General features: G+C 29.7%; 5 protein-coding genes across 7 annotated transcripts; 3 read left to right on the top strand and 2 right to left on the bottom strand.

Moving 5' to 3' along the window:
- Window positions 1-56529: 56529 nt before the first annotated feature.
- Window positions 56530-101824, bottom strand: LOC122502923 (pyruvate dehydrogenase (acetyl-transferring) kinase, mitochondrial). Of its 2 annotated transcripts, none has more exons than XM_043613268.1 (7): window positions 101395-101824; window positions 95431-95638; window positions 94230-94414; window positions 69547-69711; window positions 63847-64040; window positions 60296-60520; window positions 56530-57939 (listed from the first exon to the last, which is right to left on the bottom strand). In XM_043613268.1, the coding sequence occupies exons 1-7, from the start codon at window positions 101504-101506 to the stop codon at window positions 57751-57753; spliced, it is 1278 nt and encodes a 425-aa protein (XP_043469203.1). In that variant the 5' UTR covers window positions 101507-101824; the 3' UTR covers window positions 56530-57750. The 2 variants fall into 2 exon arrangements, with proteins under 2 accessions (XP_043469203.1, XP_043469204.1); XM_043613269.1 differs by having other exon boundaries at window positions 63847-64025; window positions 101395-101823.
- A 1627-nt stretch (window positions 101825-103451) lies between these two features.
- Window positions 103452-109220, top strand: LOC122502931 (transmembrane protein 17B-like). The gene is made up of 5 exons (XM_043613281.1): window positions 103452-103766; window positions 108101-108252; window positions 108454-108557; window positions 108666-108779; window positions 108865-109220. The coding sequence occupies exons 2-5, from the start codon at window positions 108165-108167 to the stop codon at window positions 109105-109107; spliced, it is 549 nt and encodes a 182-aa protein (XP_043469216.1). The 5' UTR covers window positions 103452-103766; window positions 108101-108164; the 3' UTR covers window positions 109108-109220.
- Window positions 109221-109351: 131 nt separating this feature from the next.
- Window positions 109352-113248, bottom strand: LOC122503000 (glycolipid transfer protein A). Its single transcript, XM_043613380.1, has 5 exons — window positions 113116-113248; window positions 112871-112926; window positions 112641-112762; window positions 112346-112496; window positions 109352-109525 (listed from the first exon to the last, which is right to left on the bottom strand). Exons 1-5 carry the CDS (start codon window positions 113246-113248, stop codon window positions 109352-109354), a joined length of 636 nt encoding a protein of 211 aa, XP_043469315.1.
- Window positions 113249-119052: 5804 nt separating this feature from the next.
- LOC122502947 (putative zinc metalloproteinase YIL108W) lies at window positions 119053-134215 on the top strand. The gene is made up of 5 exons (XM_043613306.1): window positions 119053-119208; window positions 130441-130830; window positions 131091-131525; window positions 131629-132254; window positions 132355-134215. The coding sequence occupies exons 1-5, from the start codon at window positions 119206-119208 to the stop codon at window positions 132566-132568; spliced, it is 1668 nt and encodes a 555-aa protein (XP_043469241.1). The 5' UTR covers window positions 119053-119205; the 3' UTR covers window positions 132569-134215.
- Window positions 134216-134481: 266 nt separating this feature from the next.
- On the top strand, window positions 134482-137382 carry LOC122502948. Of its 2 annotated transcripts, XM_043613308.1 has the most exons (3): window positions 134482-135264; window positions 135392-135917; window positions 136052-137382. In XM_043613308.1, the coding sequence occupies exon 3, from the start codon at window positions 136054-136056 to the stop codon at window positions 136879-136881; it is 828 nt and encodes a 275-aa protein (XP_043469243.1). In that variant the 5' UTR covers window positions 134482-135264; window positions 135392-135917; window positions 136052-136053; the 3' UTR covers window positions 136882-137382. The 2 variants fall into 2 exon arrangements, with proteins under 2 accessions (XP_043469243.1, XP_043469242.1); XM_043613307.1 differs by having other exon boundaries at window positions 134482-135917.
- Window positions 137383-144179: the final 6797 nt, after the last annotated feature.

Below are 144179 nucleotides of genomic sequence, written 5' to 3'. Positions count from 1 at the left end.
GCAATTTGTATATCGAAAGCTATTATAGTTACAAAAAAATGTTCAATATGAAAATTGTAAGGAAACTATTGAATTCTAATAATTATTAATATTTATTAATTAATATTTTATAATTAATTAATTATTATTAATAAATACTATTTATTTGATAATTGTCATTTTAAACCTGGTGCGATTCCGTTCGGGGAAGGGAATTTTTCCATCTGCTGTAGTTTCACTGTCATTTGTTCTATATACTTTATGGAAAAAAATTACTAAAGTTAGGAATTGAATTCTGAATTTTTGTACTATTTCACTATGGATGAAATCTTTTTAAAATGCATCGGTTTTCTTTAAATTTTATTACGCGCGGGTTGTTAAAGTCGCTGCTAATGAATCCGAAGTCAGTTTTTCAAAATTAAAAATCGCGGATCCAATATGTCCGACAACTTTTTTAAAAATCGATTGAATTTTCATGAAACTAGTTAGGGGAGAGTGGGGCAAAATGGAGTACCTTTTTGAAATTGGCTGTTTACAGAGAACCAAACGAATAAATGGATTCAGCTAAACTTCAGAATTCTTCTTTGTACACTTAGCTTTGAGGAAATTATGATAATAGCGGAGAAAAAAATTTTTGAAAGAACTTATATCTTATTTTCTGAGAAAGTGTTAAAATCCCATTTTGCCCCACGGGTGGGGCAAAATGGGGTGGCATCAAATAACTATACAAAACATTGAGTATTTTTTCAAAATTCATTAAATTCTTGTTGTATGAGATTATAAATACAAACAAAAAGTAGGATTCTTTATTACTATGAAAAAACAAGTAATATTTATTAGAATTTAACAAAAAAACATGGATATTGTAAAATATCGATATACCGATAATGAAACATCGATAGTATAAATTCCTCGAAGCAAAAATATCCATTCTTCTGCAGGAAACCTTTAAATATGCATAATATAATGTTTTTAAATAGTTTTAATGAAACGGCGTAGCTTCCGGCATGTCCCACACTTAGGTACCCCATTCTGCCCCACACTGCATATTAAAACAAAATGCAATGTTTACAAGTTATTGTAAACAATTAAACAATCTATTGGAAATTACTCTAGAATAAGTACTGAAAAAGATCCCACACTTGCCAAATTAAATGCATTATCCCAAAAAGTTTGGTAAGCACTTTAATTTTGAAAAAAATTCATATTTTTTTTGCTTAAAACTTAAAAGTTGTATAACTTTCAAAAAAAATTTTCTTTGGAGTGTCTTCATAATTAATAACAGTTTCTTATCAACATGAATGATATATGTCGAGGATAAAAAAATTAAAAGTACCTATCATGGAAAAACAGAGGTACCCCATTTGACCCGCCTACCCCATTTTGCCCCACTCTCCCCTACTCCAAAGTTTTTGGGGTCGCTGATTACGAATCTGATGTCAGGATTTCGAAATTCAAAATGGCGGATCCAATATTTCGGACAAATTTTTTTAAAAAGCTTTAAGGTTACGATAATCTTACAGCAAGCTTGCAAAACTTGCACGGCAATCGTTGTGACAAAAGTTATTAATCAAAATTTCGAAAAAGTACAGAGTACGGAATAAAATAATTAAAATACCAAAAATGTATTAAATTAGTCTGATTTAGAAAATCTGCAAATAAATGAAAAGAAAAACATCTAAAAATTAAAAAATTTGAACTATGACGTTGTAGAGAATTATTTTTTAAAGAAAATAAGCCATATTACAAAAAAAATCGAATCATTTTTAAAAAATTCTACACAAGCGATATAACAATAAATTTAGATCATATGTAAATTGTGTAAATAAATTAATTTTTTGATTAATAATATACTTTTTCTTAAAAATTTATACTTTTGTTTATATAGAGAATACTAGGTATCAATAATAATATTTTAATTATTTTAATGTTATCATTAATTATCTTTCTAGAGGTCTGCATTCTATTGGATGAACTACCTTAAAGAAATAAATGATTTGAAATAAAAGGTAAAGTGGTAAGCTTTACAAGTAGAGACTTGTAGTAATAAAAAATTATAAAATTGATATTTAGAATCCTGTTTTTATTATTCAAATATACTCCGACTGTTATTTTATTAAAAAAAAATTATTAACTTTTGGCTTCGGAATATATAGACAACAAGATTTCTCAGTAAATACTTTGTATTCATGTAATTTTCTCTATTATATCCAATCCATAACTAGAAATGACTAAAAATGAACTGATTAAATTGATGAATTGTTTCATCCTTTAACGTAACAAGATACAAATTTATTGAAACTGATTTTGTGAAAGTTTTTTATTGTCATTTAAAATTTTTTATACAAAATAAGAAAAGCAAAATTTAATTCGAATTGTAACATTATTTAAAAGTTTTGCATATGATTAAGTTATTAAAATATTTTAATAGGAAAAAAGTAATGTTTATTAAATTATTTTTTTGAACTATACTTATACTATATGAAGAAAACTAAGAAGAGAAGTTTTCTCTAGAAAATTAGCAGAAAGTAATAGAGGAACGCGCCCAAGAAAAGTAGGCAACTAAAGAATAACCTTGGTATAGTACGTGAGTTGCGAGTTTTGCTATTTAAGTCAAATCGGAGAACGGTCAATGCTCGAGTGACCCGAGATCCCGAAGAACAGTAAAAGTGACACGCGTTGCTCTAGCACAACTTGAAGCTGGTTACACTTACTACACCTCTAAGATAAACTCATACATACTATCTGACAAATTTACATGCAAACATTTCTCCTGGTTCATATTCTGAGAACAGAAATCCACATAATGTAGAAAGAGCATTCTTATCTCTCGCATTTAATAAACAGAAAACTTATTAAAAAAACTTAAATCACATGTAAACTAGAGCATATAAGCATTAAAGAGTACTACATCATGATTAATAGTTGCTTTCTTATCATAGAGTATTAAAATATTTATAATTTATACTTATAGAATAATAATTACGAATATTAATAATAATAAATTGTGTATCACATGAAATGCATGTGACTTGGAAAACTTATGCTTCTGGAAGATTTTTTTACAAACAATATTTCAGCTTCGTATTAATTTTTAAACATTTATAGTTATGGGGCTGTTCATAAATTATATCACTGTATTTAGAACATATTTTAAACTTTTCTTCTTAACGACATATTAACTTTTTTACTGTTCATTGCAAATAGCTATTGAAACTCTCCCCTTAAAAGTGGACCAGTTTTTAAATAACCTTAAGCGGAGAAAAGCTGGAAAAATTTTCCAGTATTAAAAACTTTCTAAGGAATGAATATTAACAAAAATATCTCTTCAAGAGCAAAATAGTTTCAGACATGCGTGAATTATAAAAATATTCTTTAATACATTAATTATTTTTAAAAATATTCTATAAATATTAAAATTATAATTTCTTATTATCTTTCACCCAGCGGTATCGAATTTTTAAAAATTGATAGGGTTTAATTAAAACTTGTTACTCGGGGGTTTTTGGGGTCGCTGATTACAAATCCGATGTCAGTTTTTCAAAATTCGAAATTACGGATCCAATACGTTGGACGAATTTTTAAAAGATTGATCGGATTCGTTTAAAACTTGTTACTCAGGGGTTTTTGGGGTCGCTAATTACGAATATGAAATCAGTTTTTCAAAAATGCAAAATGTAGACGAATTTCTAAAAATTGATCGAATTCACTTGAAACTTGTTATTTAGGGGTTTATGGGATCGATGGTTATATATTAGGTGTCAGTTTTTATAAAATCAAAATGGCGGATCCAATATGGAGGACGAATTTTTAAAAATTAACCTCCTCGTGGTTGATCTCGGTAAATTAACATCCTCTTCAGGCTGAATATTAAAAAAATATAAATTACATTGCAACTAGTATAAATTCAAAAAATTTAAATAATCGTAAGTTCAAGTAAATAAAGAAATAATCGCAAAAAGACAAGCACACGACGAATTGATCATTTTCGATACAATGTTTAAGTTTTATTTGATTTTGTTAAAACTTTGAAATTTTTCAATTGAATACATGCCAGTAAAAAAACCGATACCAGTTTTGAGAAATATTAAAAAAATGTTGATATTTGAGATTTTTAAAATTTTGTTTTAAATTTTGAAAATGCTACATCTCTAAGAAAAGTGAACGATAGGTATTTAATTTATTTTCCAGTAATTTTTTAATTTTTACTAACAATTTAAAACAATATTTCGTCGAAAAAAATTTTTTTTTAACAAATAAATTAAAAAATTTTTAAATAAACATTTTCTTGAAAAGTGCTAGAAGTATTGAATCTATTACTATTCTTTCTTGAAGTATAAATGAATTTTTAAAAAATATTTGATTACTTTTTTTTGAAGTGTTTTACAGTTTTTTTTAAACTAGTTTATTAGTAATTTGTAGCAAAATTTTTCTCATATGCATCGCGCTTGAACAAATTCAGAAATGTTTTCTGAACTACTTTTTTAATAAATAATTCCAGAAAACATGAAAACTTACGGCCAGCTTTCCTTAAAAAGTTGTAAGCTACAAAATTATAAGGAATATTGCTGCAAACTTACTACGCTACAAGCTTAATTTACAGATTGTTCTACACTTAGAAAAAGGTTAGCTGCCGTATCCAACTAAATAGTTGCTGGAGCGCGATCCAAAAAATTGGTTAACACATCCAACTATTGGATACTGTTTCCATGCGAAAAGGTACCTCAGATATCGCAAAGATAATGCGGCTAAAAAGTTTGATGTATCACCCAAGAAATAGTTGCCCCATCCAATTAATCAGAGAAAAACATCTTGCCCTTCATGTTTTATAAAATTAGTTTCAGGATAATTGCAAGATTTTTTACTTATTTACTTATAGTCATAAACTTATTTGTACACGGAAAGAAAAGCTCTGGAAGAGATATCCATAAAAATATTGTTGAGCAGAATATTGTTGTTATCCAATTGAATAGAAGAGACAACTTTCAGTATGGCGGCCAAATTTTTAAAAATTTGTTGGATTTTCAATTTACTTGGTATATAGGGGTTTTCGGGGTCGCTGATTACAGATTTGCAGTCAGATTTTAAAAATTCAATATGGCGGTAATTTTTTTGAAAATTGATTTATTTTGCTTTAAAATGGGTACTCAGTGGTTTTTCGGATCACTGATAACAAATCTTCAATTAGATTTTGAAAAATCAATATGTCCGTTTGAAAATAATGTAATTTTTATTTATGTCTGTTTATGGTAACGGACTCGTTTGTCTTCGAAAGATCTGTGCAGTGGTTTTCTTTTTAAGATTACTCTTCCTGGAACAATATCCCTTTTTAGCATCCAACAATAGTCAGCCATCATATTTACGTCCCATCTGCCTTGATATCTGCTCTCCATTTCATTAATATCTTGATGAAACCGTTCTCCCTGTTCCTCGCTGTAGTCTCCTAAATTTTTGGGAAAGTAACTTAGATGTGAATGTAGGAAATAGAGCTTCAAACTCATCAAGCGTCCCAATTTTTGAAAGTTTTTAATCATACCATTCACTATTAGTTTCAAATTTTCGCTCTTATGGTTGCCAAGAAAGTTTTCAATAACGATATCAGATATCTCTGGAAATTTTTGTTCTAGGTACTTAAAACATTTCCCTTCTTTATCTAAAGACTCTACAAACTGTTCCATTACCCCTAGTTTAATATGTAAAGGTGGTGGAATTACCTTTGTAGGTTCAGCTATAGGTTTTTTTATAATATTTTTGGAACCTGGTGTAAAGGATGTTCTTTTGGGTCATTCTTTTTGTACGTAATGTTTTTCTCGATCTCTACTATCCCACAAACATAAAAAGCAAGGTGTTTTCGTAAAACCTGCTTGTTGGCCCAACATGATACTTATAATTTTAAAATAACCGATGGTATAGCTAGGTTGGCGGAACTCGTGGCTTGCGATTACAGAGGTTAAGCACCATTTGAGCGCGGTTAGTGCTTTGGATGGGTGATCCTCTGTGAATATCGCTACAGTGTCGATTTTTTTGCTGATCGAGATATATCAAACGGGAGGTTTGACGCCGAGGCTATGTTTGTGCATTTGTGATGGCTATCCAAATGTACATTCACGACTCGACGTCAATAAACCGGTTGTACTCGGGAAGTAGGTTTTCTGCAGTTTTCCTCTCCCCTGGCCAAATGTCCAGGCGAATGCGAGTACTCCTAACCTAAGTCGGCTGCAGCCGCAAAAGTAGGGACCCCAAAGAGTTTGTGAGTTAGGAAAGTTTAGTAGTGATGTTGAGGAGATTGTAAAGACACGAAAGGGTATACAATGAAATCATACTTTACTTATAATTTTAAAATCTCCACAAATTTGCCAATTGTGTTCTTTATATTTAATTTTCTTCAAAACTAATTTGACAGTTTCATAATCTTCTTTAAGTTCAGTGGAATGGGCTACGGGAATTGAAGCAAAAGCATTAGTGTTATGAATTAGCACTGCCTTTAGACTTCTTTTAGAAGAGTCAATGAATAACCTCCAATGTTGATCTTCATATACGCTTGGTTTCAATTCATTTATTAGTCCTTCAATGTCAGAACAATATACTAATAAAAGCTCATCGTCTTTTGTAAAATATTTCCGAAATTTCTTTTCTCTGTCACGATAAAAATAAGCTGTGGTGCCTTTAGATAACAAATTTTTCTTTTTTAAAACTGAAGCTAGATATTCTGCTCCATCTTTGGGTAATTTCAAATCTCTGATGAGGTTGCTAAGCTCTTCTTGCGTAAAGCCTTCTTTAACCTTTTCTTTCTAATAACCATCTGGAATATTTAAATATCATCATTGTCTTCTACAATATTACTAATCTCATCACTTATATCGGAAAGTACATACTCTAATGGTGAACTGTCGATTTCCATATTTACAGAAGAAAGAGTTAAATGACATGAAATTTCGGGTTTTGTCACAGATACTACACATGCGTAAATTATTTTCTTTTATTTTTTTTTAAGGCTATAGCCTTTTACATTGGTCATGCAAAAGTAGCAATCTTCTCGATTCAATGGTTTTTTTTCACAATGTTGGTTTTTAAAACTTCAGGTGTTTATCCTCTTTCGTATCATTCCAACGAGTTAACATTGTGTAGCAGGAACTGCAGATTGTATGTGGAACCCATTTTTCATTCTGATTGACTATCTCAAAATCAAAACAATCTTTGTAAATTTGTTTAATGTTTTCATTAATTAATTTGCGATTTTTCGGGATATAAAATTGTCCGCATACGTAACAAAATACATCTGCACAGCTGTCACATGTATGTTGTAAGGTTGACACTCCAAAAAGAACTTTTGAAGCGTTTGAAGTTTTTTTATTGTTTTGATTTTTGAAAGCCATGATATTTAGGAAAATGCCCGCACGCTAAGGATCCTGGTCCGACCGCAGGCGAGTCCACCGTCCTAGGGGTAATAACTCTCATATCTCCCTAGGCCTAAGTATGAGAGCTTTCCGACTTTGACGGAGACATTGTCAACTCGTCGTCGGACACACTACGGTATCATTCTCACACCCTAACGCCCCCCTGCAAGGCAGCGCGCCTTCGCTGGGTTCGTTACTTCGATAGACAGGAAGCAAATCATTCTACACATCCCCTTTCGGGGCAGTTGTCATCGCCTACTACATCTATCGAAGCAGCAGGATTAATATTGTGCCGAAGCACAACGGAAATACAATACTGTATTATGTCCTAGCAGGCCTGCGTCCAAGAGAAAAGTATTCTGCAATTGTTGAATTGAACTTCATCCAGAAATTATGCCTAATTCTCTAGAAATGTTCCTAGATGTCGTCTCGATAAATACATTTTAATTTAGGCATTCAGGTTACCAAAAATCTGCATTTCCTGCTGCATAAATGTTTACCAACAAACTTTTCGAAGCTTTTAAATTCACCGACTCCCAAAATGCTTGCATATCAAGTCACATTGGACCAGTTGTTAGAAATTTTTAAAGTCTGATTTGCAATTTGTGATCAACGATCTTAAAAACCCCCGAGAAACAAGTTTATGACAAATCTAATCAATTTTTAAAAAATTTTGTATTTTACATAAATTACATAAAATCTGATATGTTTTTTGAGGTTAGAAAAAAATCCTGACGTGATGGAGAAAATCTGACTTTGGATGTCGTGTACATATCATTAATTTATTTATAATTGTTCAATTTACATAAAATAATTCAAAAATTTAATCTACAAATGTTACTTTATTATTCCTAAGAATTTATTTTGTAATATTTCATTGAATAATAGCAATTTTTTGAGTCTACCCAAAACCTACTTTAAATCTACCATAACTTGGGTAGATTTACGGTAGCCCAACCCACCAGGATTCTTTCTCTCCGTGTATTAAATTAAAAGTACTTTTGATTGAGTTTATATTTTGTGACAGGAGGGTTATTCTGGAATTTTACTTTAATTTTAGTTCACTTTACTTATCTTTCGCTTAACATTAACTTTACTTTCACTTTACCTCACTTTCAGTTTACCTCATTTTCACTTCCACTACATTTTACTTTCATATCACCTCACTTCCAATTAACTTAACCCCACTCATTTTCACCTCCACTTCATTTTGACTTCATTTTCACTTCACTTTCACTTCACTTTTAAATCAACTCACTTCCAGTTAACTTAACCCCACTTTAAATTCATTTCACATCACTTTCACCTCCACTTTATTTTCACTTCAATTTCACTTCACCTCATTTTCACTTTTACTTCATTTTCAAATCACCTCACTTCCATTTAACTTTATCCTACTTTCACTTTTGAAAAAAGTGAAGTGAAAGTGAAAGAAAGAGATTGAAGTGAGGTGATATGAACGTAAAGTGAAGTGAAAGTGACAATTAGATGAAGTGATAGTGAAGGGAATGTGAAGCGAAAGTTAGGTGAAGTGAAATTACAGAATTGTCTCCCAGGAACAAAAAAAAGTTCGTGGCTTAGAGGACAGAACCTTATAATCCTATATGTTTTTTGATAAAGATGGGAATTAAAGGGGTTCTAGGAGGTAAAGAGAGAAATCGAAACAAAATTATATTTTTGTCGATGTAAGGTGAAACGTGGGTGTTTTGGTCATATTAACCCTTTGATACGAAAGTTTATTTTCAAAAAAGGGTGTGAAAAATGCACAAAAAATATTTTTAAATTGTACAGCAATTGACTTCAAACTTGTTACTCGGAGGTCTTTGGGATCGCTGATTTCGAATCTGAAGTTGGGTTTTAAAAATTCAAAATGTAATTTAGATCAAACTCGTTACTCGGATCCGACATTTTAAATTTTTGAAATACGACTTCAAGTACGTACACTGAAAAAAAAGTATTGAACCAAGAAAATTGTTCTTGATTGAAGCAAATCGTGGGATTGAATACGGCCAAGACTATTAAAGTATTGATTCAAGAAAACGATTTTCTTGACATAGGATATTTGGGAGAAGAACATATATTCTTGATCCAAGAAAATATGGAATTCGACCAAGAAGTTAATTGACTTGTACGAAATATAAAATGTATTAAATGAATAAAATATTTTCTTGTTCTAAGAATATATATAGATGATTGAATTATTTTATTCGATTCATTCAATTTTTTGTAACGTTCGTTCAAGTAATTCAAGATTTAAATGAAGAAAACATTTATTTTGTGAGAGAACGCAGATATTCTTGATCCTAGAAAATATGGAATTCGACCAAGAAGTTAATTGACTTGTACGAAATATAAAATGTATTAAATGAATAAAATATTTTCTTGTTCTAAGAATATATATAGATGATTGAATTATTTTATTCGATTCATTCAATTTTTTGTAACGTTCGTTCAAGTAATTCAAGATTTAAATGAAGAAAACATTTATTTTGTGAGAGAACGCAGATATTCTTGATCCAAGAAAATATGGAATTCGATCAAGAAATTAAGTAGCATGTAAGAAATGCAGAATATATTAATTCAAAATCATTTATGTATCAAATCAAGAAAGTATGTTCTCTGTCCGAGAAAATATTTTCTTTATTTGAGAAAATTTATAGATTTCAATCAAAAAAATACTTTCTCAATACAAGTAAATTATTTACTTAAATTACCCCCCCCCTTACCCCCATCCCATCTTTTCTAATACTTAGGTCAAACATTTTTATTATTGAATTAATTAACATTTATATTTTTTATTTAAATAATTAAATAATTGTTATTTTACATATATATTTACATTTAATTATTACTTAACACAAATACAACAAATATACCTTGAAAGAAAATTTTCCACGGTCGGAGGAATTGAACTCGGGTTGCACGCACCAGAAGCCGTCACGCTACCACTATGCCATCCTAGCCTCAATGGACAGTTTTCAAAAACTGATATTTAAGTTGCATATACATTTGAAGAAAAATATTTTCTTGGATCAAGAACACTGGCATTGTGTTAAGTAAAAAAAAGTTTCAAAGCAAAATAAATAAAATGATTCGATTCAAGAAACATGAATTCTCCACACAATACTTTATTATTTCGCTTAAGAACATGATATTCTAGATTCAATACTTTTTGGTACTTCGGAAAAGTAAAATATTTGGTTGAAATAATTACATATTGAGTTCTGCCAAATACTAAATTGTTAATTCAAGAATTCTGTTCAATGCTAATATTTACTTGACACAAGAACCCAGGCGGAAAAGTCGGACGAATGTCGGAATTTACAACCGGCTGGGATCCGCGCCCGTACAGACCGCAAGTACCGACGGTCTGTACCGATTCGGATCTGAAAAAGCAACCGGCGCGGTACAGATTATGCTCCGACTGTCGGAACCGTCTTCCCACTATTGTCAGTACCGGCTCGGTACTGGATTTCTTCCGCCGGCGGATCTTATTCTTCTGCGGCGTCGGAAGAATGACGGATATGTTAAGTCTGTACTGGCTCGGTGCTGGGCCGGATCCGACTGCGGATGTCGTCATTTATTGTCACATTATAAATCACATTATAAATTTATTTTCAATAAATGTGTCATAACTAAATAATTATTACAATAATTAATTGCATTATTTTAGAAAATAATGATTAATTAATAAATGAATTTAATCAAAATATTAAGTAATTATTTATTAAGAGTTTTTTCAAAATTAAACAATTAAAAAAATTTGTTGTGCACTTATAGTTTATAATTATTATAAATAAATTTATACTATTAATATAAATTTATTATTATTGAGATATTATTAATTAATATTATTGAGAATTAATAATAAATTATTAATATTAATAAATATTAATATTCATGTTAATAATTTATTATTAATTCTCAATAATATTAATGTTAATTAATAATATCTCAATAGTAATAAATTTATTATTATTGTGATATTAATTAAAATTATTAATATTATTATGTTCAATATTATTATATTGAGATACAATTATTTAATATATTTATATTATATAATAATAAAAATATAGCTGTAGCATTGACGCGTAGTTATTCGACAAGTTTTATTTCAGCTTGTGACACTTGAGAGTATTTAAGATTTGAGAGTCCCATGCGAGCGTAGCATAGTGGTTAGCGTGCGAGATTTCGGTGCGTAAATATTCGGTTAGGCGTAGGTTCGTACCTCCAAGCGTTAGGATTTTTCAAATGTGTATGTAATAAAAAATTGCGTTTAAGTGTATAAAGAAATAAAAAAATGTGTAAAGTAAACTGTCAATGAATTGTCATCAGTATTTATCTTTTGCAATTAATTATTATTTTTTTATTGATATTTGTTGAAATTATCATTTGGATCCGACCTGGTTGTCAGTCGGTAGAATGTCAGCGCTCGGCTGGCTATTAAATGAAAAATCCACGGTCGGTAGAGTGCCAGGTCCCAGCCGGTTGAATTATACACGGAACGGCTTCTCCCGGCCGGTCAGCGGACGGTAGAATGCCAGTTCCGAGCCGGTTGCCAGCGCGCTCCTGGCCTAGTCACTATTCGGTAGAATGCCCGTTCACATTCGGTTGGCAGGCGGTTCCGAGCCAGTACAGTTACACCGGCGTCAGTACGGGCTAGGATCCGCGCCGGTTAGAAATTTCCGCCTGGGAAAATGAATTTCTTTCTTCAAATAAATATGGGATTAATTGAATGTAATTTTTAATCAACTTGAAACAAATATTTACTTATATTAACCTTCGTATTTTCTTGAATCAGGATTATATGAGCGTTGAATTAAGTAAAAACTTTTTTAAAGGAAACAAAAGAATGATTTAATTCAAGATCTTACACTTAATTGAATTGAATAAATAAAATATTTCATTCCAGAAAATATAATATTCTCGCAAGAAATTAATGATTTTGAAACATGACGACGCCCCCCGACTGTAAAATGTTTATTCGAATCTCCGTGCAATAAAATGTTAACTCAGAAATTCGTGCTGTATAATTGTTTTTAAAAATTTCATGCAATATAATGTTAACTCAAGTTGCATTCAATAAAATGTCAATTGAACCACCAGTGCAATACAATGTTATTTAAAATACTAAAATTTTTATTTCCAGCCTTTAAATTGTATGAGGTTAAATTAGATTATTAATTTATTTATTAAATTATTTAAATAGATTGAAGTTGCAACTGTTGACAGCACAATAATATTCGTATAGTTCCTTATTTATGGGTTAAGTTTTTATAAAAAAAGTCAGTAATGCAGAATGTTGAATAAAAGATTATTTTTTTATGGTGAAATATCTGCATAGTTTTCCACTCTTTAGACAAACAGTTTGGTTTTTCTTCAGCAGACCAATTGGTTGAAAAAAAGAGTTATTATATATGTACAGCGTTAAAAACTGCTACAAAATGGAAAACTAAATTTAAAAAGGGACTGTTAAAGTAATTTTAATATTTTTAAATATTTATAATTTTAATAAAAATAGTTTTCAAAGTTAGAATTAAATAAATTTTATTCTTTCATTTTCCTAATTAATTTAGTATAAGTAAAAAATATTTATAACATAACTTTTTCACTTTCGCAAGAAAAATTCACTAATTATGGTTTTCTTTAACCTCATATAATTTAAAGGCTAGAAATAAAACTTTTAGTATTTTCAATAACATTATATTGCACTGGTGGTTGAATTGACATTTTATTGAATGCAACTTGAGTTAACATTATATTGCATGAAATTTTTAAAAACAATTATACAGCACGAATTTCTGACTTAACATTTTATTGCACGGAGATTTGAATAAACATTTTATAGTCGGGGGGCGTCGATGAGAATATAGAAATGCTTCAAGTAAAAGAAATGCTTAGATTAATTAATATTTCTTTGAAACAAAATAATTTTTAATTGAGTTGAAACAATTATTAACTTGTATTAATCTTCCCATTTTCTTGGCTCAAGACTATGGGTGTTGGATGAAATAAATAGTTGCTTTAAAGGAAATAAAAAAATTATTTGACTCAAGATACCAAATGACTCAAGGTAAATTACTTGACGTGAGAACATGATATTCTTGATTCAATACTTTTTCGAGACTTGGCGCATGTAAAACAGTTCGTTTGAAACAGTAAGATATTTACTTATGTCAAACCCATATTTTCTTATTTCAATAACTTTGATCAATGCTCAAAATTACTTGACACAAGAAAATAAATTTCTTCCAATAAGAAAATATGGGTTTGTTTCAAATAAATCAGGTCAAGAAAATGCATTTACTTGATTCAATGAACTTTTTCTTCAGTGTAAGGGAGCGTTCACAAATGATGTCACGTCTTTGGGGGTAGTGGGGGTCTTAATAAACGTGACACAATGTATTTTTCTCATGTGAAATTGCAAAAATTGCGTGACAGAGGGAGGGAGGGTTGAAAATCTCCAAAAATTACGTGACATCATTTGTGAACGCTCCCTAATTAGCGAACTATTTTTTGTATATTTCATCAATCTCTTAAAAACAATGTTCTATAAAGTTATAATAGATGTTAATGAGTTAAATATTATGCAATTATTAGATGGTTTTATAGTTTAACATATAACACTAAAATTGTAAATAAAATAGTTAACTTTACAAAATTTTTATTTTTGCACATTTTTTGTATGAAACAACATTGCTTTAGGGCAGAAAGATTCAATGTTGCCTCAATATTTTTGAACCATAATATGATCATATTACCATATTATGTTATTTGTCGTATAATATTATTTAGCGTAATTGAATTCCTGCGTAAATATACTAGTACCGCTTCCCATAATGTTTTTAATTTAATTAATAGATTTTATTAAATACTTTTCAACTGATCATATTCTACTTCTATTAATGTAATTCTAAAATGCATAATAAATTATATGTGTGAGAGAAAACAAAATTAGTATTCTGTTGACGTGACATTAAGAGGTAGCGCATGAAATTCAAAATTTCGGATCCCTGTACCTATACAACCCATTACTATTGGGTCTGATCATTTGATGGTGAAATGTAGGTCAAGGACCATAATTTAGCTAAGAATTAAAAGTATTCTAAATCTTTTCTTTTTGAGGCAGTAAATGTCGAAGAGTTTTATTCTATATATAATATATTTTTTTAATTTTATCTCTTCTTTTATGTATTCACCTTGAATAATTTTGATTATTTCTAATTTTTACACTTTAGTAATTTACGTTCATGAGATCGTTGTGTTTGCAACTGTTAATGTAACTCATAGTTTTCGCTGAAACTAATTGTAAATCTTATTTAAAAAATAAATAATTATAAGACAAAATAAAAATTAAGTGAAAATGAATATACATATTATATATTCCACGTGAAACGATTCTACGGAAACCGCTCTACGAAAATTCCATACGGAATTCCGTAAAGAATTTCCGTACGGAATTTCTGAAAATTTTCCACATTGTATATTTTTGTAGAGTTTTAGATAACTTTTAAAAGACTGTTACCAACTTCAATTTGAGTTGGTAACAGTTTTTTTTATACTTTTTAATAATATTTCCTTATTATTATATTTAAAAAAAATTTAATTACTTTTACACGGAAAAAAATCTTTATAGCTGATAAAAAACTGTTAAACTGTTTTAAACTCCGATTGGAGTTGGTAAAAGTTTGTTAAGTTATCAAAAACTCTTCAAAAATATACATATATACATATGTTTTTTAAAATTAACTTTAAATATGAAAAAATAAACAAAATCGTTACACTTATTTAATTCTAAGTCATTATTTAAATTATGGCTCATTTAAAAAAGTATACTTTAGGCTTTAATTCTTGATACGAGCGAAGTTTCTGGCACATGTAGGTTCAGCACAATTTTTTGAAAAACTGCGAGAAACGCACCTTTGGGTGGTTTCAACCCTATTTTTTTAAAAACATGACGTGATGGAACAATTTGAACTACGAATTCCAGTACAGTACAAAAATTCCTTTCGGAAACACTTGGTCACATTCATTCGACAAAACCGATGTAGGGCTGATGTGTAATTAATTGTTGATGATATTATATACAAATACATTAAAATTCATCTTACATTTTTATAAATTCTAATTGTTTACTATACTAATTTCTTAAACTAATTTCACATATCCTGCAATCTTTACCACCTGTGTATCAAAACTAACAAAATTTTGAAAAAAAAGCTTTTAAACATATTTTTTATAATGTCTAATTTTACAAATTTATACGATAATTTATGGATATTTATGGAATTTTTTACAATAATTTGGAATATATTATCAGAAAAATTAAAAAATCTAATTCATGGTAATATAGTTATAATTTTCGTTTGCGAGGCAGTTATTTAAAAATAGGTTTTTTCAATTTTAATGTCGCGTTAGAAAGCTTGTCTTTTTGGCTAAAAAATCGCCATTGAACATTTTGACGTAGGTTGCACTTAAAAATTTCTACAACCCTTTTCCCAAAGGACCACATTTTTGCATATTTGCAAAAACGTGGAGTGAGGCGGACAACTATTTTAATAGTTAAAAAAACATAACTTAAAGTTAAAATTAGTGAAACATAACAAGGTAGTTGTACTTAACTTACTTTTATTTTGTTAGTAAACTTCAAAAATTTACATTTGAATAATATTATAATAATAACATTAATTAAATTCAATTTAACATTTTTAGGAAATATAAATTTGTTATTTTAAAAAAATGGTTTATAAAATTCAATGTTAAGTTTAAAATGTATTGGAGTAGGAAAAAAAGAGAAAACATTTAGAAGAACCAATAAAATCAACACAAAAAGACGAAAAATTTAGCGTTGGCTGCCTAACCCCACGAGTACTTTTTTAAGAAAACATCCACAAAACCCGTAATATTAAAAATATCGCAATTCCATTAACACCATCGTCTTCAGCACTAAATTCTGCATTGAAAATCACTATACAAGAATTTTATTCGTGTAACTCTATTAACTAAAATCACCAAAATAACTCTTAGAAAAGTTACATCCAAAAAGTCTGTTTTCATAAATGCTGCTGTCATTGCTAAACTGCTGCAGTAATAATGCCCATCTGTTAGCAACTAAAGTAAACTACCATAAGCAGTCTACATTATCAATAGCGCACGATTTGAAAAAATTATGCGGAGAGAAGAAGCAATTGGCTGCGTCGCCCCGTTCTCCTCTACTCTTTAATTTAATTAATAGTTACTAAAACTGTGACACTTTAAATAACGTTTTTCTGACGCAATTACTTAAATTTCACTTACATTAACTTAAATAACATGCGCTATTCATTGAAAAAGAGTCACGCTGAGGCCATACAAATGACGCACAACTAATAATGATTGTTTGAAACAATTTATCACGTATTTTTAATCTTCTTTAAATTGTAAAATAGATATTATTATGCCACATGATGACGATTCTGTGACGTTGATTTTCACGTATGAAAACTAAAAAAAGCAATAATAAAATTGGATTATCTTAGTGATTTTAATTAAGAAAATCATTTCAAGAACAAAACTATATTAAGATAGAATCTAAATTTATATAGATAAAATTTTATGAAGCACTAAACTAGAGACAAGGAAGCCCAAAAATAAAATTATAAAAAAGAAGTTATTATTAGATGGAGTTTCATTTATCTCAATTCTAATAACTTTTACGATTCAAAAATATAATGAAATAATTCATGCATTTCTGCTGTATACTGAAAATATTAATTTCTACTCGATAACGTTTTGTCTCTTTAAAGTGATTTTAAAGCTTTTTCTAGAAAAAATGTAAAAATGTACGTCTAGCAGTCGCTGGGTGAGGCAAAGCACGTCTGGCAGCCTTTCGAAAATGCTCTCTAAGGAAAACAATTAAAGGAATTAGTTAATTAATTTCTCACATTTCTAATAATCGATGTCGTGAATTTAACTAATTATTTCAGAACGTTCCTATTTGTCTAATACTATTTTAATTCTGTGCATGTAAAAGATTATTTACATTTTATACTAAAAAAATTCATAAATGAAAAAAGTAGAAAAATTTCTTAGTACTTAGCAATTTTCTAATTTTTGTTCAAAATTTTCAACAAAAATTGAGGTATTTATTTAGGAGATACTTCGATTTAACCCTTTCAGTCCCAGTGGTCGATGTATCGACCATCTTTTAAGCCACCGATTTTTTTAACATAACCTAAAAGGAAAACTTTAAATAGAAGGAGTTTACACCGTAAGCTTTAAATATAAGCCTCCGCGCGCATAAACGGATATACCTCCAGGAGCATATATTTGCGCCTGCGCGAACACGTGGTCAAGGCAAACTCTTTCACGACACAGCTGCAGGCAAACACTTTGCGCAGACGCAAGTATATCCTCATGGAGGCATATCCGTTTATGCTCGCGGAGGCTTATATTTAAGGCTTACGGTGTAAACTTCTTCATAATTGCATATTTCTTATTTTTATGTTTCTACAAATAGGGTTTAGTAGTTTTTTAACAAATTAATCTATATTATTTATGTTTTTTGTTATTAACAAACTTACACACGGCAACGCATTATTTCAGGTTAAACTTGACTGTAATAAAATTAAATCAGTAACGTATACTTTAAATTATGGTTATTTTCTAAATTATTGGGGTTCGCTGAATATTAATCTAAAATCAGATATGCAAATTCAAAATGGTGGATTTAATATGGCGGACAAAAATTAAAAATTAAACAAATTTGCTTGAAAATAGTCTCTCGGGGGTTTTTGGGATCGCTGATTACAAATCTAAAGTCAGTTTTTAAAAATTCAAAATGGCGGATCCAATATGGCGGACAAAAATAATACAAAATTAATATGGGCTTGGGACCGGCAATGGCAGAGTTTCATTTCTTTTCTTTTAAATTTTTTTTGTTTTTTTTAAATGTTTTTAATGTTTTTTTTTAATTTTTTAACACTTTTTTTAATTTTTATTATTTTTTGAATATTTTTTTCTTTGTCGTAACAAACGACAAAAAACAAGTGACGAAACATAAGAGACGAACGACAAAAAAACAAAAGACAATCAAAGGAAAACAAAGGGACAATGACAAACGACAAGAAAATAATTAGTTGCCCTAATTATGGGACTGAAAGTGTTAAGAAAATTTAGTTGTCATTAATGGATTTTTCACAAAAGTATTTATTTTAAGATAGTAATGACGTGTTTTCCGAAAAAATAATTAAAGTAAAAAAATCTTTGTGTTATTGATTGAAAAAACAACCAAATAATTTTTTTTACAGAATATAAATATTAAAATATAAAATAAAAATATAAGTATCAAACAAATAGAAACGTTCTGAAATAACTACTTAAATTCACAAAACTGATTATTAGAAACGTTAAAAATTACTTAATGAGTTACACACCACTTTGAGCGCATGAAAAATTACGCGTTTTCATAAATTTTTATTAAGCAATGGAAATATATTTATTCTAAATAAAATACATATCTATATTATATACTACTAATAAAGTACAAATAAAATATATTTAAAAAATTGTTTTTGTTTAAAATGCTTATTTGGCAGGCGATTTAGCGCAGCGCTCCAAAAATATAACAGTTTGAAAACAAAACATATTTTTAATTATTATTGATATCATGTGTAGATATTAAAACAAGCCTGAAAGGTATTAAGAGTTGACGGCAGCGACGAATAAGTTGGCGTTCTGCCATGTCGGCCGCGGCTAATTACCCCGCGCGGGTAATTTATAGATTGTAACAAAAACGAAGCGTAATTGTAGCGACGCGTTCGTGATCAGGTAGCCAACCATTTAATTCATTTTCGCATTGAGAGGTCGGCATCGCATGAAAGGCGAGTGCCAGTGACTATCTTAGTGGTTTTCTTGACGAATTGCCAAAATTTAAATTAATTGTTAAATTCTGAAAAGTGATGTCTGTACACCGCATTTTAATGCTGTTATTTAATTTGGAGTTTGGCATTTTAACAAATAAATTATTGCTTAATTGAAATTAGATAAATCTATTAAAAGTAAATAAAATAATAAATTTATATTCAGTGACTGTGTAAATAATTAATGTGTTGTTCTCCCTGCCCACCCCTCCGCAGTTTGTTAGGAAGTTTCCTAACAATTTCTGAATTAGTCTGGCAATAGTTTAAGTATAATTAAATTGAACTTTATGATATTTTCGCGCAAAATATCCTGGTGCTAATAAAATAATTAATTCTTTCAAAAATAAATAAATTAAAAGTGTAGATAAGGTTTTATTCCTAACCTCTTGTCACTTTTCAATCGACCTTATTGTCAATAGTATAAATTAGTATAATTTTAGTAAATAAAATTCAAAATAGGACAAAATAAATTAAAATTCTGAAATAAATTTTTAAATGCTTTAAAAATCTTTAAATTAATTATTACAATTAATTTAAAAAATAATTAAAACGTTATAACACATGTATATTGTAAGAAGAGTGGATGATTTAAAATTACAAGTACTCTTTTAAAAACGGTACTATTGTCTGCCTTTAATTCAATATGTCCGTTGATAATGTTTTCACAGAACCAAATACGAAAGTGTCCTGTGATTTCCGTTTGGATAGTTTATTTAAGAGTTAAATATTGACGACAATTACCGTACCGCCTGCTACAATGTCTTGTATCTTTAAAGAAAAAATTTATAGCATTTTGGTTGACTGCTCATTTTAAAGGTGGAGAAATTTACTTTTTTTTAAGCCTATTTAGAAAAAAATTCCTGATTTTGTATTTCGATAAAAATTAATTTAAAGTATAAAATTTAAATATTTTAGTTTAAAAAGAATTTCTAGAAAATAATATTTTACTTAAAAAGTGCATAAAAAGATCATTCCAAAACAATAATTATTTTTTTAAATCTAAATATCTGCCATTGAGTTATGCCCTCTTTAATATATACGTATCAAATTCAACCAATGAACTTTGAATCTCTGTAACTAGGCAACCCGTCTATTTGTACAACTGAAATTTTAAAATTAGTCTGATCACACCATGTGTACTTTAATATTTGTAAACCTTAGTTTAATCTAAATACATTTTATTTTTTAGATGTATCCCAGACATCAGCAACTGCCTTTTCTTGAAAAAATTAAAACATTATGCCTTATCAATTTGTGAAACTCATTTTCTATCATAAATACATAGGATGAATATTTCATTTATTATTGTAATTATTAGAAAACATTATTGTTTAAAAAGTACATATGATCAATTTTCCTGAAAAAGTAGAGCTTTGACTACAGCTGTCATGTGTAGTTGAATAAGTCAGCGTAGATAGAGGGTTAAAAAACTTTTTAAATTACAATAATGATCTGTATATATCCAGAAATCAAGTACGATCTAGTCAATATATTGTCCGTAACCCTTGCGCTACACTAGCGCTTATCGCTATGACAGCATTTTTTCTCCGGATCCATTTGAGCTCCTAAGATAAAACTTACTTGACACGTAAAGCACATTTGCCCTAATATTTAGTAAAATTTTGAAAAAAACCTAGTTCTTCTTTTACAACAAACAGAATAATTTTAAACAGTTAATAAAAAAAATACTTGATAGAAAAAGCATAAAAAGATAGAATATTTGATTTACAAAGAATGTCTTGAAGAGAATTTTAAATAAAAACAACACGAAATATAAAAAAAAATGTCAAGATACAGTTTATTTAATATTACCAACTGCACCAACAATCGACAGTCCAAAGGTGTTCCAAAAAGGAAAATTGTAATAGATTTGTAAAGTTGATAAACGTCCATACCTCTACTCCAAGAGAAAGCTTGAACTTGGTTTCGTTAAGAGAACTAAGGCAACCTGGTTCCTCGATAATACTTCTGGACAGAAAACCTCTCCAGCTCCAACTCGGACGAAAACAAAGGTACAACGCAATGATAGTGGAGGTAGAGCAAATTTGAGCATGTGATGGTAAGGCTAAAATCGGTTAAAGAAGTCTTGGTAAGGCTCGTAATCAAAGAATGTCGATTATACAAGAGAACAATTTAATTGTCCCATATATAAGAATTAATATTACTACTTATATGTTATTTTTAATCTAAGTATATTGCGGAAAAATATATTTTATAAGCTTTTATTTGACTTGAAAGATTGATAATTTCGTTTAAATTTTAATTATTTTATAAGCTTGTATAAAGTGTACAATAGAGATATAAATAAATAAAAACAACAACAAAATAACGGAGAACAAAGCAATAACAATCAAAAAGAAGATCAAGAACAACAAGAAAATAACGGAGAACAAAACGATAACAATCAAGAACAACAACAAGAAAATAATATGCAGAGAGTTACTATCTGTTAAACCGAACATTACACAATAGACATATTCTAAACAGACAATTAATAAATTATGAAACAGTTAAACAGAAGATTTGTCAATCAGAAGATCATTTATAGTTTTTTCAAATAATCATTTGATATTTATTAGAAATACTTTAGAAGGACAAAGTTTAATGACCTAGAGTAATGAAAATATTATTTCAGTTTTAAATTGTAAAAGAAAAAATTGCAGAAACCCTTGTAGGTAGTGAATATCTGTATAAATACACAGAATATACAAAATTCCAAAAAAAGATAAAAATTTTAACAATATTGTCGAAAATGAATTAGTAAAATTTCAAAGTGATAAACTATTCAGCAGTCTATTAGATAAAGAAAAAATTATCATTAAGAACTCAATTACAGTAAAAATGATAAACAATTTTTCTATCCGTAGAGCTTTGGAACAAATTTTCACATTCGAAAAAAATATCAATATACATGAATTTTTTGTAGTTATGGCTACAAGCATACTAATGAAAATTAATATACTGAATACATACAAATATTTTTAAAGATACATGTCCACTTATTAAAGAAGAAATTAAAAAAGTAGCGAAACAAAAATCCTGGAATCAATCAATTTAAAGTAGACACCAATTTTCTACAAACAATTTATCATTGGAAATATTAATAGTCTGCGAAGATGCAAGAAATTCTTTAACATCAGGCCATAAGACTTTGTCTAGATTGGTCATACTGTATTTTTAATGAAAATTTCTATATACAAGCAAAAGGAGTGCCTATGGGTTCACCAATCTCACCAATAGCTGCCAATCTTGTATTAAAAATGTTTGATAAGGAAATTCTAAAAACCATTCCTTATGACATACCTCTATCCAAAAGATACATGGACGACTATAGAAGTAAATAATTGCAGTACCAATGGACAAAGTAGATGACATTCTTTATCATTTCAACAATCATAATAAAAATTTTAGTTTCACCATTGAAAAATCAAATGTTAACGAGAATCACAAAATAAATTTTCTAGACACAGACTTATTTCTGAAGATGAATAATCACTTGGTCGCAAATTGGTATAAAAACCCACATGGTCCGATAGATATAAACATTTTATAAGTAACCACGATATTAAACACAAAATAAGTGTAGTAACTGACCTTGTGGACAGAGCAATAAAATGATCTGACCCAAGTTTTCATTTCATAAATAATCTAAAACTTATTGAAAAAACAATACTTGAAAATGGTTATCCTTTTAATTTTATAAAAAAAACAAATTAATATACTTTTAAAAAAACATGAAAATTCAATTTTTGTGGACCAAGACGGTGAATCAAATTAATTTATTTACCGTTTTGGTCCACAAAAATATATTTAAAATCAAAATTTTAAAAATCCCTTGATATGTGCTATAGCTATGACCATGATGAATGTAATACTATTTGGATTTTTTGTTTTAGACCATCCATGCTAACAATTTCATCAACGGCGCACTTTTTAAAAATATTATTCAATAATTAGTTTTAAATAAAAAAAAATATTTATAAAAGTTAAAACTGTTTTTTTCTTGGACTTCAAGAATGTATTTATTTATGTGTAAAATCTCACATGTCAATATTTACAATTTCAACATAAATTTTTTTTAGAATATCCTTTTTTTAAAGCGTTTAAAGGGAATAGACCCCTTAAATCTTATTACTTTGACTAGAATTCTATAATGGGTTCCTCTATTAATGAGGAAACCTAGCCAGTTCCTGGTAAACGAATCCTATGCATTTTTTCTGTGATGATAGTATAAATTTTCTCGCACCTTTTAGAACAGTTTCAAAAGCAGTCAACAAAAATATTTTGAACCTTGCTTGTAAGTTTCATCATCTCAAGAAAATGATATATTTCAGTAAAGAAAAAATAATTTCGACTTGTTTACAGTTTTTTGGAAATTTACTTATTCGTTCACCGCTTTTGTAAGAATAAAAATATTTATATCTAAGTATATAAATAGAATGAAGTGCCCTTTTCATGTGGACGTACAAATATTCTTTTCATAGACCCTACGGCCCTTAATGTTTACATTTTTGAATGGTAATGGACACTCTCCAAGAGAGTCACATAAGACTCTACGAGTGACTCTCTTAGAAGTTCCAGTGTAAATAATAATGATTAAAAACTTTTTTCTATTTTAAATATTATATAATTACCAGGGGGGCTTCACCTTTTTGCATGCCAACCCTTTATTGGCTATTAACTTTGCTTATAAATTTTAAATTTCACAGTCTTCATTGTACTGGCTTTTTTTAGCTCAAGGCCCACCTTATTATAGTGCAATATTACTGTAATATTTCGGTACTTTTTTTATGCAAAATTACTGTCAGATTTAATCTTATATAGGAATACATATGAATATTGAGATTTATTTATATATAAACTAATTTTTCACAAGTAAAAAATTAATTTCTACAATCCAATGTGTTGAATTTGGTACAGTAGGTACAAACTTTTTTCTTTGAAAAGAATAAGAGGGACATAAAATTCTGCACTTTGTGGAAAATCACTTTTGTATAAAAATGAACGAGCTTGGAGGGGGACACCTACCTAGTGTTCCTTGTGGGTCGTGCAAATCATTTTTTGTGATCGAAATCTCAATGTTGGAGTAGTTACGCGAGCACAACGATCTCGCGGGGTTAGTGACCGTGAAAGTGCTTGATCCCTGCAAGTGGGCCGGCTATTTTTCAAAATCGCTATGACGATTGCGTGCGCCCACAATCGACCTATATCCATGAGGTCGATGAGCTAGCACCAATGCCATAGCCCTCAACAGTTTCCTCGTTCTCTTTTCTCACCTTCCTTTTCGCAAGACGAGACGATCCTAATCAAAAGAAAGTGTTGTGCTGCATGAATGAGTGCCTCATGCTTGGATGCTTAACTGCTCTCTCTTGCTCCTTTCATTTTATTTATTCTATTTGCGTTTTCTTCAAAGTCTCTTTCAATACATTCATGTTTCTCGAAAACTGTCCCTCTTCTTCTCTATTGAAAGTTGCTTTTAATTCTCTAACTAAAGATGTCAAGGGCAGAATACTAAAATCCTTTGAACGTTGGTTATTTGTTTCTAAAAAAATTTTGCAATCATTTCGTGTATAATCAAATTCCTTAATAACTTATGTTTCAGGATATCCGCTAATATCCTTGGGATACTTAACAGCTCCTGGAAGAGAAAATATTCCTAAAATTGTGCAAGATATTACTGGATGTTTTATTTACATTTTACTTGTAATGGTTCATCAAATATTCCTAGGACCTCCTTAGGATATCCTAAACATCCGAATGGTAATGGCATTCTTTTATCTAAATAAATACCTATATGTTATAATAGTGAATGTAAAAATTTTGGGTAAGATCAGTAACATTTCAGGTACCTAGTCTTAAGTAGTATTGACACAGATTTTATATCAATATTCCTTAAAAAAAAGGAATACCCGTGTTTTGTGACAAGAAGTTGGTCTTACAACTTATTACTTGAAGTTTTAGAACTTGCTGAATACAAAGAAGGCAGATTTAGAAAATTGGAGATGATAGCTCTAATATAGTGAATGACTTTCTAAAATTCAATTCGACTGGTTTGAAACTTGTTGCTCAGTGTTTTTTAATATATCTAATAACTTATTTTTCAAATATGACTATATTTGTAATCAGTAACACAAATTAATTCGAGTCATCTTCTTAGATGTTCAAATTTAATATCTAAGATATTGGAAAAAGACTTGTTCAAACATAACCTCACATTTACAAATTATACTTTTTAACATCTGAGATATTAAACCATAACATCTGGATGATATGCATTAGCAACTTTTCTTAATATCTAGTATATTAAGAGTTTTAATATCCAGTTTTCTCTGTGTAATAAGTTTTAAATAAATTCAAACATCTTAATTAAAAGTTTATTGAATTGAATTCAGTGTTTTCAAAACTAATCACATTATAAAATTATTATATAAATTTTTTATACAGGAAGAGGATTTTCATATAAATTTTTATTAAAATTCTGCTATAACTCTGTATACAAATTTTAAAAACAAATAAGAAAGTTTGACATTAATTTTAAACCCAAATCGTGATTAAGATTGTTATATTAAGTACTCAAAAAGTAATCTTATTCATTTTAGCAGACTCTTCTAAATACACGTTTTCCTATAATAAATGGTATCAAAAATAAAATTCCTTATATAAGAGGACTTTCCTCACTCAAATTAGTGCGTAATATTTGATAATTATGGTTATGAACTCATAAAAAAAAGTTTTCTTATATACACTAAATTAAATAATGTTTTTAATTAAATAATAAATATAATTAATGATTAATAAATAATTATTTAAAAAATTATTTTTAAAAAAAATTCTAAAATATTTCTTAAATTGAAAAGAAATTTTATTTTTAGTTTTCTATTTTTTCAATTTGAAGATCTCCCTTGACGTCCATTCTTATTGAATAAGTTTTGCTTTATTATATTTATTATATTTTGGAACTTTATATTCATAAAACATATTTTTTAAATTAATTACAAGGGGATTAGAAATTGAATCTAGGTTCAATGAACCCTAACCAAAGACTAACTAACAAGGGCAACATTATTTTTCTCCCTGATAGTTGGTTATTTAGTTTGTTGGTTAAGGTCTTTGGTTTATGTTCGTCGTACCCAGCTTCAATTCCTTATCCCCTGGAATTTGTTTCTAAAATATTTATTATGAATGTTAATTTCCAAAATAAAACAAGCAAGGCATATAACTAGTGAGAATGAACTTCAGGGTAGATTTTTTAATTGAAAAAATAAATAACTACAAATCAAATTTCTTTTCAATTTAAGAAGTATTTTTGAAAAATTGCAGCAAGTTTACATCAACCTTGCAGGAAAATTAATAGCATTTCTTCACCAAACTTTTGCAATAAGCTTGCAGAAACCATGCGTAGAAAGCTTACAGAAAACTTTCACTGCATATTACAACAACCTTTCAGGTAAAGATTGCTATGCAGTAGAGATTTTCCTGTTTTCGAAAAACTTTTAAGCAGAAAATCTCATAAACCAATTACATTACACATAGTATCGCCAAAAGAAAATTTATTTAAAATGAATATTTTCAAGGTGTCATTTTCTTTAACTAAAAAGCAAGTTGTCCTCTTTTTCAACCAAAATTCGAGGTCTACTTTTTCCTCTAGCCCATCGTATTACTCCCATAGACATTTTTTTAAGACAAGAAAAACAGTTTTTTGCAACACTAACCTGTAAATTGAATTTTACACACAGAAAAATGTGTCCCTTACAAAAAAATATGACATGTAATGGACGACATGAACAAGTGTAGTAATTTGCGTGACGTTATTTCGCGACGTCATAAACAAAACATTATCATGTACAAACTTCAAGGCACAAAAAACTTTAACAGAATTATGTTTATAGTTTAACTGATGTTTGCTGTCAAATCTTTAATAATTATCTATTACAACTAAGAAGTTTGCGATGACAGCGGACCACTTCGTTCTGTCAACCAACATCAGTATCTTGAGTGAGTTCGCTGTCATATAGCGAACCTTTTTGATATGACAGCAAACTTGTTAGTTATATTCCTATTTGAACTAACCAATTTTTCTATACGTGTAAGGTTATTTTAAAATTCAAGATACTATGAAAAATTTTTCTTGAGAGTCGGATCAAGGGGTTAAAGGACACAAAATAAAATAAAATCTATAATATCATACTGTCCCATAGAAAAAAAAATTTATTTTTACTTCTAATTAGAACTTTTGATTGATAATTTGATAAAGGTGAAACAAGTTAACAATCTCTCCAAATCAATTTTGATAATTTGGTTAGGTTACCTCAGAAGTTCAAAACAACTTGACATTCTCGATCTGGTGCTTTTTTCGTGTAAAGTACTTCTTTTTACAACAGCTGTAAAGTAACTTATTTTAGTGTGTAAAATGAGCAATATGGCTGCAAGTTCCCACAAAGCACAGTATTTTTCTGCAAGATTGCTGCAAGTTTTCCATGCAAAGTTCGCAAGTTTGCATCCAAGTTTGCAGCAAACTTGCATACAAATAAAAATGTCACCCTCTTGGCAAGTTTGCAATGAAAACTTGAGGAAAATTTGCAGCAAACTTTCTAAAATACCTAAAAATTAAGTGATGTTTTTTTGTTACTCTATAAACAAAATGTTATCCTATATAAACTTCAAAGCCTAAAAAGCATAAAATAATTTTGATAAGTAATTATATTACTTACTTAAATTATAATTTAAAATTTTTGTGTTAAGAACAGAGATTATTACTTCAATTTTGACTTGAGATTCTAATTTATCGGAATGAAATACATTGAAACACTCTATCATACACAGTAAAAAGTAAATCTTAATTTAAGAGCTGCCTTAAATTCAACACTGTCTGCTATAATGTTAAAGGATACGAAAAACGTGCGTAAATTCAACATTGACTGTCTTAAAAATGTTGCATCTTAATTTAAGGCAGCTTTCGTGCCTTAAAATAAGATTTTCTTTTTACTGTGTACTTTCGTGGTAAAGATATATTTGTATTTATTACTTCTAATAAGAGCTTTCGTTTAGTTTATCTGTAAAGTTCAAAACAATTTGACATTTTTGATATGATACTTTATTCATGTCGTCGCTAAAAAATGTCACGCACATTACAATACTTATTCATGTCGTAAGTTGCATGTCATACTTTTTCGTAAGGGATGTTGTGTCAAATTTTGTCGATATTGAACAAGCTACTTTTTATATTTATTCAATTGCAAAAGTTTGTTTTCAAAAACAGTTGTTTTAGATACTTGTATTATTATTTTTTTTACACTACAATATGGACTTTTTTAAATTTAAACATAAGATCGTAAATAAAAAATCATTGAAATACATTAATATTTTTTACAATATTATTTATGTAAATAAAATGCGGTGACTTTTGATATTCTGACAATTTAATAGGTACACTTTTTGTTCTTAATTTAAGATCTTTTGAAGACTGTGTTAAGAATTGTTAAACGTTTTCTTCAAAACAAATACATATTGTGTCAACTGAGTATGTATCTTAGTAACTTCTTGAAAGTAAATTGTAAAGTAATTCAGCTCGAGAACTCCACAATTCAAGTATAGTTATAGTATATTTGCTATAAGCTACTTATGAATCTAGAACAAAAGAAATGCAAATAGTTTAGAATATAAGTATAGTTCTATATTAAATATTTATAATTATAATTAAAAATAGTTCTTTAACACAAAACATGTCACATATATATCAATTTTATAATAAAATAATTACAACCGATTGTAACATTTCTTATTATCCAGTTACAAAAATATATAACAAAAGTCTTTTCAAGTTCTTTATAAATTAATTAGAAAAGATATGTGTAATATTATAACTGATCTAGAATAGTGTTTGTAATGCAGTTAGAAAATGTGACAAATTTTATCAACAAGTTTATAAAAAACATTTACTTAAAATTCGTTCATTGTAAAAAAATCAATTTTTTCAATAGAATATGTCCACTTTTTAAATGAATATAATTTAAAAATATACAATTTTATAAACAATTTGTGTTATTTATAATTTCTAGTGCAGGAATTATAAATAAGAAACTTACTGGAAATGTACGTTACACTCTTGTCTAACTATTTCTGAAAAAGAATTTATATTTCCAATAATAATTGTAGATATTGCATTTTTTGTTACTAAGTGCGCACCTATTACTGCAAGCCGTGCGATGGTCGATACATGGACGATAAGTGCACAGGACAAAAAAAATAATATCTACGATTAATATTAGAAATACTCTTTTTCTTTCAGAAATATAAAGACTAGAGTGAAATATAATTTTGTTTATAAATTTTACAAAAAATATTGCTTAAGAAAGTACAAACAATACAAATAATTTTAAAATTGTTCTTAACATTATTTTTTTGTAAATTTAAAATTATATTCATTTAAAAAAGTAGACATTTTCTTATTAAAAATTTATTTTTATTAACAACTACGCGTAAAAACAAAAACTTTTGTTAAAAGAACGTCCAATTTGATCAATCAAAGTTCATGGTTACAATCCTGAACGCAGGTAAATAAATTTTTTTCAAAGAAATCCTAAAATTGTCACTTTTCCCTTAAATTCTAAAATTATTTATCAAGAAGAAAGAAAGAAATAATTTTTTTAAATTTACAAAAAAAAGTTTTTCTTTTCTTGTTTACACTATGAATACCTAAAAGAGATTTAAATTTACAAATCACGAACATGTTGGATAAAAGTAATAGTCAAACGGACTGAACAGACTAGACTTTATTGATGAGATGTTAATTCAAATGATTTTAACTATGTAAACATTAATTTGATATTTTGTTTACTTTTGTAATTTCTAGTTTTGAAAATTGTGTTGCATTTATTTGAGCTTTTTTATTTACGTGCACTACACTCCGTTGCGTGTTAAGGATGTTGCTTCACCCACGTAAGGAGCATTAAAAAATATAAATGTCAATAAAATAAAATATAAAATAACCGGTCATTGGAAATAATAAGAGTAAAAGGTAAAGGAATGAAACGTTAAGAAATCAGTCAGTATATAGGAACAGGTAATAGTAATTTTAAGAAAGATAGATATTCTTGTAATGGGATTCATTTGATTTCCCGTAGCATTCGACCGTCAGACATATAAGAACTGATTGAAATCTTTCCATCGATGTTCTTAGGGCTATAAGGGATGTTGTTCTGCAATCTGACACTGAGCAGCTACATCTCTTGAGCACGAGGACAGTAAAGTACGGAAGAGCTCCCTTAGAACCAACAGTGATTGGCTCCTCGAAACCCACCTTGTGAAGGGTGCCAGCAAGATGATCGGCAAAAGGTTGGTATTTTTGCTCCTTTTCTCCTTTCGCCTCGAAAAGAGATTGTTCTCTTTCGTATCTTACACTAACGTTATCCCTTACGAAAATGTATGGCACGCAAAACATGTCATGCGCGCATGGCATTATTTTCGTGACGTTTTTTCGCGACGCCACGCAAATCATGTCATAAAAGTTGTGACATAAATTTATGTCATGCGTTAAACGCCACTGTAAAATTGGTATTTGACGTGTGTAAAGATTATTATTAAAATATTTAATGACATACAGATTAATTATATAAGTTTTTAAAACCAGGAACACAATTTTTATAGTGTTGTTATGAATTTAAAAAAATAGTGTACCGAAAAATTACCCAACAAATACGCCACTGACCTGCGTTTAAATGACGTAAAATTGGTAAACAATAATTTTCTAACAAATGTTTCTTTGTTTACAGGCACTTTTTACAAAATCTGCCAACGAACCGTCATCACAAATGTTTTTAATTAAATGAATTCAAAATATTATATAAATCCATGCAGAAACGCGGTTGCAGAATTGGAAATACCGCAGCAATGTAATGCGAATCATATTGACAGATGAGCGTTTGCGCCCTCTGCATGCTTCTGCTCTCTAATAGCAAATAGCTGTAATTTACGTCTTTCGGCCTGTCGTTACATTTCTGTAGTATTTCCAATTCTGCTCCTAGTTTTAAAAACTTATATAGTTCAACTATAACCGACGGTATAGCTCGGTTGGTGGAATCCCGTTGCTGGCGATCACGGAGGTTAAGCCACTTTGAGTGCGGTTAGTACTTGGATGGGTGACCCTCTGTGAATCGCTACAGTTTCGGTGTTTTTCACTGATCGAGATATATCAAACGGGAGGTTGTGTGCCGAGATTATGTTTGTGCATTTGTGATGGCTATCTAAATGTACATTCATGACTCGACATCAATAAACCGGTTGTAGTCGGGAAGTGGGTTTTCTGCAGTTTTCCTCTCCCCTGGCCGAATGTCCAGGCGAATGCGAGTACTTCTAACCTAAGTCGGCTACAGCAGCAAAAGTAGGGACCCAAGAGTTTGTGAGTTAGAAAAGTTTAGTAGTGATGTTGAGGAGATTGTAAAGGCCCGAAAGAACATACAATGAAATCATACGTCGCAAAAAAACGTCACGAAAATAATGCCATGCACGCATGACACCTTCACATTTATTGATCTCTATCGCGAAGTCTAAGATTTCTTTATGTTTCGCAATGCGAAATGGTTTGCCGAAGGGACAGTACCTCAGGACATGTGCAGTGGTCTTCGGCCTAGAACGACATCGCCTGCATCTTAGTTGCAATGCTGTAATAAATTTTGTTGGTTTTAAGCGGTTGTACACTGAAAGAAATGATTTCAATATGTTAGGAATTTGGTTATGTTTAAGAATTTCTGTCAAGTTTTGGGAAACCAAATCCTAATTTTACCTCAATAGTTACGTTAAATGAGAAATGTTTAACCTATAATTTGTAAAAAGGTTTCCGTAATTCAAATATCTGTATGTTAAAATCACACGCACCTCTTTTGTGAGCGTACGAAACTAATGTGAAATCTGGTTAAGAGGTTAGTGCGCTTTAGAAATTTGCTACACCAAATGAAAGTGTAGGTGAAGCTCATCCAAATGGTTGGATAAATGCCGAACTATTTTTGAAATGGATGGACATGCCAGCCATAAAGTCTTGAATGTCATTGAATATGCTAAAATACCATATAAATATGTTGACCACTTCTCCTTATACGACACATTTGTTGCAACCGCTTGACCGAATTTGCATGAAGCGTTTTAAATCTGCTTATAGTAATGCGTGTGATTTGTGGATGAGATCTAACCCAGGCATAAGAATCACTGAGTACGCGATTGCAGGGTATGTTGCCCCTGCTTTTAATAAAGTTTCTCGAATGAATATTACCATTTCTGGCTTTCGCTGCACTGTCATTTACCAGTTCAACAAAGGTAAATTTTTTTGTAACTCATTCTTTAACAGTTCTTAGGGTCGCTGATTACGCATCTGAAGTCACTTTTAAGAAATTTTAGCGACATACTGTTCTATAATCTAAACAATTTATTATTACAATCTTTAAGCGAATTGTTTCAAAATTGAAAATTTTGATTCATAATCAGCTACGGTAACTTCCTGCTATCTTGGAGAGACACATCGACCTCCACGTCCGAACGAATATCTTCACGTGACCTTGGATATCATAGACGTCGCATCAATGCTCCGGCAATGCTATAAATAACGGAGGCGGTTCAGGGCCCATCTTGGCCAGATGGTAGTACCCTGTTTAGGCTCAATCGTTCCCTCGATACGGGACAAACATTAAGTATGAGCGATTGTAAAAACAAGGAGTACCTGCGGGGTAATGCTTTAGCTAAATCCCTCACTGTTTGCGACCGTCAAGCGCCGGGCGCGGGGGCGGTGGACAGTGGCCCAAGGATGCAGGAGGGCAACAACGCTTTGGCAGTACCAAGAATTGTCTTGAACCGAGTAAATAGACGAGGAAGTGCGAGCAGGGTGACAAGCCAGGCCAGTGGCATTTCTGTCTTCAGTAATGCCTCGGCAAAGGATATTGCAAACTGCAACGAAGATCGAGATGAATGCATTAAGCTGCGGGAGGAAGAGGCGACATGCATTCTAGCAATGGAAGAAGCGGTTAGCAAGATGATGAAGTCCTGCGAGGTCCAGAGAAATGTCAATATGACAATTAAGGATGGACTTAAAAGCATGACATCGCTCATACAGGAGATCAAGGAGAAGCACGCAGCAACTACGAAAAAGGATGAGAGTTTCTACCAAGGATTGATCTGGTCGGAGGTGGACAGACAGGATCGTAGAGTTAGACGAGATCGTTGTAACGCAATTGTGTTGAGAAACGTCGTCTTAGATGCTCAGAAGCGAAAGAGAAGTGATCCTGAGCTTGCGAAGGACTCAAAAAGGAAGAAGGAGGAGGGACCTCCTAGAAGGTCCAAAGGCAAGGAGACTAAAACGGAACAAAAGCCGAATTCAGATAAGAAGAAAAAAGCCACAGTGGTCGTCAAAGTGGCTGAAGGAGCTTCCTTCGCTGAAGTTCTGGCGAAGGTTCGAAAAGAGGCTGACCTGGAGGCCAGCCAAACAATGGTTGTGGGAGCTTTACCCACTAAAAAGGGAGACCTTCTCATTAAGATTGGAGGGTCTTCAAACAAGAAGTTGTTCGCCCAAGAGGTGACTAAGGTTATCGGCGGTCTCGGAAAAGTACAGATGGCGGACCGGCAAACTGTGTTGGAGGTCCGCGACATGGACACTCTTACCAAACAGGAGGGTGTCAAGGAGGCCCTAGACAAACTATCTATGGTGCCAGCAGGACGGTCCACGGACCAAATAAGCGATGTATTAAGCTCGCTGTCGTGGTCATCACCCAAGAGGGCGCTAACAGGCTGGAGAAGATAGGGCACATTAAAATCTGTTTCGTGTCCTGCAGAATTAGTAGAAGAGTTATGGTCACAGGTGCCTTGACTATTGTCATATAGGCAGAGATTGCCAAGCGGTAGATAGGTCGGCTGCATGCTTCAAGTGCGGAGAAGCCTGCTATAAGGCAACAGATTGTAAGAAGAGCCCATGCTGCTTCTTATGCAAGGCGAAGTTCGGCGAAAAGGAAAACATCCAACACGTCGCTGGATCAGGGAGATGCAGAGTTTTCATAACTACCCTCGAGGAAGCAAAGAAGACTCTGTCAAGGACAAAGAGGAAATAAGGCCAGAATAAGAGCGGCACGGAAGAGTCGCGTAAGCGACATAATGGGGCCTTCACCCGCACCCTACGAAGTTCGAAGCCAATAGGTAGTTCCGTGGGTTGAAAAATAGTCCAGATTAAGACGGGAGTGGTTTTTAGTGGGTCGACCAGAACAAGAGCGGTCATCCCTCAAAAGCCCCCAAGTAACACGTTTTAAGGGAATCGGATCAAATTTAAAAACTTATTCCGCCATTTTTAATTTTTAAAATGTACTTCAGATTCGTAATCTTTCTATAATTACAGAAGCGACCTCCTTTCAACAAAACAATCTACCCTACTCCCCCTGCAACGAAAAAACGTATTATTTTAACTTATGGTAATTTATTTTTGTAAAATTTTTGATTAGAAAAAAAAATCAGTCTGTTGCACAGTGGGGGAAAATGACAAAGAGCGGTCGAAATTGTTTCCCTGGCGTAATATTTATTGCATTTTAATACTCTTGTGCTTAAAATATAGTGAAAATTAATGTAGGAATTTAAGACATAAGTTGACACTTTTTTCACTTAACCTATATAGCTTTTTTAAATTGTCAACTTTTTTATACTGTCCAACAAGTTGTATTAAATTTATTTTATGTTTAATTTTATTTTTCGGAAATATGAAGAAATAATGAAAAAATTCTTTTCAATAAAATAAATTAAACTTAGAAAAATTATTCAGAATGTTGCATTACATTTTTAAAATTAAAAATGATGGTTTTAATATGGCATTACATTTTACAAATTCAAAATGGTGAATTCAATATGGCGACCGAATCTTAAAAATTTATCGCAATTGCTCGAACCTTCTTTTTTGGGGGTTTTGATGATCGCTGATTACGAATTTGTCATTAAAATTTTTAAAGTAAAAATGGTGGATCCAATATGGTGACAAGTTTTTAAAAAAATCATCTTATTCACTTGAATCCTGTGTTCTAGGAGATTTCATTATCACTGATTACAAATTTGAATTACAACTTTTTAATTCAGAATGACGAATTCAAAATTTAATTCACATAAAAAATTTAGTAGTATTAAATTATAGTCGAAAATGATCAGAATTTAGAAAAAAGTTTTCAAATCAAATCAACCGATTTTGATAATTTAAATGCATTTTAAAAGCACCTTATCAGATACATTTGTTGAAGTTACTTAACATTTCTCAAAATGTATTAATAAATATAAGTAATTGACTATCTTTTAATCGCTAATTAAATTTATTTATTGCATACATTTAATTTATTGTATTAGAATAACTATTTTCATGATTTTATTACCATAATAGTAATTTGACTATGTATTTCACATAAGGAAAATATTAATTAATATTCGATTTAGAGGAATCTGCTAAAATAAAGATTACTTTCTTACGGTGTACTTCTCAAAAATTTAGAATTAAGTGCTTTTTCTTCAATTTTAATAAATTTATATTTCTAACACCGATTGATTCCATCAGAATATTCATAAGTCAAAGTAACTAAAAAATATTATAATTAACTAGAACTTTTGTATTACAATGACAAATATTCGTAACGAGTATGTGTACATATTTTGATAGTTATCGCATTATTTTTAAAGATTAACGTATATCATAATTTAATGTTAATCTTCAAATGCAATTTTATTGTTCAACACTCTAATTTTGTAACTATATAGGGGTACTTTTATAATTAGATTATAAATCCCTATAACACGTTACTTATGTATTCTACAGAAAACTAATGTTACGAAATACTGTTACCAATTTCTTGTTGAAGAATCACAAACTGTATGTATATTGGATAGAAAATTGTTTTAGAGATCTTATTTCTTACTAGGCAATGAAACGTTTTCGATTGTCGGTGTTTTTTACCAGCATCTGAGAAAAAATTGTCGAAGTAAAATTTCCCTGCTGCGAGAGGAAAGTGTATAGAGAAAAGTGTACTTATTTACTCGTTCCTACAAATTGCACTGACCTACTGGCACAATTTTCCCTTCGCGCGAGCATAAGTCGCCAATGAAAGCCCATAGAAATTATGGAATACGGGAGTGGCTCTTTGATATCTGCCTACACCTTCTACCAAGTATAAAGGGTTCAAGGACCCCGCGCGTTCAGAAGAAAGGTATAGAACGCATTATATTGCTACTTTTTCCACAGAGAAGAAAGAGTGCAAGATTCACTTAATAAAATCTAGGTTTTCACTTCTCTACTAATTTCATCGTTTTCTGTTCCAGCATAAGAAGCGATCTTTAAAAAAGATAATTTTCTTTTGTGCAGTTATTAACAATTATTTATTAACATTTATATACTAGACTACCAGTTTAGAATTCTCTTCAAACATATCTAATAATTTAATAATAGCAAATTGTAACTTATGTATTATGAGTGTTGTGAATATAAAAACAGAATATTATAATTATTTAGAATAATTGTCTTATATTAGATATGATACATTAATATAATTATATAACATATTCAATATAAATACAAAAAAATTAACATATTCACCCTGACAGAATGTCGTCAAAAATATTATATAAAGTTGTCAGTTTTGTATGCCATACACATCCAAAAATCTAATTTTAAATATTATATAAATTAATTGCTGTGACTTAGGGTATTATATTATATAAGAGTGTCTACTAATCAACAGAAGTGAGAATATGAAATTTATAATTATTAGCAATTTCTTTTTTAATTTAAAAGAATGGAATTGATATTAATATATGAAGTGAGATATTTTTTTCATTTTATTTTTAGAAATCTTGAAATCTTTTGTCTTGTTAAATAAATACATGAAAATGAGTAAATTTAATATATTTTCTTCATTAATATATATTTCTTACATGACAATATATTTAAATAATTCTAATTTTTATATCAACTCAAATCGAAATTTCAAACCTATTTAATATCTATTCGTTTTTTGAGCCTTCTAATGGCATCATTAACTTTAATTCAGATCCCCTTTGAACCTACTTAGTGCACAAAGAGACATATTTAGAACTCCGTTAAACCTATGGATTTTATTTCATGTGCTATTTAAATCTCAGCAGATCGTATCAGCTTTATGTCTTGTCCTATTTAGATCCTCGCAAACTCAATCGCTTCTATCTTGTCTTCTTTAGAGCCCCGTTAAACCTATCGACTTTTATATAGCTATATATCTTTTCATTAAATTAGTAAGTTCAAAAGATTTGCAAACTGTATGTTAAAACGACATTAAGAATGTGTTCATATATTCATTATTAATAAAAAGTAAAAGAATAATTAAACTTTGTATTTCTGTATACTTATGGTTTAATCATCATTTAAAAAAGTATATGTCTATAGAAACAGAAACAAACATTTCTCTTCTTTCTTACCCATGTGAAAGAATTTCCTCAAGTCTGATAGCGTTCGGGTAAGTCCCTACTAGAACTCAAGTGATTTTCAGATGATTAGAATTCTTAAATTCGAAAGACTAAATTTATAATAACTTTTGCGAAAATTTTGATTGTCTGATAGCGTTCGGGTGGACCTGCTACTACTTAAAAATTGAAATAAAATTCTGCATTTTTCAGAAATGTGTAGGGATTAGTCCCTACTAGAACTCAGGTGATTTTTAGATGATTAGAATTCTTAAATTTGGAAGAAATAAATTTTTAATGTCTTTTTCCCAAATTTTATTTGTCTGATAGCGTTCAGGTGGACTTGCTACTACTAAAGATTTGAAATAAAATTCTGTATTCATCAGGATTGTATAGGAATCAGTCTCTACTAGGACTCAAGTGATTTACAGATGATTAGAATTCTTAAATTCGGAAGAAATAAATTTTTAATGACTTTTTCCCAAAATTTTGATTGTCTGATAGCGTTCGGGTGAACCTGCTACTACTAAAGTCCTTTCTTAAAAAAGAAAGTTCGAGAAAAATCGAAGCACTAGCTTGATACTCAATTTTGAAACTCGAATTCTCTCGAAACTTTAGAGATATATCGATATTACGTCATCACAGAACACAGTATACAGTTACAAACATTATTTAATTTTAAAAAATTAATAAAAAAAACAAAAAAATGCTAAATATTGTGGTAGCTATTAATACTATTTTTGCTTTCTTTTCTACTTTTTTAAATATTATTTTATAATATTAATAATAATAAATAAATATACATATGGGGCATTCCACGCCAAATCGGAAATTATTTTGCTTTTGCATCTCAAATTTTTTTAAACATTTTTTTTCTTTTAGTACTCTTTGAAATGAGCTATCTTGATTTTTTTCAAATTTTTTCATAAATCGGTTCAGGAGATACAGATTTTTGAAAAATGACATTTTTTACGTAAATTTTTTTTAAATGCTTATAACTCGGTCAAAAATTGATCAAATTGGACGTTTTCATAATGAAAAGTTTTGTTTTAACGCATAGTTTTTAATAAAAATATTTTTAAAAATTTTTTAAATAATTTACGATAAGATTTTAAAATTTTTAAAATAAAATTTTATTTTTAACAATGTATGTATCGATCAATTTTTTTCAAAACTTTTTGTAAGAAACTAGCACTAAATTAATAATTTTTAAGCCTTGTCCGATCGTGGGCAGACGATGGGATCTATTTATTTTGAAATTTCTAATTTTTATATACACAGTAAAAACGGTAGGCCAAACTTGTCATTTGACCAAATCTCAATTTTACACAGAAAGAAGGTTAAGTTTGGAGCGACTCAGTCTGAAAACACATTTGCTGTGAAAAATTTGTGTGATTTTGTTAAATGGCAAGTTAGTCATTTGGACACCACTGCCGATGTTTTTCAAAATTCAAAATGGCGGATCCAATATGGCGGATATATTTTTTAAAAAAATTGGATTCGCTTGAAACTTGTCACTCGGGGATTTTCGAGGTCGCTGATGACGATCCCGATGTCACTTGTTTAAAATTCAAAATGGTGGATCCAATATGTCAAATCGTGGAGATCCACTTCACCCATGACCTTATTGGAAAGGTGAAATGCGTTAGGATATTTCAATGGAATTTAAATTCTTGCTCTCTCTTTATAGCTATTCTATGAAACCGGCATTTGTAAAATTTGTTCTACTTTTATTATAAAAACAAAATTTTGTTAAAAAAATGTCCGCCATATTCTATCAGCTATTTTAAATTTTTAAAAACAGACATTTGATTCATCACCAGCGACTCCGAAAACCCCCGAGTGACAAGTTTCAAGCAAATCCAAAATTAAAAAAAAATGTCCGCCATATTGTATCCGACATTTTAAATTTTGAAAAACTGACATTGGATTCGTCATCAACGACTTCGAAAACCCCCGAGTATACATTTTTAATCGAATTTGCAAACTTTTTGAATGTTGGTGTAAATTTTGATTTTTTTACTATAATGCATTTATTTTTTCAAAATTTTGATTCTGACATCTTGAAATCAGAATTTCTATATTTTATATTTTGAAATTACAACTATTTTGCCCACTAATAGCAAACTTCAGAAAGGTTTCAAAATTTATTTAGATCTGAAAAAAATATTTTAAAAAAATGTACTTATTTTTTTTATTAACAAATTAACGAATTTGACCCGCAGGCCCATTTTGAGTATTAATATTTGTTTAAAAAACCCTTTGCAAATTCATCAAAGTTTTTGGTGGTAAATATTCCTGAGGTGTGTACCTTCAAAACCTAAGACCTAATATTTAGAAATATTACATGATTTCCTCAGAATTTCCTTAAGAAAAAATTCGTAAAAGTGTAGAAAAGAACTAAAAAAACTTTTGCTCCCAGCTTTGCTACAAATAAAAGTAAAAAATGTCAAATTGAAAAAATAAGGTATACTACACATGGTTGTTTCAAATTTCTAAACATGACTTTTGACAATTTCGCCATTTCGGAGATATTGACACCTGGCCGGTTTGCCCCACTCTCCCCTATATTTAGAAGTGTTTTTAAAAAATGAATTATTAATTAAATTTTTTATCAAAATTTTAAGTATCCTGTTTTTAGATCAGTATCATCTGGTGTGCAGAAACCATGGTAAAATGCATCGTAAGGGATTGCCGTTCAACGGGATTTAAGATGACGATACATAATTTATGAAATTTTTACATTGATTTATAATAATGGTGATTGTGATAATATTATAAAATAAAATTATACAATTATTGTAATTCAATATAAGAATTACATAAAGAATTTTAAATTTTGTGGGATATGGAGCAATGGTAGTGGGGGCATTAGATCGACTTGGACACCGCTAGGTGGCTCTGAAAATCGTAGTCATTTAAATGTAAGGGAGTCGGACGAATGTGAATATGACCTAAACCCAGCCAATGGTTGTCCACTTCCGAACATCTTTGATGTACTGGGATTAGTGGATGCTTATCCACTGCCAGACATGATAGACATCATGGATATGTTCGGTAAACTTTGCCGTGGTGGCGGGGCTTTTCACTAACGGACAGTGGACAACCGAAAAGAAAGAAACGAACATGATGAGCGACCGTCAAAAACAGGAATACCTCCAGGGTAATACTTCGGCTAAATCCCCTACCGGTTCGGATTGTCAAGCGCCTAGCGTGGGAACAATGACCGGTGGCCCGTGGATGCAGAAGGGCAACGCCGCACTGAAGGTTCCACAGATCATTGTGGAGAGGTTGGATCCACAAAACACCGTGGACGTAACAAGAAGAGGAAGTGGAAGAAGTCCCTTTCTAGAAAAAATCAATTAGAAACAATTTTAGTCTAAGCTTATTTTATATTAATTGGTTAAACGAACATAAAATTATATGACGTCAGAAATTTGATTGGTCAAATTGTTTATAGAAGGGATAAATCCCTCCTATTATGTTAACTATGAAAGCCAATGTTAAATCAAAAATTGTCAGATTACTCGTATTATCGTGCCTTTTATACTTCGCTCTCAATATTTGATTCGTACTCAAATATTATTATAATTTAAATACATTTGTGAAGTTAAAACATTATCCTAAAAACTGTGTAAAAACTGTAAGTGATAATAAACTAATAAAAGTTGGTTTTTGCTTAATTTTCGAACTATAAATATCAGTGTTCGTTATTAATTTAAAACCTTAAACAATTGAATAAACAATTTTTAATAATTTAATTTTAGTAATTCTATTTAAATATTCACATAAATAACTTAAGAAAAAAAGGTAACGTTACGTCGAACCCACTACGTAACAGGATGAGTAACTCTTGTGACATCAAGAAGAATGTAAATAGGACCGTTAAGGACGGACTTAAAGTCCTTTAAGTCCTGCTGAAAGAAGCAAAGGCGAAGCACGCGGAGGCTGACGAAGCGGATATGTACCTAGGATGTACTATCTCCATGGTAGAAGGTAACCGCGAGAGCGCCACTATAAACGTCAGTTAAAGCGTGCTGTCTTATACGCACCGAAGAGATGACCTAGTTCCAGAAGTCCAGAGGGGACTCAAGCCGCAACTATCAAAAAGAAAAAGGAGTAAGCACCTCCAAAGAAGGTGGACAAGAGTGCGGAGGATAAACTGAAGCCAGAATGTCAAAAACTGGAGCAAGAGGCAGCAAGGGTATCAACGTAGGTCATCCGAGTGGCTCAAGGTCGGACCCTTGCCGACGTTTTGGGTAAGCCTCGTAAGGAGGTTGAACCGGACGTTAGCCTCACAAAGAACGTAGTTGCAAAGGCTACAAAAAGGGGTGACCTCCTAATTAAAAACAGAGGCGACTCCAATAAAGAGGTCTTCACCGTGGAGGTTTCCAAAGCGGTGGAAGGCATATGTAAGGTACAGTCTGTAGATCGAAGGGTGACGCTCGAGATTCGCGACTTGGATTGCCTTACTCAAGTAGAAGAAGTCCAAAAAGTGTTGGAAAATGTCCTGAAGAAGACAGGAAGCAGAAAGGTGAAGGTCCTTGGACCAAACCGGTGAGGGATGAAGCTCGCGGTTGTAGTCACCGACCCAGAGGAAGCGAAAAGGCTGCATGAAGTGGGACGCATAAAGATAGGCTTTATGCCGTGCCCAATTAGGAAGAGAGTAATGGTCACTAGGTGTCATAGATGCCTAGATTATGGCCACATAGGAAAAGAATGTGAGGCGTCGGACAGATCGACTGCGTATTTCAGGTGCGGAGAAGTCGATCATAAGTTCACAAACTGTAAAAGAGGCCCCAGGTTGTTTCCTTTGTAAAGAAAAGTATTGCGATAAGATGAATGTGAACCATATTGCCAGTAGTGGTGGATACAGAGTCTTCAGGACAGCACTCGAAGAAGCGAAGAAGACTCTCGCAAGAACAAAAAGTAAGAGGAAACTCACAAAAGGCAGGTGAGTCAGAAGAAGTCAGAAGAAAAATGGCGGCATGTCGAGAACCTCATAATCTCAGTTATGATGAGAAAAGACCTCGATGACCACCAAAAAGTGTAATTTAAATCAGCTTTTAATTCGTTTGTTCCGTCTATTTTAATTTATTCTGTGATTTATTTGTCCTTTTACAATGTTAATTTATTTTGTGACTTTTATCTGTCATTTTTGCAATTTTATCAATATTAATTGATTAATTTAATCATTTATTAATTAATTTAATTATCATTAAAAATCATAATATTATTATATTATTAACTGTAGTTCGTATTCGAATAAAATTTTTTTATAATTTTAACTTTCAATAAAATTTAGTTCTGAACTACCAATTTTTGAGTTCAAAAATTTATTGCCATTTCTGCAGGCTGTTTTACGACAGTGACATCTAATATTAACAATATTACTTTACTTAACAATATATATAATTTAAATTATAGAAGTTCTATTTTATTAATTTTAAACGGTAACATTTGTATTATTATTATTATAATAATTATTATTATTATTGTCCGTTTCGTTCTGACAATCCTAATTGGCGCCTCACATCAGATATTTTTTGCGTCATATACGGCCAAAACTTGTTTACCCTTGCGAGACTTTCTGCTCCATCGATTTTGTTGGCAGTCAGCTTATTTTCCAAGTGCTCTTAAATTTAAAAAAATAGATTATTATTATTCCTTTAATGTTCAGTAAAACAAAATAAATGCTAAATACTTATATGAAAACTATAAAGTAGAATTTAAATAAAATAATATTCAAATGTTTGTGTTAAGGTGGGTAGGGGGTCAAAATGTCCAAACCAAAATGGCCAATCCAAAAGGTCCAAAGAATTAAAATGTCCAAGTGACAAAATGTCCATGTAATTAAATGTCCGTAGACAAATTATCCGAGTAATTAATTGTCCAATGACAATATGTCCGCTGTATTAAAAGTCCAAAATTGTACATGCAAATAACATTTAAAATTATTTTTTAATTATATTTCTATTATTTATTATTTCAGTTTTGTAAATTTCTATCTAACATCGAAAATTGAAATACTTATTATAATAGAATGACGTGATAATTATACTAATTGATAATTTTGAATGAAGGAAAGAAAACAATAGCTGTGAATCATAGTAGTTTGAAACATTAGTCCATTATTAAAACTGTATTTTGATTTTAGTACTGAATGAGATAAAGACTCGCTCGGTCTTTACTTGTGCCTTCAAAAATTTACTTTTCTGAAAAATTTAAATTTTTATTGAAATGATGGATACTGCTTGTGAAAATATTAATTGTGACATTATAACAAAAGGTAAAACTCGTTACCTGCACGTAAATGGATTTTTATTTACGAAGCATTCTACTGGTGTCAATTCAAAAGTGTATTGAACGAATTTTAAGTATTGTGTCGCAATACCAGCAATATGTAGACGACAATCGGAAAATTGATTATTTAAAGACTCTTGGATGCCATTTGCATTTTTGAATTTATTTAATCTTTTTTAAACTACATGTACTTAAATCTTTAAAATGAATATGAATTTTTATACAATTAATTGATTTCATTATTTGGACTTTTTTATATTTGGAATTTTGGTCTTTGGACATGTTGACTTTTGGATTTTTGGTCTTTGGACATGTTGACTTTTGGATTTTTAGTTCTTTGGACATATTGACTTTTGGACCTTTTAGTTTGGATATTTTGTCTTGGCCATTTTGGTTTGGACATTTTGTACCCCAATCGTTAAGGTGTACTTGCGTTTGCGAAGGCAAAAACTGGGCCCCACTAAAATGTTTTTTTTTCACAGTCATTTTATTTAAAATATTAAAAACTATTTTTGCACCTTAAAGTACATTATAAAAACTAAAAGAAGAAAAAATTGTTTCGTTTTTTAACCGTTATTTACGATTCGTAGAGTGCCCCAAAAATTGTCGTTCTCAAATTTGTAAGAGTTTGCGGTGCCCCGCATAGAGCCTCTCCTGACTGTCTAAAATAAAAAAAACAAAATTTATTCTTTAGTATACATTAATACCTAGTGAAAGTATATTATGAAATTAAAAAAAGTAAAGAAAACGAAAATGCGGTACTTTTAAAGTCAAAAATTCAAAAGATCAAAATCATCATTTCTTAAAAATTGACTTTAAAAGTACCGCATTTTCGTTTTCTTTACTTTTTTTAATTTCATCATATACGTCCACTAGGTATTAATGTATACTAAAGAACAAATTTTGTTTTTTTGATTTTAGACAGTCAGGAGAGGCTCTATGCGGGGCACCGCAAACTCTTACAAATTTGAGATCGCAATGTTTGAGGCCCTCTACAAATCGTAAATAACGGTTAAAAATCGAAAAAAATTTTCTTTTTTTAGTTTTTATAATGTACTTTAAGGTGCAAAAATCGTTTTTAATATTTTAAATAAAATGACTGTGAAAAAAACATTAAAGTGGGGCCTATTTTTTGCCTTCGCAAACGCAAGTACGCCTTAAGGGAGGAAACCACATTAGACGTCTGAAAAAGTCGATTTTTTCTTGTTTGCATAAATTGTTGGTTAAGGTATTTAAAAATAGGCTAAAAAAGTTTTTAAAGCAAAATTCGAAGTCCTCGCTGTACTAGCGATGAACGGAGCGCGCTCCAGGTTACCGTAGATTAGTAGAATAAGCGTAGCACTTCTGAGACTAAGGAGAGCAGGAAGTCACGAAAAGAGGAATTATTAGACTTACATGCTACTTATGAAGCACATGAAGGGATATATATATAGTGCTGGAATAGCCGATTAAAGTGTAATCACTTAAAAAAAATTTTTTTGTATAAATATCAATTTTTGATACTTTTTTTGCAAATGCGTTTCTCTCAAAACAGGATTTTTGAAATTGCCGTGCAGTGTAGCTCAAAAAGTTATTGATCGATTTTAAAATGAAAAATTGGAAATTGTTTGTTATTAAATTTATTATTAAGTAAACTAAACTTGAAAAGGAAAAAATTGTTTAGTACCTTTTTTTAAATAAAAAAGTTGCAAAAAAGTAGGCAAAAAAACGAAGATTTTTTTAAAAGTAGTGTCAATTTTTCAATATTTTCACTTAAAAGTTAGTGTACTTAATAATATATAAAATATTTATAAAATGTGAATAAACTTGATTTTTTGCTTTCGGACAAATTTTGTGGGCTCAGGACTGCTCGGCAGTCATGAACTCCGTCGGACTAGCTCTATATGCAATAGCTCCCAATTTGGAAGATTTTTTATACAAACGCTTAAGAAAAATATGAGTTACAGTTAAATATATGAACAACATAGAGGAAATGTTTTCTTTCATTCAAAAAAATTCGCGAAAAACGGCTTAAAACAGCGTTCTAATGTGGTTGCCTCCCTTAAAATATGTACTTTCTAAATTTGAATATGTGAAAATTCTCATCTTTAATGAATGGATTTTTATAAAATTGGTTAATTGGGGGTAACCAATTCAGAAACTTATTTAAATTAATAAACTGCATGGTTTCCTGTAAGATCTTGCCAAATACAAAATATTTGATAGACAAATTATTCTATCCAAAAAATCGTGCGGATCGCCATGCAACGTACACAAATTGTAATTCATATATCAGTAAATTTCAACGAAAAACAAAATTTTTTAAGTGTAAAATATGCAAAAGAAAGATAAACACAAAAGACTATAAGAACAAAGACTTTTTCGTTACAATGAATGCTTCTTCTCATATTTCTAAATTGATTGAATGTAACAGTAGTTATTACAGTTATGTTATGAACGACCGATTATATGAAAAAGGTTATGTACGCGATATCTATGATGGAAAATTATATCGCGGTTTTGTTAGTAATTTACGTGAAGCCTATTTTCCTTATGTTTAATTAACTACCAATTCATATAAGAACAAAACATTTAATTTTAGTTGGTCTTTGGTTTGGTAAAGGGGTTACATGGGTCAAAACGTCCAGACAATGTATGATTGTTTAATTTTTTTTTTCATAATATAAATAAATTTTTTATTTCAGTGTTTTTATGTCTTAAAGTACACTATTAAAAGAGTAACTTGTAAAAATTTCGTTAAAAAATATTTAAAATCAGGGCCGTATCTACAGGTTCTTTGAGAACCCTTCCAAAAAAGCGGTGGTCACGATATCTTCTGACCGGTTCATTGAAAATCAAAAAACCAAATATTTTCTGTTAGTGGATGAGTATAGCTCGTGATTGAACGAAGGAATATTTTTTTTGTTAATTAGAACCGATTTTACACGGTCTTAATGGTTCTAAAATTTTTAACTTTTGATAAAAGACACTGTCAATCATTCAAATTTCAATTTCTTTGAAAACCCTTCGTTTAATCACGAGATATATTCACCTACTAACAGAAAATTTTTTGTATTTTGATTTTAGATGAAGCAGTCAAAAGATATCTTGACCACCGCAAAAGCAATTTTTTTTAAAAGGGGCCCGAAGAACTGTTGCTACGGGCCTGATTTTTAATATTCTTTATCAAAAATTTAATATCTTTCTCATTTAATAGTGTACTTTCAGATTCCAAAGTGTTCAAATAAAAAAATTTATTTATTTTATGAAAAAAAATTATTAAAAAGACATACGTTTTCAGGTCGTTTTGACCCATGTAACCCCTAAAGACAAACCTAACATGAATGTATTTTTTAAACCATTTGTTGAGCAAATGAACATTTATGCAACAGAAGGAGTTAAGTGTAATATAAACGAAAAAAAAATTTCCGTAAAAGTTTTTACTCAAGTTTCATGTTGTGATTCAGTAGCTAGAGCTCCAGTTATGGGATTCGGCCAATTTAATAGTGGTTATGGATGCCTACAATGTCTTCATCCTGGAAAGTGGGTCCAGAATGAAAATGTTAATAATAAGCGTTCGGGAAATATAAAATAAATTTGGCAAATAATAATATAGAAAGTCAAAACAACGTAGACACCATAAAGCACATGAACTCAGCAAATGAGTTAGGGAAACCTGTTTTTTGTGTTAAAAGCCCGTCTCAATTAATTTAATTTCATTCAATTTTATTTTCGGTTGTGTATTTGACAGTATGCACTGTGTATCCGGCATAGCCAAACAGTTTGCCACAATTTGGTTTGGGAATGACAAGAAAAGTGCTTTATTTCCTAAAATCGGGATTCCTAACATTGATAAGGCATTAAATAAATTAAAAGTTCCCCATTAAATCTCTAAACTAACACGTTCTTTTTCAGAAAGAGCGTTTTGGAAAGCCCGGGAATGGGAAAATTGGACGTTATTTTACAGTTGTCCAATTTTAGAAACTATATTACCTGACGATCTTTTTAATCACTGGAATTTATTTGCAAATGCTCTGTATCTTTTAATTAAAGACGAAATGACACATTCTAATATAGATTTAGCCGATCGTTTGTTACATGAATTCGTAGGAAAGACACAATTATTGTATTCAAAAACATATGAAACAAACTAATGAAATATATAAAGTGTGCGTTCACATGTCACTTGATGTAAACCGTAAATATTTCTGTTCAGTTCCAAACTTGTATTTTTATTAATGTTAATGGATGTTTATAACCCCGCTGATGGTTATCCACTGCCGAACATCATCGATTTCTTCGATGGGCTAGGAGAAGTGGGTCCACTGCCAGACACGACTGATTTCTTTGATGTGCTGGGAGAAGTAGGTTCGCTGCCAGACACGACTGGCATCTTGGATATGTTCGGTAGACCTTGTCGTGGTAGCAGGGCTTTTCACTAAAGGACAACCAAAACAGCACGAATCATGAAAATGAGCGGTAAAAAAATGATTACCTGCAGGGTAATGCTTCGGCTAAATCCCTCTCCGGTTCCGATCGTCAAGCATAAGGCGTGGGGGCGATGGCCGGTGGCCCGTGGATGCAGGAGGGCAAAAACGCTTTAAAGATTCCACAGATCATCGTGGAAAGAATCCAAGTAGACAAAAGTGGTGGACTAGGACCCAGGAGAGACAGTGATTCAAGTGTGGGCAGCTGCATTAGCGTTTTCAGCAACGCATCTGCTGATGCTACTGCTATTGACCACCAGGATAGGGACACTTGCATTAAGCTGCGAGGGAAGGAGGCGGCTTGTATTGAAAAGATCGAGGAAGAGGTACGCAAGATGCTAGAGTCTTGCAAAGTACAGACGAACGTCAATATGATCGTTAGGGTCGCGGAAGGAAGGTCTTTTGCCGAGGTGCTAGGAAAGGTCCACAAGGAGGTAAACTCGGAGAAAAGTCAGACTAGAGTAGTTGGAGCAAGACCAACCAAGAAGGGAGACCTCCTCATTAGGATAGGTGGTTCCGCAGACGAGAACGTGTTTACTGAGGAAGTGACCAGAGTTGTGGGTGATTTGGGTAAGGTGCAGAACGCGGACCGAAGGATTACTCTGGAAATTCGCAACCTGGATTGCCTTACCCAGGAGGACGAGGTACAGGAGGCACTATCAGGTCTCATAAGTGAATCGGCAGAAAGCAGAAGAGTGACGGTTCTTGGACCTAACAAGCGGGAAATGAAACTCGCAGTTGTGGTCACTGACCAGGATCAGGCTGCAAAGCTGGTGGTGCTCGGACGCATAAAAATTGGTTTTATGTCATGCCCGATCAGAAGGAGGCTTATGATAGTGAGGTGTCACCGATGCCTCGGCTATGGTCACCTAGCAAGAGAATGTAACAGGACGGATAGATCGACTGCGTGCTTTAAGGTATTTGTCGCGTAAATTCGTTTTCAACAGTTTTTTTTTAAATTTCACATAATTATTCTTTGGATATTTATCTACAAAATAAGGCCTATTAAAATAAAATTGACCGTCTGTAAGTCTCAAAAAATGAAATCAAAGTTTCGATTTTTAACATGTACGGTATAGGAAAACCATATGAAAACCACAGATTTTTAATTTTTGCACTTATACTAATCGACAAATGTTTTAGAAAAACTAAAGTTTTATTTATTGAACCAAAATGAACTTTTATAAAAAAAATGAAAATTTTTCACCGTCTTGTTTAAAAGATATTTAACATCAAACTTGAAAATTTATTTTAACATTTATTGTAAATGACAGGTGAATTCGTGAACGTGGCAATAGCGCTTGTTAAATACTACAGCTCGTCTGCTACTTTTGGCGCGAAATTTTAAAGACGGCCATACGCCAAACTTGCGACGTTGCCACGATCGTTTTTCATGCGAGAGGTTATGAATATACATTGAGAACATCTGTGTGTCAAACTGTACGTCCGCAAAAGTTTTTCGGAAACTCGCATTCATAATCGTTTCATAAGTACAGTCAACAGATACAAACTTTTGAGAGTGACCAGTCGCGCGATAAATACCTTTAGTGCGGTGAAGTCGATCACAAGGCTGTGGATTGCAAGAGGAATGCTTCTTGCTTTTTGTGTAAGGAAAAGTTCCCAGAAACGAAAAACGTTCATCACGTTGCGGAAAGTGGAACTTGCAGGGTCTTCCGAACTGCTCTTGAGGAGGCGAAGAAGACTTTCGCAAGGACCAAAAGTAGAAAAAAGGCTTAATTTCACACCACAGCTTTTATGTCTTTAGTCAACATTTTACTTTGTTCTGTTTAATTTAATTATTCTGTGTTTTTCATTTGTCCTTTTTCAATTTTAATTTGTTTTGTGATTTTTATTTGTCCTTTTACAATTTTATCTTTTGAACTTTACTGTCAATATGTTTACTTTCTTGTTTCTGTTGACTATGTCCAATTACAATTTTATTTTTAGACTTTTTTTTACACTTTTTTAACATTTGTTTTTTATTGTTGTGTTGTGAATGGTGCTTTGACCTTAAAATAGTTTTACATTTTAACTATTGGCGCAGGAGAGGCGCAGGAGAGCCGCAGGGAACGAACAAGGTCGCATCATCGACAGAGTTGGAGCGCCGCCCTCGAAAGCTAAAGTCTTACGACAGTTCCGAGGGTGGGTATAGGGCTCAAAAAGAAGGGTTACGGATTTAGTGGGTCGGGCAGGCAGTAGGTCGCCAGTTTATTAAAATTATTATAATATTTATTGATTTACCTTTTTTATAATTCTTTTTTTTGTTTCATTGTACCAACCCCACATAACCTTGGAGTGCGGAATCCAAGGTATCTGTAGGCAGATTTCCCAAAAGTCCATAAGCAAAAAAAAGGATGTTTATAGACATTCTTCATTTACACAGTAAAAGAGGAACTTTTTAAAATTAACGGACAATGCATTGTGATCAATAGTAGGTAATAGTTTATTTCAAAGTAATTTTCGAAAAAAGAATTTATCATTTTAAAGAGAATTGACACAATTGATTTCATTAACCTGTCAGCACTATCGCTTTTTAGTGTCTCACTCGCACTCCAAGAGTTCCCTATAGGTTGAGTAGTGTTGCGTGAGACTTTTTCTCTATGCGCGAGTGCTGACGGGTTGAAAATTGTAAAAATCAAAAGCGAAGAAATGTTTTTTTCCCATGAAATTTAAAAGTGTTTGTTCATTATTATTAATAGATATTTGTAACAATTATTAATCTACAGTTTGTTTCAAAGCACTAATATAAAAATAAGTGTTTATAAAAATTCTAAATTGTCTTGAATTTATAAGACTTAATAAAGACACAATGTTTACATGCTTCTTTCTATCTTATGTATAATTTACCCTTTTATTTTCATTTGTATTATTTTTTAATCATTAGAAAGAAATATAAATATATACTTATTTTCCATTTCAACATAACTTTAATATACATATACAGTTTAATATTAAAAATAAATTTAAATACGGAGATGAAGTAGAATGGAACTTATATTGGAAACTATATAGGAACGTGTCCCAAATGCCAACATTAGTTCTAATATAGTTTCCAATATAATTTCCAATATAATATCAATTATTATTTATCATATTGTTACCATTGCAGTTTTATATATTGATTTCTATATGGGTTCCGATGTGAGAATTTTCGATAGGGAAGAGTTACTTTAGCAGTGACAGTATCATTTATGAAAACAGACTTTTGGATGTAACTTTTCTAAGTTATTTTGAGGCGCATTTTTACGAAATATCACTTTTGTGAATCGACATTTTTACGAATTGGCACTTTTGCAAAATGTCACTGTTGCGAATTGTCATTTAATAAATTTTAAACTAAACATTGAATTGTATGAACCATTTTGTTTAAGAATAACTTCCAATGGTGAATTTTATTTTTTAATATTTTAAAAATTTACACTAATTTTTTATAATTAATATTTAATTTTTAATTTCCCAAAAGTCGGTCCGTTTTATTTGAAAATAAATTATTGCAAACGAAGGCTGAGGTTTTTTCCTATCGGCATATAAATTTGCATAATGCCCTTTTTTTTGTTTTTGAGTTATTAAATTTTAAAGAATAAATTGCGTCGCGGGTGCCTCGCCTCACGCCGCGCCAAGTGACACGCGGCCCAGTGCATTTTTAATTAACAATAAAAAATATAAATAATTTAAATATTTTTGAAATACTCCGTAAAAATATTACTGGATACTAGTACTTTCAAATACAAATAATTATTTTAAATTTTGCAAATTTGCGAAAATAAAATTTTTTAAAATTCAAAATGGCGGATCCAATATGGCGGACAAAAATTAAAAATTAAACAAATTTACTTGAAAGTTGTCACTCGGGAGTTTTTGGGGTCGCTGATTACAAATCTGGAGTCAGTTTTTCAAAATTCAAAATGGCGGATCCAATATGGCAAATAAAATTTAAAAATGAAACAAATTTGCTTGAAAATTGGCTCTTAGGGGTTATTGGGGTCGCTGATTACGAATATGAAGTCAGTTTTTCAAAATTTAGAATGGCGGATTCAATATGGCGGACGATAGATTAAAAAATTAATCAAATTTACATGAAAGTAGTCTTTCGGTGGTTTTTGGGGTCGCTCATTTCAAATCTGGAGTCAGTTTGTCAAAATTCAAAATGGCGGATCCAATATGTCAGACAAAATTTAAAAATGAAACAAATTTGATTAAAAGTTGGCATTCGGAGGTTTTTAAAGTCGCTGATGCTGAATCTGAAGTCAGTTTATTAAAATTAAAAATGGAGGATTCAATATGTTGGACGAAGAAATAAAAAATCCATCAAATTTGTTTGAAAATTACCGCTTAGGTTTTTCTAGGTCACTTATTACGAATCTGAAGTCAGTTTCTCTAACTTTAAAATAATGGATACAATATGATAGTCAAAAATTAAAAATTGACAATATAGGACTGAATGCTGCTTCTTGAAAGTTTGCGGGGTGTGTAAATACAAATATCGAATCATTCTTACAAAATTTTTAAATGGCGAATCTAATGTTACGACTGTTACAATAATATTATTAAAAATAGGAGAATAATACTGTTTTTTGTCGTTTGACATTTGCCCTTTTTTTCTCTTGATTTTCTTTTGTTTTTTTGTCATTCGTCTTTTATGGTTCGTCACTTGTCTTTTGTCGTTTGTTACGACAAATATAAAAATATTTAAAGAAAACAAAATTAATAAAAGTATTTAAAAATTTTAAAAAAACATTTAAAACATTTTAAAAAAACAAAAAAAATTAAAAGAAAAGAGATGAAACTCTGCCATTGCCGGTCCCAAGCCCCTATTAAAAAAGAGGAGGGTGTTTCCAACTTTGTAACTTTTTATGTCCGCCATATGGATTTATGGATCCACTATTTTGATTTTTTAAAAACTGACTTTTGTCGAATTATAGCTGAGAATTTTGTGTACTGCTTTAAAAAGAATTGTGTTTGTGCATTTTGTAAAACAGATTATGACTCTTTGTTCCATTTGTTAATTGATTGTCCTGCTTGTGTGCATATTTGTAAATTTTATTTTTCGGAAGTGATGAATGTTGCAGATTCATTTCAAGCTTGGCTCAATATTATGTCTTCAGAAAATGTTATTATAATAAAAAGATTTGTACAATTGATAGTTAAAATTTTGAGAGAGCGTATCAGTAGAACTCTGTAATTGTCATTAACTCTGTATTCGTTGTAAATATTTTTAGACTCTCTGTTATGAGGCTCCGCTTGTATAAACCTTCGGGTTCAAAACGAGTTTAAATAAATTAAATACTGTTCGATTAATTGACATTTCGTAAAAATAAACATTATGCTAAATGCAGTTCGGTCTAATGTCATTTGGGGAATATTTATTTAATAATTTTAAAAAATAATAGGTAAGAATAGTATATAAAAATCTTAAAATTTTTGCACTTGTAATTTATAATAATTGTAAACATATCGAATATATAATTTCCAAATTAGATCGATTTTTATTTAATCGATAGTACAAAATTTGAATTTATATTATTTTTATTATTCTTTTGCGTACAGTGAAAATGGAAAATGATTCATTTACTTAATGCAAATTGATATTTATTTGAATCCAAAAAACTGCTTTGTTTTAATAAAAATAAATTTGATATTTGGACTAAATAATTATAATTATTTGACGCTATTAAAGGGCACGGTGGTCTTAAAAGATTTTAAATACTTTTGACACATGCACTATCCAATTTTTGCATAAGAAGCTTCCACACCACCTGCAGAATTGATTTTAACCTAAATCAAAATCGTGTATTGGGCTGATTTTTTTAAACTTCCTTTAGGAGTTATGTAGGGGGAAGAAAAGTAAAAAAACTCATTTTTTTCGAAAAGCACTTAACCGATTTAAATGGAATTTAAATATATTTTAAACATAAATAAGACAATAAATGGTGTGATTTAACAATCACTCTGAGTGATAGAATCATCTCTGGTCCAATAAATAGTACAATTTACAAAAAATATTTCAAAATTGAAAAAAAAGTTAATTTGAAAATTTTAAAAAAAATTTTTTTTTACTTTGTATTAAAGTTTTACCTCTAATTTTTGTTTTTAAAAATTCCTTAGAGTTTCCTTTTTAATATATATTTTTTGCAGATTTTTGAAAAATGTAGTTCTTTCAAGAGATTACTTTTTTGAAAAAAACTCATTTGTCCAGAAACTACTTTTCCTATTTAAAAGAAATTTAAATGTGATATAAACATAAATAAGACAGTTTATAAAAATATTTTAAAATTTAAAAAAATAATTCTAAACTACGTTACCCTAATTAATTTAAAATTTCCAAAAAAATCTTTTAAGTAGTTTCCGAAAAAAATGACTTTTTCAAGTTTTTTTTCAAAAAAGTCAATTTTTGAAAAGACTACATTTTTTAACAATCTGGAAAAAATTTATATTAAAGAGGAAACTCTAAGGTATTTTTTAAAAGAAAAATTGGAGGTGTATCATTAAAAAAATCAAAAAAATTTTGTTGAAAATTTTCAGAATTAATTTCTTTTAAATTTTTTTTGGAAAAAAATTAAAAATTTTGTTTTTGTAAATTGTCTTATCTATATTCATAATATATTTTAATTCCATTCAAATCGGTTAAGTACTTTCTGCAAAAAATGAGTTTTTTTATTTTTCTTCCACCCTCCATAACTTCTAAAGGAAGTTAAAAATAATCGGATCAAACAAATTTTTCGAATTTTTGTCAATTCGACGTTTTGATGATTCGACGAATAGACATTTCGACGTTTTGAGCATTCGACGAACTGACAATTAGATGTTCTGAGCATTCGACGATTTGACAATTCGAATAAAAGAACAATATGTCACATAAACATAAGGTAGAAATAGATTTATGTCAAACAATTAATATAACAATTTAAAATTAGGTGAAATAATGTTTCGGCTAAACAAAAGTTATGATAAATAATCTTTCTGATAAATAAACATTCGGCTGAATGCTACTTCGAGGTAAGTAAATTTCTGTTAAATAAACATTAGAGCAAATAGGATATAGTTTATATGACAATTCTGTAGAAAGTAAATACTGGTAAATAATTATTCGAGACAATGGTAATTATAACGAATGACATTTCGATTAAATGAAATTTATAACTCATTACATTTAGAGCAATTGATATTTAGGTTAAAAAACATTTCGAATAAAAAAACAAATTTTAATTAATGATTTAGAAAAATAGGAATTATAACAGATGAAATATTGGAAAATCGAAAATTAGTCCAAACAATTAACTGGACAAATGAAAATTAGGTCAAATGTTTTTTCGGACTAACGAAATCTCTGTTAAAGAATATATCTGCAGAATAAAAATTAGAGCAAATGAATCATCGGGAAAATGAAAATTAGATTAAATAATAATTCTAATACATACATCTTATATGGCAACTGGTGATTCGGCGAAGTGAATTTCGGTTACTTGTTATTAGGTCAAATGGGATTTGTGGAAGATTCATGCGTCCCATTTATTTATACACTCGTCTTTTTGCCTTAATACTAGCGTTACAAGTGTTTAAATTGAATTTTTCAGAAACTCAATTATATAAATTAGAATTTGCCTAAAATTATTTGAAAGAAATCAATTATTTAAAACTTTTTATGAAATTCTTCGCAAGAATTAAATTATTTTTATAAATATTTAAATTCTTTGATGAATAATAAAATTCGTTGCAGGAATTCAATTTATTAGTAGGATAAGAAAGAAGTAAATATTTTTCATGAAAATTAGGAAAAAGTCAGGAAATTAAAATAAAGAATGGAATTTTTGTCAGTTTTGTGAAGATTCTAAAATGAGTTTTTTTGGTCGTTAAGTTTTAATTTTTCGATAGCTACTTTTTTACTACTTTTTTGGATGGAAAGCTACTTTTTGATCCTTTTTAAAAATTAATTATCAAGTGCGAAGTCTGTAAAGTTTCAAATAGTTCTAAAGGTGACAACATCATGAATCATCGTTCATAGAGACACGAATTTTTGCAGTATTTTGTGAAAATAATATTTATCATTCATTGGTATAAAATAAAATTTTATTTTTACAAAGTTTTAATTAATAAATGAGATTTTATTTTCAGTGAACCTATTTCTTATACATCAAAATAGTCATGAAATAGGCTCATGAGCCATTATATATAACATATATATTTATTTTAAAAATTTGACAAAAAAACATTTAATTAAACAGAATTATTAGTTACATAAGACAACGCATTTCATTATTGTTTTAGAAACTGTCTAAGTAGCACAACATGTAGCCAACATATTGCTTCATTTTAGGTTTTCAGATTTAATTAACGTTACAGAAACATTGGTACAAAATTGTGTCTAGATGATGAGCTATGTGGGCTTAATTTTTATCTATTCTTTTGAAATTGTTCCAGTTTGATAAAAAGAAAAAAATTACTATTTATATGCTACATAGACTGATAATATATATATATATATATATATATATATATATATATATATATATATATATACTTAAAAAAACTAGACTAATATACATTATACCAAAAGTAGGAAATACAATTTGATTTTTAAAACATCCAATTTTAAGAAAACTTCATTTTCCTAAGTTAAAAATGGTACAAAGATATGAATTGTACTAATTCTTGCAATATTATGTTACATCATATAAAATGTAACATAACACATCATGATTCATAATTTTAGACGGAGTTTACATATCTTTACAAACCAATTAATTATGTTGCCTACATAAAAATGTAGATTTCCACGTCGTCTAAACAGGCGCATTGTGTCTTATAATAATAACAAAAATATTTGACTATTAGCTAAAATAACATTACTTATCAAATCACAGTTGTTTTTTTTAGTGGAATTCATTTTTCATGTTACAGGTGTTAGGTCGGTTTTATTAAAAATTAAAGAAGCTTCCATAAAATACTTAAAATAAGTTTAATAAAATAATTTTGTAACCATTGCGCTGTTATTTTAAGTTTTTTTTTTACTAAAAAAAAATTACATTTAAGGTGAATTAATATTCTGCATGGTGTAATTTAGAATACACACTTAAAGCTTCATACATAAAAGAGCACATGAATTGATAACTTTTGAAATATAATTTTATTAACCGTTTTCATTACTGAATAAAATATTACTCAGGCAGCGATAAAAATAAAATAATAATTTCATAGCCATTTCATTTGTGAAGAGTCTCAAAACAGTTATTTGAAGAGTTTAAACCCCTCATCTATTTCAAAATATTCCTGCTAGCATTGGCCGACTTGTATTCCTTGAGGAAGTCTGTGTCCTTGATTTTGACTTAAATTTAATTGTCTTGTGGCCATACTTCCGCCACATTGACTGCTCCAATCCGCAGTGGACACCGGGGTTCTATAAAATTTGCAGGACGTCTTGTTAAATATAGGCAAAAGTTCATTCGCCTCGTTGGATAATGCCTAAAAAATATATAAAAAGAGATTAATTATCTGATTCATGTAAAATAATTTTTAAAAATAATTATTTAAGGTCGATGTCAGTCATTTATACTTAAACTTTTGTTTTTGATAGATTATATTTTTATACGGTCAATAATTCGCGCGCGGCTAACTTTTTTCTTAATTTTTTAATTAGAAATTTCAAAAATAATAGAACGTACAAATTTTTAATTCAAATTTATTTTTATGAAAATAAAATATGAACTGGAATATTGGTTTTTGTGTCTTTTTTGTTTGCCTTATAAGCTATGAAATTGCCACGAATTCTAATACAAAACTTGTAAATTTAGTTTAAATTTTAAATAATAATTGAATATGAAAACTGAAAATTTTCTACAAAAAAATTGTAAGATACGGGAATATGTAAGGTTTTTTCCCAAAATAAAAGAATCAGTTTGTGAACTCGGAGTGATCGATTTCTTCATGTTTTATAATAATTAGAGAGACCGAGTGATAAAATAATTATTTTATATTATAAAAATATTATTACTTTAACTTCTTCAAAAATATTTTCATCACTTTCATTCAATTATTATTTTCTACAATTTCTAACTTAAAATAATTTAAAAAAAAAAATCCAATTAAACTTTTTCAATAAAATTAATTCTACACAATTCTTAGTTAAAAGTATGAAAAATTCAGATTTTCAATTATTTTAATTTGAAACCTTTTCAAAATTCAATTATTTCTAAAAATTCACGCTGCAATACCAATTATTAATAAAATTTGTTTACCAACATTCATTTTTAAATTAATTTTTATTACACAATTCTACGAGAATTTAATTATTTAATTCTTGATTTTACAATTAATTAAATACAAAAATAAATAATTTATTGATTAATTAAATGTTTCTAAAAATTGAATTCAATGAGTATTATTATTTATGAAAATAATTGAATTCTTAAAGTGAATTTCATTATTTACGAAAATAATTGAATCTCTCTAAAAAATTTTATTGTTTATGAAAATGATGGAATTATTACGAAGAAATTTTTTAACAAATTTGTAAATAATTGAACTCCTCTTATATTTTTATTATGTATGAAAAAATATATAAATGTTTGCGTAGAATTTTATCAAAATTTGTTTATTGAATTCTTTTGAAAAATTTTATTAAAATAGTAGATATTGATAATCATTGAATTGAGGAAAATTTTTGAAAATAATTTAAATTTTGCTAAAATTTCTGAAACTATAATTTCAAAAACGATTAAAAATAATATCTATTTGAAGTTGAATTTATCGATATAATTCTGGTATGAAAAAGAGCCATAAATAAAAAGAAACCAATTGGCATACAATGGGTGTCGTCATTGACCGTCTAGTAATTTACATCATTTGTAATTACTCTTTTAAAATTTTAAAAAGCAATTGTCTGATAATATACAGCGACTCTTTATCTTACAATTTTTCGCACATTCTCTGTTACGATAAAACCACAAGGTTACTAGTAAACAAGAAGAAAAATTAATCAAATGATAATTCCTTTTTAAGTGAATTTAGTTAACCCTTTGAAGCAAACATTTTTCTAATCAATGAATTTAATAACCAAGTACACTTTAGGGGGTTTTCAGGGTCGCTGATTAAGATTCTGAAGTCGGATTTCTCACATTTTCAAAATTCAAAATGGCGAATCCAATATGGCGGACTTTCAAAATTCGAAATTTATATATTATATATATTATATTTATATATATAGTATATAATAATATAATATATAAATTTCAAATTTTGAAAATATGACTTCATATTTGTAATCAGCGACCCCAGAAACCCCCGAGTAACAAATTTCAAGTGAATTTAACCAATTTAAAAACAATAAGTCTGCCATATTGGATCCGCCATTTTGAATTTTTAAAAATTTACCCTAAATTCGTAATCAGTGACCCCATAAACTGTCTAGACATGATCCTCAAATTATTTCATATTGTTGGTTAGACACAATTACATTTATTGTAAAAAAAAACTGCTTTTTTAAAGTTTATTTCTTTATAACAATTATTTTATCAACAAAAAATATTTTTTTTCTTTTTTGTTATAGTAAAGAATGTTCCCTGATACATGTAGTATGCTTTTTGTCATTGAAATAAATGAAATAGTGCTTGAATAATGCAAAAAAAGTGGAGAAAAAAAGGTGACACTCAGGAGTGTCACTATGCCGCAAAGAGTTAAATGACGATTTACAAGTTAAATGTTAATTTAGAAAATGACAATTTGGTTTTTTATTATTAGGCATTTTTTAAAAGCTTCAAATCCTTTGCAGGTATTTTTGAGTAATTCAAAATGATCTCTTTTATGCCAAAAATGAATTTACCTTTAAATAAATAACAGCGTCTGTTCCATATCCTTCGCAGCTTAAAAGAATCAAATCACCATGAAAATATCTAGCATACAATCTCGATAATGGAAGCCCGTAGCCGTATCCAGCAAGAGGAACAGTATGATTTTCAGAAGGACTTGGTTGAGGAGCAGTACTGTACATGTATTTAAATAAATGTTCCGTTTGAGAGCGAGGAATACCTCCACCTCGATCAGATACCTAAAACAAGTTTTCAAAATTTATCGCTTATTTATTTATGCACTTGTCTAAACCTTTACTAGCTATACAATTGTTTTACATATTTTGTTTACATAACTGCATACAATTATATACAATAACTTAAGACTAATTTTTTCCATTTACAGAACGACTTGAAATTTGCAGGACTCGCATTTGCCCAGACCACTCGTCTGATGGGTTTTCTGGACAGATGATAGAGAAACTTTAGAAAACCTCTTCTAACAAGAGGACCACCAGACATGATGTTTTTTAGGGTTTTATGACCAAGAGCCAAAACCCTTATATCGAGACTCTGGTGTGCGTCCGTGGTTTAACATTTATAACGTTTAGCAACGTTGCATCAACTATACACATTAAAATTGATTCCGAAATTTAAATGATAATTTTCATCATCGGTTGGAAATAATTCGGAGTTACTAAAAAAAACGTTTTACGTTACCAAGTAAATCAAATCATTAAATATTGCTCACTGTTTTGACTAGCTGCATCAAGCGATAGAACCTCCTTCATAAAACCCTTAGATGTAGGCGCCTTGCGCTTGCTTCTCTTTCGCTCGTATGGGGAATTAAGGGAACCGAGACTTACGACTGGAATCTGTATCCAAATAGAGATTTCTAGTAAAAAATTATCGAGAATAATAAATAGCGGAAGCAAAAGATCGTTTTTAAGCGGTTCGGCATATAATAAGGTAAAACAATTCCAATTGCAAGAGGACGATTCGTCAAGGAGACGAGTATGGTTGGGAGATAAATCAGTCGTTAAATCGATAGGAGCCACGGGTTTTGTAATAGATATAATAGGCCTGATACTTTTTCTCGTATGCAAAACATTGATGTTGACCCACACGAAAGGGAAAAGGTCATTGAGGAAGCGATGCAAACTAAGATTCACAAATACAATTTATGACGAACATTGGTACAAAAAAAAATCACGATATCCCTCAGACAGGTCATCTAGGCAAGGATAAAACATTAGATCGTATTAGACAGAATTTTTATTGACCAGGAATGATATAAAAGATATAAGAGATATAAAAGATTACGTCGACAATTACGAGACTTGCGTTAGGATTAAATATAATCAGAACCCTTTGAAAGTTAAACTTGCAACCCAATCGCCTTGAGCTCAGCTGTCGATTGATATACTGCATACTAAGTACCTCGAATTGTTCCCAGTACGAACTAGAAACGGTAAAGCAATCATGCGAATATTGGATATTCCGAACCGTTAAACCAACAATAACCGCCTTTTTAAAACACGATCACAAATAATAGGACGAATATCTGCCAAAAATTCAGTTGGCATATAATATCGAACACACGGGAACTAAAGTCACCTTTTTCTTTATTAATCATGGGAAGGAAGCTAAAGTGAAACGGACTGTTTTGTCTTCCGAAAATGAATTGAATGAGACTGTGGATGACACACTCTCCTTTTGTATGGAAAGAATAAGAATAATCGATGAATTTAGACATAAGATTGAGACTCAACTAAATAGTTACAATGAGAAACGTCTTGCCTCTGCCAATTCAGATAAATTTCCGACAGTAGAATTAAGAGAGGGTTTGGAGGTGTATTATCCAAATAAAAAAATGATAGAGATTTTAATGAGATATTTGAATATCGTGGGGGAGCGCCGGGAGCGTTGCTCGTTGTTGCCGCTTGGGCATTAGAACGGTCTTGGGGCCGGGAACGTTAAGTTCGGGTGCGTATTTGCACGTTGTCTTTTAATTAACGAAAAGTGTGTAATTGTTGTTTGAGTAAAGTTGAGCTTGTGTAATTAAAGTATCTTTTGTAAACTGTCGATTTTAATAAACGCATTTTATATATTAAATGTATAACAAAAATAAACAATAAATCTCAAAGTTACTCAGCTAAATTAGCTAATAAATAATGTGGGACCAGCCAAGATTGAAAGATTTTTGAGTTCGTAGACGGTTGAAATGGTCGAAAGGTCTGTAAAGGCATTACGAAAATATTATGTAACTAATTTGCGTAACAAGTAGGGTTTGTTTTAAGGAAACAGATAAGATGAGCCAGGAGGATAAAAAAAAGGATTTTGACGAAATATTTAGGTTTATGAGGGAACTACAACAGCGTAAGCAGGAAACGGAGGAGATGATGGCGGAAAATATTTAAAGGAAGCGGATTCAGAATGTGAACCATCCGATGGTGAAGTCAAAGTCAACTGAAAACTTACTGTCTATTTCGGAATATTCTAATTGTGAAGATGACCCGTCCTGAAAGCTAGGAGTTCTCAGGATGCTCAATCCGAAGGACATACAACAGCCCTTATTCCTCCTCGACTGTATAATAATCAGTTGGGACTTACAAATTGCTTTAATTACGAAAAGAGCGGAATCGCTAGTTCTCAAGAAAGGACCAACTAAAGATGATCGGTTGACTCAGACTTACGTCACAACGAGTGGGAAGCTACCTTGAGCACTACGATCACTAAGTGTCCATCATGTGAAAAATTTCAACAGCGTTTTTCTCTGAAACTGTAGGTCATATACTACATTTTAGCGAAGTATTACTTTTTTAAACACCACGTCTGGTGGTCCCCTTGTAGTGTTCTTAAATTCTCGAGAATTTAAGTTGGGGTAATTTCCCTTAGGAAATTACGGTAATTTAATTTTTTTAAGAGAATTTAAGAGAATATTGAGAATTTAAGTTTATTTATTTAAATAATGTATATTTATTATTTTTATTAATATAAATACATATATTTCAGCACAATTGCGATGATTACTTTTATCTAAAAGAATTCTTTAAGTTATATATGTAAATAAAAAAAAGTAAAACCACATATTTTTTAAGTTATACATTTAATGTCATTTACATTTATAAGGTTTATAAAATATGCGTAACTTAGTATGAATAAAAGTTTAGATACTTTTAAATATATATAAATAAAGAATAAGGATTATATTTAACATTATATACAATGAATTTAAAAATTTTTTAAATAAATATTTTAAAATTATTTGTGAATCAAGGCTTTCTGTCAGCTCTACTGCGAGAGTAAGAGAGAAAAACCATTTAATTTGAATTTTCTGACTCTCTTACTCTTATGTGTTACCATGACAACCTGCAGTCAGTAGAGCTGTGCAAGTACCTTTAATATATAGCATTTGTGGCATATTCTTGTTAACAAAATTTACAGAAGAATTTAATTGTTTTTGTATTCATTGCTTTTAAAATATTTCCATTTTACACTCTTTGGTTTTGTCATTTTTTAAATCTTTAAATATATAGCCACTTTAATAAACAAAATAACAACTACTATTATTATATAAATGTACCTTCACACAAATATCTTCTTTTCCTCTTACAACAGTAACTTTAATCGGAGGATATTCAGATACTTCAGATTCATGGTGCTCCATAACAGCTCTCATGCTGTTTTTAAAAAGTTCAAAAAGCATATGATGCAAATGGCTTGGAACGTACACAATTCTGATTTGGTTTCCATTTTCTTGTTCTGTAAGAAGGAGAGCTATAAAAAATGTTTAGGTCTAATAACTTCAATTCTAACTTAAAATCTAAAACATATTAGTAATCTATAATTACTTTAGAAAAAGTTTCTCAGGACATTAGTAAAGTTTTTTTAACGACTTCAAAGCAATTGTATAGAAAAATAAGAGAATTATGCACCTGTGAATTCTCAGTAGATTAGCTATTTTTAAAATATATATAACATTCTGAAATACTTTAATTTCCTAATAGGGTTAAATTTCATTAAAAAATTAAAGTTGTAGTAGATTTTTCAATTTCTTAAAACTAAAATGTAGTTAAATGTAGTAAATAACTACTTAAATGTAGTTTTATATAAGACAACATTTTAGAAAAAATAATTTTTTAATCATTTTTAAAATTGTATGATTTACTGAACATCAAAGCTTGAAGCACATTTTTCAACCCAAAAATACTTCAGTCAGTTTAATAGATTCTTTTTATAATTCAGGGAATAATAATTTATACACTAGCACTTAAATTGCAATATACAAGGGTAAGACTCCGTCAGAGAAAAAGCGATTTGCAAGTGGTCTTCCGATTTCTTTGTAAGCTTGGGAAATAGAAGTCTTATATGAGTTAAATTTAACCCTAAAAGGATTTTGAAAAATTTACAAAATGGCGGCCGCTACGCCATATTGAAAATGAGTGTTGCGTTTTTTTCAAAAATTAATATCTCTGAAACTTTTTGATCGATTTTAATAAAATTAACAGGCGATATTGTTAAAAATACGTAGTTTAATTTTATATTATGACCAAAAAAAAATTTCCAAAATTTTCAAGTTTTAAAATTAAAAAATTGGACAAGTGCGAGTTGTACTCGCACTGCAATGGCGGGTTCCGCACACAAATATTAAAACAATACTTGCAACATTGATCGGTAATTGGTAGAATTAAAATAAACAATTATAAAAATTATATTAAAATCATTTGATAAAAAAAAATAACTAAAAAAAATTAAAGTATTGTATGTATCTAATATTGTAAACAATAATAAGCAGAGGAACAAAATTTTCAAAATTTATTATAGTTCCTCTGCTTATTATTGTTTACAATATTAGATATACAATACTTTAATTTTTTTTAGTTATTTTTTTTATCAAATGATTTTAATATATTTTTATAATTGTTTATTTTAATTCTACCAATTACCGATCAATGTTGCAAGTATTGTTTTAATATTTGTGTACGGAACCCGCCATTGCAGTGCGAGTACAACTCGCACTTGTCCAATTTTTTTTTATTTTTAGTTAAGAAATTAAAGTCAGAAAACAATCTCTCATTTATTCTCTTAAAATTTCACTCTCTTCCTTAAAATATTTAATGCCACGTGTTTAAACTAAAAAAAATTAAAAAAATTTTTTTTTTTGAAAAAGAAAATTAAAAAAAATTTTTTTTTGATTTTTTTTCAAAAAGTTTCTTAAATAAATTTTTTGTCGTCAGACTGTAATAATACACTAGGATACTAATTTTCAGCTCATTAGGTCAAATAATGTAAAAGTTAGGAAAAAAAATTTTTTTTTTTTAAATTTTTTAGTTTTTCCTTGACAACGCTATGGCCATCATTACATATCAAGTTCTCTATATTTTTCCTGTAATATTCGAGTAAAAATACACCAGCATGCAAAATTTCAGCTCTCCATGTCGAATAGTTTAGAAGTTAAGGGGGGGGAATGGTCACTTTTTATGCATTTTTGGCCAAAAATCTTGTTATTTCCTTGACAACGCTATGCCTATCACGTCCAATCACATTCGCTATATTTTTCCTGTAATCTACGAGTGAAAATACATATCTGGACCAAATCTGAGCTCTTTAGGTCAAATAGTTTAGCCGCTAGGGGGGGGACACGATTTGGCTACGGACAACAGAGTCTCACCAATAGGGTTCCGCCGATACACCGTAGGTGTACGGAACCCTAAAAATTATAAAATTGAATATTTTGGACGAAAATTTAAGTATTTCTGATAAGATCATGAAATTATACATTCGAATATTTTCAGTATCGATGATTACAAATTTGATCTATGGATATGAAAATACTTTAGCAGAGATCCATTATTGAAAATGTAGGTACAATTTAAAAGGTTATTGAAAAAGAAGCTTGGTATTTAAAATTTGAGTATTTGATGACATAGATGTTAAATTTTTCAATTATTATTATAACAGTTTTCTATTGTAACATGTTTTCTTATTATTAAAGTTGTTCTCAAGAGTTTGTAGGGTAGTAAATCAAGGTGGCAAACGCATTTTTATAATAAGTTAATCTTATAATTTTTTACTTTGTTTCGGAAGGAGAGTCCTTTTAGGACATGTTAAATAGGTTTTAATTAATAGTCCCTTTTCTGGAATTAGGATAAAAAATGTCTTTTCTGAATATTTGGAATGGTTGTTGATATATAAAACCTGTTTTCTAATTGTTGTTTAACTTCTTCGTGTTCCATCTTAATATATAAGTAAAAATCATCATTTTTCAAATTACTTTTACACAAATTGAAAAGAGCTGGTGGTGAAAGTATAGCCTGTGTAGCTGGAGCTTAAAGACTGGCTGGGACAACTTTTTTTCATGGCACCGTCTGTGCCATCACTAGCTACTTTTCCACGAGCAGCTGCATGGTAATTACATTCTACAGAATTGAAAAACCATCCTCATGATACAATAAATTAAACATATTGAAACGGATCTTGTAATGCTGTTTCGCTCTATCACTGTAATGATTACTTTATCACCATTATTTTTTTAAGACTTAGTCTTTCTTTCAAAGCTTTCATTACGATTTTTTACTAATATACACTACTGCAGTGTCATGACTGAGACACTCAGATAAATTAAAAATATTTTGATATTTTATTTTGTTATTAGGACGTGAAAATATACGATCATATGTACAGTGCACTGATCATTATTGAAAAGAAATGCCTGTGCAGCGTCGGTTGTTCTAAGCTTCTGGTAAGGTTTACCAAATTTATATAATTATTTATTTTCGAATGTTTTCAAGGACCTTAATTTTTGTCAAATAATATTTGTCAATATTGTGGCGTTGGGTCTAAAATATGGATAATATTTGGCGTCGAATAGGGTTATCGCATTTTCAATGATGCGAGTTTTTTCTAAAAATTAATAAAATTGACTGATCATGTGCACCAGCAAGGATACTATTCTTCGGACGCAATTCACAAAATTTAAAAAATCTAACATTATTTTCTTCATTATAAGTTTAAAATTAATAAAATTGACTGATCATGTGCACCAGCAAAGATACTATTCTTCGGACGCAATTCACAAAATTTAAAAAATCTAACATTATTTTCTTCATTATAAGTATAAAGTTCGTTTGAGATTGAAAACGCTACCGTACAAGAGAGAGAACATAAATGATTTCGCAAATATTATTAATAATAAAAATTGGAGATTTCTCACATCTCATAAATTAGGAACTTTAAATTACTCCTTTGTCTTAGATTTAGACAATAATTCAGCTGCTGTTGTTATTCTTGACGTTCAGTTTGATGAAAATGTATTAAATTCAGAAACAATATTAATACATATATCGAGAAATTGTGTTCCTCATGGAGGAATGTGTGAGGAATTCATGTCATTCCTGACAGTCTTCAATAACCATGTAATACCGTGTGGATTGACCATGATTGGAAGAGGAAGCCAGGAATATTACAATGTGGTAATAGGAAAATTAAAACATCTCGTTCGAACATTTAAAATGGAAACAGTAATAATGGATGAAAATCATAATTTAAAATCAGCAATCATTCATCAATTTCCAGAAGCAAAAATTGAGATTAGCCTTTTTTATTACCAAAAGAACATATATGAAATGTTTGTTGAACACAACATTAATGAAGTAAGAATTGAATACAATAACGAGTATAAAAAACTGTGTTTAAAAATGATGGCACTATGATGGTTTAATTCAATTTGTTTTTGACAATATACTTAATGAATTGTCACCTAATGCAATTGGTCGTCGCAAAGAATTAATACAACAGTTTAGAAATTATTGGCTCACAAATGTTACGTCAGAGAAGATGAGCGTCATGGAAGATTTTGATCGCACATCCAGCGTTTTCGAATTGTACAATAACCAATTAAAGGCAAAAATTGGAAACTTTCCATTAACGTGGACCATTCCGCGTAACTTGTGAGCTTACTTTAATAAAATTAAAACGGCTCACATAAGTTTGAGGAGGAATCAAAAATAATGTTAAATTGTAGAATAGAGAAAATAAAACCGAGTTACAAATATTGTGGAAAAATTTGAACAATGACGATATCACTTTGGAAGAATTCAGTCTTCGATCTGTCAATATATCGTCCATAAAAGCGGCTATGTATTTTTGAAATCAATATTAAAATGAAAATGTTGTTATTTCACCAAACATTAACAATTATGTTGTACAAGCGCCTGAGAGAAGAAATGATGTAGCTGTCAATGTGATTCCTGCTCTACCTCTTCCTCCTCAACCAAATATTATTAACAGAGTAAATGTTAATAATAATCATAATGATAATCACGTCGATGCAGTTGTTATTCCACCAAACATTACCAATAATGTTATAATGTAATATAATTCTACAATTATTCTCTACGGTCACAATATCATACGACTGCAAATTAAAATGAAACTGATTAAGACTTAGATAAGAGACTATTATACTTATATAAGAGACTTTTTTCCTATTCGGGTGCGGGTCCGCTTAACAATAATGCATATTTTTTTTACTTTTTATGCAAATTTTGACAATTCTTTTAGTTGAATATTGCATTTCAAGTGTTAGTACATAAATTATTACTATACCTACCTAAATTATAATTATTATATTAAAGTTGTGTATGAAGAAAAGAGATTATTATCCGAAGCCTCGAAGGACAAATAGTAATAATTAATAATTAATAAAATAATTGTGAGCGTAAAATAGAGAAAGTATATATTTAGTCTCTAGGCAAAAAGATTCTTTGTGTGTCTAAAGGCGCTAGCACAGCTCCTACTGCCTGCCTGCCTGCAGGTTGACATGGTAACACATAAGAGTAAGAGAGTCAAAAAATTCAAATTAAATGTTTTTTCTCTCTCACTCTTATGGCGCCTGCCTGCACAGGCAGGCAGGCAGTGAGGTGAGAGTGTACCTTAAGTCGTGGTTTTTTACACAAAAAAAATAAAATGCTTTCAACTGATGCTTGCTGTCATATCTCAAAATTAGCTACTATAGTTCTGCGCTGTCATAGCGAACCTGTTTGATGTCACAGCTAACTTGTTAGTTGTGTTCCTATTTTGACTAGCCAAGATTTTATGCGTCACTTAAATCGCAAAACTTATTCATGTCATAAGTTGGATGTAAATATTTTTTATAAGTTATAACTAAGGTCAGATTCAGAAAGTCAAAAGCTTTCAAAAAAGAATTATCTAAACCTTATTTTAAAAATCATGTCTACCTTAGCTTATTAAAAAAAATTAGTATAAATATTTTGAAACTTACCATTATGTTGTTTGACTATCAGCTCTGGACTAGCTAGATAATATCTATCACATAAAAATCGTGCGTTTTCGTATGCGTCCTTTACGACGCCTATAACGTCGCATAATGGATCTATACAACCTACATGTCTGTTATGTCCATTTAATTCGCCGCCAAAAAGTAGCGCTGTAAAAGAGAAATTATGTTTGTAATTGATATAATTAATAATATCGGTGTACCCTTCCCTTAAATAAAAAATATTAGAATAAAAATATTTCTAAATTATAAAACTGGATATAATTTTAAGAATATTTTCCGTTTCATGTTCCAATATGTTTACACGAGAGAATGCACTTGATCTCGGTGTTACTTTTCTTCAAGATAAACAAAAATTGTCAAAAGGCAACTCATTATTTGTTTTTCTCTAGTGAACATCTATAGACAATATATTGCCTGTGTCGATCATAATGTCACATTGACTTAGCTTTTGTCTTAGGATGAGGGATGCAGAATGCAAATTTAATTTAAGTTAGTCTCTATAATGGTGTGAATGTCTAATTATTGTTAATTGTCTGCCAATTTATATTGTTTAAAATCGATCTTATCCGAATCTTTTATATTAATAATTTTCTATATTATTAAAATACTAATTATACAATTAATTAATTATATATTAACATTTATATTATTAATAACTTTTACATGAACTTTTTGTTTTCTCATTTTCTCACGATATTAAGAAGGAAAAGGGAAATAAAATTACATCTGGTTCCTCAGGCTTTTGTTCTTGTTCTTGGGGGAGGCGTGCGAAAGTTTCTCATTTCCCAAAAATTTACCTACATAATACATAAAAAAAACTTTAAAACGGCTTTCAATAGCAATGTGCCTAGAAACCCCAAAAATAAACCGTATCTCTGAATACACAAAGTTTACTCTTAGTGGTACCACATGTGCAAAGATAGGACCCAAAGGAAAAGTACATTATAAAAACTTTATTACTTTTTAGAGTCCGATACATAATTAAGTTGCTGTCGAACCCTGCAATAAAGTAGCAATCAGCTAATCCTGACAAAATTCAGCTACGCACGTTCGAAAAACGGCTGTTTGCCAAATGTTTTATTGCACTTAACCCAGTCGGTACCTGGACCGCTGGTCTATGACTCATGGGTTTTTTAGTCTAGGGCGTTAACTATTTTTTGCCTACTTTCCTCCAAATCCAATCAAACACCTAGTTTTCCCAAATTTTCCCCTACTTGGAATTTTTGCACGTTTTTCTTGAGAGTGGGAGGAAATGGCTTGGGTAACGAGAGCGTCTTTTTACCCTTAACACTTTAGTTCCTTTTCGGGCTTCTTCCGCGAATTTTGGTTTGGTTCCCTTCTTAATCTGAAACTCTTGAGGTTCAACATTAAGCTTTCGCAGTCTCCGCGACTGAAAACGCGAATTCTTTTTAACCGTGTAAATCCTCGAGTTAAGTTTTGCCGAGTTCGGAATCCAAGTAAATTTCCGGAATACCCGATAAATTAAATAAATTTTACTCTCAACGATATACGAATTATTACTTGTGAAACTATCAAACATCAATATTATTAAATATCTACATCAACGAAATAATCGTCGATATTATTGACTATGTGTGAAATGTGTAAAATGTACAAAATTTGGATATAAAATCGAGGAATGAAATCTTAGTAAGTTGTTAATAAACAAAAAATTTATAACTCTATATATATCATTCTTTTCTTTCCTTCCTAATTCCTTAATAACAATAAGGTGAGTTTTAACTCTTAAAACTAAACAAGATACCACGATCTATAATTTTTGCCGCTCGAGATTATAGATTATACATACAATTTTTCAATTTATTTAAATTCAGTTTTAAATAGAAAATTGCTTTTTTATCTCATGTGTTGTGAATTTTCTCTTAACAAGAAATCTAGTTCAATAATAATTAAATTTATTAAACTCTTTACAACATAGTATTTTTAATATAAATTTTTATCTTTTTCACGATATCTCATGTCGTAACAACATAAAAATTATGTAACATAAATTTCGTTTGACATAAAAATCATTTAACATAAATTTCATTGACATAAAATTCAATAACGTAATTTTTATTTGTTATAAAATTCATTTGACATCAATTTAATTTGGCATAAATTTCATTTTTAATGTAACTCTCATTTGACACAAAATCCATTTGACATAAATATCATTAGACATAAAATTAGCTTGACACAAATTTCATTTGACGTATAAATATCATTTAACGTAATTATTATTTAACATAAAATTAAATTGATATAAATTTCAGTTGGCATAAATGCCATTTAACATAATTCTCATTTGATATAAAATTTACTTGACATAAATTTCATTTGGTATAAATCCCATTTAACATAATTCTCATTTGACATAAAGTTCACTTGATATAAATTTCATTTGACAAATAAGTCATTACACATAATTCTCATTTAACATAAAATTCAGTTGTCATAGATTTCATTTTACATAAAGTTCATTTGAAATGAAAATGTAGGCGCGAATTTCAAAATTCTCGAATCACAATGTTGTTGATAATATCTAATTGGTTACTTTTAAAATTTGCGCCGATATTTTTATGTCAAATGTAATTTGTGTAAAATGATTTTTATGTCAAATGAGAATTATGTTAAATGTCTTTTATGTCAAATGAACTTTATGTAAAATGAAACTTATGTTAAATAAGAATAATATTAAATGACATTTATGCAACACAGCACTGTAATACGCACTTTACGCCACCTGTTTTCCAGATTGTAAGTTACTTATTATAGCCCGGTGCGAATAATGCTGGAGGGGAGTACACTTTATTTCGTGTTAGTTACATTATAGACCCAATATAACCGGTTTATAATGTTACTATTTCTGTACAACAGTTGGATATAATGTAACTAGATGCTGTCAGACGCACAGTTCCCAGGGACTCTCACCAAATGCATGCGCATGCGCATTCGCGCTTGGTGCGGGTCCCTGGCAACCAACTCTACTGTCAATTAACCTAACCTAAGATTCGCGATCGCTCGTGTGAAAAATTCTGTTTTTGTTCTTTAATGATATTATTTTTATTAATACGTCGAAGCACACGGCCAGGTTTATAATCAAATGACGCGTCCGGTGGCTTGGGGTATTATTAAATGCGGTTCTTTGAAATGTCAAAAATTATTATTATTCTTTAAAGTTGGTTTTTTTGTGGTCGGGGGGCTTCGCCATTTCGGGACTTTTTAGAAAATCTTCTCTATACTATAAGGTATAGATAAATTTTAAAAAATTGAAACAAAATCCGGCCCAAAGCTAAAAAAATTAATTTGTTTATAAAAAAAATTTTTTTAATACAAAATTAAAAAAAAATGTTTACCCGTGTAGAAATTTCGCTGGGGCCCTGATCAGGGCCGGATAGGGCCGACCTATTAGGGAATGAAACGCCGCGCCCGATGTGGCCCTGATCAGGAAATCCACATTTTCTTGTCGCCCCGATCTGGCCCTGATCGGGCGCGGCGTTTCATTCCTTACTATGGCCCTAGTAGGGTAATTTCTACACGGGTAGTTTACATTTCTTAAAAGTCGAAAGAAAACTATTACTTTCATTCTGTGACAACTTTTTCCTAAACTCAATATTTTCGGACTTATAAGCTACTGAATATAGGTCTACAAATAAAAGTCCAAAATTTCGAAAATTCATAACTCGAAAATTTGGACAATTAAACAGAAATAAAAAAAACACGTATCTGTTTTTTTTCGATACAGAAGAGAAAAAAATATTTTTGGCCGATTTTAAGAGGTCGACTTAAATCTCACGTGGAATGCCCATATAATACTTTGTATTAACACCTTGTGTGCATTTCCCCAAACTGAACCTATAATACCGTCCACGAGTATTAAAACGATTACACGCGACTCTATGAAAAAACATGCCATCACTTTTTAAATCATATCTCGGCAATAAAAGAAGATACAAAAAAACTTAAAAACAGTTAGAAAGCTTATTAAATTTTGCGTAAAATAAACCGTCTTTCAAGTCATTTCGTTAACTATTTTTGGAGTTGTAGAGTAAGGAAGAAATAAAAAAAATATCAAATTTTCTCATTTTGGTATCTTGACTTCAACTTTTTCAAAAATCTAAAAAAATTAAGATAAATTTTTTTAAAAAACGCAGAAAACTTCGTTAGAATTTCAGATTTAAAATAAGCATTCGAAAATTAAAAAATGTTAATCCGTCATCGATCTATCATTAAAAATGTGAAGCTGTGTTGCGACCGATCGGTGCATTGAAATTCAACTGACGACTCGATTCTGGCTTCTCGCGGCTGGGAATGGGAAAGAAAGCAGGAACGGATTTATGCTGGGGAACGATGAACTCTCGAGTTTCTTTATATTCTTGGTAAAGACCGACAGATTAGCTCAGTCGGATAGATGCCTCGCTTGGCGGTCGTTTAAGGACCAAGGGTATAGTACCCTTGGTTCGCGCCCATTTGGCTTGGTATTTTTCCGGCACGTGAGACAATCTGAGCGGGAGGTTTGACGTCGAGGTATAATGATGTGCACCGTCGATTATTGTCCGGTACACACCATTAGAACTCGACTGTCGATAAACCGGTTGTACTCAGGAGAGGTTTTCTACAGTTTCCCTCTCCACTGGCGAGAAAACCCATTAGACGGGTGGTCCAGGCAAATGCGAGTACTCCTAATTTTCAAGTCGCTCTGTAGGCGCAAAACTTAGTATTAGGAAAATGTATATAAGAAATATTATGTAAGAGAAAATGTAAACACACTTGTATAGCTAGATAACCTTAAGACGGTTGTATAAACCAATAAATAAATATTAAAATAAATATATTCTTTATATTTATTTATTTATTTAACAGAAACATTTTCTTTGACAGAAATGGTACGAGTTCTAATACTAAACTTGTACAGGAAAATGTACAAGATCTGGTACGGGGATTTTTAGTAGGGTAAATTAGTTAATTTTAAAAATATTTCAATATTTTTTCGTTATAGTTTTCTTCTAATTATTATGTTGATATTAAGTACAACTTATGTAAACGTAGTCATATTTATTTTTTTCTGCTTTACTCAGCATAACAGTAGGAAGATTCACTGCCATCTCAAAGAAATTAATTATCAATGAATCTCTTCAACAGAATAAAGTGTATATTGAAACTCCCCGTCACTGAGCAGTTTTATAAACGATTAATTTGGTTTCACATTTTTAATGTAAACGTTTTTGGCGGAAACAAACGGAGTTATATGTTTACATAAGTTGTTATGACAAAATTTATCTATTTTCTAACAGTTGCAGTGGACAAAATAAAAATTATTTAATATTATCCTTTTTATCTTTACTTTCAAAAAAATTGCAATTATAGAAATTCAGCACATATATCCTGTTCGTGGACATTCCTATTGTTCGTGCGATAGGAATTTTCGCATGTACGATATAAAAAAAGATACTTGTGGCTGCGCACAATGGCCAAATGTACTTTTTGTGTCAAAATCAGTCTAAAGGTCACAATTTTCATTCAAATTAAATAAATTTTTTTTAAATTTTCGTTAACAAATTCTTTATTGATTTATCCATGCCTATTTTTTACCCGAAATTTAATGGGTTATTAACATATAAACATTCAGTATTAATTTAATAAATTTTTAAACTGTTTAAACAATTTTTTATTGTTAATTTTAAATTTTTTCTAACATTAACCAACAAAATTGTAATTTTTTTACATTTTACGCAGGAAATAATTAAATATAATTAAATACAAAAATAAAAGGTACTGTGTACCTCGCCAATGGTTATCCACTGCCGAACATCATCGATGTCTTCGATATGCTGGGATTAGTGGATGCTTATCCACTGCCAGACATAATTGGCATCATGGATATGTTCGGTAGACCTTGCTTTTAAAAGTTATGAACGTTTTAAAAAGACTGTTACGTTACAAAAGTTTCGTTTTTCGCGATTTTGACCCGTTGCTGATCAAAATTGAACTGAAAATATAGAAGATATAAGCACTTAAGTAAAAATACAGAAAATTAGTTTTTATACAATTTTACGATTTATTAAAGACATATCGTACGGTTTAAGATTTTGAAAAATTTTAGACATTAAAAGTATCTTAAATTCGACTTGCACTGCTTTTTTATGGATATTATCTGTTTCTCAAATCTGAAACCAACAAAAATCAACCACAATTGCCACGTCCCAAAATCCTACATACTTAAAATTTCAGATTTCGAAAACATTATTGACGACTTGTTTACAAAGTATAAGAGAATCGGTATAATTTACTAATATTTTTTAAAGATATCTGTGAGAGTGTATTTTTTTATTCAAAGAAGACGAGCGAATACATACATCCTTAAATTTCTAACTTAATTTATATTAATTCCTTTTTATTAGAATAGGTGTAAATATGTCTTTGAAAACCATATGGTGAACGTTATCACTAACAAATAAAGGACATGGAACGACGCTACCAAAGATTTTTGGACGTGGCAATTGTGGGTGATTTTTGTTGGTTTCAGATTTGAGAAACAGATAATATCCATAAAAAAGCAGTGCAAATCGAATTTAAGATACTCTTAATGTCTAAAATTTTTCAAAATCTTAAACCGTACGATATGTCTTTAATAAATCGTAAAATTATGTAAATACTAATTTTCTGTATTTTTACTTAAGTGCTTATATCTTCTATATTTTCAGTTCAATTTTGATCAGCAACGGCTTATTTTCTTCCCAAGAAATTGTACTTTGTAGTCCAAAAAAGAAAACCCAAAGTAATCACGTTTTTTATGACGTAATTTACCAAAAAATTCAATCCTTTTCTAAAATTTTGTTAAAAATAATGAGACATTCCAAACAAATTCATAAATAGCTTCTAAACCGTCCAGTCCAATTAAAAAATATTGCAAATAGTTTTTTATGGGAAATTTAATTACCTTTAATTTGCTTCAAAAAAAATTGAAATCGATCAACTACATTCGAAATTAATAGTACATTAGTGAATTAACTTTTTGTAGATACTCAAAAAATTGAAATTTAGCTATATCTCGAAAACTGTTTTACTTTCTTAATATTTGATTTCATATTCGGATTCGGGAACAAATTTTACATAAGAAATGACAATGAAATGCGGTAGGTCAAAATCTTTGTAAACTAGTGTTACAAATCACAAAACATATTTCTAAATGGACTAATTACACAAAAATCTCAAAGCTTGATTGACTCCTCAGTGAGAAGATGTAAAGTTTTATGAGAATATTGATTTCGTCATACCGCCGTTTGCCAAAAATATTTTTTTACTCAGAATAAGAGTAGGAAGATTTACTGCCATCCAAAAGAAATTAATTATCAATGAATGTCTTCAAAATAATTCAGAAAGACACAATAATCACGTCACACGATATACTGATGATTTGAAACAATTTATTTGTGAACACTGTTTTTCTATTACTCATTTTCAATCCCACTACAATCCGGAAAAATCTAATCTTCTATATTTTGAAAGTTCAGAGTTGAGAGTTGACCTTAACAAAATTATATTCATTATTTGTTGAATATTGTACATATAAATCGGGAAAGCGCAATTAGTAATGGAGATATTATATAATAATTATTCGAATTACAATCTAAATTTTTCTTTCTTTAAACCAAAAATAGACGTTTGCGATTTATGTTTTCAATTTAAAAATGTTGACGATATCAACGAGGATTTAAACCACCATAATAAAGTGTAAAAGAATATAAAATTTTTAAAAAATCTGTTATCAGAAAAAAATGTTTTGTCTGGAATTTGACTTTGGTCAAAATTTAGCTCTACCAAAACTCTCCATCACTGAGCAGTTTTAAAAACATTTAATTTGACTTTACATTTTTAATATAAACGTTTTTGGCAGACACAAACGATGTTATATGTTGACATAAGTTGTTATGACAAAATTTACCTATTTTCTGACAGTTGCGGTGGACAAAATAAAAATTAATTTAATATTATCGCTTTTATCTTTGCTTTCAAAAAATTGCAATTAGAAGTTCAGCACATATATCCTGTTCGTGGACATTTCTATTGTTCGTGCGATAAGAATTTTGGCATGTGCGATTTAAAAAAGGAAACTTGATTTATTAGAAGTTTTAATAAATGAATATTTAGTAATGTGCAATAAATTAGTTCCAAATAGTTTTAAACCAAAACATCATTTTCTTATTCCTACCCATTAATCATAAGAGCTGTAGGTCCTACTTGGAAAATTAATTGCATCCGTTTTGAAGCAAACTTCCTGCATGGGAAAAATAACATCCCGTTCGTCAATCAGTCGAGTTAATATTTGCAAAACAATAGCTTTCATACATCAACCACTTTTAAATTATCTACTAATGAGCGAGGAAATATCATATGAGAAAATTACAATTGGTTCTATTAAATCTGTTTCGATTGAAAAAATAAAAAAAATCAATGACTTTTTTTATTAAAATTTCTTTTTGTTAAAAATAAAATTGTACTATTAGGATCTAAAATCGTGACGTCACATGGTATGGGACGTTTTAATATGGCTGTCGAAAACAGGTAGTTTATACACATGTGCAATGTGTGGTATGTTATATTCATATGAAAAAGTTGATAAAATAAATTAATCGACCAAAAAATTGAAAAAAATTATAATTAAGTTAAGTATAGCCGATATATGTACTTTTGCGAGTGCAACTCCAACGACCAGAAATTTTCTCGAAGGAGAAAAAATACTGCACGCCAGGCATCTACTGTCTTCCGGGAAAGAATCAGCATATGCTAAAATCAACGCAACGCAGTCATTCGCAGACAAACGCAGAGTTTTGGGAACCTATTGGAGAAAGGTCTTAACCCCTTGACTGTGGATGACGTGTATACACGTCATGAAAAAAACTGGCCCAAACAGTGGATGACGTGTATACACGTCATGGCCCAAACAAGAAAAAAACTTAACGTATATTCGCAAAAATTCTTACTCGGGGGTTTTTGAGGTCGCTGATCACAATTCTGAAGTCAGATTTTTAAAATACATAATTTTTTATCCAAAATGGCCGCCAAAAATTTTGAAAAATTTCAAAAGTGAAAAAATTCTTTTAAAAATTCTTACTCAGGGGTTTTTGGGGTCGCTGATCACGATTCTGAAGTCAGATAAAAAAAAATAATTTTTTATCCAAAATGTCCGCCAAAAACTTTGAAAAATTTCAAAAGTGGAAAAAATCTTTTAAAAATTTTTACTCAGGCAGGGTGGCCGCAAGTCAGGGAAAAACTGGAAATCAGGGAAAAGTCAGGGAGTTTTGATCGAAAAAAACCCCCGAATAACGAATTTTAAGCGTATCCAATGATTTTTTCCAAATCGTGACCGCTATTTTGGATCCGCCATTTTGAATTTTAAAAAACTAATGTCAGATTTGTAATCAGCGACCACGAAAACCCCCGAGTAACGTATTTTATGCGAATCCAATGAACTTTACAAAATCGTGTCCGCCATTTTGGATCCGCCATTTTGAATTTTAAAAAACTAATATCATATTCGTAATCAGCGACCACGAAAACCCCCGAGTAACGGATTTTAACCGAATCCAATGAATTTTTCAAAATCGTGTCCGCCATATTGGATCCGCCATTTTGAATTTTTGAAAACTAACACCGGAATCGTAATCAGCGATCCCAAAAACCCCTTAGTACCTAGTGTCATAAAAATTTATTCACAAGAAGGTCTTACACATTTTTGAACCATTTTGTTATATTTTAGCTACACACTGAAGAGGTTAATACACTTCTGACTTAATGGAGCGTTTACACCTTCTGAAAAAATTGTCCAGAAAGGAAAATTTGCATTGGAGTAGGAGAGTCAGATCCACAGTCTGTCTCTCTTACTCCAATGAAAAATTTTCCGTTCTGGAAATTTTTACCGAAGGTGTAAATGCTCCCTGAGGAATGCAGCGCGTTGCAAAGTCTTGTCAAATAGTATATTTGTATATAATGTTTGTGCGTCATATGTATCCGAATTTTTCTTTGTAAAAAGATTGGATGAATTGTTTTTACCAGTAAGCACAAATTTTATTTAGAAATAATATGACAGTGTCAAATTATTTTTTAAAATGTGACTTTTTCAACGTGAACGTAAAATAATTGTTTATTTTTTAAAGTGAGGTTGGGAATGAAATTTTGTAAAGCATATTTTTCAATGCATTTTTTTGAAAATTATTATTTTTCTGTGCTGATATATAAAAATATATTGTAATAAATTTTCAAACAACATTAATAAACTCAAGAATTTGAAATGTCAGCAAATGCTGATTTAAAGGAAATTACATATTTGTATTGTTTATAATAGTCTGACTTTTTTAAACTAATTATTTACGGTTTTAACTCTGGAAAAACCTATTGAGGTGTTTCAAAGCTAATAACTGAAATTAAGAAAATTTAAAAAATTGAAGTTATATTTGAATCGAAGAATATATTAAAATTAATGAAGACGCCATTTTTAACAGTATTTTAACTTTTATATTGTTCTTATATGCGTACAAAATATATGTATATCATCGGAAAATTGTTCAAGATTTCGTTGACTTTATAAATAAATTTATTCAAACAATATTTCTAGTGTCATTAAGGGAGAAAACCGCATTAGACGTCTAAAAATTCCTTTTTTTTGTTTGCATAAATTGTTAGTTAAGGTATTTAAATATAGGCTGAAAAAGATGTCATGAATGTTAAGGTTGGGATTGCTCGTCGGTCAGGGTTCGTTAAAAGAATCTTGTTAACATTTCGATTACCGAATCAAGTTCGACATTTATTTACAAAACACAGCGTTAATAATCAAAAATACAAATAAAAAGTACAAGAATTGACACGAAACAAACAAACTTATCTACGCGGAGACGAGAATCGACAAGAAAACGACGTAAACGTAAATTTAACTTCGAGCGTTGATCGCAAATTCGACGACGTTGACGATTAGTTTAAACGCTAATAAAATACATTATCGTACGGGACGCGGATTTTCGTATATGTAACGCGGCGAGTTACATTAAATAAAACAAAAACGATACAACGACATTTCGGACGACGACGTCTTGCCGAAACGTTAACGACAATTTCGTGGGACAGCGCTTTACGGGACAAGAAGTAACACCTCTTTAGCTCTGCTGTGGTAAAACCGCTTGTGGTAAAACCACTCGAGAGCTCCTACTGGGGTAACACCGCTTCGAGAAGTGACGATCTCGGACCGTGCATTCGGGGTCCTCGATTCAGCGCACTATTGGCACTCAGGAGCGTACAACAAATTTCGTGCGTCGAATAAAACAAAAACATTTTCGATAAATAAAACAAATATTAAGTTCGATTTAATTGTCTTCCGTCACAAAGTTTTTAGAGCAAAATTCGACGTCCTCGCTGTACTGGTGATGAACGGAGCGCGCTCTAGGTTACCGCAGATTGGTAGAATAGGCGTAGCACTTTTGAGACTACACTATAAAAACAGTTGTTGTAGAATTACACGAAGCTTGTAATTTCACACATCAAAATAATAGGTTGTACGTGGTAAATTTATTTCGTTCCAAAAGTAGCTTTACTATTCACAGAATTTTTACAAAATGCGACTATGTACACTACCGTCCAAAAGTATCAGGACGATTACATTCGACTCTATGAAAAAACATGCCATTACTTTTTCAATCATATCTCGGAAATAAAAGGAGGTACAAAAAAACTTAAATACGGTTAGAAAGCTGATTAAATTCTGCGTAAAATAAGCCGTCTTTGAAGTCATTTCGTTAATTATTTTTTGAGTTGTAGAGTGAGAAAGAAATAAAAAAAATTATTAAATTTTCTCATTTTTGTCTCTTGACTTCAACTTTTTCAAAAATCTAGAAAAATTTAGATAAAATTTTTCTAAAAACACAGAAATCTTCGTTAGAATTTCAGCTTAAAAATAAGCCTTCGAAAATTAAAAAAGGTTCATCCGTTTTCGATATATCATTAAAAATGTGAAGCAGTGTTTCAACCGAATGCTGCATTGAAATTCAACTATGACGACTTGATTCTGGCTTCACGCGGCAGCGAAAGAGAGAAAACAGGGACGAATTTTTGCTGGAGAATAATAAATAATGATGTTTCACGAGTAATATAAAGAAACTCAAAAGTTCATCGTTCCCCCGCATGAATTTGTTCGTAGCGTCAGCAGTGCGATTTTTAACAATAATTATTCGTCTAATTTTTAATGTTTTTTCTGTTATTAAATTGTCATTTGTTATTTTGCAAGTTTTTTCTATTTTAAGGTGAGTAAATTAAATTTAAAGTATTTAATATTATTAATATTTTTTTGGTGTGGAATAAAAGTATTTTAAAAAATTAATTCTAAAATTTAATTTTTTTACAAAAGTAAAAATAATCAGATTTGCGCTTAGGGTGAGGTCCCATGTGAGTAGAATACGTCGACCGAAAGCAGAAAATCATGAGTGCAAAAGAGATAGGGGGTCGTCCATATACACTTTTGGGGGGAGGGTGGATTGAAAAAAGTTTGAAAATGTCCACGATCCCATGTATTTTTGTGTCCACAAGGGGGAGGGGGGGTCAAAAATCTTTGAAAAACTGTCCACGTGGTTTATGGACGACCCCTAGGTAGATATTGTTGTTCTTTTCACTCTCATGATTTCCTGCTTTCGGTCGACGTATTCTGCTCACATGGGATCGCACTCTTATACAGATAAAAATTTATCACTGAAAATACAGTATACATGCGAAAAAGTTGTTTATTAAATTAAAAGTCAAAAACTTAATAATTTGATGTCTTTTCATAAAGTTATGTGGTATAATATATTTCATATATACAATTTTAAAGAATTGAAAGGACATAATCACGTAGGATTGCAAAATAGCCTGAAATAGTATTAATAGAATAGAAGAAAATGATTAAATATTAATAAAAAAAATATATTTCAGTTAAAGACTCCAATTTTTATCGTCATGGAGACGATCTTTATCACATCTTGTAAATTTAATAATAAATTTCTGGAATCCCTTTTTCCTATTTCCAATTTGTTGATTAAGTCAATAACTTTCACAATTTTTGAAATTTTTTTAAAATGATAGTTTGTAATATTTGTCATTTAAAATTTGGTAAATTATATCTGTACAACCAACATCAACTTTGCCATTCAAAATTAAGAGATGTCAGCTTTGTTTGTAAAGCTAAAAATTGTGATAAATTATTTTTAAACTATATTAAGTTTCGAAAGCACAACAATCATATGCATAAAGAATTACAATTCATTGAAAAAAATTCACCCACATTAATAACTTGTAGACAAATTGGTTGCATGTTTAAAACAAAAAACAAGGATCACTTAAAGAATCATACATTACAACATTTTAAAAATAATAGTGAAGTATTTTGTTCTTTTTCATTTTGCAGAAACAAAAAATTTCACAATTTAAATTATTTTCATATACATTTTAATAGGTGGCTTAAATTTGAAGAAAAATTTATATGTAGTACACCAGAAAATGAAACTTTAACTGAACCTAATGACGAAACTAATGATTTTTCACCCATTCACAGTGATTCTTGTAATAATAAATTTCTTAATGATGAAAGTAGTTCTTCGAATATTTCTGTAGTGAGTCCAACAGATGATGATTTAAATTCTTGGGATGTTACAGAAATTTTAGGAAAAATGTATTTAATATTAACAAGTGAACATTTTGCTACAGAAAACATTATCCAAACATTTTTTCAAGGAATGTCTTTATCCTGAAGTTATTGTTTTAAAGGTTACCGTTCTTCCCTCGAAAAATTAAACTTTCCTTTGGATAGTAAAAATAAAATTTTAAAAATTTTCAATGAAAGTTTCAGTGGTATTGAAAATCCTCATGACAAAAATAAAGGTGTCCTTAAAAACTCATATTGTAGAAAACTGTTTTATGAAGAAAATTTTAATTACATAAAACCAATTGAAGTTGCATTCTCAAGTGACGCTAATGAAAACTATGTGTACCACTATGTACCACTTTTAAAAACGTTAGAAAAATTATTAAAGAATGAGGTTGTGCTTGAGTACTACCTAAGACGTACAATTGTGCAAAATGACAATGGTCTTTTCGATTTTTCAGATGGAAGTCTTGTACAAAAAAATCCTTTTTTTAAAGAGAACGCTCTTCAAATAATTCTATTTCAGGATGCCTTCGAAATTTGCAACCCTTTAGGATCTGCAAAATCAAGATATAAAACTGTTGGGGTTTATTTGACGTTAGGAAATTTACCCCCATATATGCGTTCTAAAACAAGCAACATTAAACTAGTAGCCTTATGCAAAGAGAAACATGTAAAGCGATTCGGTTGGAATTTATTTTTTCAGAAAATTATGCAAGACTTACAAATTTTAGAAACAGACGGGATACATATCACACATTCAGATAATAACTACCACTTTAAAGGTAGTTTACTATTTATGTTAGGTGACAGCTTAGGAAATCATGACATAGGTGGTTTTACTACAAATTTCAGTAAATCTAATTACTTCTGTCGATTTTGCTTCATAACAAGAGACAATTTACTTTTACATAAATGTGATGTAAAGGAGCTAAAAACTCCTGAAAACTATAAAAATTCAGCCAAAATAGCAGAAGTGGAAAATTTGTTGACAGCATTCGTAAAATGTTTGTCTTAAATTGTTTACAAAATTTTAACACGTGCAATCCAGGATTATCACCTTGCCAACGCATGATATTATTTTTAAAAAATATAACGCATCAGCTGTGTATGTTATGTTTATTCTGCCTGTTACCGAAGCTTTAGAAATTCACCACCGGGCGGCACATTGCAGTGCTGCGGATCCCAATTCACACTAAACTAAAGATGTGTTATACATAAATATGTATAAATTAGTCTTCCAGCGACAGCATATATTTTTTTCAATAGGGTATTGAGTTTTGTCGCGCAGCTCAGTGAAACATCACGCGCTCTAATGATTCTCTTTATTCTCTATAATGAAATTTCGTTTTCTTTTTGACTATATTAAACAGAGCTGCGTAACGATTTTTATTTCTGAATGAAAAAAATTTCTTACTGCGATCTCATGAGATTACCTTTATTTATAAAACAGATGTCATTTATAGCTTACTAGATTAAGATTATCACGAAATTATGTTTCTCAAGCTGGTTGTTAACGATTACCGAAATTTTACTTAGCTATTTTATTAAAGATTGGCTATTAAATTTTTTCCTTGTACTCCTCGTTCTGTAAAAGTTGGAATTAGCAAAGAAAAAATTCAAAACGTACATTCTTTGATCTAACGCTTTAGTCCTAAGGACAAACAACGGCAGCTGGGCATTCAAACACAAACCACGCTTCAACCAATTCCTGTGATTGTCGGTCCCTTGGTAAATCTGGAATCATTTTACGTGTACGTAAACGATTCCTTAGAGAATCCCACGATTTACAGAGCAGAAACTGTACTACAGGCCTTCGATTTAACGTTCAAAATCATTTTTGCCCTTAATTGCTGTTTTCCAGTCAGGGCAGAACCTATATTTCTGTTTATACAAAAAGCATTGTTTAACATAAATTTACCGAATGAATCGTGTAGCAGAGAAACAAATGTCTTGATAGGTAGAATCTTACAAATTCTTGAACAGAGAAATTAAAATATATTTAAATTAAAATTATAAGGTAAAATGTATTACTGCAAGACATGTGATAATAATTTTAAAGACTGTAGAGAATTTCTTAGTCATATAAATATAAGCCATTCTAATGGAAATAGTTTTTCATGTGGTTATCACTCCTGTTTAAGAAATTTTAAATCTTATAACTCATTACGATCTCATATGGAAAAAAACATTCGAATGTCGTCGAACCTCCCAAAAAAAAGGCAAGACTAAATATTGATTCAGAAAGTCAGAATGAAAGTCGAGCAAACAATGAAATTAAGGAATTCGTAAATGAGGACCAAGAATGCTGTAACATCGCACGTGCAGTCGAAAACAATCCTGTTGAAAATGATTCATCTACACGGAAAAAATTTAGGCACGTCAGCTGTACATGGTGTGTCAAAATTACTTGTACATTCATTTTGAACGCCATCTGTGCTAGTTTTGCGCAACAGGCGTACACTATGTACAGCGTTTGTGCCAAACTTTACGTCTGCTCTCTCGAAAATGCACCGCAGACGTACATAGTGAAATGCTCTTCTGCTGTCACTGACTTTTCGCATCTAACGTCCCAAAATTTTTTCCGTGTACCTCAAAAGAATATCACAATTTATCACCTAGAATTTCGAACATTCCAAACGATTGGTTCCACTTCGCCGCAAAAATTTATAAACATCCGGATGTTTCCAGATCTCGATCACTTGAAATAATGAATGACGTTCGAACTTTAGTAAAAAATGTTCTTAGCAAGACTGTTCAGACTATATCCGAAAATGTTGATCTAACTACACTAATCACCAATCCTGAAATTAAAACAGAAATTATAAAAGATATAAAACATACAATTGATCATAATTCTACAATGCTTGATGGTTTAAATACAGAATTCAATATCTTTAATGAATTTGAAAAATCGAAAAATTATGTTCCACCAGAATCATATCTTATTGGAGAAAGACAGGATTATCGACGAATTAATGGAAAAATTGTAATGAAAATGGTTCCTGTAAGTGCTCAATTTATACCTCTGCGTTTCGTATTTAAAAAGTTCTTCGAATTACCCACTGTATTGGATGAAACACTGTTATACATGAAGTCTTTAAAGAATTGTACGTCGACAATTTCAAATTTCATTCAAGGATCTCTGTGGAAAGATCTTACCAAAGATTTTGGCGATAAAATTGTGCTTCCTCTTTTCTTATACTTCGATGATTACGAGACGAACAACCCGTTAGGTAGCCATAGAGGAATTTCAATTACGGTCCGATTAAAAATAAACCTGCAGAAATTCTTAACAGTCAGCTTAAAAATGGTCAAATTATAATGTCGGCTTCAGAAATGTTAACTTTAGTAACACATTTGCCTGTTATAATAGGTCATTTAATTCCAAGCGATAATGAAGTCTGGCAATTACTCTTATCAATGCGAAAATTAGTTACATTTTTGATGTCTTACGAAGTAAATGAAGACGATCATCTTGTATTAGGTGCAGTTTATGTAAGTGAATATTTAGAATTGTTATAAACGCTTTTTCCTAACTCTTTGAAACCGAAGCACCATTTACTGGTCCATTACCCAAGAGTTTTACGCCTTTGCGGTCCACTTTGGAAAATTTCGACAATAAGATATGAAGCAAAACATCGGGAGGGTAAAATCACTTTACGATCTGTAGTGAGTCGCGTTAATGTGTGCAAAAGTATCGCAATAAAACATCAACTTCGCCAAAACTATCTATTTTTAGAAAACAAGACTTCGAAAGCAATTTGCTACGACTCTAAACAAATTCGGAAATTGTTACTACTTGACTTACGCGGTTATTTCGAATTATCTGAAGCATTGCAAGTATTTAAAACTGACACAGTCAATTCAATTAAGAAAGTAGACTTTCTAGGAAATGTTATAGAGAAAGGTTCAATAATTATGTCCCCTACCGAAGATGGCCCTTCTTTTTTTATGGTTGACGAAATCATTCTACAATCAGAGTTTCATTTATACTTTGTTGTAAAACACTTACGAGATGTATTTTCTGACAAGCATACAGGGTGTTATGAAGTACAAAGTCAAACATATTTATGGGCATTGTTAGATTCAAACGACATGAATTTTTGTAAGATTTCAAATTTAGTTCGACCATCTGATGGTACAAGGTACATTCTCAAAAACTGGTTGTAAAAAATGTTGAATATTAACCATTTACAACTTGATAAGATTATTAAATAAAATTGTAATTTACATATGCTGAAAATAAAATAATTTTTGTAATTAAAGAGACAGCAAATATTTTCGTTTTTTCAGGTATAAACTGTGTTGGTTAATGGTACATTCTACTTTGCCAGCAAAACGAACCTATTTTATACAGAAGCACAGTAATTTTTTCCATAATTTCCTTACAAAAATTAACAGAAATTTCTCTCCGTGTACAACTCTTCTTTTACTGGTCAACATTCTTTCACTGGTAAAATGGACATTTTTCAATATTTGATGAAAATTAAATATTTTATGTTATATTTACAAAATTTGTATCAAAGGCTTCAAATTCTTTAGAAATTTTGCTATTCATTTCATATGTTTAAAAGGAAATTCAAGAATGTCAATTAAAAATAACAAATATCGAAAGTATACATTTTCTTAAATGTTCTTTCACTGGTGCCACTACCCTATAATGCTTAAAAAGAATTAATTTTGAACTTTATTTCATACGAAAATAAAAATTGCTTTTATGACTAATGGATATGTATCTATATTAATAAAATCAGACTTTTGTCTGTACATTGCACGAAATTAATTTATTCTAGCATAATTTATTTATTTGAACAACGGAGAATCCAAAAATGGTAATAGAAAATTTCCTGTCTGTATGTATGTATGTATGTATGTGTGTATGTATGTATGTATGTATGTCCGCAAAATTTTGTTCGCGTATAACTTGAAAACGTCTTGACCGATTGAAGTAAAATTTGGCAATCTTTTAGATATTGGTCTAACTTAAAATATTAGCTATATTTGATGAAAAAATATTGAGCTAAACAAAAGTTATGAATTTTTCAAAAATTCAATAATTTTTGCAGATTGGCATACATTTTTTAATTTATTAATAATTCAAATGATTATAAAGATATATAACAATAAATTGAATTAAAAAATAATATTAATATGAAAAAAAATTAGGGGAAGTGCGCCGGTTGTGGGCACCCTCCGGTTGTGGGCACCCCTACGTAAACTTTGACGGCAAGCAGACTTTACTGATCTAAGTATTGCAAGTCGTGTTCGTTGACAATACGGACTTTTCGTATTGATAACGAAACAAATATATGCATTTGTGTAATAGCTGTGAGCATAATAAAAAAAATCTGCATTAAATAAATAAAAAAGTAATTTTGTATTGTTTTCGAAGAGCAACATATGGGTGTAGATTCGTTCAGAAAAAAAGGGTTTAATTTTTTTCTTGCAGTATTGTCATTATATTTTGTGATTTACCTTCGTGTTTAACCAAAATCCTGCATCACAAAATGTGTTGGTCTTTTTAAAAAATGACTGTCATTCCCGGTTGTGGGCACCTTTATGTTAAGGAGGCTCTACCATCTGACAATGATGAGGACTACTGTCTCATCTATCTAAACTTTCTGCCAAGGAAAGTGACAGCCGCAAACTCCATTAAATGCGATGAATATAGTCGTTCAGTGCATTAGAAGTGCGTTATGGTATGCGTACTAGCTACTTCACATGCAAGCATTATGCTTTTGTTAGCGATGAGCATAGTGTGAAAACGTGTCATCATTTTTGTTCTTTATCCCGGCAAAGTCTCTTAAAATAAAGAAACTTTCATTTCTTCTTTATTTGTGTTGGTTTCCTTTAATATTTTTCCATTTTTAGCGGATTTTTCAAGGGTGCCCACAACCGGGTACAAAATTTTTTTTGTTAAAAAATTCCCATTTCACTAAATTTCTAATAAAACTTTTTTATTTAAAGGAATCAATTTAATTCCTTCACTGACAGTCACCTTAGACCTCTAGCTTTAAATTCGTACACATATATTTGTATAATATGCACATGGACAAATGTTATGAGGCAAAAACAAAAGGGTGCCCACAACCGGAACACTTCCCTTATAAATTTTCCAAAAAATTCGAAATTTTTTTTTAAAATTTTGACAGATTGCTGTAAATTAATCAGTTATAACTTTTATAAGATATATATAAACAATAAATTTACAGATTTTAAACATATTAATTAGAACGGGAGGTATTCAATTTTTCCAAAAAATTAAAAAAATTGAAAATTTCCAAATTTTATATTTTTTATTGTATATCTTTTAAACTTTCAGTAATTAAATATTACATGTTATTTTGTCATATTTTAGCATAATTTTGAAAAAATACTGTCCTGTAACTATAAGATGGAAGTATAAGTATAAAAATGTTTTTAATATAAAAAAATTGAAAAATTATAATTGACAGACCAATTACTATCAAGCTTAATTCAGTAGTATTTTTGGGGTCTCTGATAAACTTTTGACTTCAAAATAATGGAATTTAGAATTATTTGTTTATCCAATTAATCAACAATTTTCAATTGCAAAAATTTCGAAAATATTAAAAATGGAGATTTTTTATGATAAAATTGATACTGCAGAAATTCAAGAATACCTGTGATACCTGCGATACTTGCATTATGCTACTGGGAAAAAACTTAGATAGTAAAAAGTTTTGTTATTTTAATTCTTGATTTAACTTTTAGAGATGTTTTGAGCATTATGTAAAGGCAAAAGTTAAACAAGGTGTCTATTATTATTTTTGTTTAACAAACTATCCGGTTTTTCCCAGCTTTGTCCAAATTTTTCCAGGTGTATCTTTTCTCATCAAATATAAATTTTCTTGATAAGTATTAACAATAAATAAATCTACAAATGGCTACAAAAATTCACTTATTTTATGAAAATACTCTTCGGCGGGTTTTTGTTTTTACTGATACTTTTAACAGGGGTTCTACCAACTGGAAAAAACGGGAAATATGCAGGAATTTAATTTAATCGGGAAAAACTGTGAATTCAGCCTGCAATATAGGTCTTATTTTAGATTTTAGCAATTATGATACAATTAATTGTGGATGGAAATTTTGTTTGGATATTTAAAAAGTAGTTATGTTGTAAATTTTGTTTATTATAAATCCATAATTTATTATACTCCCAGCTGATACAATTAGTTCGAATTTGACTTCATTGTAACTCCAAAAACTGGTGGAAATTTTGGATTAACTTATAATACAATAATTAAATTTCTACAAATAATTGACAAACATTGTTCTCTGCATTTTAATTAATTAAAAATAAATTATTTAATGATAAAAAGTCAATCACTGATTTAAAATAGTAATATTTATCTAATGAAATAGTTAATGGTAGCTATAATTATTATTTTTTCCGGTCAAATTAAATTCTCCGCTATTTCCCATTTTTCGAGACTGGTAGACACACTATTTAATGTATTTGAAGAAACTAAAACCCGTCGAAGACGGGTACGACAGCTAGTAGGTTTATAAGACAGGGAATTTTGTTTTTGGACAGGGAAAAGACAGGGAATTTCAAAAACCGTTTTCACTCGCCACCCTGATGTGACTTCCGGTTAAAATGTGTAAGCGTGCCTGAGTACAGAGGGGCCGAATTTACTTTTTGGGTCAAAATCAGTCTAGAGGTCACAATTTTCATTCAAATTAAACAAAATTTTTTTCAAAATCTTCGTTACTTAATTTACTAAAAATTGAATTTTTTCAATAGAGAATTTAATGGGGCCATCTATAAACCACGTAGCCCCATTTTTCGGGAATGTTAACCCCCCTTGTAGTACGCTATTACATGTATTAGCGCCATTTTTTCCTCTTGTCGTAGTCAATTGCTTGACCCCCCTCCCTACGTGGTTTATGGATGGCCCCATTAAATTCTTTATCAAAAAAATAACATAATTGAAAAAATTCAATTTGTAGTTAATTTTTTTACCCAAAATTTAATAGGTAATTAACACATAAACATTTAGTATTAATTTCATATATTTTTTAATTGTTTAAACAATTTTAAATTTATCTAATTTTTACATTTTCTAATATTTTACGCAGGAAATAATTAAATATAATTAAATACAAAAATAAAAGGTATTGTGTAAATATTTAACAATTGTTTAAACAAATTAATTATGTTTTTTGGTAAGTTTTATTCTAAAAAATTAAAATTTCGATTTTTTTAATCGTGAAATTTTTTCTATTTAAATTAACTAAACTCAAAAATGTGGCTTGCAAATGATAATTGTTATAATTATTTAAACAAATGAAGGATCGTTCACAAACTACGTCACACGTCTAAGGGTAGGGTGGTGTCAAGCTGTGTGTGACGAAGTGTGGAAAAAAAATTTATTTTACAAGCAATTATTTTGCTTCAGAAAGTAATTCTTTTTCTATCTTCTTCACATCTTTTCTTTTGCTTGCAATTAAGGGATCAGATGATATTAGAAGTATATGTATTAGATATTCATTAGTGTCTCTTCTGTAAGTTTTTTGTCATTTTTCTTCTCTCCACCTTTTAAGATCTTTGTTTCTAGCTTCTGGCACATCTTCTGATGATTGGACAACAGGAACAACTAAAGAATTTATTATATCTGCTCTATGTATGAGAATTTTGTGGATTGATGCAGGCATATAATACGATGGGTGCTTTTCAACAAGGAGCTTTGCAGTTTCAAAACAATATTTACGGAAAGACTCAACATCAATTTCTTTTTAATAAGACAAAGTTTGGAGCACTAAATAAATCCTTCTTGGCAATTCCTCATAAAAACCAGTAATTTTAGAAATTTCCTGGTAATTTTCCAAAAATTTTCTACTGGTATTTCCATCATTGGTTGATCCAGTTCCTTACTTTACCATATCGACAAGCAATTCTAACTTCTTACGAATTTCTTCCTGAATTCGTTTGTTAGCAGCATCTACTTTAATCTTGTCAGAATTATTTCCAACTGATCAAACTTTCATTTCTAATTTATATAAAATATGGAGTACCATTTCCATAGATTGAATCCAAGCATGTAATTCTTGTAATCCTTACTCAAAAGTTGATAAATCAAGTTCTTTTTCTAAGATTGCTCCCAGGTCATTCATTTCAGAGGGTTTTGTTTTACAAACAATACAAACACTTGGAGATGAAGCATTTGTCAAAGTTTGCACAACTTTTCTATCTACCATTGTGCATAACAGCTTGTGTTTTACGTTTATAACATTGTTTCCTGCATTTAAAGATACATTAGTTGGTTTTAGATTTTCGATTTGACTGGCAACATTGACAATTTTCGATGAAATAACTTCTTTAGATTCAACAAATTCAAATAGAATTGGTCTACAAAATTTTGTAGAAGTTCGTGGATTTTACCATATAATTTCTGCAGAAGGATCTTCTTTATCAGCTTTTAAGCATAAGGGAACGGCTGATAACATAATACCACTTCTGTCTGAATTATTTAAATCTTCAAACTTTTGCTTGTACGGGTTAAAACTGGAGCAGTCATCACCAACATATTTTGTTATCATTAGAAAATACTTTTCACCATAATTTGAAATCAAGTTATTAACATCTTCCATTTCTACCATTCTTTCTACAATGTGCTCAAGAAGATCCTGAAGACAAATTAAAGCCCTGTTTTCGGTTATTTAAATAGGTAGATAACATTTTTTTGCATCAATGATTTTTTTAAAAGATGAGAATAAGAAAAAATTTGTTTTTATTAATTTTTCCCTTATTAATTCATATTAAGCTTTTGTTAATTTTGCATCAACAAATAAAGCTAGTGCTTCATTAGGATTTAGTTCGTTGGCATTTCTTAATTTTGCTTCATCATCTTCATCTTCATTTAGTAAAACATTGTCCCTCATTTTTTTCAATTCCGAAGTACAAGTATTTATCAAATCAGCTGCTGGAATATCTACAAGAGTTTTTTTTTATTTCTTGAAAATTCATTGAAAAGTTTTAAATTAGTATCTTGATTCTATTGAAAATTAAAAATATTAATAATTTGTTTAAATAATTATAAAAATTATCATTTGCAAGCCACATTTTTGAGTTTAGTTCACTTAAATAGAAAAAATTACAAGATTAAAAAAAATCGAAATTTAAATTTTTTTAAATACAATTTAATAAAAAAAATCATTAATTTGTTTAAACAATTGTTAAATATTTACACAATACCCTTTATTTTTGTACTTAATTATATTTAATTATTTCCTGCATAAAATGTTAAAAAATGTAAAAAAATAGAATTTTGTTGGTTAATGTTAAAAAAATTTACAAGTAAAAATAAAAAATTGTTTAAACAATTTAAAAATTAATGATATTAATGACCTCTAGACTGATTTTGACACAAAAGGTACATTTGGCCCCATTGTGCTGCGTGTGATTCCGCGAGCTCTTGAAATGCGCAAGTAACCGTAATTAAAAATGTTGTAAAAAGAGGGAAACTAATTCAAAATGTTATTTACACTGATAATCTATATTACAAAAACTCTAAAATTTGTAAAACAAACTTACAAGTTGTTATATGAATGTTATTATTATTAAAAGAAAAAAAGCGTTCAAATAAATGAACTGCGTAATATGTGAATGATAAAAATCTAAAAATAGATCGCTTTTTACGTCTCTAGTGTTTACGTCTAGTGTTGACGTCTACGCGCAACACGCCCTTTTTTAAAAATTATATAAATTTTGTGTTTTAACGAATTGATTTAAAAATTTCCAAAAATCTTTCTTAAGCAACATTTCTATGCGTTTATCAATCTCCCATTTATTTGTTTACTCAATTCTTTTCACGTTTTTGTTTTTCTTAAATCAAAAAGAAAAATTAAACTTAAAACCCGTTTTATTTACGTATAAATGATTTGTCTTAAAACGTAATTTTATAATTCACAAATTTTTCTGGTGTGAAAAGAAATAAAACAATAAAAATGAAATAAACTTTCTACTTACTGTGTTGATTTATAAGCATTCGAATCGACACCCTAGACATAAAAAATCTATCTAGAAAGTACTGAATACTGTTTTCTGTTTGGACATCTACGTCATGTGATTCCTTCAATTCTAAAACACCCCTCGCCATAGTTTCTACTACGTCAGTATGCCTGTTTCTTATTTTGATGAGAGCTTGACAGAATCTGCAACAAACGTTCATGTTTATATTTGTGGCATTCCCAGTGAAGTATACCGGTTAAAGTTTTCATCTCGGTTTTCATCATTTGGGATCAGGTTTGAAATTAACACAAACTTTAGTCTTGTTGAATTCAGTTTCAAAAACCAAAAATTATTAATTTTTTAAAATAACTGTAAGATATGGAGAGAATCAAATTTTTAACTTTTTATGACACAAAGCTTATTTAAAATATGTCTAGTTCTCTGTAGGCACTGGGACATGGGATGTCTTTAGGACGTCCTTAAGACATCCTTAGGACGTATTCCAAAAATAGGTCATGATTCTTTTTTCAATATTCCAGTTGCTCAAAGACATAGATGTCAGGAAATTTATATCTTGACAGAGAAAAATACTACTACACTCGTATTTCAGAACAGAGTGTTTTTCATACTCTTTGCATCGACAAATAAAAAAAGAAATAGAAAGTGATATTGACATCGATTTAACGAAGGTTAATAATAGAAAAGGTTCCCACCTTTTTAATCAATTATTGAAAGTAAGAAAAAAAGTTAGTCAAATTAATATGTTTTCTTGTAGGAAATGAAACAAAGGTGGTTATATAATCTGAGAAATCTTGCTGAAAATATTCATGATTTTCAAAAAAACTGGATGATGATAATGAATTTGTAATAGTATTAAGAAATTAAATGAAAGCTTTCCTTACTGTATGTCTCTAAGCATTACTTTTATTGCTTTATATATTTAATGCATATTTAATAAAAACGATGAGTAGAGAAATCAATATGAAACATGTTTAAAAAAACACAAACTGTAGATATAATTATTCCTTCAGTATAAAAATCTAATTATCTAATATCTAAATCTAAATTATCTAATATATTTAGGAAAACCTTTAGCTCGTGCACTTTGAATATCGTAAATTAGAAAATAAATCAATCAGGGTGTCAAAAAGTGTTATATGATGTAAACATAACTATGATTATTAGGAGTTAATAAAGTATTGATAAAATTTAAACTTACTTGTCCAAAGTTGTGTTATTGACATCAGCTTTTTCAAAATGTATAATTTCTTCAAAAGATGTTATATACAAATTGTTAACAACCCCAACACTAGGGGTTCTTAATAAATTTTCTGGTAGCAAATGGATTTCTTTCATAATATTTGCTAATCGAACCGGAAGTTCTTTTCGTAAAAAGATAAATGATTTTCTTTCACATGCACTCAGGCCTGCAACAGAAAAAGTCCATAATTAAAAATTAATAAAAAATATGAATTAAACTATTTTGGTTTAGGAAAATTACATTATATACGTTTATAAATATATATTTGTATGCATATGCAATAGTAAAACTCGAACTTCAGGATCCGTGATTTAAAATTTTGAAAAATTGATGTCATATTCGTAATCAGGGACTTCAAAAACTCCAGAGTAACATATTTCAAGACAATCCGGTTATTCTTTAATTTTGACCGCAAATTATGCATTCAAAATAGGTCTTTAAGCTCATTTTTCTAAAAGATTTTGAATTTTCTTATAAAAACAAAAATGGAGAGATGGGGTAGCCTACTTAGCGAAAAATGTTCCAAATATATTGTTATTATTTAATATTTATATGTAATTTTTATTTTACGTTATTATATTTAATGTACATCTTATAGGGGAGAGTGGGGCAAAGGCGCTATGCGGGGCAAAGACGATTTTTAAAATATCTCCTTTATTTTCTGTCTATTCCAATTGGTATTAAAAATTAAGTTGCAATGCAATCAGACCAATTGATTAAAAAAAGAAAAACCTAGAAATATCAAATATTTTAAGAAATATAACAAAAAAATAGTTTTGCAAAAATAAAATGATAATTTTACTGAACAAGCTTTTATTTTTTAAAACATAAGTTTAAGTATTTAATTTTTAAAAACGTAACATGTAAATAAATTAAATATTTCTCTACACAACTGGATGGAGTGGTGTTTTAGTTTAATTTTGTATCTAAATATTTTAAATTTAAAGTAAAAAAAAAGTTTGTTATGTGGGGCAGAGGCAATATTGAACATAATTTGGTTAAAAACAATTGAATATTCGAATTTTCTATGTATTAATTCACAATATAAGGTTAAAATCACTAAAAGTTTTTATTTTTTATTTAAATAGTTTAATTCTTTTAATAATAATATGTTGTTAACCTTATGTTTCGTAAATATTATACTAATAAATATCACCCCAGTAGCACGTAATATTACAGCGATATTGAGAACATTTCCTTAATATTACCAATATTGCCTTAATGTCGTGGCATATTGCTGGAATGTTCCCAATGTTATGTGCTACTAGGGCACTTGTTAATTTTTTTAAGGCTTATAAATGCTTTCTTTTAGAAATATAAGCGAAAACGTCGCTGCCCCAGCGTGTGGGGCAAAGGCATTTTTTCCATTGTTTTTAAATTTCATTAAATAATGTATTTATAATTATAATATACTAAATAACAACTATTAAAATTTCTTGTTGATTAGTTTTAGAATAATGAAAAACAAAGACCGCATAAATTAATTGCTTAATTTAAAAAATATACATCGATAAATGTAAACCTAGCGCCTTTGCCCCACTCTCCCCTACGTGTTGTATTTATATTTTTTCATTTCTTTTCTATTATATGTTTAACAGAACAAGTTATTTATTTAACCCTTTGAGGACCAAATTTTTTCTTAAAAAATCGCGATTTTTCATTTTTAAGCAAACTTTTCAGGGAAAGTTATTGAAGTTTTTTACTTAAAGACCAGTGTTTGTGATACGAAATTTTCCAGACTATGTGAAAATTATTGTTTCAATATTCAGTTTTGAAAATTAAGAAATTTATGCCCGAGTTAATAAAAAAATGTTCATGTTGCCTGAAAACAACACTGGTCCTCAAAGGGTTAAATTCATTACTTAATTGTTACTATCGTTATTAACAATTATATATTAAATGTTATTTAAACTTATATTTTATTTCATATTATTAAAATTATACAAAGACTTAGATTTAAGATTAAAAAATCTCGCAGACACGGGAAGTTGAACCGGAGAACACAAACACCGCATAGCCTCGTACGATAGGGAGGAATTTGGAAAGCTTAATAAAAAATTGCAGTCTACGAACAATCACAAAAAAACTCTACGCACAGTCTCTTTTTGAAAATTTTAACCCCTCCCCCATCTCCCCATGTAGCAAATTGTTACAAACATACATTAGCGTCATTTTACCTCTTATCGTACTCAATTGATATGTGATATTTTAAATCTAAAGACAATTTTGTTTAAACAACAAATTTTGTTATAAGCAAAATTGTCTTTAGATTTAACATATATCAAAATTTTGAGAGTTCTCACGTTACTTTAGATGCATAAATCGCTGAGTTATAAAATTTCAAAGTTTGAAATGCTAAAATCCTCATTTCAAGAAAAACGAAATTAATAATTGTAATCCGAATATCTCAGTGTCTTCTGGGAATATATGGAATGTTATAAATAATTTTTATAAGTCAAAGACACCTTTTGGTTGACAAATCAAAACAAATATTAATATTTGTGCAAACTGTTTACTGTTGCTGTTGTCCCAGAAAAGTTTGTTAGTTTACTATGATTTTCCCAAAAATTGAATTTTTAGATTTACTTACTTTAAATTCAAGTTTATTAAAAAAATCTTAAATATTGAGGAAAATTAACTCAAAGTTAACAATTTAAAAAAAAAACTTTAAATAATCCCGGAACACATCTAAAAACGCAGAGAGGAACCTAGGAACTGGCAGGTTCTTCAATACGTTCCTCATTGCACGAGCGAGTTCACGAGTGGCGTATAGAAGCTTCCGTAAAAATAATGAACAAATAATTTTTTAAAGAAAAATAATTTTTTACACGACACTGTTACCAACATTTAAGAAACAAAGATATTAGATGACAACGTTGTCACGTTTTTTTAGCTAATTATAACCTTTTATAAATCACTGAAAAAATGTTCTACCCCGAAAACAACAAGGTGGTTATATAGCCGATTTTATTGAAATGGCAAAGATTTATTCTTAAATTAGCAATAGGTGCAAATTTAACCCTAATAAAGTAAACTTTTTTAGGAACAAATAGTCAAAATAGTAAGGATTACCATTTGAAATATAAAAGTGGCCACTGTCAGAAAAAGAATTAGGCTAGATTGACAATGTGAATAAGTTTCACAATAATGGAGTTAATCGACTAAATTCGTCGTTTTAACCATGTGATTGTTTGTAATTGGCCGCCATATTGGATCCGTCATTTTAAATTTTGAAAAACTGACATCGGATTCGTAATCAGCGACACCAAAAACCCCCGAGTAACAATTTTTATTGAAATACATTGAACGCATCGTCATAATTAACAATTTGTTTATAACAATTTACAAATGGTTCTATAACACAATTCTACGATTCAGAGATTCTAAGATATATATAAATATTATTTCCCATAGAAAGATATTGAGTTTATTTATCAATATTTGATCGAAGGTGGAACGCCATTCGTAGAAAAGTATTAAAAATGCCAATTTGCAACGTCCAAAAAAACAATGAAACTCTTAAAAAAAACAAATTTTTATTGTCATTTTTGTGTTCCCTGATATTGAAAACATAGAAATATATTGTTGCAGTAGATTAAAATTAAATATACTCTTTAAAAATCTAGAAAAAGTCGGAACGCTATTTCGCTATTTTCGCCACTTCTGGCCAGGGACGTGGAACGCCAATTGGAACGCCACACCACCGAAGTGATTAAAAAAGACATGAAGTGGAAAGGTCGAATGTATCGAAAAGTATCGAAATAAAGAATGGGCAATGAGAATGTAAAATCTTAATAGAAGGGTGTTTTCAATATTATTTGGACATGTGCAGATAGAGCTACAGTCGTGTGTTATTTAAAAAGAGTGCGAATATATATAAATTTTATTTTTTTTAACAGAAAGTACTCATAATAAATCTTATTTTGCATTGTCAAAAAAAAACGTTAACATTTAAAATATAAATAAGAAAATTATTAATTGAAAAAATTTGAATATTGTAATGTCTGTGTTATAAGTTAATATTATTAATAAAATAATGGACGTTTCCTTATTATTTTTGGTTTTAATGAAAACATTCGACACTTACTGATATTTAAAAATACAAACTGAACATGGCAGACGAAACAAACATATGTTCATATAATAAAGCATATTGTTATTAAACAATATTTTTTATCATGTACATGACATTTTTAGTAAGAAAAAATGTATTTAAAAATGTCATTATTTATTTTTTTTAAGTTGATGTATAGTAACTGCAAAAAGTTTGTTCCACGGTTTTTCTATATACTCTAAAATAGTATGTTTCCATTAAAACTTCTGGAGTTCTCTGTTTTGTTTCGTACTGATAAAAAATGTTAATATTTTTTAGAAAATATTATTTTAATGTATATAATATATATTATTTTATTGTAAAAAATTCTTTTTTATTAAATCATATTTTTATTATAGTTAAATAATCAGTTACTATAATTATTAAACAGTTATTGCAAGAGTTGTGAAACATAAAATTAAAAATAATGATATTCAATTTATTCTTTATTTTTCTGGCATTTTTCGTATACTATAAATAGCGATTATCTCGAAAATAAGAACCGACAAAATAAGACCTTATCATTCATACGTCCACAAATATTTACTATTAAATTTAAACAAAATTATTTTTTTAATTTCATTTAACTTTAATTTTTTTAAGTATTAAAGGATTGTATTTAATTTTAGAAGAAAATAAACAATTTTAGTTTTATAAACCTTTATTTAAGTTGAGAGTTTAAATATAGAAATTATAAATTTATGAAATTTTAAAATAGATGGAAGTTAAAAGTAAACGATCTCAGGAAATCAAAAGTTTCAACTGGTCATACAATGCGTCATTTACGACTTGTACGTCTAATTATGTAATTCAATTTTTTTCTGATATAAATATTTTTAAATTTTAGAATGTCAATGTTATATAACTTGAATTATATTATTTGTATGTATTTATATAAATTATTAATTTAAAAAATATCAATGATTATTAAAATAAATTATAATAAAAATTTTTAAATTAAAATAATAAATAAAATTTTAAATAAAAAAAGAAAAAAATGACATAGCTTAAATAAACTTTTTATTGGACTTTTTTTAAAAATTTGAAGTTTAATTTATTTTAATTAATATTCAAAGCAAAAACATTACACAGATTAATACTTATCGTAAAAAAATTATGAAAAAAATAATTAAACCATAAACTGGTAATTGAATGGAAAAGAATAAAAAAATTATTCTGCAGCTAATTATAAAAATTTTTAATTAAAAATATAATTTAATGCCGTTAAAAACCTTTTTTTCAAGTACAGCAATAGTCTGACAAAAATGGAAGTAATTAAATAATTGAAAAAAAAATATTCGTATCAATAACGTAATGCCACTAATCAAAAGATTAGGCTCGTTGTTGGACAGGAGTGAAAATTATGCAACATGACATCACATTGCAAACTCTTTGTCTTGTCAACGTATTTTAAATATATTTGAATTATAATGTAAATTTAATTAATATAACGTTTATGACAATTATTATTTAAGTTATCAATGTTTTGAAACAGAGATCACAGAAGATGAGAGAAAGAGAGAAATAATAAATAATTATACTACTGAATTACCGTTAATTTATTTTTATTTCATTTAAAAATACATTAGTCATAATGAAAAAATTAAAGAATATAATTTATTACGATTAAAATTCAGCCACATTTTCATCTATTAAACTTAATTAAATATTACCCAACTGGTGATAATAGCAATTAAAAAAAATATGCGTATTAAAAATTAAATACGATCAGATCAAAAGATTAGATTAGAATATTTCAAGATCACGTAAATATATTGGATTTGTAGAAAATAATAATAATAATAAAGACAATTAATTTCTATATTCACCAAAATCAATGAATTGTTTTATAGAAAGTGGAGAAGGGTTGAACTGAGAATAAAAGTCCAACATCTTCGTCATGGTCCCCAGATTTCCTAAACATCTTCTCGTAAGCCTCATATTGCTATTTTACACATCAACTATTTAAACGTTTTAGGTACAAGAATTTTAAAAACCCGCACAAAATTATAGTTCCGTAACAAAAAAAACTTTATTTGTTTTATAGAAAAATGTTAAAAATCTTAATTAACCATTTATCGTATTAAAAAAAACAATCAATATTCGATGTATAAACAATTTTATTGATATACTGATAGAAATTATGAAGCTTTATAACTGTAATGGGTTCTATTCAGTTCTGCTGTTTATTAGTATTGGTTTATGTCAGTCAATGTTATGATTAATATGAGGAAACACTCAACATTTGAGATATAAAACTAGTTTGTGCTCGTGGAGTATAAAGGCCTAAGCACAATGGTTTTGAGAACAAAAAACTTGAATTAAGCCTTTAGGTTGAGTCCACAATAGGCACTTTTCTTAAAGCGATGTTCGAACAATAGAAATCGATGTAGATGGTATGCATCACTTTAAGAAAAGTGCCTATTGTGGACTCAACCTTAGGGTGCATTTACACCTCTGCACTTGGAAGAGAAAAAAATTTTTACCGAAAAAACCAAACATGCAGATTTTCCGACGATGGAAAATCCATTTTCAAAGTGGGAATTTTAAAATGTGTAATTTTTTAAGAATAAAAAAATAATATATTTATGTGAAAAAGACATTATTCGACCTTTTCTTGCAATGTCTTTTAAGAAAGGAACTAAATTTCATTTTTATAAATGTATGTGAGTCGCCCTTCTATTCACTTTTTACATTGTCAATGTTTATTTTTTGTTTCGATATTTTTCGATATATTCGACCTTTTCTTGTAATGCCTTTTTAAGAAAGGATGTTTATTTTTTGTTTCGATATTTTTCGATATATTCGATCTTTTCTTGTAATGTCTTTTTTAAGAAAGAGAAAAGAGAAAAGTCTTTTTTAAGAAAGGAGTAAGAGAGACAGACTGTGTATTATTGTGGAAGTTTTAATTTGATTGTAATTGCAAGTAATCAGAGTCAATAAAGGTGCTTCTATACCTCCGGTGGATTGGTCAAGCAATCGGCTCGATGAATTTTCACGGTCGGAAAATGTACTTTCATGGCGGGTATTTTTGAATAAGTAAATGTTGAAAAGGTTTTTACTTGAAAATTTATTTAAAAAAATAATTTTATCATAGAAATTCTTTTGAAATTTATGTTAAAAAACATGTTTTATTTTAAAAGTTATCAAATTTTAATTCAAAATGTTTTAATTTTCCAAAGAAGTGTAAAAAGCCTAATGTTTTTGAAATGCTAGTACAGACGGTACAGACTGTTTGTTATGAATGTACATAACCTAGCGTTGTGTTGTCTGTTCATTATTATTTAATATAATAATAATAAAATCATTAAATTTAGAATATAATATCACAAGCACGACAACACAACGCTAGGTTATGTACATTCATAACAAACAGTCTGTACCGTCTGTACTAGCATTTCAAAAACATTAGGCTTTTTACACTTCTTTGGAAAATTAAAACATTTTGAATTAAAATTTGATAACTTTTAAAATAAAACATGTTTTTTAACATAAATTTCAAAAGAATTTCTATGATAAAATTATTTTTTTAAATAAATTTTCAAGTAAAAACCTTTTCAACATTTACTTATTCAAAAATACCCACCATGAAAGTACATTTTCCGACCGTGAAAATTCATCAAGCCGATTGCTTGACCAATCCACCGGAGGTATAGAAGCACCTTAAGAGGCATAAGTTTTCCTCACTCTACATTTTCTTACTTTTTTTCCAAAAACGAAAAATGTAGAAGGAGACAAACTAATGCCTCTGTCATAGGAGAGAGAAAGACAAGAAAAGTTTTTACAACAAGTGGTGTGACCGCACCCTTAGGATTGAATCTTTTGTCGTCTCTACGCACTATTGCAATCACACCATAAAAAGATGTCGATGGAATGTTGTGGCCGCTCCTTTAGACCTAGTTTGTTTACATTCTGATTCTGAATAATATGAATGTTTTTTTTGTATATAATATTTAATATTTATTAATAAATAATTGTTCCAAAGTTTACTTAATGTTTAAAATGAATTTAGTAAAGAATTTTTAATGATCGCGTTAAACATTTCGGAGTTTTCTTTAAATATTTATTTTGATAAAGTTGACATATGAACTTAAATATGTTGACTGAATTTTACATCGACGTTCGAGGGTAATGAAAGAACCCTTCACATTAGATACAAAATAACAACGAGACTCTAAAGAAATTCACATGAACATACGATGTAAATACATTATTTCTCTATTTAATAAAGAAAAGAAAGATGCACTTATTCACAGTAGATTGAGGTTATGTAGCAGTAACATCAGCAGCACTCCAAGCACTATACTTTAAACAAAATTATTTCTGTTCTTTTATTGCTCTGAATGAAGGGTCCGAATATTACCCCCTATGAATGTTATACTATTGCCTGTGATTAAAATATAAAAAGGTCACTCAACGTAAAACTGACCACCCAAAGCTTCTAATGAAAAAAATTATTTTTTATATTCAGGCCTCAAAGTTCTTAAATTGTACGATATAATTTGGAGAATTTTAGAGAAATTACAAATGATTGCAGAAATTCAATTATTTTTAGAAGTAATAAAATTCTTCGCAGAAATTCAATTATGTTCAACCTTTTTTTAAAATTCTTGTCAAAATTTTAATTATCTTTAGAAATAATTAAATTCTTCTCCGAAAATAAATTATTTTCAAACATTTTTCCTCAATCAATGATTTTTAAAATTTACTAATTTTAATAAAATTGTCCAAAAGAATTGAATTATTTAAAAAAAATTTAATAAAATTCTACTCAAACCTTTAATTATCCTTTAAAGTGCTAAGTGTTGAAAAATCACGCTCAGTGCTAACCCCGGTCTGTCAGACCGCTATTCCCTTTTGACAGTTTTTTAGTCATTTATAATTTTAAAAGACAACTATTATAAATATTTTTTACTTTTTAACAAAAAAAGTCATTTCTGTATTATGCATTTATTTATTTTATTTATTTTATAAATGCAGTCTATGAGAACTGTCAGTAGAACTAGCTGCGCGTCAAGTTGCGCAGACGTCACTCATGGGAATATACTGGAATATACTTTCACTTAAAGCTAACCCCGGTCTCACAGACCGCTATACTTCAAATATTTATTTATATTACAAAATTTAACGAATAAAAATTTTTGAAAAAGTTGTTTCCTAACAGATTTTCATAAAATATGAAGCTACTAAAAAGTTCAAGTTCTTATTATACTTTGAAAAAAAGTTACAAGCAAAGAAAATTTTAATAGCGGTCTGTCAGACCGGCATAGCACTTTAAAGGTTATTTTCATAAAATAATAAAAATTTCACAGGAATTCAATATTATTTACAAATTTTTTATAAATTTCTTCGCAATAATTCAATTATTTTCATAAATAATACAATTGTTTTAAATAGATTCAATTATTTTCGTAAATAATAAAATTCTTTTTAGGAATTCAATTATTTTCAAAAGAAATAAAATTCTTCTTGGGAATTCAATTATTTTCGGGAATTTTAATAAAATTCATTGCAAAAATCAATTTTTTTCATAAATAACAAAAAAATTCAATTATCTTCAAAAGTAGATAATAAAATTCTTCGCAGAAATTAAATTATTTACAAGTTTAAAAAAAATCTCGCTAACATTTCAATTATCTTTATAAATCGCAAAATTTTTCACCAAAAAATTCAATTATTTTTAGTACAATTTTAATTGAATTCCTGCAAAGAATTTAATTATTCTTAAAAATTCAATGAAAAAGAAAGAATTCAATTATTTTTAAAAATCCTATTAAAATTCGTGGAGAGAATTCAATTATTTAAAAATTTGTTGATAAAATTCTTTATGAGAAATTGATTTAAAGAAACATTCAATTATTCAATAAATTATTTATTTTTGTATTTAAATAATTGAATTTTGAAATTAATTTTTTTGAAAAAGTTTAATTGAAATTTTTTATTATTTTAAGTTTTCGTTTTCTAATATAGTTTTAATTGAAGAATTGACGAATAATTGAAATTATTTAATTAATATAAAACATTAAGAAATCAATCACTCCGAGTCAAAGACTCTGAGTTATTGATATCTTCATGTTTTATAGTTATTAAAAATTGAATTTGTAGTTTTAAGTAAATGTTCTTTTAGAAATTAATTAGTTTTTTTAAAATTATACAAAAGTTCTTTTAAGAAATCCTGAAAAATTATTGTTTTTTAAAGTTATTGTGCTTATTCTTGAAATCTAATTTTTCTTATACATATTTCAAAATTAATTTAATTTTAAAAGAGTTTCGTTTACAATATTTCTTCGCAATAATTCAATTTTCCAAAAGAATTTCATTATTAAAAAAGATTTGAATAAAATTCTACGCAAACATTACATTATTTTCATAAGTAATAAAAATTTCCCAGGAATTCTATTATTTACAAATTCTTTATAAATTTCTTCGCAAGAATTCAATTATTTCAATTATCTTTATAAATAATAAACTTTTACTCCAAAATTCAATTATTTTCAAAAATTTTAATAAAATTCTTGACAACATTTCAATTATTTTCAAAAACTTTTCTCAATTCAATGAAATTTTTTACAGAGATTCAATTATTTTAATACAATATTTTAATCTACTTTCGCGAAAAATGAAATGATACGTAAAATTGTTATTAAAATTCGTCAAAAAATTTTAATTACCTATTTAAAAATTTGTTGATAAAATTCTTTATAAGAGTTTCATTTTAAAAAACATTCAATATTCTTCAATAAATTCTTTATTTTTGTATTTAAATAATTGAGTTCTTTTAGAGTTTTCTAATAATAATGGATTGAAATATGAAAATTCAGTTAAAATTTTAGATAATAATAAATTGAATATTAAACTTTCTAAATTTGAATTAGTGACTGACTTTTTGCTTTTGAATTAATAAATTTTACTATTGAATTAGTAGAAACTACTATTTATTATTAAAATCTGCTAATTCAAAAGCAAAAAGTCAGTTACTAATTCAAATTAGAAAACATTTTTACTAATTCAAATTTAGAGAGAAAGTATTATTGCTTAAATTTTTAGAAAAAATTGAATTTTGAAAAGGTTTTAAATTATAATTTTTCATACTTTTAACTAAAAATTGTTTACATTTAATTTCTTCTAAAAAGAGTAATTGAATTCTTTTAAAGTTATTTGAAGTTTTTATTTTCTTACATATATACTTATACTTATACTTATACTTTATAATAATTGTAAGTTTCCTTTCCGTTAGCAAATTCTCTGCATTCATTTGCTTGTTTTGAAAATTAATTTTTGTGGGTTATTGTCATTTTTTTAAGTAAAAAAAACCAGAAATACTCGTCTTATTCGCTTCACAAAATTGACAAAAATTCCATTCCATGTTTTTTATTTTCCTAAATTTTTCCTAATTTTCATCAAAAATATTTACTTTTTTCTTATCCTGCTAATAAATTGAATTCCTCCAACGAATTATTTTATTATTCATCAAAGAATTTAGAATATAAGAATTATTGCAACTAATTTTATTACATTTTTTTTAAATAATTAAATTTTTTTGTGAAATTGTACTTCTTGTAAAAATAATTGAATTCTTGCGAAGGATTTTTTTAGGATTTTTGTAAATAATTAACTTATTTTAAAAATTTTTTGGCAATTTAAATTATTACAAAACATGAAGCAGACGATCACTCCGAGTCTTCTTCTTATATTCTTATAAGTTGTTGAATTTCAAAAAGGTTTAAATTTGAATATTTTGAAAAATTTTAATTCCTACAGAAAAATAATAATGATTATTAATAATTAGAGATGTGCAAAAAAAGCTCGAATTTCCGAGCCGAGCCAAGCCGAGCCCAAGCCGGCTCGATGTATCGAGTACTCGAGTGCACATCTTTTTTTGCACATCTCTATTAATAATAATAATAAATAAAATAATAAAAATAATAAAATAAAAAATAATAAAATAAAAAATAATTATTAATAATAATTTATTTAAGAAAGAAGTTATTGATGTTTTTAAATAATTTTACAATTAAAGAAGTTTGTAAATAAATGTAACAGAACATTTTTTTTGTCCTACATGCGCGATAAACTCGACTTTCCGTGCAAGCATAGCGGGCGGAAAGTAAGCTTTTGCCGCCCGACTACCAACAGCGGGCGGAAAAACGACTTTTCCGCCCGCTGTTTTAGCAGTATTCAATAAATACTACTAAATATTATATTATCACTTTCTATTACTTCAAATCAAAATGGAGTCAATTTTTAAGTAAAATTTTATTGTTAAATTTATCAAAAATATTCGGATTCGCCTTAGGCTTAATAAAAATGTTTCATACACATTTAATAATTAGTGCATATTCATTTTTGAATTTACGGATGCGTCTTGTTTATCGCGCATTTGGACAAAAAATATCGTGTGCAACTCGGGCGGAAATGTCAATTCTGACCTCGTACGATTGCCGCCCTTGCCACACAATATACTATTTCATGGTTTTAATTTATTTTTCAAGAATATTATTATTTACCTAATATTTATTTTTCTCATTTTTACAGAATGGTTCCTTTCAAGAAATTCTTTTTCCTGTTCAGATAGACATATAGTAAAAACGAATGAAATATGTTGAGGAATTCTATTATTAGCGCATCTGATCGCATTTTTCCTGGCTTAGTTTATCATCACCATAATAAAGAGTTCTTTGACATTGGTAAGAAAAATAAATTTACTTAATCTACTCTTCTTTTAGAAATTTAGATTCTTCAATTTTATGTTATCAAAATATGACAATTTGTGTCTATGGAAATTTTAATTAAGTGCTAACGAGAGATTCCATTAAGAGGTTACTGATTTCCTATTAAAAGCTAAAAATGTGATTTTTGAAAACTGTTTTTTCCTTCATTTTACTTAGGAATCGAAGTGAGATCCAATTTATTATTGCAAATATTTCTATACTTCAATGTATGGTTCTACCCAGTTTGGATTTGGATTCTTCTATGCAGCCTGGATGCAAAAGTAAATATTACGACAAAAAGTTAATTTTCAAATTTCGAAACTCACGTATTTTTTGTTTATTTTTATAAAATTTATAATAAACGAACAAAAACTGTTTTTTTTTTTCAGTACTACAAATTAGGTGATGTCTATCAATTCATAAGTGTTGCTGTTTTTATTGCCGTAACTATTTTAGAAGGCGTGAGATTATATCTGGGTTACCTGGGAAATTTAGCAATAAAAGTATGTAGTATTTCGCTCTAAATGCAAATAGAAAATAAAAGTGAATTTTAAATAATTTATTAATAAATAAATCTTGTTCATTTAGATTCCTGAACTGGCAAGTTTTTGGTTAATATCAACATTACTGCAACTTCCACTCGAGTTGTTTCTCATTTTTGATACAAAAAACATTCCTGTGTTAAGTGAAAAAATTGCTAACATTCTGGCAATAATTTTTCTACTTGGAGAAATTATAACAGGAACAATGGCATTAAGAAATTTAGCTGATTCGCATGCTAAAAGATTTTACATAGGACAATTATATGGAGTGGAAGATAAATTAGACTAATTTTTATTTCTTTTATTTTTAAACATTAAATTTATATTTTTACTATATTTTAGGTGAAATTATACTGAATATTGTATTATTCATTTAAATAAATCTTGTATTTGGAAAGTTTACTTTTTTATAAATTATTATTTATTATTTATTATTTTTTAATAAAGTTTGTCATTGAACATTATTTATAAAAAAAAACAAAAATAAAGAGGAATAAAATTATAAAAATAATTTTAAATTAGTGTCTCACGTGTTAAGTATTATTTAAATGATTTAAAATGTAGAATTCTTGTAAATATAATACGATAACTTTTAACCCTTTGCAAAGTTCATCTATATTTTGTAAAACTTCATTTTCTTTATCCTCATGTCCGTTAGTAAGAATTTGCAATAATTGAGTTCTTGTTGGAACCATGCGTGCAAGCAACTACAATAATTATCTCAATTAAACATAATTTACTCGTAATGATCGTTTAATACATTAAATCAAATTTTTTATTTATTTTATTAATTAAAAATTATTTTAAAGCAATATTCTACTTTAGAAAATAACAGGCTTCGTACTCATCTACTAAAACCTAATATTTATTATCTTTTTTACGTTTTGCTACTATTTGGATTCTTTTTCAGATTTGTGACACTAAAAGCTACTTTTTTCTATGTTTGAGAATTTGCATTATTTTAAATTCACTAATACTTGGACTACAAAATTATTCTAAAAAATTTTAATAATATTCTTAGAAACAATTCAAAAAATTACAAAATACAATTTTTTCAAACAATTCGATTATTTGCGAAACATTTTCGAAATTCAATTACTTTCAATATTTTTTTTAAAATTTCGAAAAGAATTAATTTATTTTCATAAATAATACAATTTTCAAATGAATTCAACTATTTAAAATACAATTTTCATAACATTTTTTGAAAAAAATCCATTATTTAATAAGATTTTTATAAAATTCTTCGCAGCAATTCAATTATTTTTAAAAATTTTAATAAAATTCGTTGCAAGAATTCAATTATTTTCATAAATAATAAAACTCATCGCAGGATATCAATTATTTTTAATACAATTTTTAATGGATTCCCCTTAAAAAATGCAATTATTATTCTTAAATATTTTATTGAAATTCTTCGAAAAAATTGAATTATTTAAACAAATTTGTTATAATTTTCTTATGAAAATTTGATAATTATTTTCAAAAATTGTAATAAAATTCTTCATAACAATTCAATTATTTTCAAAAATTTTTGATAAATTTTATAAGAATTCAATTTTAAAAGTTATTCAATTACTCAATAAATTATTTATTTTTGTATTTAAATAATTGAATAGAACTTTCTAACAAGAATTGATTTAAAATTTTATTTTAGCTAAAATTTTAGATAATAATTGAATATTGAAAGCATTATTGTAGTAAAAAGTTTTTGAATTAATTAAACTTCAAAAAATTTGAAAATTTTAATTGTTTTTAAAACATAATTATATTAAAATTTGTATTTTCAAATAAAATGATTAAAGTTTCGGAAATTTTTTTTCAAAAATTGCAACAAAAACAATAATTGAATTTGGGAAAAATTAAAGTTGTAATTTTTACAAATATAGTTAAAATTCAAAAAGACTTTACATTTAAATTATGTTAAAATATTTAATTCCTGTGGAAAAATAAATATGTAATTAAATTCCTGAGAAATTTTTATTATTCTTTAAAATAATTGAATTCTTACGAAGATTTTTACAAAATTTTTTTTAAATAATTGAATTCTATTTAGAAATTTTATGAAAATAGTATAGATATTGAAAATCATTGAATTTCGAAAATTTTAATTTATGAAATTTTTTTTAAAATAATTGAATTCCTAAAAACCATTTTATTATTTTTGAAAATAATTGAATTCTTGCGAACGATTTTATTAGAACTTTTTTAAATAATTGAATTTACAAGAAGAAATTTATTACTTTTAAAAATAATTGAATTCTTGTGATGAATATTGTTAGTTATGAAAATAATTGAATTTTACAAAGAATTTTATTAAAATGCCTCAAAATAATTGAATTTTCGGAAATAATTTTGTTATTTATCGATAGAATTGAATTCTTTCGAAGAATTTTATAAAAATCTAAAAGAATAATAATTAAATTATTTCAAAAAAATTTAATTAAAATTGTATTTATAATAATTGATTTATTTGGAACAATTTTATTAAAATATTTGAAAATAATTAAATTTCTGTGAAAAATTTTAAAATTTTTGTTAATAATTAAATTTTTCCAAAGAATTTTAAAAAAATCCTTTTTTTAAATAATTAATTTTTTCGAGGAATTGAAATTAAATTTTTAAGAATAATTACATTTTTCAAGCTATTTCTGTAAAATTGTACCTATTAAAAATAATAATTGAAATCCTGCGATGAATTTTATTATTTATGACAATAATTATGAATAGTTGCTAGGAATTTTATTATAATTTTCAAAAATAATTGAATTCCTAAGAAGAATTTTATTTTTTATGAAAATAATTGAATTATTGAGAAAAATTCCATTAAAATGTTTTTAAAAAATTGAATATCTGTGAAAATTTTTGTTATTTTTGAAAATAATTGAATTCTTCATAAGGAATTTATAAACATTGTTTTAAATAATTATTTTTTTCGGAATAATGAATATCATGAAAATTGTTTTTAAATAACTAAATTCTTGTGGAAAATTTTATTTGGGAAAATAATTGAATTTTTCGATTAGGGAGCGTTCACAAATGATGTCACGTTTTTGGGAGGAGGAGGGTCTCTACTAAACGTGACACAATGTATTTTTACATATGAAATTGCATGACAGGGGGAGGGGGGTCTGAAATCCCGAAAAATTGCGTGACATCATTTGTGAACGCTTCCTTAAATAATTTAAAATAGTATTAAAAATAATTGAATTTAAACTAGTGGAAATTGTAAAAAAAACTGAAATAGTAGCTTTTAGTGGCTGAAATCTAAAAAAAGTACCCAAATAGTAGGACAACGTAAAAGTAGTAAATAGGATTTAGTAGATTTGTTTTACTTGTATTTATTCTATTTATATTTATTCTTTCTCAAACTTTTTAAATGAATGTAGGTCACGATTTACTTATAATGAAAAATTTATTTTTTATTTATAATTAATGTACCTACTCGATAATGTAGAAAGTAAACGATTGAATTAGAAAAATTAAATGAAATGTAGATTTAGGATTTGTTTTTAAGAAATACCCACAGTAAATAATTGTTGTGCCATCCATCCATGATATGGTTCTAAAGATTCTTTGTAAGATTTTTTCAAACAAGCTACTAAATCTTCCGTAGCTTGGCCAGATTTATGGTCTTGAACAATTTTTTCAAAAAATAACTGGATCATGTACATTCCTCTAAAATATATTTATTTATTGCATTAAATTACAATTGGTGATAAATATTTATCACAAATTGGATACATCTACTTTTTTTAGCTAAGAGAATTTATTTTTAAATATAAAAACAATTTTTTATAGATGCGTGATTAGATTTTGTACCTTCGTAACCACAATAAAGCTTCAATTGCGATAGTGTTATTTCCAGTGGTCTTTTCAATTAAAATCATATCTTGTAATGTGGAATGATTATCTCTGTCGTTGTTAAACTTTGCATTTAATTTCTAAAACGATGTTTGATGGCGCAAAAAGAGTAATAAAAACGAGCTTAATTTATTAAAATATTTATTATAGATTAGAATTATTATGCATTTTTTTTATTAATTCCTTACGTCAATGTTTTGTTGCATGTCATATTTCATTGGTGCAAATAACTTTCCAAATTTATCTATTTCAAAAAATTTATTTTAAATATTTACATCATTTTGTACGTGATTTTCACACACAATTTTAATCTTTTAGAACTGATATAATTAAAATTAAACTTTTAAATTAGAAAATAAGTGTAGATGTTCAAATTTTATTCCAATGCTTCAAAAATTGAGGGTTAAATCTTACATGCATTTTTTAAACTTACTAATTAATTGTACTAGTTGTTGTGAGGCGTCAAGAAATTGTTCAGTATTTATTTTTCCCTCTATTATTTTTGGAAAGATCACACAATCTTGATTGAGTTCCCGAAATCGATGTTTAGCAATTCCTAGTGACATTCTTGCCTCTTTTAATCCAACTGAAATTGTTTAAAAACTCTTGTCAAATTTTCCAAATGATATTCAATTTTCAACTGCCTAAATATTTGATGCTTTATTGTCATTAATTTCTTTGGCAAAAATCAGAATCGATAATTTTCTAAAAAAAATTTTTCTAAAAATTTATGATTTCTAATATTTATTTTCCTGAAATTTGTGAAATTCCATAAATTTTATTAAAGTTAGAAAATTGTTAAAAAATTAAGATTAGAAAATAGAAACTATTTTTCATATTTTCTGCTTCTCAATCACAATTCTGTTCACAAATTTATGAGTTTCTTTTTGAAAAAAAGAAAAATTTTTTATAAAATTACTATTTCTTATCAAAATATTTTAACAAAATTCTGTTCTTCTTTGAAAAAAAATAATAATAATTTTGCATCATTTTTATATCAAAATTTCCAAAATTAATATATTTATAAAACATTTTTTTAGAAAATTTTAAATATCTTTAGAAAAAAATTCCTATAATTTCTAATTACGATTTTTAACTAAAGATTATTTTCAAATTTTGTTAAAAAATTTGCATAATTTCTATTTTCTACGATTTCTTAACGAAATCTCAAACATTATTTTTAAAATTCTTTAAAAAAAAGTCAAAAATATTTTTGATTTAAAAAAAAATAAGTTAAATTTGGAATTTTTTCAAAAAATCCATACACCGTTAAAAAAGTGGTGAAAAAAACCTTTCGAATAAAGTCGAGTGCACCAAGTAACCCCTGCGCCAAGCTAAACTTCCGTGGTCTTCCCCCTACCTTAACAAAAGAACTGGAAAAATATGAAAATTCTGGATTTCGGTTTCCATCAGTCTTTGAAAATATTTTTTTAATTTGATTTATAAACTATAGGGTCACTGATGACGAATCTAAAGTCAGATTTTCAAAATTTTGAAAATTCAAAATGGCAGATCCAATATGGCGGACATTTTTTCAAAATTTCTCAAATTTACAAAAAACTTATGTTACTCGTGAGTTTTCGGGGTCGCTGATTATGAATCTGAAGTCAGATTTATAAAATTCAAAATGGTGACCCTAAAACCCCCGAATAGCAAGTTTCAAGCGAATTTGGTCAGATTTGAAAAAAATTCTCACTATTACGAATTTTGAAAATCTGACTTTAGATTCGTAATCAGCGACCCAGAAAATCCCCGAGTAAGAGGTTTTAATCGAATTTGAGGAAATTTTGAAAAATTAGATTTACCGCAAATTAATTGGTTGAATTTTATAAGAATAACATAAATTTTTGTAAGTGGGACATGCACATATGTCCCGGAGGCACGAAAGGGTTAATTAATAATTTCGAAAACGTTACGTTTTAAAATATTTTAATTCAAAATTTTTTTAAATTAGTTGAATTTTAAAAATTTATAAAATTGAATTTATTGTAAACAAATGGATTTCAGAAATGTTGTTTACTTTGAATTTAGTTTGATAAATGTAATTAAGTGAATATTTTTTGCTGTTATATTAAAAAAAAATAAGGTTAAATTAAAATTACTATTAAAGCAAATTTTGCTAATTTATAAATATATATAGTGAACTAGAGAATATGTTACATAAAACTTCGACTAAAATTCTGCTTAATAAAAATTCTACGTACTTTTTAAGATTTGGTAAAATAAAAATTGGAACTTATAAATATTGAAAGTGTAAAAATTCTAATAAATACAGTGTGGCGAATATTTACAAGAACATATAAAGCTCATAGGTTTAACGGGGCTCTAAATAGATCAAACCCCACACAGCACATGATCCCAAGTGCGAAAACCAACGCGGCCCAACACTGGCCCAGTATTGGCAAAGCTGGCATCGAGACTTGGCAGACAATATTGGCCCGACTTTGCGCCGACTCTTGTGGTGTTAACAGCGGTTGGACGTCGGCAGCCAGATCTCGGCAGACATTAATGGCCCAATATTGGCACCAGATCTCGGCAGACATTAATGGCCCATTATTGGCAGCCAGATCTCAGCAGACATTAATGGCCCAATATTGGCTGCCATTACTCCCCCAGTGTTGACAAAATTAGAAAAAATAAAAATAAATTTTTTTTTATTCAATTAACTAATTAATTTATAACATTTATACGGCTTATTTCCCTAAATTAAACGCAAACTTACAAATATTTGAAAAATTCTTACCTCTCGCGGGGATCGATACCTGAACCTGACGCACCACAGCCTAACACTCTGACCACTCTGCTACTCTGACTTGAAGTCGAGGAAGCAAAAGGGTTCTTATAAGCTTCATTACACTGGCCGATACTGTGCCATTATTGGGCCGAGCTACGACCCAATATTGGAAATTATAATTTGCCATTATAGATACAAAGTGATAGACATTAATGTGCCATTCCTGGGCCAAGCTACACCCCAATTCTGGCAATTATATTTTGCCATCAAAGATACAAAATTTTTGCCATTAAAGTGCCACTAATGAGCCATTAATGGACCGATCTTCGTCACATCACTGACAATTGTCTTTTACCATTAAAGATTGATCAACTTTGCCGTGAATGTGCCATTATTGGACCAAGCAACGCCCCAATTCTGGCAATTATAATTTGCCATGAAAGATACAAATTTTTTGCCATTAAAGTGCCAATAATGAGCCGATCTTCGTCACAACACTGGCAGTTGTCTTTTACCATTAAAGATTGATCAACTTTGCCGTGAATGTGCCATTATTGGACCAAGCAACGCCCCAATTCTGGCAAGTATATTTTGCCATTAAAGATACAACATTTTTGCCATTAAAGTGCCATTAATGTGCCTTTAATGGGCCAATCTTCGTCACATCATTGGCAATTGAATTTAAAAAAATTTTAATATCAAAATTCATGGTATGTTTTTAATATTGAATTATTATCTAAAAATTTGACTAGAATCCATTTTGAAATCAATTTTTACTAGAAAATTCTACGAGAATTTAATTATTTGAATGCAAAAATAAATAATTTATTGAATAAATTGAAAATTTCTTAATTTTTAGATAATAAAGGAAAAATTTTACTCAAAAAAAGGTTTCTGTTACGTTTATTTACGAATTTCTTTAATTGTAAAATTATTTGAAAACATTAATAACTTCTTTTTTAAATTAATACTTAATTAAACTTTTTCAAAAAAATTAATTCTTTAAAATTGACAGTTAAAATTAAAAATATAGAAAATTCAAAGTTTCGAATATTTTAATTTGAATCCTTTTCAAGCTTATTCTATTATTTAAATACAAAATAAATAATTTATTGAATAACTGAATGTTTCTTAAAATTAAATTCTTATAAAAAATTTTACCAAATTAAAATGCCATTAATGTACCTTTAATGGGCCGATCTTCGTCACATCACTGGCAATTGAATTTTCCCATTAAAGATTGATCAACTTTGACAATAACGTGCCGTTATTGAGCCAAGCTACGCCCCAATACTGGTAATTATAATTTGCCATGAACGATACAAATTTTTTGCCATTAAAGCACCAATAATGAGCCATTACTGGGCCGATGGTCGGCACATCACTGGCAATTGTCTTTTGCCATTAAAGATTGATCAACTTTGCCATGAATGTGCCATTATTGGGCCGAGAGCTGGCCCAGTCTTAAAAAATTTGAAATTCTGACCATCGGCGCCATCATTGGCCCAGTAATGGGACGTTTTGAACACCAATAATGGCCCAGTAACTACTGCCAATTCTCGGCAGACATTACTGCACCAATGATTGGCCGTTTTTGCAGTCTCGGCATTTCGCACTTGGGATATTTCCTAAATATTTCCTGAATATTTCACTGAAAGATTGAAATATTTCAGTGCAAAGTTCTAGAAATATTTCTGCAAACAGGAAAATGTCCGCTTATGTGGGAATATTGACGCGAAAGTTGAGAAAATATTTCATTGAAATATTTTGGAAATATTCAACTGAAATGATGTGCACTGGTCGAACTCAGTTTCTATGGCCTGTAGAGCTGCGCAGTAGTTTTTGGCTTACTATATCCTATGGGTTTAAAAATATTTCAAAAAATTCCTATTGGTTTGAGGTGTTTAACAAATTTTTCCATTTTGTGAAATATTTTCACAATATTGCAGAATCTTTATGTGTAATATTGCAGGAATATTTCAATGAAATATTTTCTCAACTTTCGCGTCAATATTCCCACATAAGCGGACATTTTCCTGTTTGCAGAAATATTTCTAGAACTTTGCACTGAAATATTTCAATCTTTCAGTGAAATATTCAGGAAATATTTAGGAAATATCATGTGCTGTGTGGGACTATTATTAACACTGCAAAAACTGGTATCACAGTCGTGTCTTAAAATGAGTTGCTTTAAGTGTTTAAACCATTGAGATACAAAATCTGTTTTATATTGAGACATTTAATTTCATCTTGTGTCTCATTTTAAGACATTAAAGGTAACTCAATGCGTATAAGACACGTAAAACGTCTTCTTAGTGTGAGACGGATACTCGAAACACATTTCGTGTCTCAAAATGCATTGCTAAATGTGTAAGACACTTTGAAACGTCTTAAAATGAGACACATATCTGTTTCAAATATGTGGACTAAGACATCTTATGTGTTTCAAATATGGGACAAAACGTCTCAAAATGAGACACTTGTTTTTGCAGTGAAGTCGAAAAGGTTCAATCATTAGGTTTAACGGGGTTTCAAATAAGGCTCTTTGTAAGAAAAATAGACCAAAACGGGTCTTGAATAAGACTTCTGAACCAATGAGGCTTCCATGAGGTTCTCAAATAGGATCAAATGGGTCTAAAGTAGGTCATAAATTTTGACTCGGGTGAACTTTATTTTCTTTCAATAATGGAATTTTTAAAGAACTTTCTCAAATCATTAAAAATAATTGCTTTAAAGAAGAATTTTGGTTAAAAATTATAGAAAATTAAGGAATTGAAATCTTTAAAATAATTTGGAGAGGTTACACAGTATAGTATAAGTATTATAGATTATCAAATTTTAAAGGGTTTTGAAATTTGAAGTTTTAGAAAAACTTTATTTCTGTGTCAAAAAAATTCATGAAAAACAGGTTCAAAAAAGACCTGAAGGGTGTCACTCCCCTTAAAGAAATAGGCCTAGGGACACTTCTTTTTTGAAAAGTTTGTAGAAAAACAGAATTTTCAAAAGAAAAAATTCAAACTGATTCTTTCTTCAAAAAGTTATAAGCATTCAAAAAAACGTTATTATTTAAAATTCTTCAAAATTATTATACCCCGTAAATACGGACAGATAAAATAAACTTGAAAAGAATCATAAAATTTTATTTTCAAAGAGTACAAGAAATTTAAATTACAATAAAATTAATTTAAGTGAAAATTAAAATAAAATAAAAAATTTGTATTGACAATTTTTGTATAAAATTGGCACAAATTTTTGTTCAAAAGAATGATTTTAAAATGCCACACAAAACTTGATGGATATTTCTAGCGAAATACACGAATTTCGAACAGAAATATTTAAAGGGTGTAACTTTAAAAAAATGTTCTTTTAAATATTGAAGAAATAATTAATTTTACTATATACATTATATTCTGAAAATAAGTTTGAAAAACTAGTGCGTTAACAAGGTTAAATTATAAGAGAAATAGTATAATAATTGTTTCCCCTGCTCCTAATTGTACTACACCCGGTTCACAGAAAGCGAGTGTCAATTCCACCTTAGATTGATTGTAATAACGTAAAGTGACGTAAAGTAGCGTATATACATATGATGGATTTCTTAAGTAGTAGTGGGTGCGGGTGCGCGACTGCATGCGCCGCTGAGGTTGAAGACAATCTAGTACCAAGGCTCGCCTGGTCGTGGAAAAGCGCTAGTCTCCCTCTCGGCATGAACAGAGCCGTCTGGTCTGACCAAATCGGTCTTTTTCCACTTACAAAGAATATCACAAGACACTTTTAGTCATATTCAAAATGGTAAGCATTCGTCAATTTACTGTTCAATCATCTATTAAATAGAAAACATGTTCCACGCCTATTTTATTCTATTTCAATATAAAAAAAGTTCAATGCTTGCACATGGATTCTGAATCTATACTTTACGAGTACCCACTGCAGGAGAATGGAACATTAGTGTGGCGTCGTGTCTCACCAAGACGTGCTACTACTACTTGAATGATTTTATACACGTTTAGCAGCATAACACTTGTTTCACTCTAATAATTTTAATTACAAATTTACAACCTAACACACACATATATACTTTATTTGAGAAAAATATAAATATTTGCTTTTCTTTTTCATTATTCAATTAGATAAGCTATAAAATGAAAATTCGTTTTTTAGTAATTTATTGATCTTTTTCGTTAAAATAATGTATTCGTATTATAGGAAATTTCAGTTGAAGTGAACAAAGTTTCTTTCAAAAAAGGTACATTATCAAAATAAAATGCACGATTTTCAAAATTTTTTCCAATTATCTTAAATTCCTAACAAAGTATAAAGTGTTTTAGAAGAATAATACTTTACCCGGTAACACACTGAAAAAATTTATTTGATTCAAATAACCTAATTTAGATTAATTGTCTATTATCTAATAAATATTTACTTAAATGAAAAAATTTTTTTCGAATCAACGAATTAGTATTTGCTTCAAAAATATAATTTCATTTAAATAAAAATTATACTTGATTCAAGTGAATATTTATTTGTTAATAATAGATAAGTAATCGGGTACTTGAGTCAAATAAATTTTTTTTCAGTGCATGAATAATGGAACTCTCTCAATCTGAATTAAAAAAATTTTCATTAATTTGAATTAGTGACTGACTTTTTGCTTTTGAATTAGTAAATACTAATAAATACTAATTGAATAAATAAATAAATAAAAATAAATAAATACTAATTCAAATTTAGAGAGAATAGAGAAGAATTAAAATATTTTCATATTCTCTAAAATTTAAAATTCTTTTTCTATTTAATCCCGAAAAATATCTTTTAATTTTTATTCCCCTCAATTTGGACGGAATAGGCAAAACATTAATTTCTTTCCATTCCAAATGCAACCTGTATCTCTTTAGTGAAACATAATTTATAAAATTTAATTTCAGAAACTTTTGTTAAGCAATGTACAAAAATTCTTGTTTTTGGTGGTCTTTTTCGGTTTCAGAGACCCAAAAAACATAGAAATAGACACCCTACTCGACTTTTTTTGAAAACTGAAATGCCAACCCCCTCACTCCCGTCTGGGGGTGTAAAGGAGTTAGTAGCAGGAAAATAGTCCATTTAAAAAATTTGTTATGGTCATATTCGGTATCAGCGACCCCAAAAACGTAGGAATATAATTGAAGCGTTTTGTGCAGAAACCGCATAAGTCCATTTTTTTCAAAAATCACTTTTTTATTGAAAATTTATCTTTAAATGAAGCTTTTTAATCTGGTAAAATATTACATAAGTGACTAAACTCTAAACCCTTAAAAAAAATAATTAAAATATCATTTTGTGCAGAAACAGCACAAGTCCATGATAATTTTTATATTTATTTGTGATATTCTTGACGTATTTTAATAATTTATATTAAACAGTTTATATTATAAATAAAAACACTCATGGGAAGCAAAAAGTGACAGTGGTGACTGAATTATTTTAAAATTAGAAAATATTGAAAATTGGCTAAATTTATTCTTAAAACAATTTTATTATTTATAAAATGTTACTAAAAATTATCCAAATTTAATATTTTAAATAAATGTTATTAAATATTTCATAAAACTGTGATATTTCACTGAATTTAATAAATTTTCTGTGTTTTTCATTTCATTTTGTGCAGAAACAGCATAAGTCCAAATGTTAATTAATTTTTTAATTTTTTATGTTAAGTAGATAATTAATTAATTATATTGGATTTTTTAACTTATAGGTTAGTAGAATATAATCCAAAAAGCCGAATTAAAAAAAATCTTAACATTTACGAGAAAAACAGTTTTTATTGATTCCTGAACAATTTCGAATTATGGACTTATGCTGTTTCTGCACAAAACGCTTCAATTGTCTATCCTCTGGGTCACAAATTTTTTTATTTTTTGTGTCCCTGTGTAATTTTTTATTAAATTATTATTTTAAGTACATTTATAATTTTTTTAATCACAAAGAATGCCTTCTAGAAGAAGTATAACGTTGAATATTTTCTTTTCCCAAACTTGAATAGATTTTAAATTCTTTTAAATACCATTTAATGATGAAATGAAAAAGTTTCCATTCATATATTTTGCCTCAAGTGAATTTTAATAAATAAAAATTTACAAATTTATCTATTTTATACTTTGGATTGAAAAAATGTGAATTTTTAGAATTAAATGGAATAAAATTTTATAATTTATTCTATTCTTTATTCTTTATACCGTGTAACTATTGGAAAATACTTATAATCAATCATATGATTAATTTAGTTGATATTTTATAATATTATACTGCACACAACGAGGGGGTATTTACTGGTTGAAAGCGTGTACACTCCAATACACTTATTACGCTAAAATTACACTTATTACCAAGTATTACAGGGCAATACAGAGATATTTCTAGGTATTACACCCACGTCATAACGTACTATTACGCCCTATTACGCGATATTACACGACTATTACAAGAAGAATGTACACTCCAATACGGGAGTATATACCCCCTCGGCAAACAACAAGTAGAAAAATTTTGCAATTATTATTTTTTGATATATGTTTTCATATACACTCTATTGAATGAAGTAATAAAAAAACTTAAAAATTTATAAACAAATAGTTTTACCTATATTATTTATTTTTAGAAAACTCCGATTTTGCAAATTTTTCTTTCATTTTCAATTTTTTTCACTATGAAATGGCAGAGAAATATCTCTAAATATCGGCTATAAAATAGAGACTAAATTTTTTTACAAAATTTCATCCTAAAGTATGAAATTTTTGAAAGTCATTAAAATCTCTTGAATTTTGTTACTTGGAGGTTTTTGGGGTCGCTGATTACGAATCTGTAGTCCAATTTTCAGAATTCAAAATGGCGAATCCAATATGGCGGACCAATTTTTAAAAACTTATTGGATTCGGCTAAAACAAGTTACTCATGTATTTTTGGGGTGCTCTCTAAATTTGAATTAGTAAAAATGTTTACTAATTTGAATTAGTGACTGACTTTTTGCTTTTGAATTGGTAAATTTTACTTTTCATAAGTAGAAATAACTATTTATTAGTAAAATTTACTAATTCAAAAACAAAAAGTCAGTCACTAATTCAAATTAGTAAACATTTTTACTAATTCAAATTTAGAGAGTGGCTGATTACGAATCTGAAGTTCAGATTTCAAAATTAAATGTCGAATCCAATATATCAAAGAATTTTTCAAAACTCGTCCGCCATATTAGATCCACAGTTTTGAATTTTTGACTTGAGATTCATAATCAGCGACCCGAGAAAACCCCGTGTAAAAAGTTTTAGCCAAATCCAAGGAGTTTTTAAAAAATTATCAACCATATTGGATCCGCCATTTTGGAATATTATTCCAAAAGGTAAGAATAAGTAGAATTTTTTCAACTTAAAATTTCATGGGTATAGTGGTATTTTGCATACTTTTTATAAATAGACCATTTTTTGGTTTACTAAAATTCAATATCCTTAAACAGAATAATTTTTATTTGAAATTTGGATTCAAGACAAAAATAATACCTACTCTGTTAAATAATTTAAATCGGTTAACAAGTTTTTTTGAAATTAATTTTTTTTAAAAAAGTAATAAAAATGTTCAATTGTTGATAACAACAGTACCTTAAAATTTTGTTGATATTCTTTTAAACAATTATCGGAAGAGTATTAATGAAACATTATTTCATTAGATGTGCAACGTTTCGGTGTCTTGCTTTGATATCATCATGGGTACACTTTATTAAACAATAAACATTTTTTATGTACAAGAATTTTTTTTTTCGAAAATCCTTTTACATAGTCATTTTTCATGTAAAATGCTACAGAAAAATTAACATTTAGGAAAAAATAAAAAATTTTAAAGTTTTAGGTGTCACGTTTCAGAACTTTTTACTCACGTAGCTCTTAAATTCAAGATATTATGACAACAAAAAAAACGATTTTGTACTATAGTAGGTCAAGTTATTCTGAGTCAACAATACAATGGAGCTAGTTTGTGTAAGGTACGCTGATTGACGTATTAACTTCACGATAAGCAACCTATTAATAAAATTCGATTGTTTTTAGATGCAGAATTATTCTAGAGCTTATTTTATCAAAAATAAAAATTTAAATAATCAGGAAATTTGTAGTTACTTGGCATAACATGTTTACTTTTTTTCACTTAAGAAAAAAAGTACATATCTATCAATAAATTATAAAATAAGCCGTTCTTTGGTCAGGAGCTGAGAAAGCTCGTATTTATTTCTTTATAAATGTCAAAATAAAATACAGAAATAAATAAGAAGTCAATTTGACGGTCTACAATTTATGAATTCTTAGTAATTTTGTATTACACAGACGCACAGTGCATTTGGAGCAAAATTAATTTAAATTGATAACGAGACGGATAGTTATTTTTATGCTTAAGTAAAATATATCAAATTAATTATTTTAACTTTCCTCATCCCTAGTAGAAAAATTTGGTGGCGCTAGCATGGTGCCACTCTCGCGTTCCATTGCGCTGTAGTGGCGCTGAGAGCATTTGAAACACTTTTGTAGTCTAGCGCCTTTCTCGCATTCTGCTCGCAGTGCTAGAATGAACATAACCTCACCTGCCAATACTTTATTTCACGAATTAAAAAATTATTCCTATGTCATTTCTTTTGACGAATATAATTAAAAAAATCGTGTACATATAAAAAACATTTACTAATTATCTGCCTACAATGAAGTTTTAACGTATTTGAAGAGTTAATACATGTTTCGTTTAAAGTTATGGTAAGATTTTAATTCAGAAAATGGTAACCTTTTCTTAATCCCAAGCCTAATAATAATTTTGATCATTATTTGCTGTATAAAATTGTTTTTTAAATATGGAAATTTTAAGAATAAATTATTATTAAATTTCCATAAAAAATTATTTATTTCTTTAGAGTTACAGTGTCAAAAATAGTTACACATGTTAAACATTAAAATTAAAATTTTTGAAATTAACCAATTTTTTATAATAATAATAATAATTGCAAAAATTAAGTTCCTATTTAAAATCAGTAAATATTTTCTGTCAGGTCAATTAAAAATAAAGAAAAAATAAATCCAGTTTGAGGTTATGTTTTCTAATTCGAATGGAGAGAAATTAATAATATATTTGATCCATAAAAAAATATTTATTGTTATTTTTGGTGATAAATCGTTAGATTAATTACTTAAAATATATTTAAAAATTTTCTTGGAGGTTGAATAAGACATTCATATACTAAAAATTATTTCATAAATAAGTGTATAAATTAACGAATGAACAAGAAATTTATAATGCAATATTAATTTATATTTAAATTTAATACAATTACAAATATATAAATACTTAGAATCCTTTACTATTATTGTTTTTAAATGCCACAATATTCTACAAGCAAACATTTACTTTTACTTTAAAAATAAAAACAAACACCTTTGACACTTTATGCAACAGAAATTTGAGGTTATGTTGCATTCTAGCAGTGCTCGCGCCATGTAAGGCGCTAGAAGACGTTGGCGAGATCACGAAATAAACTGCCATCCAGTGTGGAAATTGCCCGACTTCGCCTTATTTGAAAAGGGCACATGATGAGGATTTAGTGAGGCCAACCACACAAGTAATGTCTAGATAGGTGATAATAGGGCACTGACTAGAATGACTTCTTTTTCCAAATAGGAAAATCTAACTAGATCTATTTATGCCCCTATTAAATATTTCAATCAGGCTCTGACTAGTATGCCCTTTTTGTCTAAACAGGGAAATCTATCTGGTATCTATTTATCCCCCTATTAGGTATTTAAATTAATTTTCAATTTCATTGAAAAATCCTAATTTCTAAATAATAAGCAATGAAATTAATCAGAAAAATAGTTCTAAACGCATATTAAAATACTATTTAAAATATAAAAACTATTTGAGCAAAAATATTTGCTATTTTTAAATTTCAAAATATTGCACTTTTTCTCACAAGCGGTAATGAAATGTTCTGTTTAGTATATAAAGACGATGAGAAAGTAGATTCATAGCGTGCGAGTTAGTGTTAGGTATGCGTTAGTGTTAGTGTTAAGTTAGTTGATTGGTCGAAATAGTGTTGTTTACATGTGTGTTTGTTCAGTGACTTGTTCAGTATTACTGGCGCAATATTACGTCTGTCCAAAATTTTTGCTTATGTATTTAGAAAAACTAATGAGGCGCTAAAGAGGCCCTCTAGTAGAATCACTACATTCTGCTTTTCTATTCAGGCAGTGACAGGGCGATCTAGTTAGAACCTCTCTATCTTTCCACATCATCACCTAATATTTCAAGCTTGACGAAGTTAGACGGGTCCTGGCGAATTTTCCTAGTTTGCGCCTCACTAAACGAAAGGACGTCTATTCAGGGCCTTACTAAGTCCTATTTTCAATTTCTACACGGGATGCAAATTCCAGTGGTGGCGCTAGCATATATCTAGGCTTCCATTAAATTTTTCTACCTGGGATCCAGCGCGGCCGGATTCAAAGCTGCTGAGGCTCTAATTTGACGAAAAATGAAAATATATAAAAATATCCTCAGACGCCAGTTAATTTTTATGAAATTAAAAAGACACAAAAATTTGGGTAAACGTTGGGGAACCCTATTATGAAAATACAAAAATAAAATCAATCGACTTCCAGGAATATAAAATTTATTTAAAATAAACATCCCGTGTGAAAATTGCCCGACTTTACCTTATTTGAAAGAGGGCACTGATGAGTATTTAGTGAGGCCAACCACACTAGTAATGTCTAGATAGGTGATAATAGGGCACTGACTAGAATGCCTTCTTTTTCCAAATAGGAAAATCTAACGAGATCTATTTATGCCCCTATTCAATTTTTCAATCAGGCTCTGACTAGAATGCTCTTTTTGTCTAAACAGGGAAATCTATCTGGTATCTATTTATGCCCCTATTAGGTATTTAAATTAATTTTCAATTTAATTGAAAAATCCTAATTTCTAAATAATAAGCAATTAAATTAATCAGAAAAATAGTTCTAAACGCATATTAAAATACTATTTAAAATATAAAAACTATTTGAGCAAAAATATTTGCTATTTTTAAATTTCAAAATATTGCACTTTTTCTCACAAGCGCTAAAGAAATGTTCTGTTTAGTATATAAGGACGATGAAAAAGTAGATTCATAGCGTGCGAGTTAGTGTTAGTTATGCGTTAATGTTAGTGTTAAGTTAGTGATAGGTTGATTGGTCAAAACAGTGTTGTTTACATGTGTGTTTGTTCAGTAACTTGTTTAGTATTGCTGGCGCAATATTACGCCTGTCGTAAATTTTTGCCTATGTATTTAGAAAAACTAATGAGGCGCTAAAGAGGCCCTCTAGTTAAATCCCCACATTGTGCTTTTCTATTCAGGCAGTGACAAGGCAATCTAGTTAGAACCTCTCTATCTTTCCACATCATCACCTGATATTTCAAGCGTGACGAAATTAGACGGGTCCTGACTAATTTTCCTAGTTTGCGCCTCACTAAACGAAAGGACGTCTATTCAGGGCCTTACTAAATCCTATTTTCAATTTCTACACGGGATTAATCACAAACCTGATCGAATATCGACTCTTATTCGAATGCAGTCGTATTACAAAATTTTCTCAGATCTCAGAAAATCTACAAGCACATATCGGGACAGTCATAAATCAATCAATCTTTACGCTTCTAATCTTAGATAAAGAATGACGCTTCTTGCGATTTTTGGCAGGGTAGTCGTAGGTAATTAGGCGAAAATGTAATTTACATGTTCAGGAAAGTTACGCGCTAAACATTTATTTAATCGGGACATTTTAATCTTTACACAACTTTCAATAAACATTGCAATTACATATTCCGAACATTGCAAGTAAATATTTAATAAATTTTTAGGAAAGTTTCGGTGCTGTGGGGGATCTTTCATATCAAACACGTTTGATAAACCGAGGCCAAATTTTAAAATTTCACTATTGTCTCTGGTCCATTTTTCTGTGTTCTTGACAAACACACCTTCGCGGGAAGGCGGCTCTAATTTTCCAATTCTAGGTGATCTATTCATCACAAAGACTTACTTGAGATGCGAAGCGTTTAAAGTCAGAAGCATTTAGAGGCTTCCCGTGCCACATTTCAAAAGGTGTCTTTCCCTCCAATCTTTTGGATGGTGATCTGTTTCGCACAAAGTTTGCTATGCTGACAGCTTCAGCCTAAAACCTAAAAAAAATACCGGACTTTATCAAAAAGCATCTCGCGGTTTCCATGAGCGTTTTGTTCCATCGCTCTGACACTCCGGTCTGCTCCGGGTTGTAGGAAGCGACAATTTAAGTCTTACTATTCCGTTTATCAAAAGAATCTGATCTAGAACGTGATTATCATATTCTTTTCCGTTGTCGGATTAAAGTGTTTTGTGAATAAGCTTATGTCTTCTTCACTTACACTCGCGGTTTTATTTACTGAAATTTTTTCACTTCGGCAGTTCCTCGCTCGTTGTCCGATTTTCCCACACTTAAAACATTTCATTTTCGCGTCTTTTCTCACCATCGAGTTGTATGGTTATGATGGTTTTTTTAAATTTCTTAACGGTGTTAGTATAAAATAACATAATTTTGAGGATTGCTTGTCCCCTAGTACCGGACAGTTAAAAAATTGGTTTTTGTAGGTAAACTCAGCCAATAAGTGAATAGTTAAGTCACTTTTGTTTTATTTGAATATATTAGACAGGAATATTCGTTGAACCAATCACACACTTAATGTGAATGTGTTTTTGGTAGGATCCACTGTAAAATTTAAATAAAAAATAAAAATAAGGAAAAAATTTTCTTTCTAAAGTTAGTGATTTTATTTTACAATATCTTTGGCAATAACACTTCATTTTATACAGCAAGAATACAGTCTTTGATCGCTGAATCATTTCTCAATAATATCTTGCGCGTAAAATTAAAAGTTTTAGACTGTCCGGTACTACACGGAAAAAAGAATAGCACAAGAGATGTGCCAAACAGTAGGACAAGTCGTGTGCGTTAATTCAGCGCGTCTGGTGTGCCTTGTTGGAACAGCAGACATACTTAGTTTGGCGCAGGCGCTGTGCTTTACAGCTTGTACATTTTATAAGCACAGCGTCTGCACCGAAAAAGTTTGTCTGCTGTTCCAAAAAGGCACACCAGACGCGCTGAATTAACGCACACGACTTGTCCTACTGTTTGGCGCATCTCTTGTGCTATTATTTTTTCCGTGTAGGGGACAATTTCAAAATTGTAGTATTTCGATACCAAAACTAAATTGAACTTAAAAAAAAAGTTTATCAAAATATTCTATTTTTGTTAATTGATTTTGGTGTTATATATTGTAGAGTTAATTAATTCATAAATGAAGTCATATTTTTTGAAGTAGTTTTAATTTTATTTCATGAAAACCTTAGGTGTCCGGTACTAGGGGACTTCCCCCTATCTAATCACTGCAGATAAGATGAGGTGCCACCAAACAGTTAAGGTATGATGATTTTACCTTAACTGATTGGTGGCACCTTATCATATCTTCACTGATTGGATATTCCAATGATCTTACCTAAACTGTTTGGTGGCACCTTGTCATATATTCACTGAATGAATATTTCGATGATTTTACCTTAACTGGTTGTTCAGAGCACATCTTATCTTCATTGATTGGATATTCCAATCATTTTACCGTTGACTGTAGATAATCAATAAATATTTTAGGATCTTTAAATTTTTTTTATGTATAAGGGATAAAAAGAAGGGTAGTTTTTTAAAGGTTTTATAATACTTGGAAAAATATTGTTTTTATTAAAAAAGTAACCAGGAAAATAATAAATTTTATTTTTTGATACTTAAGGCTTTTATGGTGCTTTGGATTTTAAGGGATGATGCGAGGGTGGTTTTTTGACATGTAAGAGGGTTGCTCTGTTATATGTTGGATGAAAATGATGACTTGAAAGTAAGTAGCATTATCTTATACTTCAAATTATTTTAGTAATTTTCGAACTTTAGGGGACTCAGAGGTGGTAGTTTTTTATTTGGATAGAGTGCAATTATTTTTATTATTTCTGTTGACATTATTTAAAGGAAATTTAAGTGCTGAGTGATAGTCCGCTTTTTACAAAAATTATATGTAATTTTCAATTATCAGGCATTAATGACATATCTGACTTAGGGGTAGTTTTTCAACCCTTTCCCCAAGGTATGCAACTTTTTAATGATTATTTTCGGATTCAGCAAGGTAAAAGCTATTAAGAAAATATACTCTTTTTTTACTTTCCCCTTCTGGGCAGAATTTGACCCTTTTTCGGCATCGTTCTTTGATGTTAGATTCATAACGAACGACCCCGAGAATCCCGAGTAACATGTTTCATATTATTTGGTTTAAGTGCTCCTTAGAATCTTTATTTAGGTTTTCCGTCAGTCTATAGATTAAACTCGAACTCCTATAGGATCCCAAGAAGGTTCTCATGTGTGGGGTTGTTCATATAAGATCCCACCTGGCACCGAAGATTTCCTGGAACTCGACAGGACCTCGTTCATGGGAGAATGTGTGGATATAAATATTGTCTGAATATTGACTGAACATCGCAAGTCAATATTTGGAGTTTAATTTTTGCTTAAGGTTGATATATAAAATTCCTTTCATGTGGACATCCACACATTCTCCCACGAACATCGCCACTCAATGTTTCTAACCTCGCTGAACGAAGTTCTGTCGAGTTTCAGGAAATCTTTGGTGCTGTGTGGGATCATATGCTGGAAAATACATCCCTATCAGACTTACATACTTGACTCAGTTGCGCTTATGCCTTTAGGTGAGGAAAACTGGTATAAGCAAATGTACGTAAACATGTACAGTAGTTTTCAATTATGCCTTCCATACGATTTCATGTACATTTGCAATGTTCTAATATTAACTGTAAATGAGAATACACATGATCTTGTACGTAATCTTGTGCAGGAAATTGATACTGGGTAATATTCAATATTATAAATGTAATGATTATTTAATTTCTTATTACAGGTCCTAGCAGACACACCAACAATGAACAATCATCGACATCATAATAATTATGGTCGATGCATAAGAAAAAATGATAACAATCAAGAAATCTTAATAAAAAATTTTATCGAAGGTGAAACTGTTTTCTACAGTCTGGCTTTACTTAGAGGTTTTGCGCCAGTTTCCTGTTCCAGTATTTTGATTCGAGGGCGTAAAAATCTAAATACCCAATGGCCAATAATAAATGGAGAATTTCGAATTCTTGTAGAACTAACAAGAGGAATCAATGAATTAGAACTGGAAGCTGGACGTGCGAAAACAAAATTCACTTTAATTCATGAACCAAGAGATACAAGATTAAGAGTCACTCCAGTTTATGTAATTTGCTCTGGACACGATGGATATTTTCAGGTAAATTCTTAATAGATTTCCTTTATGCATTATGTGGACAGTTCTATTTCGAATTATATGTAGAGGGAATTATGTAACATTAAAATTCGTGTTTCTCATTATTTCTGCCCACACAGCAACATGAAGTTACTGAACAAGTTTTTTTTATTTCACGTTTATTGACTCGATTTGGTATTTTAATCAAAAAGACTAATTGAAGGGTGCGCTGTTCATTACCATGTAACCCGTCTGTAAGTTTTTCATCTTATTTATACTTTCAGGGACCTAAGGAAGAAGATCGTTCTCCGGAGAGTGCAGCAACAAGAATTGGTCTGGGAGCACGTCTTCTTCAAAGCCTAACAGCTGAAAAATTATATGAAGCTGGTTACGGGAGAAAAACTTTCCAGTTAGAAAGAGACCTCGATGGACCGGAATGTTTAGTAATGCAAAGTACATTAAACGTTGACCAAGCTCGCCAAATGTCTCAGAGAGAGCTATGGGAAGTCATCGGACGAGAACTAATGTCTGGCCCCTTAGCGTCGAAAGATCGGAAGTATTTAGCCTTTCTCTCGTGCACACGATATCTAGGATCTTCAAATTCTGGGACTCACAAAGATACGCTTGCTAGAACCCAAGGTCACGCTGCTCTAGGGGGAGGTGGACTTGCTCTATTTGGTTCCGCTTGTCTCCATACGTGGCCCACTTCCATGGCGCAAGTAAATAATTTTTTTTCGTCGTGCCTTCTGCAAGGTTGACGTGAACTTTATCTAACTTTTTTTTATTATCTTTTTGACTACAAAGTTTTTTTTTTAACTTTAGGTACTACCAAAGTTTCTTGATACTAAGATAATTGATGCCGAACATCTAATGGATGACAGTAACTATAGAGGCACTTATGGAGGATGCCTGGCGACAACTTTAGGATCTGTTCTTCACGAATTGGGTCATACTTTCGATCTCGGACACACTCGAGAAGGAATCATGGGCCGAGGTTTCGACCACATTGATCGGGTCTTCGTAGGATTTTCAGGAATCGAAACTAATCGTAATTCAGTAAGAAGAGATCCTCAGCATACAACTGTCGCTCTCAGTCGGCAACTTTGTGTCACAGTGACAATTCAAGATCAATCTAACTTTCCTATTAGTCCAAAAAGAGGACGTTTAAATTCGGAAAATTCGACGCGACATCTTTCCCCAGCATCTTCTGATAACAACTTCTCAACTTCTATTCCAGGAAGACTATCTGCTCCTGCAAGTCCAGAATTAAAGAGAACATTTTTGAAAACTGTCTTTAATGCTAATTTTGAACCTCTTGGATCTCAATCTGACAGAACTTTTTGGGGTACTTCCTGTGCGACTTTGTTGGCCTATCATAGATGGTTTAATAATTATAATGAGAAAATTAGCCATCGAGATCAAAATGACATTAAATATGATGCAAACAGGTCAGTTAAAAATTGTCATATTATTTTATTCTTATTCAATATTATATTGAACTTTAATTATGGTTATGCAAAATACTTAAAATGTTTACGACTGTTTTAGAAACTTAGTGCGTTCTCATCATGGAATCAGAGTAATAGAACTACGAGAATATTCTGGCGGAATGGTGGTATCATCTAGACATTTTCATGGACCTCGTCCTCCAGTGGAAACTTTGGTACCCCCTTGTTCACACAACGTGATTGCAGCTTTAATGCTTGTTGTTGAAGATTCAGCTGGAAACATTCTTAAACATTTTCTTCCAACTGCCTTCTAGAGCTATTTATAAGAAAAACATTTTTACAGTACGTAAAGCTTAAGAATAAGTTTTTAAAACTACCTCAAGCAGTTTTCTCACTGATGAAATATTCACATTACCAATGTTCACAAAACTGTTTAGTGCTAAGATAAGTTTTAATAAAATAACTAAGTTCGGAATAAATTATATTATTATTAGTTCTTATCAGTATTAAAACAAAGTGTAATTATATTTATGCTATTTAATTTGAGCTATTTTTTATAAAGATTATAATGTAGATTAAAAGCTTTCCGCTTAATTTTTATAGTGAAAATTGTTAGCCTTTGATAAAAAGAAATTTTTTAAGAGATTTTTCTCCAGCAAAAATAAAATTTTATTTTACATTTTTAGGCAAATATTAAGTTTATAAAATTCCATGTTACTATTAAAAAGCCAAAGAATCTTATCAAATAAATTCTATAAGGTACTTTTATTTATTTAGAAAATTGAAGTCAATGATATCTGTAACTAATATTTTATTTTGAAGTATCCGTCGCCGATTTTTCTGTACGCCAACTTGTTATTTTTATACAGAATTAGAGATGGTATAAAAATTTGTCCCACATTGCTTACTGTTATAGAAATACTTCCAGAATGATCAGTTATAAGTTTATATAGTGTATTGAGCATGAATAGAATTCCGACCCACGCGCTACATGAACATTAACTTACAAGTAACACTACCCAAGTGTCAAACTAGGATCAACTTTTACCATAAATCCAAGGTAATAGTCGATCCCAGTTTTACACTTATTAGTTATTCTGAACATACTCTAAAATTCACAGCTCACATTAAAAATTTAAAAGTTTCACTGTTAAATCTAGATTTCCACAAAACCAAACATGATAAATATTTCTATTTAAATGATATTGTTAATGAAGCAAAAACTGTTAAAAATAAGCTACATTTTTTATTACACCGTTAAAAACATTCACTATGTTTCAAAAGACAACAGTCATCGATATCAACAATAGAATATGCCTAATTTATCAACTTGTTAAACATTATGTTAGTATCTCATCTGTTTACTTAATTGTTATTTAGTGCTAAAGCTAATCCATCTTTACTGTTAAAAACATTGTACAACAACAGGCTTCGATTCCCTTAATCTAAAAATAAACAAATATATATCAAACAGGCTTCATGAGACTAAATCGCATATAACTTTATAACTATAGATATAATTATTCCAGTGGGCATGTAACGTCTTGAAGATGTCCCTTTTTGTCAGCGGACATTGATGGCAATGTCTCCGAGACATCATAAAGACAAATAACAGACGACTCTAAACCCTTTTCTCTAATAGAATCCCAAAAGTATATTTCACAAACACACTACGTAAGTTGCTGCTATAGCAACATAACATAAGCTAAAATCAACAAAACGCTTTTCCGAAATATGCTTTTAGATCCTATTGGAGAAAGGTCTTAAGCAGTTTTTACAATAGACCTCAAATGCATGTGGGTGGCAGCGCTGGGATTGACACTGGCACTGATACTTGCATCTACATTGGCAGCAATTGTAGAAGCTTCTTAAGACATTCAATATCTGATCCCAAAAATAAATAAAATATGCATAAACACACAGAAAAGGACTTCTAAAAGACGTCTTCTCACATTCCTCCAGATCATCTTCAATAGACGTATTTTCTTCACAATAGTTTATAATAAGTTAAAACACGGTGATATTGTATGTGACTTATAAATTTTAGTAAAATAAAATTTTCTGCTCTACGTAAAGCAAAATCTGACGCTTTCAAGAACAACAATTAAATATTGAAATTTATATCAATAAATCTCGCCGTCAGGTGACAATTAACTTTAAAGATTAATTGAGGCTCCGGATCTTAAAAGGGCACTTGCAGCATTGATTTTAAATGGTAAAAGTGCCCTTTTAAGATCCAAGATCATTGAACAAACATCAACCATGGTTGGGTGGAAAGTTCGACAGATGACAAGACGATTTACATCGTTAGATGTATTAAATTGACTTTGAATTTAATTTCATATTTTTTAAAAATCTACATAAATATTGAAGAAAATTTCTGAAAATATGGGATTGAACCCAGATGCCTTGGGTTCTTTTGAACAAGTGTGCCCACTGGAGTGATTATGTTTTAATATATAATAAAGAACATTCTGAAATAAGCTTTCAAAACATGCGCCAACACCATACTACCCCTTAAGCAATTGTGATGCTAACGCCATATCTATAGAATTGTAATCTGCAAAAAGTTTTTGTTTTGATATTTGACAAATCAAAAATCAAATTTATGTAACGAAAATCAATTAAAATTCAGTACTTCATTAATTACATTTAACAATTTCTTTATTTATACTTTTCACTGGTATATTATTATCCAAAATCATACAAATAAATCCACAACACTTACAATAGTATTCCAAATACTCATTTTTATATGCAAATTTAACGACAAAGTTCTTTAAGAAATTTCATGTTGACAGCATCAGCTAAAAATAAATTATCGTTTATTGACCCGATTTGACATTGTCATAAAAAAATTATTGTTTAAAAGTTTCATTTTTTCATAACAAAATTTCATATTTCTTGTTCGTAATCGACATTTCTATATGTACTTTAAAACAATAAGTTTTTTTGATTTGAATGACAAATTGGGTTCCGGATATTTCTTATTCTTACTGGGAAATTAAAGGTAATATAATTCTGCATATAACGTCTGTTTTTTTATTTGTCACCAATTGTTTATTAAATCTTTAAACTTTAAATTTTATCAAATTAAAATTTAACATTTTTTTACCTTAATGTTACTGTAATTTTAGTAATATTACAAAGTCATTAGGATTTCTCTTGAACGAATATGGATCCCCTGAAGACAACTATGACCCGATGCCCACAAGGAATGTATGTTGAATAGTAAGTATTTCTAAATACATTATTAGATTCAAACAAGTTGTACAGCTAGACTTCTATTACCTCGACAATTTTGAGTAGTGAAATATATGTATAAATACATTATGCCAAAATATACGCGTTTACTCCAAAGTACATAAAATATGTTTACCATTATTTTCTTTAATATTCATTTTAAATGATTCGAGACTACAAAAGAAACTTCTCGTCTACCATGTGAACGCTTTGTCACGAAAGTGTATTTTAATTTATTTTGATATCTGTATAATAGCATTAACAATACTACACTGAAACACAACGATTAATTTTGTAGGACATTTAAGAGTTAGACAAAAAGTAACTTCGCATTTAGTTCTTCTCTGTTATACAGAATATTTCTTGAATAAATAACTAGGAATTGGGAACATCAACTGTCATTATTTTACATTATCACCAGTAAGCATATTCAACAACTTTTTGTCAATACAAAAAAATATAATTGCGAAAGTCCCTCTTTAATAATTAATTTTCATATATTAAAATATAATTATCCTAAAACAAATTTTGTGATTTATAATACTTCTTTGCAGACATGATGCCGCGAAAAATTCTTAAAGCAAAAAAATCAAACAACTTAGCTAAAACACTCGAATATCAAAGGAAACAACAACTCTATAAAGACTTTTATAATTTGCAATACGATATTAAGAGTAAAGGCGAAAATAATGAAAAAGTCTACAGTAATGATGACAAAGATATAAGAAACACATCCGATGAAAAAAGTAATAATAACACAGATAGCGACAGTGACAATGCTGATGTTGATAGTGATATATGTAATACTACTGATGATGATAATGTCAATGACATATTTCGTCACGTAAACCAAAATCAAGAAACACTGATGCAAAATTTGGAAGTATTGCAACGTTTCGTTACAACTCAAATCAAGATTCCCAATGATAGCACTCCAGAATTACAGTTTACAAAGGATGAAATTTTACACGAGTTTCCTTACATGGCACCGCTTTTAAAAAATGGGATTTTTGAAACTTTATCGGCTAAAAAACCATCACGCCTATTTGTTTCGATTCATCGCCGCAAAACTACATCACGATACATTCTGAATATTGCAAAAATTTTCCAACTACATCAATTAGAGTATGTGGCTTTAGATTCGTTGTCTTTTACGAAACTTATCTCCACTCAACAACAGCAATCTCAGTACGATCATAGCGGTGTTGTTTTTATTCATATCATGCTAGTCTATGTACTGTATGCATTGTTTTGTAACAAGTTTAAAATTTTTGGCGTCATTGAGTGTGAGAACGCATTTGCAGGCCAACAATTGCGACAACAAATTAAAATTCATTATCCGATGCTGTCACAAATTATCGAAAGTTACATCTACTTTATGTAGCACCTAACGCAAGCGTTGCCTATAGGTCTCTTCATCACTCACCGGGATCATTATCTCCTCCGGGTATGGTAAGCAGGACCCTAAGTTAAAAATGTCTTTTAAAATTTGAATAAGTAAATTATAAGCTCGGTTAATCAGACCAATGATAAGAAAAGGACATCAAACGACTCTCTATACTTCCAAATATATACTTTCCCTACACATGACAAATTTCATAGAGTAAGTGAAACACTTCGTTACACTCTAAGTTCAGGACACATAAGTCGATAACAATATAAAAGGGAAATCTCTCTTTAATATTTAAACCACATGCCGTTGTATAGTTGATATAAATTTCTACTCGTTATCACAATTAATTAATGTTGTTAATTTGAACAATGATTGTTAACTAAATGTCAATCTTTCGACGTCTTAGATGTTTGGCAGTAATTTAATTGTTATAACACAAATGTTTAATAGTAATTTAATTGTTATAATTTTCCATATTCTACTCCAGCACTCACATAGTCACATTATAGTAAATAATTCATATTACAATTGCGAGAATTACTATATCTTTTTGTTACAAACCTATAATAAAAAAAATAAATATAAATATATAATAAAAAAAATAAAATAAATAAATAAATAAATATATAATATTAATATTTATTTATTTTAACCTATAATATTTTAGGAGAGTTAATAAAACCATTAAGTACTTTCTGTAAAGATTTTAGGTCAGAAAATAAAAATCAGTACTGAATTGTGCCAGACGTGTCTCGTCGTTGGCATTTCTGCTTGTCAAGTTTTGACAATTGGAAAACAATTTCTTCTTCTTCTTTTGTTTTAATGGCCTCTTGTATGTACAAATAGCCAGTACTATTTAATAGAAATTAAGCGTATTTATCCGTAATTGGTTTTGTTTCTGTCCAAGATGATTCAGCTGATTGTATCAAGCTTGTAGTCCGCAATTACTCGAATGACGGGTGTTGTAAAGCTGCAAGCTGTCTCGTGCATCGAGCGATAGTTTCCGTTGGATCCGTTGAGATTAGCATTGGTTGGTTGAAGGGGCGGATGAGCCTCCTTCTGATGTTAGCGTCAGTGATAGCAGTGGCGCGAAGTTTTGTGTTTTTTTAAAAAAAGTAAACAAAATTTCTGTAGGCACAGTTATATATCAGTACATTGATTATAGTGTTGTAGAGTAAATTGCGATGTAAATTGATTTGTGGGTCCAATTCAATCATTACTATTATTCCGGTCAACTGCCATATTGAGAGGGAGGAGGTATAAGGATCTTAAGGTATACAATTCAATTCAATTTAAGTCGAAAATCCATCCAGAAAATCCGAGACCAACTGCAAATATGACTAAATCAGAGGTTCAAGTATACATATATATATATTTTTTTCTTTTCCTCCCCTTGCTCTTCTTTTCTTTTCTCGTTTCAAGCTTTGTTATCATATGATCATATTCCCACTCGAAAAAAATTTACCAAAATTAATTGCCGTTTCAAGGTCCGGATTGAAAATTAACTAATCAATATTAAACTCATCGAAATCAAATTCTGGTAGTTTTCTTAAAAGAAATGATTCTAAGGTTGGTCTCTGAGCAGAGAGCAGAATTTAAATAGATGGGTTAGAGTTTTAAAATCATTGCCGCAGGCGCATCCCAGAGGCAAGTTCCAACCCATCCGGGCGAAGTGCTCTCCCGTACAGATGTGCGATGTACGCAATCGAGTTATAGTATTGATATTTCTCCTCGATGTCTCAAAACCCCGAAACCAAGGCCTTTTTGTTTTGACTGATATATAATTAAAATATTTATTTGATAAAGGAGTGGAGAAGGAATAGGGCCAGGAGAGATTCAGCCAGTGCTCGTAATCCTTGCCAATCAACCGAAGAAGATCACACGGAGGACCACCCTGAAGATTACCGAAGGGGAGGGATAGGGCATTCCGAGCCCAACCATCCGCAAGTTCATTGCCCCGGATGCCCGAATGAGAGGGGATCCAGACAAACGAAACTCTACTACCTCTATCCAACAAGGCGCTGATCTCGGTTATGATCCTCTTTAGAAGAGGATGAAGCAAGGGGTTGTTTAGGCGATGTTTTATTTCATTAAGAGCATTTTGCGAATCAGACACGATCAATACGTTATCCAGATTTAATCGAACAGCCTCCTTGACGGCAGAAAGAATAGCATAAAGCTCGCATGAGTCTATCAGCATGAGGCCACTTAGTCGAACACTAAAGTTTATGTTTAATTTCGGAATAACGAAGCTTGCACCCGAGAAACTCCTAACTGGATCATGTGATCCATCTGTATAAATATCAATGTAGTCTTCGTACTTAGCAAAAAGAAGTTCAGAAAAAGCCTGTGCCGAGTAGGAGTGCGACTTGATCTCCAAACCAGTTTGGAGGTCAACATCGATATCTCTGGAGAGATCATTCCAGGACATCTCAAACTGGAGGTAGGGCTTTTTGATTTTGCCGCATTTACCCATAATTTGAGATACGTCCCTAAACGTCTCCAACAAAGATGATCGAATTCTTGGAGTAGGGTTAGGATTAGGATCTTGGTTATTTAAGTTAATTCTATTTTGTAGAAAAAGCAATTTAGTGGAAAGTGGGTTCAACGTCCAGGACAGGTTGCGAATCATGTGACGCCGATTAATAAGAGTTCTTCGAAGAGATAAAGGTGGGATGTTGGACTCAGACAAGAGTATACTGATGGGTGTTGACCTCATGCAGCCAAGAATAACTCGCAGTGCCTGGCTTTGAATCCGATCTAGAGACTTCAAACCATGTTGAGCGGACTCAGCAAAGAACTGACTACCCCATTCGAGGTGGGAACGAGTTAATCCCTTGAATACTGTGAGCAATGATAAAGGGTTAGCCCCCCAAGAAATTCTAGTCATCGACTTAATCAAGTTGAGTGTTTTGGTAGCCTTTTGTGAAATTTCCCTTACATGTTTTTGCCAGGTGAGTTTTCTGTCCAGGATAATACCCAAGTAAGTCAAGTCCGTCTGTGCTGTGACCATGGTCTCCCCAATTTCTACAAAACAATTTTCAAAAGACTCATTTGCTTTAGAGAAAATAGTCAGCTGGGACTTTCCCGGGGATATAGACAGGCCCACCTCAGCGAGCCAAGGAGTGAGATCCGTGATTACCCTCTCCAAGAGGCGAAGGGAAGACTGAAGGTCCTTGGTTGTCACGTAGAGAAGCAGGTCGTCGGCAAACATCAACCACTTGACTACACCAGGAATAACATCACCGATCCTACTCAGCGCCAAATTAAATAGCAGCGGAGACAAAACTCCACCCTGTGGAACACCTATGAAGAAATCCCTAAATTCTTTACCTTCGGAATTGAAAAATAAGTGTTTGGCTGAAATAATAAAAGAGATAAAATTGATGATATTAGCAGGGGTTTCCAATTCAATTAATCTATTATAAATATATTGGGGGAGGACATTAGAGAATGCTCCTTTCAGGTCAACCGCCAGGGCGAGAGTATGCTCACGATTAGTAAAGCCCCTAATCACGTCGGTCACAAAAACCGAAACACAATCCGTCGTCGACCTTCCCCTCCTGAATCCAAATTGGTTCGTAGGAATACCATCAAAATATTCGACATGGTGTTCAAGTCTTCTCTGAATTAATTTTTCGAAAAGTTTGCAAATATTTGAAGTGAGAGAAATAGGGCGATAGCCCTTCCCATGTGGTTTGGGCAAAAAAACCACCCTAGTATCTCTCCATGATTCAGGGAAAATTGATTTAGTAAAAATGGTGTTGAAAAGTGATAACAAGAATTGTTTTGATTTGGAAGGAAGTTTTTTAATGATAAAGTATGTAATAGAATCTAGGCCAGGTGAGGTGTTTTTTTTTTAATGTTATTTAAGGTGCTATAAAATTCGTTTACAGAAAAAGGTTTGTTAATCAGAGAATCACTGTTAAAGTCTGTGAGTAATGGGAGCAAGGTTGGTAGGACCTCCTCCTGGACAAGGTCATTCTGTAGTTTTTGGAAAATTTCTGAGTCAAGGTCAGTATTAATCCCCGTTCTTAAAGGCTGGGTAGCCGTAGCAAATGCTTTAACCCTAGACCAAATGTGATTCATTCCCATTGAGGGACTAATACTGTTGCAGAATTCGACGTAGGCGACCCTCTTTTTATTTCGAAGGAACCACTTTACCTCGCTATCAATTTCATTAAACCTCGTTCGATTGAAATCATACTGAAGCCGTAAGAACTCTTTCCTAGCCTCCCTCCTCCGCACCAGGGCCTGGTCGCACTCCTCATCCCACCATAAAGGTTGGGACTTACGCCTACCCCTCAGGTTCGAAGGAAAGTATGCCCCAGAGTCCGTCAAGCACCGAATTATATTTTCAATGAACAGTTTGTAGATTTCTAGAGGTTGATCATTTTCTTGAAGATTGTACTCAAGGGTTTCAACGGAAGAGTCAATTCGGGAGCCAAATTCCGTCCAGTCTACTTTTTTAAGATTAAGTCGGTTAGTTGTAGATTTAGTGAATTTAGGGGAGAGATCCAGATCAGCAATAATCAAATAATGATCCGAGGAGTAAGTCTCCTCGACCACCTTAAAGCGAGAAAACTGACAAAGTTGTGAAGAGACAAAAATTAGGTCTATGTTACTGCTACTCCTACCGTCACCACCTACGTATGTTGGCATGGAGTCATTCAGCGGAACCAAATTGTAATCATCGATCAACTGATTAAGGTCATTGCCCCTCATATTACAATAAGTGGAGCTTCAAGCCCAGGAATGAGCATTAAAGTCTCCCAGGAGGATGATCGGGTGTTGCAAAGAACAATTCTCAATAAGATCGGTCCATTGTTTCATAGGGACTTTAATGTTAGGAGGAGCATATATTCCCAGGATTTGAACTTTAAATTGAGTTGTGATAATATTTACTCCCACACAGTCAAGATGTCTCTGTGTTAAGTTTGAAATTGTGATAGAGGAAACAACTAAGTCCCTTTTAACCAGGATCATCACCCCACCCCCTGGATGATCGCTCTTTCGATCATGTCGGAAAGTGAGATAGCCCTTAATTTGCCATACTGGAACTTTATTCGTGAGCCAGGTTTCTGTGACTATTAGTATGTCTAAGTGTTGTGGATATGGAGTAGTGACTCGATTTCTGATTTTTTATTTAGGACGCTGTGTGCATTCCAGTTGCTATAACGCAGACCTCTAAAATTAGCAACAGGAGACATCTAATAATTGATAATGAACAAGAATAAAAGTTTAACTTATATAGTTTGTAAGAAAAGAGTTCTGTTCAGTATTAGGTAACGACTAAAAATGGGAAGAACCAAGTTGTACAGACAAACAAGAAATTAGAAAGTTAAATGTAACCTGAATTTAATATTAAATTTAATAACGATTAGAATTAAATTCGTCTTTAAACAGAGATAACACAAAAGCCAACCCTTGGCAAACAGTAAAACACAACAAAAAAGAAGAACATTTTTTTTCTTTTCTTTATCTCTACCCCCACCTTTCCCTTTTTGCTTTATTTATTTAAAATAAGTAATTTAAATATGGACTTATTTTATAGTAACTTAAGCTAATTAAACTTTTAAGAACAATAACACAACTCAAAAACCCCTTGACTATGAAATTCCTTAAAAATAACAATTTTAGAATTTTACGTGAGTATAATACAACTCAGCTTTAACAAATTTTATATTTTAACGTGAGTATAATACCACTCAACTCTAAGACTATTGTGCCAGTCGGAAAATAGAATCATGTATTCATTGATTCGTTAAAAACAGGCAAAGTTAGTGTAAATTTGTTAATAGAGACAATATAAACAAAAGAAAAACAGAAGGACAACAAAAAACGAGAAAAGAAAACAGGAAGAACAAACAAAAAAGGAAAAAAACTAAAGAAACAAAGTTGACTAAGGAGAGATAGTAAACAAGAAACTAGGAGAATCATTCCTCATTAATTATGAGCGAGAAAAGAGATTACAAATAATCCAGGAAAAAATAGAACTAATTTATGAATTAGAAATATATTGATGGGAAAATAAAAATGAGAACATGCAAATAATTACAAAATCATGCAAATTAGAATATGTTAACAAAAATAGATATTTATATCAATAGAGATTTTTTTTTTTGAAAATAGTTGGGACAATTCCCACGAGATCAATCAAGACCAATCATCATCACTCTCCAGTCCTCAGTGATTGAGGAATTCATTTAGTTCATCCTCGAGAGACATCAATTAAGAGACGGGAGAGGCCAGATTTTCCTGCATAGTACCTATCAAGTCCGTATTCGATTTATTCAGAGCAATCAGTGTGTCTACTGCAGTGAGTTGCTCCGAAGTATAAGGTGGTAAAGTCACTTTAAGGGAAGAAAGGTTTAGTGTTTTTTGTTGTGAGGTAGATGTAGATGGAATGTTTTCCCGTTGAAATTTATCTTTATCAGTAACAACATGGGTGAACTCTGGTACAGCAAGACCGTCAGTGGGGGAAGGAGGTACTACGAGACAATCGTTCCTTGAATGTATAACTCCTTCAAGGTCAGAGTTCTCCGCGAAGAACATGTCCTTCGCCTCAGAACGACTACAATTTGTTGAATATCTGTACTTCAAAATTCCGAATTCCATCTTGAAAATGGGGCATAAATTCGATGAGGCAGCGTGTTCTCTTTTACAGTTCTTGCAACAGGGTGGTAAGTCTTTATAGGGACATAGATCTGTCAGGTGTCTACCTGAGCAGTGCTCGCAGGAGGGGTAAGTAGATCGACACTGGTTTCTGGTGTGACAGAACCTCTGGCACCTGTAACACCTACGGGGTCTTTGTATCACTGGGGTGATTTGAATTGAAAATCCTCCAATTGTGATAAATCTTGGAACAGTGAGGCTGTTAAAGGAAAACTCAACTCTGTCGGTAATAATTCTTCAATTCTTCAGGAGTACAGACTCTAACGATGTCTCTGACTGAACGTTCGGGAGGAAAGTGTCGGGAATAAACATTCTATAACCCTTATCCCTTAGGGCAACCGAGGCAACGAGGTCATTAGCACTCTAGTAACGCTCACACTCAACCCTGATCTGGTTAATACCAGTTCTTGAGACTTGTTTGCCCCCAGAAACGTATGGAGAGAGGAGATCAATAACCTTGATTGGATCAAGTTTCCCGAGATTAAGTCCCGGGACCGCACTTTCGATGAAAACAGCAAAAGGAGGAGAACTGATAGATGTATAGAGAGACATGGTACTAGTACCATGCCAGTTCAAATCTGATACATCGAAAACAATAAATTCATTCGAATTCG

The sequence above is a fragment of the Leptopilina heterotoma genome, unplaced genomic scaffold (assembly GCF_015476425.1).
Source record: "Leptopilina heterotoma isolate Lh14 unplaced genomic scaffold, ASM1547642v1 Lhet_24, whole genome shotgun sequence".
Lineage (NCBI taxonomy): Eukaryota > Metazoa > Arthropoda > Insecta > Hymenoptera > Figitidae > Leptopilina > Leptopilina heterotoma.
The sequence above is the reverse complement of the archived record's forward strand: the minus strand, read 5'-3'. Positions and strand labels throughout refer to the sequence as shown.

Excerpts from the sequence above, each read along its gene's own strand:
- LOC122503000 (XM_043613380.1), bottom strand. The coding sequence starts at position 113,248 with ATGTCACTAGGAATTGCTAAACATCGATTTCGGGAACTCAATCAAGAT. Across the intron at positions 112,927-113,115 it reads ACAACTAGTACAATTAATTA|ATAAATTTGGAAAGTTATTT; the intron begins GTAAGTTTAAAA and ends TTTTTGAAATAG. Across the intron at positions 109,526-112,345 it reads TGGCACAACAATTATTTACT|TTGCTTGCACGCATGGTTCC; the intron begins GTGGGTATTTCT and ends TAATTATTGTAG.
- LOC122502947 (XM_043613306.1), top strand. Across the intron at positions 131,526-131,628 it reads GGCCCACTTCCATGGCGCAA|GTACTACCAAAGTTTCTTGA; the intron begins GTAAATAATTTT and ends TTTTAACTTTAG. Across the intron at positions 132,255-132,354 it reads ATTAAATATGATGCAAACAG|AAACTTAGTGCGTTCTCATC; the intron begins GTCAGTTAAAAA and ends CGACTGTTTTAG.
- LOC122502931 (XM_043613281.1), top strand. The coding sequence starts at position 108,165 with ATGTTGAGGAATTCTATTATTAGCGCATCTGATCGCATTTTTCCTGGC. Across the intron at positions 108,253-108,453 it reads TAAAGAGTTCTTTGACATTG|GAATCGAAGTGAGATCCAAT; the intron begins GTAAGAAAAATA and ends CATTTTACTTAG. Across the intron at positions 108,780-108,864 it reads TGGGAAATTTAGCAATAAAA|ATTCCTGAACTGGCAAGTTT; the intron begins GTATGTAGTATT and ends TTGTTCATTTAG.
- LOC122502923 (XM_043613268.1), bottom strand. The coding sequence starts at position 101,506 with ATGAGGCTTACGAGAAGATGTTTAGGAAATCTGGGGACCATGACGAAG. Across the intron at positions 69,712-94,229 it reads AATGCTTATAAATCAACACA|CGCTACTTTTTGGCGGCGAA; the intron begins GTAAGTAGAAAG and ends TCTCTTTTACAG. Across the intron at positions 64,041-69,546 it reads GATAGTCAAACAACATAATG|CTCTCCTTCTTACAGAACAA; the intron begins GTAAGTTTCAAA and ends CATTTTTTATAG.
- LOC122502948 (XM_043613308.1), top strand. The coding sequence starts at position 136,054 with ATGATGCCGCGAAAAATTCTTAAAGCAAAAAAATCAAACAACTTAGCT.